This window comes from Humulus lupulus, chromosome 8 (genome assembly GCF_963169125.1).
Source record: "Humulus lupulus chromosome 8, drHumLupu1.1, whole genome shotgun sequence".
Taxonomy (NCBI): Eukaryota; Viridiplantae; Streptophyta; class Magnoliopsida; order Rosales; family Cannabaceae; genus Humulus; species Humulus lupulus.
In genome coordinates this window covers 18,058,367-18,202,545 of record NC_084800.1, presented here as the reverse complement: position 1 = coordinate 18,202,545, position 144,179 = coordinate 18,058,367, and the positions used below count along the sequence as shown (strand labels likewise).

At 36.2% G+C, this 144,179-nt stretch overlaps 7 protein-coding genes and 1 pseudogene across 7 annotated transcripts; 4 read left to right on the top strand and 4 right to left on the bottom strand.

Moving 5' to 3' along the window:
• Positions 1 to 49,352: 49,352 nt before the first annotated feature.
• Positions 49,353 to 51,885, top strand: LOC133794892 (peroxisomal membrane protein PMP22-like). The gene is made up of 7 exons (XM_062232332.1): positions 49,353 to 49,716; positions 49,980 to 50,078; positions 50,487 to 50,588; positions 50,939 to 51,014; positions 51,299 to 51,369; positions 51,455 to 51,540; positions 51,637 to 51,885. Exons 1-7 carry the CDS (start codon positions 49,645 to 49,647, stop codon positions 51,689 to 51,691), a joined length of 561 nt encoding a protein of 186 aa, XP_062088316.1. The 5' UTR covers positions 49,353 to 49,644; the 3' UTR covers positions 51,692 to 51,885.
• A 13,266-nt stretch (positions 51,886 to 65,151) lies between these two features.
• Positions 65,152 to 66,788, top strand: LOC133794891 (probable F-box protein At4g22030). Its single transcript, XM_062232331.1, has one exon. The coding sequence runs from the start codon at positions 65,361 to 65,363 to the stop codon at positions 66,657 to 66,659; it is 1,299 nt and encodes a 432-aa protein (XP_062088315.1). The 5' UTR covers positions 65,152 to 65,360; the 3' UTR covers positions 66,660 to 66,788.
• A 3,464-nt stretch (positions 66,789 to 70,252) lies between these two features.
• On the top strand, positions 70,253 to 71,197 carry LOC133793524 (uncharacterized). Its single transcript, XM_062230854.1, has 2 exons — positions 70,253 to 70,493; positions 70,668 to 71,197. Exons 1-2 carry the CDS (start codon positions 70,284 to 70,286, stop codon positions 71,124 to 71,126), a joined length of 669 nt encoding a protein of 222 aa, XP_062086838.1. The 5' UTR covers positions 70,253 to 70,283; the 3' UTR covers positions 71,127 to 71,197.
• Positions 71,198 to 71,556: 359 nt separating this feature from the next.
• Positions 71,557 to 73,963, bottom strand: LOC133794890 (uncharacterized). The gene is made up of 2 exons (XM_062232329.1): positions 72,412 to 73,963; positions 71,557 to 72,307 (listed from the first exon to the last, which is right to left on the bottom strand). Exons 1-2 carry the CDS (start codon positions 72,930 to 72,932, stop codon positions 72,088 to 72,090), a joined length of 741 nt encoding a protein of 246 aa, XP_062088313.1. The 5' UTR covers positions 72,933 to 73,963; the 3' UTR covers positions 71,557 to 72,087.
• A 5,425-nt stretch (positions 73,964 to 79,388) lies between these two features.
• LOC133795099 (ribulose bisphosphate carboxylase large chain-like) lies at positions 79,389 to 79,757 on the bottom strand. Its single transcript, XM_062232549.1, has one exon. The coding sequence runs from the start codon at positions 79,755 to 79,757 to the stop codon at positions 79,389 to 79,391; it is 369 nt and encodes a 122-aa protein (XP_062088533.1).
• Positions 79,758 to 98,396: 18,639 nt separating this feature from the next.
• Positions 98,397 to 100,624, top strand: LOC133794889 (uncharacterized). The gene is made up of 2 exons (XM_062232328.1): positions 98,397 to 98,907; positions 99,874 to 100,624. Exons 1-2 carry the CDS (start codon positions 98,625 to 98,627, stop codon positions 100,254 to 100,256), a joined length of 666 nt encoding a protein of 221 aa, XP_062088312.1. The 5' UTR covers positions 98,397 to 98,624; the 3' UTR covers positions 100,257 to 100,624.
• Positions 100,625 to 101,072: 448 nt separating this feature from the next.
• On the bottom strand, positions 101,073 to 109,692 carry LOC133795098 (S-type anion channel SLAH1-like; annotated as a pseudogene).
• A 6,469-nt stretch (positions 109,693 to 116,161) lies between these two features.
• On the bottom strand, positions 116,162 to 117,694 carry LOC133793523 (S-type anion channel SLAH1-like). Its single transcript, XM_062230853.1, has 2 exons — positions 116,746 to 117,694; positions 116,162 to 116,637 (listed from the first exon to the last, which is right to left on the bottom strand). The coding sequence occupies exons 1-2, from the start codon at positions 117,622 to 117,624 to the stop codon at positions 116,389 to 116,391; spliced, it is 1,128 nt and encodes a 375-aa protein (XP_062086837.1). The 5' UTR covers positions 117,625 to 117,694; the 3' UTR covers positions 116,162 to 116,388.
• Between the last annotated feature and the right edge of the window lie 26,485 nt (positions 117,695 to 144,179).

Below are 144,179 nucleotides of genomic sequence, written 5' to 3'. Positions count from 1 at the left end.
AACATAGCAAAACCAGTAAAACAATGGATAAAACTCACCTCAAACTCGAAACCAAACCCTCTTCAATGGCTGAGCTAGGTCTACAACCTCAACCTCCAAGTTCCCTAGCTTAATTCCACACCTTGAGCTCAAAAACTACAAAGAAGAAACAAGAAAAATGAAGGAAAAAGAAGGTACGGGAAGGAGAAGAAGGGAACTCTGTTTTGGGTTCTATTTCACAGCCATCTATACATCATATATATCCAAAAACACAAATGACCATTATACCCCTAGGTCTTTAAAGGTTTCTAAAGCCAACTCAAGGGTAATTTTGGTATTTTCTACCAATCCCGTTAATCATAATTAACGCTTCCCTTTTCCCGCTAATCTCAATATCCTCAAACACCAATATTTCACCTCCCGTTACCCATTAATGCCCGGTAACACTCCAATCATTAAAACACCCCGAGACTCACCCCGAGCCCCGAGCCCCGAGCTTAAGCCCGTTATGACCAAACCGACATTTAAACATTCCTTGATCGTCTCATGCCAAATAGCTCGAACAAACCCACATCATAATGTGGTCTCAGATTATATCACCAACATGCGAATAAATAATCAATTTACCCTCAACGGGCCAAATTACCATCACACCCCTGTAATAACAAATATGGACTCACATGCATGCGTTTCACATCATATCATAATATAATCAACATATACATGCATTTAATCAATTAATAACATAATTAAGCAAGTACGGCACTCCCGGCCTACTGTTCATGCCGTTAAATACATCGGAGTATTCGGGGCATTACAGCGTCGCGACCCTGTTCTTTGATGCCGCGCCGCAAAGCAACATCAGGCATCAGGAGCTCTTCTGGGCGCCGCGGCCCTCAGTGGGTAGTGCCACGGTGCTAGGCTATTTTTGGGCAGGGGAAATTTTCCATTTTAGGGCTTTTGCCCAGGGGGCTCAGGGGATATTTCCACTACTTTGTTTTGGGAAATTGGAGGTCCCAAGAGTACGGGATTGGTCCTGGGAAATGGTTTTGGATTGGTTAGTATTAAAGAATGTTTTAAATGTGTTGTGACTAGGTTTTCGGAGAGGCTCGGGTTAGAGGACCGTGCTCGTGACTTTGGCGCGTAAGAAGCTCAGGACACAGGTAAGAAAACTATTGTTTTTCGTAGAGCATGAGTTGTTGGGCTCGGCCCTGTATGACTGTGTTGTGGGGTCTGACCCTTTGATTGAGTTTATGTATGCTTAGCTTGTTGATTAGCTTTATCATATATGTATGTGTTGATTGTACGACATGAGCCGTGCACGGTGAAGACCGATAACGGCGAAGGCCGAGAACGGCAATGGGCTGGGAATGGTGATAGGCACGTGGAGTGCAAAGCCGAGTGCGGCAAGGGTCCAGGGCCGGAAGCAGCGTTTAGCACGCGGAGTGCGAGTTGCTAGGTTGAATCCTAAAGGATACCTGGGATATCCTCACGGTATGGACCGTGAATCTAGGGCATGGTAAAGCGCCTGGGACGGCAAGGCCGTATGTGTTTAGCCTGTAGATGGTCTGTTTAATTGATAAGTGTTGATATGCATATGTTATCTGTTTGTGAGTTTTCTTGCTGGGCTTCGGCTCACGGGTGCTCTGTGGTGCAGGTAAGGGAAAGGAGAAAGTCAACCAATCATGAGTATGGGGAGCGTGAAGTGGCGTGTACATGTTTGGTCAGCCTGACTGCCACGGTCAGGGGCATTTTTGGGAGATGAATGTATAAAATTGGATTTGTCGTTTAGTCGACTGTGATTGTATTTTGAGTTGTAAATATTTCTAAATTGTATTTTGGGATCCCAAATGTTAAACTTTTATAATTTTCAATGAAATGAGGTTATTTTCAAAGATTATGACTTTGAGTGTAGCTTAGTCACACTTTTGTTCTAAGAATCTCGTTTAGCGAGTTAATTGCACGATTTAAACTCACTTAGTAACGGCTCTAAGGTAGTAGGGCGTTACAATAGGGATACCTTTGATTGCTTTATAACCAAACTATATCTTGAAACCGAAATACACTATAAATCTTACTTCCCAAGTGTTTGATATGCTTATAATGATAAAGCTTATAACCCCAACCCAAGTGTTTAACACTCTAAAGTAACCTAGCAGCTTGTAGGCTCTGAACTCAGCTTGATGAATGAAGAAATGGCTGGGTACTAGGTCCTATTTATAGAGTTCAAGAATGAAAAGATCTTCATTTAGCTTGAATAAAATAATAGCTTTTTAATTGAAAAACATTTGAATAATCGTTCAGCAGAGGCTGAAGACTCGGTCAAAAAGATTCTAGACTTATCAAGAGGTTAAGGATTAAAATGAGCTCGGTTTCAAAATTGTTCAAAAATCATGCACCATAGCCGATTTATCGCCCATGCTAGGCGATATATTGCCGGGGCTGATATACCCGAGGCTCGTCGAAGTTGTCGTGCGAAGTTACGTGCTTCCCGTATCCCCGTATGGCGATATATCGCCCCCTAGAGCTGCGATATATCGGCATACGCTGAAATATTATACATGTAATTACACTTTTTCAGCCTAATTTGAATTGAGTAAATAGTCTTAACTAAGCCTTTTAAAGATTTCAAAGCTGCTGGCAGACCCTAGGATCTTCAAATATTACTCTTAATAAACTATTCCTCAAAAATACTTAATTTCTCTTAAACCTACATATGACAAGTGTTAATATCTTATTGGGTCTATCTAAACCTTATAGTATAATAAATATCATCTTCATAATTAGTCATATTAATCAAACCTTACGTTATAATTAATATTCTTAAACTATAGGTTAAACTTATAAAATCTACAAGTGTTGCTACGAGTATCCAACTAAGTCCCAGCTTGAACCAAAATCCACAGTCAAAAGCATACTATAACTACTACTAGCTCTTACTATTACTATTACTACTACTACTACTACTACTATCTAACTAGCTAAGTAAAGTTCTTGGACTCTACAGAGAAGGAGGTGGTGTTACATTTGTTGAAGGTCCATCTGCCAGAGGGTCCGCAGTACGGGTTTTCTTGGCCGGAGGCGCTTTGCTGCTTTCCCCGTGATGCCACCTGCTCACCTTCTTCTTGCTCGCAGGAGCTTCAGGGGCTTCGGGTGCACTGTACATATCGAACATATCTTCAGATGCCATATCTGCAAGAAAGCAAGTGCACAAACAGTGAGATAGTACAAATAACTGAGTGTGCTATGTCAGAAAAAGAAAAAAAGAAAATTGCAAGTGAAATACCCGAGCTATCATTACTGGTCGCTACATTATATACTCTACTAGTGTTACACTCACTCTCTGGCATGAAGAAGTCTGAATCTAAATTGGGAGTGTACTTACAGTTGCCGTCCCCGTCAAATAAGTGACAGGGAATTGGCAAACTATCTAAGAGTGAGAGATCAATACCGTTCTCATCCAAAAACTCGTCGATAGGCTCGAGGGATTCAGAGACTTTCTTTTTTCCTTTTCCCGAAGGGCCAGGGGGCGCAGCCGCTCGCGGGGTGCTAGAGGGCTCCCTAATTGTCACGCCAGTTGTTCTCCTCCTTTGAGGTTGCGACACATTTGGGTGCTGCTCGGGAATCTCTTCGCCAGTGGCACTCCCTACCGTGGACTCCCTCACATCCTGGTGAGGTGCCAAAAGCCTGACCAGTCTTAAGTTTGCCTCGGTGACCAAATGTTTGACGCTTTTCTCTACGTCGGACATGCTGGCCAGTAGGGCTACTCGAAGCTCTATTTCTGGAGTAGGGGCTGGTCGTAGCCATGGACATGAAGAGAACTAATTTTCTAAGGAAAGTGAAGATACAATACAAGGGAAATAAACGTTCAGAAAAGCAAAGAAGTTACCCCCTTAGGTGAAGGCTAGGTTGTTGGCAACCAGGTCGGTGGTTAAAAAGTATTTTTGGTGGTACTTTCCTACATTAGACTTGTAGGTAGTCTCACTCAGGAAGGTGCGGCTCGATTCCTGGTGGCAAAAATGAAAGAATCCCGTACTGTCCTGGTTGGGGTTAGATTTGAGATCGAACAGGTAGTTGATCTCATGAGGTGAAGGGACAGGCCATTTTTTATGGCTGTAAAGAATATAGAGTGCAGAAAGTATTTTGTACCCGTTCGGGGTTATTTGGAAAGGAGCGACCCCAAAGTAATTGGCCACTCCCTAGAAGTAAGGATGAAGAGGCAGGAGCGGGATTGCTCCTTCCTCAATATAGAACCTCGACCAGGCGCTGAAGGCGCCACCAGGTAGGTTTGCCCGTTGGTCTCTAGTGGGAAGGAATAAAGCAACCCCAGAAAGTCCATACTTTATGAGGAAATTATTTATCATCCTAGCACTGATCATGCTAGGAGGAGCAAGGTACCATTCAATGTCTGGTTGAATGGTATTACGAAGACGGGCCTGTGTTTGGATTTTGAGGATCAGTGGCTTCGGCTTTACCACTAGTCGAAGGAATTTAAGCCCGAGGAGCAGGCTGATTTGAAGGAGGATTGTATGGTTTCTTTTTATGGGCTTTGGACTTTACTCGACCCATGTTTTGAGGAGGGGTCGATGGATTGTTTGGGAAGACACGAGAAAGAGGGATTTCTGGGATCAGCAGTGACGGTTGCTCCTCATCCTCAAGCAGTTGGGCCAGCAGATCGTCGTCGATAGGCCTCTCACCTCCCCATGGATCTTGCATGAAAATCTGCAAACAGAGAAGGGGAGATAAGAATCTACGGCCTAAAAACTTATGTTTAAAAGTTGGAATAACGCTGCTCGTATATAAAAGGTAAGCTTTTATACGACCAGCAGCATTCTAGCAAAAATATTAAGTTTTATGCGAACAGTTTGGAAAACAGATTAAAAAGTAGAAGTGAAAAGTTTTTTATGGAAAACTTTTTGACTCTGAAAGGGCGGGAAAAACTCAGTTTTTCAACTAGCTTAAAAATCAAATTTTTACTTTGATTTTACGCCCTAAATCTATAATCTCAACTACCAAAACGATTTTCAACCTCTGTACAGCATTATTTCACTACCTTCTCAAACACAGATCAGTATAATTGTCTACCCCGAAGAAATTATTTTTTAAGAACAGTCGGGAATGCTCAAAACTCATAATACAAAACGAAGATGAAACAGGTGTTGTATGGCATCTTAAATGAATAAAGAGGTTGATAAACTTACTTAAGTAAAGGATGAAGCGAGTCTCTGAAACAATAAGTCGAGTGGTTGGGCAGAAACTTCGTGAGACGCTAAAACCGTTTGGGTTCTGCGAACCCAGATTTCCTCCATTTTTCACCAGCCAAATCCAACCAAAACTATCCCAATTTCACCCTAAAACAATAATTCAATCCATATAACAGTTTTAATATCTTCCAAACAACAAAACCCAACTAAAACCTAGATGCAAAACTCATCAAAACATCCAATTCAACACTTGAGCTACAAGGCTCAAGAACACATCAAGAACAACCAACTAAACAGAAAAATTAATGGAAATCAAGGTCCAAAGCTTACCTCAACTGTGATTTAAGTCTCCCTAGCTGTAACTAATCCAATCCTAAGCTTAAGCCTCCAATCTCTCAAGCTTCACCCAACAATTTCCCCTTAATTCTCAAAGAATTCCCTTAGAAGAGTTAAGAGAAAATCAGAGAGGGAGAGAGAGGGAAAGTCAGTTGGTGAGCTGCTAGAAGTGTGTTTTTTGTGTTTCTTTAAGGCTTAAGTTTACTTAAGCTAATCTCGATGCTCGGGGTACCAAAAACGTCCCCCAGGGCAAAATGGTCAAATTCTCCAGTATTCCCTCCTAATCTCGCTAACTCCAAATATATCCTTAATTATTCATTCCCATTACCCGATAACCTGATTTAATGCCAAATACCTAAAATACCCCTTGACTCACTCCGAGTCGGGTATTAAGTCCCGTTGTGACTTTCCCGCTAACTTGCTCCCTAGGATCGTCTCGTGCCGAGTAACCCAAATAAACCCACATAATAATGTGGTCTCTCACATATATCACATATATGATCATATATACAATTATGCCCATAACGGGCCAAATTACAAAAGTTGTCCTTCTAATAAGAAAAAGGGCCCACCTGCATACTTAATATCCTTAAACATGCATAACTAGTTATATTATCATTTAACTCACTTAATCACAATCAAATATATCAAATAAACATATAATTCCATGTATTGCCATCCTGGCCCCCTAATCAAGGCCCTAAGTCTTATTAGGTAATTTTGGAACGTTACAGCTACAGCCTCAGCCAGCAACTCAAGCACCCCAACCAGAGCAGAACGAAGGTATCCAAATGGTGGCTATTCGAATGGAGGATATCCGTACGTGGGATGGCCGATGGAAATTTTTGCACCCTATCCAGCTAAGTACATGGAACAAGTCTACGAGCATTTTTGGAAGCGACACACTCATATGTCTCGTTAGGAATGATAGAGAAATTAGACAAACCTTGTGAAAGATTTAGAAATAGGTTTATTACAGAACTGCCTTCGGGCGAAATCGTTCTATCATCATGAATAGTACGAGGAATACCGATCAAAGTCGAGGGCACAGAGCTAGAAGGAGACCTAATAGAGCTAAAGATCGAGGACTTCGACATAATATTGAGCATGGACTGGCTAGCAAGACATGGCGCAACCATCGACTGTCAACGCAAGCAAGTGATGTTCGAAACCCCTAAGGGTCAAAAACTATGTTTTATGGGAAAGGTTTCAGGACTACAGACACTGCTTATCTCATCTCTCAAAGCTCAGAGTATGATAGAGAAATGATGTCATGCATTCTTAGCAAGATTCATGGATGTGGCACAAGAAATGCAATTAAAGGTTGGAGACGTCCGCATTATAAAGGAATTTCTAGATATATTTCCTGATGACTTACTAGGATTACCCCGTACTCGAGAAATTGACTTCACAATCGAACTAGTACCGGGAACCGAGCCCATCTCAAAGGCACCATATCGGATGGCACCTACCAAATTCAAGGAGTTAAAAACGCAGTTACAAGAGCTCTTAGACTTGGGATTCATCAAACCGAGCCATTCGCCATGGGGGGCACCGATTCTATTTGTGAAGAAGAAGAAGGATGGAATCATGCGGATGTGTATCGATTATCGCAAGCTGAACAAGGTAACAATTAAGAACAAGTACCCACTACCCCGGATCAACGATTTATTTGATCAACTTGAAGAGCAACTGTGTAGAGTCCAAGAACTTTACTTAGCTAAGATAGATAGTAGTATGATAGTATTTATAGCATTATCTTTGTTACTTTGGATTTTTGGTTCAGACCGGGAGTTATTTGGACACTCATAGTAGTACTTATAGATTTTCTAAGTTTAGCCTATAGTTTAAGAATATTGAGTATAACCTAAGGTTTGATTAATGTGACTGATATTAAGGATTATATTATTATATTATAAGGTTTAGACATCAACCAATAGGATTTTAAGCACATGTTTTGAATGGTAATTAAGGATTAAGATTTTTGAGGATTAAATATAATAAGGAGTAAAGTTTGAATGTTATAGGGTCAGTCAGCAGCTTTGAGTACGTTGAGGGCTTAGTCAAGGCTGTTTACTCCATTCAAACTTAGCTAAAAATGTGTAATTTCGTGTTTAAATATTCAGCGTGTGCCGATATATCGCAGCTATAGGGGGCGATATGTCGCAGCACGTAGATACGGAAAACACGAAACGATGCACGGTCGCCTCGGGCATACTGGCCCAGGCGATATATCGCCTACAGGGGGCGATATATCGCCTCCTTCAGCATGGATTCAAACTCTTTTGAATTCATTTCCTTTCAGCCATTCAAACTCCTTCAACAGTCCAGCATCTTGTGAACGAGTCTTCAGCCTCTGCTGAACGATTATTCAAATGATTTTCACCTAAAAAGCCATTATTTTTATTCAAGTAAAATCAAGATATTTTCATTCCCAAACTCTATAAATAGGACCTAGTACCCAGCCATTATTCACCATTTGCTCTAAGTTCAGAAGCTGCTAGTGTTAAGTGAGTGTGAGAGTGTAAACACTTGGTTTGGGGAAAAACTATAAGCTTAAACATCATAAGCTTATCAAACACTTTGGGAAGTGAGTTCTATAGTATTTCGGTGAAGGTTAGATTGATCTTGCAATCTTTGAGGTAAACCCAAAACTCTAGTTCCTTTCTGTATTTTATGTTATTTCCTTTCTCAAAACCTTCTACTCAGTCCCCTAACCTTATTCTTATTTTGGTTAGGGAATCCAAGCTCTTAAGCATATAAGTTGGTAAGTATGTTTTTATGGTTTAGTCTTTCCATCTCTTTCATTTCATCTCCTTTCTTTAGACTCACTCTTTCTTATGGTTTTAGGAGTGTTCCAAAAGTCCCAACTCAGTCCATAATCCCGGTAACTTTGGTAAGGAAATAGGCTAGAATCAACATGTTATGTGATTATGTTATCTATATGTTTTATGTTATTAAAAGTGTTATGATATATGTGTATGTTTGTAGGCTTGGGCATATGACCCATATGACTAACAAGACCCCAAATGGGTTATGGGCATATGACCTACTTAGCTAGTAGGACCCCACTAATCCCATGGGCATATGCTTGTTTAGTCTATGGGACCCCAAGTAATAATGGCCATTATAATAAGTGAATTATGTGTTATGATATGTCTTTACGTTATTATGAAATTATGTTTATGTTTATGACTATGTGTTAGATTTTCCTTGCTGGGCATTAGGCTCATTCCTTTCTGTTTATGTGCAGGAAATAAGCCTTAGAGGTGGAAAGATTCGTGACGCTTAGAGGATGTGTATCGATGGTGAATGGAGTCAAGGGGCCGAGCGTTATTCGATTCGAGGATGTAGTCTTGTTTATGCTTTTATGGTTTCAAATGTATTTTCCGCATTTTCTATGTAACTCTTTTTAGTTTTTAAGTTATTTTTGTTTTAAAGACAATGGGTACCCATATCCTACTTATTTTATGAAAGTAACCTTTGTTTCCACAATTTTCAATAAAATTATGGTATTTCCGCAAAAATGTAAGTTTTATGTATAGATTCGTTAATGGTCCAAATAGTCTAGATTAGTGGGTCATTACAAACTGTATTTTCAAAGATTGATCTACGGTCCGGTTATCACCAGCTCAAGGTAAAGGAAGAAGATATACCAAAGACAAATTTTAGGACTCGATACGGACATTATGAGTTCCTAGTTATGTATTTTGGTCTTACCAACGCTTTAGCCACATTTATGGACTTAATGAACCGGGTCTTCAAGGATTACTTAGACAAATTCGTCGTGGTAATCATTGACGATATATTGGTGTACTCCAAGAACGAAGTCGAGCACGAGGAACACTTAACACTGACCATGCTACAACTAAAGGAGCACCAACTTTATGTCAGGTTCAAGAAATAAGAATTTTGGCTATCACAAGTAGCATTCCTCGAGCACATAGAAGGATGGAGTCGCAGCAGACCCAACTAAAGTAGAGGCTGTGAAGGATTGGCCAAGACCTAAGAATGCGTCAGAGGTTAGAAGTTTTCTCAGGTTAGCAAATTATTACTGCAAATTTTAGAAGGCTTTTCTAAGATAGCCACTGTAGCGCCCTACTACCTTAGAGTCGTTACTATGTGAGTTATAAATGTGTCATTAGCTCGCTAATCGAGATTTTAGGTTAAAAGTGTGACTAAAGTGAAATAAAACTCGTTTAATGACGCAAATTATAAAGATTTGGACATTTATTGAAATCATAAAAAGTTATACAGTTGAGATCCCAAAATACTGTTTAGAAATTATAATACAAATAAAAAATATAAATACAGTCGACCTAGGCAACAAAGCAGTTTGTTACAGTACATCTCCCAAAATAACTCTGACCATGGCAACCAAGTAGGCCGAACATGTACCCGTCGCTCCTCGCTCTCCGTACTCATGGTTAGTCAGCTTTCCCTTTGCCTTAACCTGCACCATAGAGCACTCATGAGCCAAAACCCAACAAGAATACTCAATGCATAATAAACTACACATATCAATCCACAATATGCAACAAAATAGTCAACAGACTGTTAGGAAAAATAGTTTTGCCAGAATGGAAATAGGTAAGAATATTACAACTCTAGGCAATATATTACAAACAAATATAGATTGATTAAATAAGGTTACAACTCTATAACTGAAAGTACAAATAAACAGAAGAAGAAGAAGAAGAGAAGAAGAAGAATAGAATAGTGAAAATTACAACTCTAAGCAAGAGATTACAAGTAAAGTAAAAGTGTTTGAAACAAAAGAAAAGAAGATTACAACTCTAAACAAAATTACAAGTAAATAGAACAAGAGGAATAAGAAGAAAAGCAATAGAAGAAAAGTACGAACAAAAACAAAGAAAACTCTCACTTACACAACCTAAGTGAAGAGTGTTGGGGATCACCAACTTGAACAAGGTTTAAAACCTTTGTCCAAAAGCTTATTTCCCCCTAACTCAAGCACTAAGGGATCTCTCTTAGATTAAAGGAAATGATTTATGGAATTATCAAGCCTCAAGGTGTTTCTAGCCAAGTGCTCTAATGGATAGAAATGTTGTGTCTTTCAAGTGAGGTATAAGCTCCTATTTATAGAGTTTAGAGACACCCTTTGAATTTCAAATTCCACCCACCCCCATGGTTGTTACCAATGTTTAATTGGATTAATATGGAGTTAAGAATGAGATTTTGGAGTTATTTGGGTTTTTTGAGCCGTTCAACAAAGATTGAAAAAACTGAAAAAATGTTCAGTTTTGGCCTGTGGCCGCGGCCAGAGACATTAGTGACCACGGCCACTACTCTCTGTCCCACAAGCCGCGACCACCAACATTCAGTGGCCGCGGCCACTAACCATTTTCAGCACAAAATTTTGTGCTGTTTTTCCAAACGGTTCCAAACCCTCCCAAATGATTTTGTAACCCCCAAAACATATTATTGGGGTTAAAATCATATCCCTAACAGCCATTTCTGAAATGGCTTTATGAAATTCATCTCAATATTGTGTAACACCAAATTTACACAATAAAGGGTAATATTTGGAAGTTAAAAATTTGTAACACCAAATATGTTACATTATTTGGATATATCTCATATATCTAAATATTGTAACTCTCTATTATATGTTACAATATGTGACACTCTTTGTCAGATTTATTTAATCTAAAACATTATATTATAATATAATATAATATTACATTATATTATAAAAAAATATAACACAGACTAAACACACAGCGACCTACGCTGACCCAGGTGCTTTTCCAAGCCTTGGGTTCGCGGTCTTCACCGAGCGGGTGGATACAACACCCTAGGAGGGTCTTACCCTAGCGGCCTACACTCAGCGTGCTCAACGCCGATCCTGGCCCCTTGCTGTACTCGGCTTTCGTCATTCCCGGCCTTCTCTGTTCACTCATAAACATACATAACACAACATAATAATCACAGATATTCACATAGATATCAAACATAAACAATAGGGTCGTGCCCTACTCTACAAGTACACCAGTTTTCTTACCTGTGTCCTGAGTTGTCTGAGTGTCACGATCCCGAGCACAGTCCTCTAACTCGAGCCTCGTTGAAAACCTAGTCACAACGCATTCATAATAACCATACATCAAGCCTAAAACCAATTAATAACTTCAGAATATTAATCTAGCCTCAGGGACCTTGGATTATAATAAATAGGGTAGTAGAATCCTTCTCGAGCCTTAACATTTGAGTTCCCGAGCTTAAAACCACCATTTCCCCTTTCTTTCCATTTTGGGCTGCGACCTGCTACAAGTCAGAGAGCAAAGCCCTCTCTGCTGAAGGACATGGGTCGCGGCGCGCTAAGCCCTGCGCCGCGGCGCTTGGGCAATCTCAGGCCTCCCTAGGCCCTTTCGCACACACGGGTCGCAGTGCCTGTAGAATAGGGCCGCGATGCGAGTCCCAGAAACCCAGAAACCAATAATTTTTCTCACGTTTTCCCCGAGTCTAAATCAACAATTCACACCCAAAACATCATTTAAACCCAAAATTGAGTCTATATTTCCTATCCATATAGCCTAGACATCCTAACAATCCTATAAATAACTTCATACACTCATCAAACACCCAAAACCAAACTTAGAATCCATTTTCATGCAAGCTTAAAGTTTTAACAGAATTCAACAGAATTAAGCAGAAACAATGGCTGAAATTCCTTACCTTTGTGATATCTTCACCCTGTTAGGGACGAGTTTTCTAATACGCAACGGAATGGTGGTGGGGTTGGCCCAGTGTACAACAAAAATTTTGTAACATATTTAAACTACCTTTAAATATGCGGATCCATTAATTTACATACATTAATCATAAGCAAGATAAGAATAGAAATCATACCTCTTGATGCCTATCAAGTGTCATTGCAATCTTTTCGTAATTAGAACGAACTTCCTATCCAAGCTGCTCCCAGGTACTCACACCAAGATCTTCCACAACGTTCTCTACTCCTCAAGAAGTGTGTGGGCACTTAGAGAATAAATGATGGTTAATTTCTGATTCTACTTGATGTACTCAACACATGAGATCAAGATAATAGACCTGAGATTGATTCTTTATCTTTTTCAGGGAGAGATAGAAAAGCAACGTTCTTTTCTTTTAGAGCGAATGATAGATTTTCTTTTCCCTTCTATTTTCTGATAAGTCTAACTTAAATAGAAAATATTTAAATTTAAAAAATAAATCTGTAGCCAATTTACAATTTATCTTTTAATTAATTAAATATCTCAATAATGAAAATATCCAAAAACTAACTTTTGAATTTTCCATTAATTAATTAATTAAATAAATAAAATTGAAAAATCTATCCCTAAAAATTATGCAATACACGCCATACACAGTCCATGGACTATGTGTGGTCGTGTACCACCCTATATTTTAGGGATATTTGATTTTTCATAATTATTTAATTATTTATTCAAACTACCTTGTTAGATAAAATCTAACAACCTGATAACTAATTCAAATTTAAATTAAATATATTTTTAACTAATTATCAAATATAATTAATTATTTGAATACATATCAATCTTTTAAATTCAAATCCAATTTGAACTTATCATATTATTATCTCCCACTCAAATAAAGATATTTAATTATTTCTACCAATTAATTTAAACCAATAATTTCGAAATTAAATATTTAATTAATTATAATTTCGAAAATTATAATTAATTAATTAATTTAATTATTTAACATAATTTTGAAAATTACATAATAATTAAATATTAATTAATTTTGTTAATTACAACTAATTTGTAATTAATTAATTAATCACTATTATCACATAATTGCATATTTGGCCCGAAGAACAAATTTCTTCTTAAATATATCTTTCAACTATTTTTCATTTATATCAACTCTTGCCTTGAATAGTGTTGATAGAGCCGTTGTTGGGACCTATGGATCTATAATTCCAAGGTCCAATAAATTTGAGATTATTAATTAAACTATTTAATTAAATAATCTTAATTTATTAATCTCATGATTATTCTACTATAAATATGAGACTCCACTCTTGTAATTATAGACATTTCATTTACTGAGTACTTTGTAACAATAAAGCGTCCATTGATATAATCATTACATACAAATTAACCCTATAATAATGGTTCATAATTAATCGGGAATAAAATTACAGTTTTACCCTTTTAATTATCTCTTGTTTCCTTAAGTACCATTGACTTTACTAGTGAAGGTTAATTCATAACTAAATTATGAATTTGAGCTCAATAACCTTTCAGACCCAAAAGTTAACCCTTAAGAAAACCATTATTCAATCTCTTATAAGAAGGTATAGATTTCATATCTGTATACTATGTCCCCAGCCATTTACATTAATGAGTTCCCAAAACAAAAGTTTCTAACCTGATAATTCTAACAGACCCTAACGAGTGAATCAAAGAACTCATATAACATAAATAGGAGTTCATAGTAACTTCAGGATTAAGATCTATTTGTATATGATTATCAGTTGATATATTTAATTAATACTTTGAAATAGTGTTTAACTAAGTATTAATAAACATATATGGTCTAGTTCTGTATATTCTCTAATATATAAAGTACCTACATTAAAGTGTCCTACTACACTAGTGATCCGGATCTAGATCACATGTATTCATAATACTAGTGGACCGTAATTCCAGTAATTAATCTAAAGATTCCATAACTTTATTTACTGCGAACCATACAAGTTCATTTATCTCAATCACAATCCTCCCGTACCAATACGTGGTTGAGATCACATATATGAACTTAGAAATTTTTATGATATTTACTTAATATTATCGCAGAATAATATAGTCCATAAAAATATATGCATAACAAATTCAATTTATTTATTTATTTCTCAAAACAATGTCTACTACATATGCTTTCAGGGCACAATTCCCAACACACCCTTGAGCTAATCCTAACCACAACAAGCTTTCAATTCTTCAAAGATCTTAGTCTAAAATCCTCAAAGGTGATCGAAACCTCCAAGCACCAAGAGAGGGAGAGAGAACCGTGAGATAGAGAGACTTCTGTTTTTGTTTTTACTTAATTCTAGTGTTTTCTCAAAGCTACTCAGCTGCCTAATGACAAAAATGCCCCTATGTCTATCCTAAATCCTTTAATGCCACCAAGGGCATTCCCGTCAATTGCCAAAACCCGCTAAATCCTCGAGTGTTCCTATAAATTCCCATTTAATCCTGACATACTTAATCAGTCACTAAATCACTACCTGTTATCTAGTGAATCCCGAACACCAATTGTGTTCACAAAATACCCCTAGGCTTCTCCCGAGCCGGGTATTCGACCCCGTTGTGACTATTTAGCTAATCTGGTCCTTAGGACCGTCTCGGATCGCACATCACAAACATATCACCACACCATCGTGGTACCAATCACAATGCATACATATATCACAATTATGCCCTCAACGGGCTAAAATTGCAAATATGCCCCTAATAACCAAATTGGGCCCACATGCATATTTAATTCACCTAAACATGCATTTCTAATCATATAATCATTTAATTCACATATTAACATAATTAAATTAATTATTGCCCTCCAAACACGCTAATCAAGGCCCTAAGCCTTATTAGCAAATTTGGGACGCTAAGCCTTATATGTACAAATACTTGTCGGAAATACTTATTGTAGGATCTTTATTTATTTTCATGAAATTTACATATTATCAAACATACATGCAAATTCCTAGAACATGCTCCTAGGAAATTGATACAAATACAGAATAAAGTAAAAACTTACATTATGCAGCGGAACTGGAACAACTCCATCATTCAATCTCTCTAACCCTTGATTCCTTTCTGTAGCAGAGCATTATCAAGAGATTGAACAAGATCAACAACACAGTCTTCCTCACCAAGCCTTTGATCAACCTAGAACTAGTGTGGGCTTGTTCTCAACACATGAGATAAAGATCTTGAAGAGAAGAAGACGAAAGAGTGGCCAAAAAAGGTTAGACTGTCTAGGTTTTCACTTACCAATCAACTGAAACTCACTTCCTTATGAAAACCCTAGATATCATATTCCTTTTATAGGCAACTTAATTGGCTTTATTTAATTTTAAATTTAAATTAATTAAAAATAATAAACAAAAATAAAAGTCTTGGGCAGCCATAAATGGACTTGGGCCCAATCTTTTTGTTTTGAATTTAAATCCCAATTGGGCCTAAATTCAAAACCTTTTATTTATTTATTTTAATTAATTAATTAAATCCTTATTCAAATTAACTAATTATAATTTGAAACTTGATTTAATATTATTTATTTATATTGACACAAATTTATCAATATTAATAATTTACCCAAAGATTCTCATTTATTGTGTAAATCTCATATCTCTGTAAATTTTCCAAAATTGACCTAGTCAACTTTAAAAATCCTAATTGATAATTAAATCAATTAATTGAGACATTCTAGATGATTTACTCAATGGTGATGCGGGGACCATGGGTCCATGAAATCAAGCTCCAACAAGTTACCATGAATTTATTTACGAATAATTTCACTACCTTATTAATTCCTCGTGACTCCACTATAGACTTGGAATTGAACTCTTGAATTCATAGAACATATTTTCAAAACCATAAATACGTTATCCATTGTTATAACCATTACAATCAGTCAATCATTTATCGATGATTTACTAACGAGCTGGGTGCAAATTACCGTTTTACCCCTCATCAGTATTTTAACTCTCACTAAGTTCATTATAAATGATATTTTCGTGAACTTAATCACAGAAATGAGATCTCAATCATTTAACCTTTCGAACAAAGCAATTAAGGAAATCATCTTTTCACTTCTCATACAGAAGTTATAGATTTCATATCTATGAATAATACTCCCACTCAATTACACTACTAAATCTCCAAGATGTAAGTATGAGCTAGACCGTAGGGTAAGCTGGTAACGAACAAGTCAAAAGATTTAAATAATATAATTAGCAGAATATTATCACTCAGAATTAAGATCGACTTAACCTATGGTCAACATTGTGACATTGATTAGATTTGATAACAATGATACTTATTTATCAATCAAAAATCAATATCGGTTCTAGTCCGATGTAACTAAATACATCCGATCTTATCTACTTGGTTGATGCCTTGGACAAGACATCATACCCCGAATGTGTAAGTAGAACATATCGTAGATTGCCTAATCAGTGAAAATCCAATGCACTGATCTAATCTTAGGACTCGTTCTTTTGAACATATAATTACAACTACAATCCACTGTGACCTAGTCACTATAATTGTAACTATCCATATGTAACGCCCTGGTTACTCCAAGACCGTTACTGTGAGCTTTGAACCGTGCTTAACTCGCTAATCAAGTTCTTTGGTTATAAACGTGCATCTAGTTGTTATTATTAGGCTAAGGTGAAAAATCTCGATCAAAAGGAAATGATATATTTTATTTAAAACATAAAACTATACTTGGGCCCATAAAAACATTTACAGAGTTATTTACAGTCCCAAATGGTCATTACATTGTAAAAGTTACAACCCGCCGACCTAAGCGGCAAAAATAGGGTTAACCCCTAGTTCCCCTGAGAAACACCTTGGTCGTGGTGGTCAAGCGGCCGCATATGTACACATCACCACCTAAGCTCTCCACTCAAGGCTGGGTGAGCTTTTCTTTCCCTTTACCTGCACCACATAGCACCCGTGAGCCAAAGCTCAGCAAGAAAACTCATTACTGCATATAAATAATATCAAATGATGATCATGATAATCATACAGAGCTTATAGCCCTAAACATATTAGTGAATATCACTTTGAGGTTCTGTTAACCATAATGAGGCTTATAGCCTTAATCAGATGAGTGACTGAGGAATAAGTCACTAATATGGGTTCCGCACCCTCAGATGAGTGACTGATGAACAAGTCACTAAGTTAAATCAGATGAGTGACTGATGAGTAAGTCACTAGCTTAAATAGATGAGTGACTGATGAGTAAGTCACTAACTTGGACTCTGCACCCTAGCCATGTGACGATGAGGTCACCTGGGCCTTCTGACCCTAGCTCTAGTTAACTAGTCTTTAGACTAGACAATTGCTTTTAGTTTTCATCGAACTTAAGGTCGGTCCGGCATTATTGCTCATGACGAGTCATTCAATGCTAATGTTGATTAGATCTAATCTTTTTGGCTTGTGTTAAACACATCAATGTCGTTCTTGGCTCTTAAGCCAATACCATACGACCCATGCCGATTTTTGACTCATAAGTCAGTGCCACACACAGATGAGCAAGTATGATAAGCATTTAATATGCAATCAATGTCCACATTTAAACATTCAACATGCTTCATTTATAACCATGCATGTTACATATGGGGTGCAATTTTCTTACCTCTGGTTCGAGCGAGAAATAGTAAAAGAACGACCCTTGAGACGATCGACCTTTGATTCCTTAGCGGTTACCTAGTCATAACCAATTATAACCTTCATTAATGAAAATCAACAATGAAATGGTCTTGACCTAAACCTCACTCCCGGGACCCCAAACCTTAAGGATTGAAACCCCGAGCCAAAAACCCTTAAAAATTCCCAAAATACAAATCTGAAAGAGAAGGCTAGCGCTGTAGCGCTACCCCCCTAGCACCCCAGCGCTATGGTCAGATTGAAACCCTCCTGGGTAGCGCTGTAGCGCCCACTTGTGGCCGCTGTAGCGCTACACTCAGCCAAAATTGCCCTGGAACTTTCCCCCTTCGACTCCACCATTTCCAACCTGAACCAAAAGCTTCCAAACCTCATTTTAAGTCCTAAATGAACCCAAAAAACCATCTACACATATCCTAGGCATCACAACCCAAGTAACCCTAGCCAAAAACTCCCATCAATTTCCTTTAACCAATATAGAAAACCAAGCTGAAAACCAAACTAAAAACAGAGCAAAGCTAGAGTTTTAATGGCTAGAACCTTACCTCAAGCTCATATTAGGATCCTCTTCAATGGTGGAACACAATCCTAAGCCCTCAAGATCCACTTCCCTAGCTTGAATCCTCGAGAAAAGCTCTAAAAATCCAAAGGAAAAAAGAAGAAAAATGATGCACGGGAGAGGAAGAACTTGCTCTCTTTTCCTTAAACTTCTACAGCCTTCAATGGCTTAAATATAACATATGGTGAAAAGGCCTTTTTGCCCCTAGGTCATTGAAGGTTTTATAAAGGCTCCCAAAGGTAGAATCGTCATTTTCCACCTATTTCGTTAATCATAATTAACACCCTCCAATTCCCGTTATTTTCGATATTCTCAAATACCACTAATTCATATCCCATTATCCTTTAATTCCTGGCAACGCTCTAATCCCCAAAATACCCCGAGACTCACCCTGAGCCCCGAACTTAATCTCGTTATAACCAAACCGCTAACCTGCACTCAAAGATCGTCTCATGCCGAATGGCTCGAACAAATCCACATTATAATGTGGCCTTAACAATAGTTTATCAACATGCATGAAAATTAGGGGTGTTCATAAAACCACCCACACCGCACAAACCTCTTACACCACACCACATCGCACCGCAATTTGCAGTTTAGAACCCTTTGCGGTACGATTCCGGTTTGTATTTTTTCCAAATCGCGCGGTGTGGTGCGGTTTGTAGTTTTAAATTTTATAAATGTGGTTCAAACCACACCGCACCACATCATTATATATATTAACTTTTTTATATTATTTTTTTCAATTTTACTACATTTAAAGTTAATGCATAAATATTTATTTAGTATAATATAATATAGACAATATCTAGAAAAAATATATAATGTTTCATAGGATGCTAACACATATTCTACTTCAATATAAAGATATTCCTCCTTAATTAAAATAATATTTACTTCTATATTGCATTTTTTCTTTGTTATTAGTTTGTTATATTTTTATTGTTTTGCTTAAAGTTTATTAGCTTGTTGTACATTTAATTATTTTGTTAAACACTCTATGGTTATGAGATTTATTATGAATCTTTCTTAATTATAATATTTAATTGTTAAATTATTTGGCGATAGGTATAAGCCGCCCACACCGCACCGCACCACACTGCATTTTTGCGGTGCGGTTTATGCGGTTTGAGGTCTATGCGGTGCGGGTTACGGTTTAGAAAATTGTTCAAACTGAATATGCGGTGCGGTCCAAAAAATTAGAGAAAAACCGCACCACGAACACCCCTAATGAAAATACACAATTACGCCTTCAACGGGCCAAATTACCAAAATTCCCCTATGATGAAATATGGACCCACATGCATACTTTTAACATCATATTATAATATAATTCACATAAACATGCATATAATCATTTAATGACATAATAAATCAATTATGGCCCTCCCGGCCTACTAATCCAACCATTAAACTTCATTAGGGATTTTGGGCAATACACCATATGTTCGAGATTTTATAAATGTTTGTATTATTTCAATAATCATGTAATAAAATAAGCAAGCAACACATTTGTCAAACTAAATGATTTCTTCTACTTTTATTGATAATATGAAATCGTGCTACATGTCCGACATGGTTTTATAAGGGCATAAAACCCAACATGTCTCACATGAAGTATTGACATAGGTATTACTGGTTATCTAAGGTAAAATCTTACTCAATTTTTTAATGCCATTTGATGCTCATTCCATCATAAAATTACAAGATACTTCAAATAATACTCAAAGTGAGAAGAAATAGTGTAATATCAAAGTCGCTAGTAACACCCTTGTTGGGAAATTTCACATTTTATACATACTAATAGGGACAATTACATAACAATTCTAGTACTAATTAAAATTTCAAATTGATGCTAAACATTCTCTATTTCCCAAAATAGCCCTCTCATTTTTCCACACCCAAAAAACTCAATATCTCACTTCTCTCTCGGTTTCTCTCTCTCTCTCCCTCACTCTCACAAAATGTAGAGTCCAAGAACTTTACTTAGCTAAGTTAGATAGTAGTATAATGGTAATAGTAGTATTATCTTTATAACTGTGGATTTTTGGTTCAGACCGGGATTTATTTGGACACTCGTAGTAGTACTTGTAGATTTTCTAAGTTTAACCGATAGTTTAAGAATATTAATTTTAACCTAAGGTTTGATTAATATGACTGATATTGAGGGTAATATTTATTATACTATAAGGTTTAGATAAGAACCAATTAGATAATAGCACATGTTATGTATGGGTTATTAATGATTAAGTATTTTGAGGATTAAATTTATTAAGGTTAAAATTTGAACACCCTAAGGTCAGTCAGCAGCTTTGAAAACGTTAGGGGGCTTAGTCAAGGCTGTTTACTCAATTTAAATTAAGCTAAAAATGTGTAATTTCGTGTTTAAATAATCAGTGTATGCCGATATATCGCAGCTATAGGGGGCGATATATCGCAGCACGAAGATACGAAAAACCCGAAACGATGCACGATTACCTCGGGCATACTGGCCCAGGCGATATATCGCCTACAGGGGGCGATATATTGACCCTCTCAGCACATTTTGAAAGTTTTCAAAATCGTTTCCCATTCAAACCTTCAACCTCTTGATAAGTCCAGCACCTTTCTGAACGAGTCTTCAGCCTCTGCTAAACGATAATTCAAATTATTTTCACTTAAAAAGCCATTATTTTTATTCAAGTTAAATGAGATCTTTTCATTCCTAAACTCTATAAATAGGACCTAGTACCCAGCCATTATTCATCTATTACTCTAAGTTCAGATGCTGCAAGTTGCTAGGTGAGTGTGAGAGTGTAAACACTTGGGTTGGGAATCATAAACTTGATCATCATAAGCTTATCAAACACTTGGGAAGTAAGGTTTTATAGCATTTCGGTTCAAGGTTTAGATTAGTCTTACAAGTCTTCAAGGTATTTCCACACTCTAGTTCATTGGTATTATTTTATTTAAGTTCTCATAGTCTTCTACTCAACCTTCTAACCTTATTCTTTATTTTGGTTAGGAAATCGAAGAACTTGCACATAAGTTTTGGTAAGTATATTCTCAATGGTTTAGTCCTTCCATTCTTTTCATCCCTTTTCTTCAATTTACTCACCTTGTTATAAATGGTTTTTAGGAGTGTTCCAAAGTCCCAGCTCTGTCCTCATATCCTGGTATTTTGGTAAGGAAAATAGGATAGAATTTATATGTTATATGTTTTATATGTTATCTTATGATTTTTATGTTATGAAATATGTTATGTTAAGTATGTTTGTAGGTTTGGGCATATGACCTATATGACTAACAAGCCCCAAATAGATTATGGGCATATGACTTGCTTAGCTAGCAGGACCCCACTAATCTAATGGGCATATGACTTGTTTAGTCTATGGGAACCCAAGTAATAATGGCCATTATAGTATGTATGTGACATAAGTGTTATGGTATGTTTTTATGTTGCATTATGAATTTTTATGTATATGGCTATATGTTAGATTTTCCTTGCTGGGCATTAGGCTCATTCCTTTTTGTTTATATGTGCAGGAAAATAGTTCTAGTGGTTGGAAAGGTTCTTGGAAGCTTGGGGCATGTGTATTGAGGCGGAATGGATTCAAAGAACCGAGAGTTTCGATTCGAGGATGTAGTTTGTTTCTTATGGTTTTTACATGTATTTTTTTTGCATTTTATTATGTAAATCTCTTTTTAATTATGTCATGTTTTGATTTTAAAACAATGGGATCCCATATCCTACTTGATATATTATGTAAGTTTAACTTTTATTTTTACAAGTTTCTTAATAAAGTTATGGTCTTTTCACTTGTAAAGATTTATTAAGGATTAGTGTTTATGTATAGTTTTCGTTAATGGTCCAAAAGTCTAGAGTAGTTGGGTCATTACACAAAATACCCCGAGACCACCTCCGTCGAGCCCCCACGTCTCCCATTTCCCATCTCTTCGTCGAAACTGAGACCCACGACGATTACGAGACCCACGTCGACCCATTTCCTCTAAAGTTTGACAATCAAATGTAAAATCTCGAACCCATTTCAATTTTTGATACTGCATAGTGTTGAATCGATAGAAATCTCGAAATTCATAGGTATCTGTGGATTGTGTTCATCGTTTTTTGGGGATTTTTTTTCTGGGTTTTCACCATAAGCTCGATAGGTTCGATAATGGCTCGAGTGATCTTTGGTAATAGATAAAACAAGCTCGATAGGCTCGATTATGGTTCAATAGGAGCTCGATAGTGTAGGTTGAATGGTTCGATACTTGCTCGATAGAGTAAGTTGAATGGTTCGATACTTGCTCGATATGTTGATTGGATAGTTTGAATGGTTGCATGGTTTGATAGTAGGCTTGATATAGTTAGGCTCGATGGAAGCTCGACATTAGCTCGATATAAGATCGATGGTATACTAAAAGATTAGGTTTAATAGTGGCTCGATGGCAGCTCGATAGAGGCTCGATGAATAGATCGATTAAGCTCGATAGGGATCGATAAGGCTCGATATAAGCTCGATGGCAGTGTTTATTTCGATTTTTGATGATTTTTTTTTCCAGATTCTGTTTGACAATTTGTTTTCTTACAAATTTTTTTTTCATGTCTTGTTGCAGATGCCTAAGTTGCTTGTTTCGTTTAATGATAAATTTCCTGGTCGAGTCACATATCGGGGTAGTAACACTTTAAATCACATTACGACTAAGTTTGTGGACCTTGGGCTACTTGAAAGGGCTAAGGAATCCTCTTTCAAGCAGTTCTTTTTGGCTTCGGAGTTTATTTTCTCCGGAGTCTTGGTGCATCAACTGTTGTTGAGGAAAATCGCCAGCAACAACGAAGATGGGGAAAATTGCACATATGGCGAGATATTATGAAGATGGTTGAGGACGTAGACTAGTTCTTCAGCTATCCATGGCGAAAGTACTCTTATAGGAGGCTATTGCAGTTGTTGACCGTGTTTTTAGCCAACGACGTGAGAACGTCAATAACGACAAGCATTCAAGAGAATGTAAACGACAACAAACAGTTTTTTCAATAAAAGTAAATAACACGAGATTTTATAGTGGTTCAGCCCCGATAGTTGGTAATAGCCTAATCCACTTAGAGATTTTATTACTGTATTCACACTCAAGATCAGATGAACCAGTGTCGACTGAGTTTCTTAGTGTAAATATTCCAGAATACAAAAAAGGGGTTCTCTCAAGAAAAACACACTTTCTCTCTCTATAGCACAGATTAACTCTCAATTTACCAAAAATCCTTTTACGATCCCACCAACCCTCTATTTATAGGCCTGGGATCCTTAACTGATATCCCCTTTAGATAGGGATATTTTATTATTCATATTATATTTAAATTACAAGAAATACTTGAAATACAACAGATTCCTCAATTTGAGTGAGGAATGAGAGATTCCCGGGTGCCCAGACCGATTCTTGCTAAAGTCGTTCCGGGGATTTTGACGTAGTCTCACATGCATGTTGATTACTCCTTCAAGCTTTCCTTGGCTCAAGGTGATGCAAGCTTGGCTCTCCTCAGACCAAGGTGGTCTGAGCCAACTCCCTTGGCCTCTCTCCTCGGGTAGGTCCGAGCCTAACTCCTCCAATCAAGGTCCGATCGGACCTTGTGGCCTTCTCCTCGGACTTAGGTGGTCCGAGCCACCCTCCTTGGCATCTCACCTCGGACAAGTCCGAGGCATCTCCCTTTGGCATCTCCAACCATGTCCGATCGGACATTGTGTAGCCTTCCCTTGGCCAAAATCTAAGTCTCAATTCTTGGCTTGCATGGGACTTCTTTTCCTTAGCTTCTTACCTTGGATGGATCCGAGCCAACCACCTAGGAAACTCACCTCGGACACGTCCGAGCCACACACTTAGAAAACCTTGGGAGGCTTACCTCGGACACACCCGAGCCAAATACTTAGAAAACCTTGGGAGGCTTACCTCGGACACACCCGAGCCAAATACTTAGAAAACCTTGGGAGGCTTACCTCGGACACACCCGAGCCAAATACTTGAGAGGCTCCTCAAGCTAAGGTCCGATCGGACCTGCTGCTTTTGTCCCTTGAGCCAAAGTCCAAACCCCTCTTTTATGCTCCTTGGACTTGGGTTTGAAACAAACACTTGGGCTCTTCGAACTGGGGTCTGAGCCAAGCACACCTTAGCCCAAATATTCTCCTCGGGTGTATTTGACTTGACCATGGAATCTCTCAAGCAGTCCAAATTCTTAACTGATGCATTGGGCTATTGCTAAGCCAGATCACCCAACTAATTCATGCCACGTGTCAATTTTATGGCCACATCATCCTTTTCAAATTTTTGGGATAACATTTGCCCCCCAAGTTTATTATATGATACATTCACATAATAAACTTTTTCTCCAGCTGACGTCATTATAAAAAATAATAACTGTTCATCTCCATGCAGCAGACCCATGATCACTGCAAAAAACTACCCATGATCGTGGAGAGAAAAAACAGTCCCAGAATGCCAAAGGTCCAAAAATAAACAATAAACCAACTTTTTTCCCTTTAAATAACTCAACTTTACACACTTTTCTTCACACAAGCAAAAATCACATTTTTCAAAAACCTCTCATCTTCTTCCTTCTCTTTTGGCCGAAACTCCCAAGGCTTCTTCTTCTTGCCGAATCTCCAAGATCTTCAAGGGAAGCTCTCCTTCTTCAAGCTATTTTCAAGCAAGCCAAAGGCTCTCCAACCTTGAGTAAGTCTTCTTTTCCATGTCTTTTCATTGTTGTAATTTTTCAAAAAATTTCTAGGAATACCCATGCCATGGCCGAAACTTGAGTTTGTTCTTGAAGTTCTTATGAATGCTTGTACAATGTGTTAGCTTGTTATTTTGATGATGTTTGTGGTATGGGTAACCCGAAATTACCTTTAATTTCATAGGAATTTCAAGACAAATGGGCTAATTTGACATGAATATGAGTATGGGTTTTGGGGTTTTTGATAGTATAATGGGTTTTCAAGAACATAAGAAAAACTTTTCATTTTCATGCTTTGATAGTATAATGGGATCCCATGTCCGATCGGACATGGTGGGTTGCTGCTAGCTAGGACCCTTGGAGGCGTAAGATGCGCTAAGCCTTCGGACACCACTCGTTCGGACCTCGAGGTGCACATCTCCTTGGACAAGCCAAGCAAGTATATCCGATCGGGCCATTGAGAAATCTGGGCAAGTTACCACACTTACCATTCTTTGATTGCCCATGTCCGATCGGACACGTTGGGCTCGGACGCTCGAACGCCACCGCGCGACACGCCTCTCCTCGGGTGTGCTACGTCCGATCGGGTCTCTTGGGGGGACTTCACGCTGGGCTCGCACGGAGGCAGCTTCCTTGGTTTCCCACGGCTGCTGAATGCCTCTTTGGTCATGCGTATTTGGCGTGTCTAGGCATCCGATCGGATGCACTAGGCAAGGCCACTTCCTAGAGTCAATAACGTGGTCCGATCGGACCACACCCAATCTCCTAGGCTTCGGCCTTCTTTCCTTTCTTTCAAATGCATACCCAACCCTTTGGCATGCACACTCACACGCATAGGGAATTTAGCCTCATAGGAAGACCCCAAAAATTTCCATTTATATAAACTTTAATAACTTTCAACACCTCAAGTACTTTTTAGGCACTCTTGGGCATTAAGATTATTTTTCCTTATGTGCTATATTTTTATAACTTAGATAAATTTTTCTAAGTATAAAAATAAATTTTATTCTTGTTGAATTTTCTCTGTATGGTTACTCACCTCCCCATGTTTTATTCATTTTTGTAGATGAATCGCTCTGACTATAGGGGAGGCGACAACCATACGGACTCCGATACATCCATCCCGCAATCAATCGAGACTCCTCTAAATAGCGATTCCTCACCAAACTCGTCCACCGGTTGCACTCCAGAGGACCGCCTCCGCCGCTTCAAGCAGATTCTCCCTCGCTCAGCTTTGTATCTCCTTCACGAGGAACAGTTCCTTCAACAAGTTTCTCAGTCGACGATGAGGGTGAAGCAATCCAACAGACTTCCTCAGGAACATGATCCACAGGTTGCCCGCAGGGCGGTGCAGAAGGTGGTAAAGCGCAGTCACGCTCGCACTGCCACAACTTCAGAAAAACCTTCTCAGAAATTTGCTACCGCGATCCAGGACTTGGCTGTTCAGAAACCACGCAAGGAGGGAGAAGAAGAACCTTCCTGGTTCATTGCCGAATCTTGAAAGCATAATCCCGCGTTGTTCCAAAAACACATTGAAGCTTTAGGCTTGAGCGAGGCAAACGTGATATGTCTGAGCTCTCATCAAAGAGCCAATAGGCCTGGTGGAACATACTGCGCCTGGTCCAGGCACCATGTGCACGCCGGAGCGACACTTTCGCTACACCCATATTTCCGGTCTGTAGCGGATTACTTCAATATTTCCCCATTCCAGATCGCACCGAATGGGATCCAGGCACTCTCTGTGTTGTACATCCTCTACTTCCTGCATGGTTGGGACGAGCCCACCCCTCATGAGGTGAACTACTTGTTTGACCTTAGGACCAATCCTTCCCACAACAAAACGGGCTTCTTCCACTTCTACCATAGGCATAGGGGGATTACATATCTCAATGGTATCTCCCACAAATCGAACCCTGGGAAGTATCACAAAGAATACTTCCTTACATCGGACATTGAGGCCAACAACTTGGCCTTTACACGTGCGGGTCCATTCGAGCGACCATTACCTACCAAGGGGATGTTTGAGCGGGCCGAGAAGTTGGCTAGCATGAGTCTTAGGGAGAAGGATGTGAAAAAATTAGTCACTTTGGACCTCCTTCAGATGGTGGGCCTGGTGCCGTGTGATCAAGATATGGCGGTGGAAAGTACCACCGGGGAGAACAACACGACTGATCAGTCCAACGTGGGCACGGAGCTAGTGACTGATCAGCTCTCTCCTGGACCTTCTCCGCTCTCTCGTAGACCTGGTGACCTGGTCATTAGGGAGCCTGAACCTCAGCGCAGATCTGCCATTCCCGCTCAGCCCGGGAAAGGAAAGACTATTCAGGTTGAGGAGGAACTCAGCTCATTCTCGGAAGACGAGGATGAGTTCCTCGATTAGATCCTCAACGCAGGTAACATATATCTAGTGAATATAGGAATATTTTTGATAATTTGGTGATTCGAGAGTAACAAAATTGTAGTATATACTTATGCATATTCTATTATGTTTACATCTCTAACAACTTTGTGTTTTCCTCTTTTGCAGATCCAGACATGTTTAGACAGTGCGTTGCTTCTGCGCCAAAGAGGAAAGTTGGCGATGGAAGTGGCTCCATGCCACCGAGGAAGATTCAGAAGGTAGTACCGCCCAGTCAAGGGAGACAACCTGAGGGACCGACTACACTCCCGCCACTGACTCCCTCTTCGCTTCCTTCCTCTGCGAGCTTAACTCCCACCCGCCTGGGTAGCTCGAGTGAGGTCCTTCGCGCTGCCAGTGACTTAGGAAAAGGGCTGCTTGAGGAGATCGACCATGACGCTTCAATGCTCCAAAGCTTCGAATCCTACCCTCGGCTTAGTGTTGAAGTCGTCCTAAGAAGAGGGCTTGCTCAACTGATGAAGGTAGGTATTTTGTCCTAAGACAATTTGTTATTAATATTTTTGCTTGTGATAACCTTTTGTCTCTCATGTAGTCACTTGTCACCATCAGTCACGCTCAGCTCCGAGTGGTAGATTACAAGGAGTTGATCAAGGTGCTAAACGATCAACTGGTGGAGGCTCGGGCTACGGTAGAGACTTTAACAGCTTCAGAAAAAGACTCCAAATCTAAGTTGGAGCAGGCGGAGAAAACCGTAGCCGAACGGGATGAGTCTCTCATGAAACTTTCTGATGAGAATCAGCAGCAGGTTCAAAACAACAATTCCTTGACAGCCCAACTGGAGAAGTTGTCCCTCGAGAACAAGGAGTTAGCTCGGGATAATGAGAGACTGATCAGCGAAAATGAAGAGTTGAAACAAGAAAATGAGCTTGATTTAATTCGCTTTGAGGAGGCCAGCTTCGATTGCTTTTATCAGGTCTGGAAGTTGAACAAACCTCTCAATCTCGACTTTTTCACCAAGGAGGTTCAGGCAGAAGAGCTTGCCAGATGCGAAGCACGGGTTGCTGAAGAAGCTGCCAATCCTCCTGCACCTGCTCCTGCCTCCTCTGCCTTATCATTCCGAGCAAGAGGAGCAGCTGAAGCCGAGGAAGGGGTTGATCAACCCACAAGAGAAGCACGCCAGTGACTCCTTAGCATAGTTTATCATAGTTTGCTTTACTTTGTATATTGTTGCTCGGATCAGTGAGCTATTTTGACACTTAGCACTTTACTTTTTTATTTTTTTTGACTAACTCTAAACTTTTAAGTCTTTATTGTGAATAGTAAAGTTTCTAGATGCCTTGAATTTCACATGAGTATTTAGTTTTCTAACTTAGAAATTCTAACCATTCCATAAGTCCCTACTAAATATGCTTCCTCATGCTCTTATTGCTCTAACCTCTTATGAGCATAAATTTTGTCATTACACGAATATCTGTTTCTAAATTAAAATTTTAAAAATTCTAAGTTACTCAAGCTTTGTTAAACAAGTTAGCTTAATGGCCTTTTTAGACTTCCAATCTTACAAGTCAGCCCAAAAACAGATATACTTGCTTGTGCTCTAATTGCCTGTGTTGAAGTAAACCCAATATACCCTATGTGCCCCCCAAGTAATTGAGGGTTGATAAATCCTTGATCACTTGCTACTTGATCGAATTTGTCCAAGTAGTTACTACTCGTGAAACACATAAAATATACGAAGATATTTCAGTAGTTGACCACTACAAAAACATTATTTAAACGTTGGTCCTTCATATCATGATACCGACCAGTTGAACACTGTCCGATATATATTTACACTTAGTTTTTAGAAGACCTATTTTGTTTAAATCATTATGACAGTTGAACACTGCCAAGCAAGAATAATCAACACATATGCAAAATTTGTAGCAAGATTCGACCATGCTACACGTGGTCTCTTTTATTACTCGTAATAATAAGTGACAAAACGTGTCTAACAACGAGTTCTAAACAAAATAACATTGTTCAAAATAATGTGACTGGGTAGCAAATAACCAGTTCACAAACAAAAAACTTAAATAACAAGTTAAGCACTTGATACAAAGCTACTACTCTGCAAGCAGTATTTATTGACAATATTTTCTCAAGTGCTCGCCATTCCAGTAGTTCCTGATCAGCTCTCCATTCAACCGAGCAAGCTTGTAGGTGCCGGGCGGCAAGACTTGCTCAATTTGATACGGCCCTTCCCAGTTTGGTCCTAGCACACCAGCTGCTGGGTCTCTTACAAACACCTTTCTAAGGACCAAATCTCCGACCTGGAACTTTCGATCTCGCACTCTGGAATTGAAGTAGAGTGCCACTTTTTGCTGATGAGCAGCAACTCTTAGGCTTGCCTCCTCTCTTCTCTCTTCGAGGAAGTCCAATGATTCTGCTAACAACTGATGGTTCTCCTCTTGGTTGTACATGGTCCTTCTATGAGATGGTGGATCTATCTCCACAGGTAGCATGGCCTCATACCCATATGCCAAAGAGAATGGGGTATGACCAGTTGTCGTCCGAGCAGTAGTCCTATATGACCAAAGGACCTCTGGTAACTCTTCTGCCCAAGCACCCTTAGCTTGCTCCAGGCGCTTTTTTAGAGTGTCCTTCAATGTTTTGTTTACCGCTTCAACCTGCCCATTGGCTTGAGGATGGGCTACCGAGGAGAAACTTTTGGTGATGCCATGCCGAGTGCAAAAATAGGTAAATATGTCGCTGTCAAATTGGGTGCCATTGTCAGACACTATCTTCTTAGGCAGACCATAGCGACATATTATGTTCTTAACCACAAAGTCCAATACTTTCTTCGATGTGATTGTGGCCAATGGCTCGGCTTCAGTCCACTTAGTAAAATAATCTACCGCGACCACTGCAAACTGCACTCCTCCTTTTCCTTTGGGCAACTTCCCGATTAGATCAATACCCCACACTGCAAAAGGCCACGGACTTTGCATTTGCTTCAAGACATTTGGGGGCGCTCTGGGTACTTTATAAAATCTTTGGCATTTGTCACACCTCCTCACGTATTCCATAGAGTCCTCGTTCATGGTAGGCCAGAAAAATCCTTGCCTCAAGATCTTTTTAGATAGACTCTGCCCCCCAGCATGATCTCCACAAAACCCCTCATGCACCTCAGCTAGTATGATCTTTGACTGGTCGGGTGTTATGCACCTGAGTAGAGGTAGGGAATACCCTCTCCTATACAACACTCCATCTACCATGGTGTATCTATCAACTTGCCTCATAACCTTCCTTGCTTCATTACGACCGTCTGGGAGGGTCCCTTGCTCAAGGTAAGCAATGATGGGAGTCATCCAGGTATCGGCTATCATGATCGGCATGGCTTCTTGTTTATCAATGCTCGGCTTCGCCAAGTATTCTACCGGTACTATATTCAGAGTTTCGGCGTCTTTTGCACTAGCAAGCTTTGCTAGAGCATCGACATTGGAATTCTGCTCTCGTGGTACTAGCTTGATGGTATACTCCTCAAACTGGGCTAACAAATCTTTCGTTTTGTTTAAGTATGCCACCATGCGTAGGCCCCTTGCCTGGTATTCCCCCAATACTCGATAGACCACCAATTGGGAATCACTGTTTATTTCCACCGATCGGGCACGTACATCTTTAGCCAGTCGCAAGCCTGCTAAAAGGGCTTCATACTCCGCCTCATTGTTAGAAGCATTAAATCCGAATCTTAGTGCACAATGAATTTGGTGCTTCTCTGGTGTGACTAATATTATCCCAGCTCCTGAATGGTGCTCATTTGACGACCCATCAACAAAAAGTTGCCAAGTAGGAATTTCTTCTTTCTGCCTAGTAACACCTTCTTGCTCGTCGGAGACCTCAGCGATTCTAGTACATTCAGCGATGAAATCTGCTAAAGCTTGACCTTTAATAGCAGTCCTTGGTTGGTACTTGATTTCAAATTGGCCTAGCTCAACCGCCCATTTGAGTAGCCAACCAGACGACTCCGGCTTCTGTAAAACTTGGCGAAGAGGCTGGTCAGTAAGGACCTTGATGGGGTGTGCCTAGAAGTATGGCCGCAACTTTCGTGACGCAAGTACCAAGCAGTAAGCCAACTTCTCGATCATGGGGTACTGGGATTCCACTCCTATCAATCGCTTGCTAACATAATATACTGGGTGCTGCACCTTATCCTCCTCACATACTAAGGCAGCACTAACAGCGTGCTCCGTGACTGCTAGATACATAAATAGGTCTTCTCCATCAACTGGCTTGGAAAGAACAGGAGGTTGGGCCAAATGCTCCTTTATCGCCTGGAAAGCTTGTTCACACTCTGCGGTCCACTCAAACTTTTTTCCTCCTTTAAGCAGGTTAAAAAACGGAATGCACTTGTCTGTTGATTTCCAAACGAACCTGCTTAGAGCTGCAATCCGCCCAGTCAAGCTTTGCACATCCTTTATTCTTGTTGGAGACTTCATCTCTATGAGAGCCTTGATCTTCTCTGGGTTTGCCTCTATTCCTCGGGAGTTAACAATAAACCCAAGGAATTTTCCAGAGCCCACTCCAAATGAACACTTGAGGGGGTTTAACCTCATGTTATACTTCCTCAATATTGCAAAGCACTCCTCTAAGTCTCCCACGTGCCCCTCAACTTCCTTTGACTTCACCAGCATATCGTCTACGTATACCTCCATACTCTTGCCGATTAAGTCACGAAACATACCATTCACCAAGCGCTGGTAGGTAGCTCCTGCATTCTTTAATCTGAAGGGCATGACCTTATAGCAGTATAGCCCTATATCTGTTCGGAAGCTGGTATGCTCTTCATCAGGAGGATGCATGCTGATTTGGTTGTACCCCGAATACGCATCCATGAAGGACAAGGTCTCATGACCAGAGGTTGCATCTACTAACTGGTCTATTCTCGGTAAAGGAAAGCAATCCTTTGGGCATGCTTTATTCATATCAGTAAAATCTACACAGGTCCTCCACTTTCCATTGGGTTTGGGCACCAACACTGGGTTTGAAACCCAAGCTGGGTAGTATGCCTCTCTGATAAACCCATTTTCCTTCAATCGCTCTACCTCTTCTTTAAGAGCTTTTGCTCGATCCTTGTCTAGCAATCTCCTCTTCTGCTGTACTGCTGGATATCTTTCATCCACGTTGAGCACATGGCTGATCACAGTTGGTGAGATACCCACCATATCCTTGTGAGACCAGGCGAAGACATCTTGATTCCTTCGCAAGAATTCTATCAGCTGTACTCTCACTTCAGCTTTCAACTTCTTCCCAATCTTGACCCCTCTTGTCGGGTTATTCTCATCTATAGGGACCTCCTCCAACTCTTCGGACGGTCCCACATCACTTTCATAATCCCCAAAGCGAGGATCAAAATCTCTTCCCTCGCTTTGGGCAACGCCCTATTTGGTGACTTCATCACCGGATGGGGTCTTCTGCTCTTTTAAACTAGGAGTGCTCTTCTTGCTACACTTCTCTAACATCTCTTCATCATTCACTACTACAAGACTCTGGTCCACATCCATCTCATTCACCTCCTCTTTCTCAACACACACAATCATGTTGTTCTCCTTGGCACCTTTCTTCGCCTTAGCTATCGAGGCATTATAGCACTCTCTAGCTTCCCTTTGGTCTCCTTGGACACAGCCTACGCCAGCGCTGGTCGGGAACTTCATAGATAGGTGCCAAATTGAAACTACCGCATGCAAGTTGGTGAGTAGTGGTCGACCAATAACCACATTGTAGGCGGACGGGCAGTCAACAATCAAAAACTCAGTCATCACAGTTTCATGCTTGGGGGCTTCCCCCGTTGTGACTGGTAACTTGATTGTCCCAGCTGGTGACAGTCCTTCTCCAGTAAACCCATAAATGACGTGAGAGCAAGGCTTCAAGTCATTGATGGATAACTTCATCTTTTCAAAAGAGGACTTATAAATAATGTTTACGGAGCTTCCCGTATCAACCAGACATCTTTTCACCTTCATATTAGCTATTTGGACTGTCACAACAAGAGGGTCATTGTGAGGATACCTCACGTGTTTAGCATTTTCTTCAGTGAAAGTGAGGGACTCACTTTCATACCTTGGGTTCTTGGATGGTCGCTCCTCCACCGTCATAACCTCGGAGGTGGATGCCGCACCAACTCAGGACGAAGCGTGCGAGCATACCTCTCTCTGGCCTTGTTGCTATCCCCAGCAAGATGTGGTCCTCCACATATAGTATCTAATGTGAAGTCCACAGGTTCAGGTTGCAAAGGTGGGGACCGTTGCCGCTTGAAACCAGGATTATTGTTGCTCCCCTCTCCCTGGGTCTTCTCTACTTTGTACTTTTTTAATTTCCCCGACCGGAGGAGAAACTCTATCTCATCCTTAAGGTGATTACACTCATTCGTGTCGTGACCATAGTCTCCATGGAAATGACAGAACTTGTTCTTATCCCTCTTACTCATCTCCTTCTTGATTGGTGGGGGTCTCCGGTAAGGGACCTCCTGATGACTGGCTAGATAGATCTCCGCTCGGGTCGCCGAAAGAGTGGTGTAGTTGGTGAATCGAGGTTCATACTTCGTTGGCTTGTCATTTGATCCCGACTTAGCCTTTTTCTCATTGTGGCGGTCAGACCCGTTATTCCCACGTTTCTTACTACCGCCTTGATCATTTCCGCTATCCTTCCGAGTATCATCTGATCCACTTGGATTGTTCAACCCATTTTCTCCTTTCTCAATAGCATCATCCAACTTCATGTACTTATCTGCCCGGTCCAAAAACTGCTGTAAAGTTGAAATTGGATGGCGGTGGATGCTGTCCCATAAAGGACTTCGATAAATAATACCGGAGGAGATTGCCACCATTTTCCCTTCATCTCCAACCGCGGTAGCTCGATTGGATTCTCTCATAAACCTTTGAATGTAGTTCTTGAGAGACTCATCTTTACCCTGCCTAATATCCACCAAGTGGTTGGCATAAACAGGAGGGGTTTGGGCAGTACTGAACTGCCTGCAGAACTCCTTCCTAAAGCTCTCCCAAGAGGTGATGGAGTCTGGTTTGAACTTCCAGTACCACTCCTGGGTTGTGTCTGACAATGTGGTGGGGAAGACTCTGCAGTGGTAGTCATCACTCACCCCAAGTAGCTCCATCTGATCTTCGAATTTTCCAACGTGTCTTACCGGGTCTGCCTTTTCTGTATAAACTGGCAATACCGGTGCTTTGTATTTCCTTGGTGGTTGGGCTGCTCTTATTCTAGCGCAGAAAGGGTTACCACTCCTGTGGTCTACCGGATAAATAACTGTTTGTTTTGACAAACTTTGAACTGCCGCCGTCAAAGCATCAAGCTGGGCTTGGATGCCCAGGGCCACTGCTGGGGACGCACTCTCGGGACCGCCTGGTCGGGCACTCCTATCCGACACACCATCATCGAGTATTTCTACTCGACTGGTAGGACGGATTGGCTCCTGCCCTTCGACCGGGACGGTCCTCCTTCTATCATCAATGACATCCCTCAGGTCCTTCTGAGTAGTGTTATTTCCCAACCGGTCGAACACCGTACTCCGAGTCTTCTCGGAAGGTCTGCTAGGTGGAGCGTGCTCCTTGTCATTATGCTGGTTGGGATGCCGTGGTGGCTTTCCTGTTTGAGCTGGTTGACCTTCTCCTCCTCGTCGGTTATTATTCTTCTCCTTTGACTGGTTGGTGTGGTGGCTGTCACCTTCATCACGCCCATGTCCATCTTTGAATTGAGAAGTCTCTTTGCCACGAGGAGCTTTATTGTGCTCTTGCTCAGAAGGTGTTTTCTTGCTGCCTGACCTATGACTCCCTGACCTGGAAGTCTCTGATCTGTGGCTCCTTGAGGGGGTCTTAGAGTTTCCCCTCTGGGTTGAGGCAGTGCGCGATCGAACTCCCTCCTCCTCATGACCAGGTGGGTTATCACCATCCCTACCTGGCCTATCAGTTTTCTTACGACCAGCTTCCGTGGTCCTTGCCTCTGGGGTGGGTGTCACCCCAGGTGCAACTTGAGCATTGACTCTAGTCAGTTGCGTAGCTGCCTCCAGAGCAAGTGCAGCTTCGCGATGTCGCCTGTCGGCCTCCTCCTGCTGTCGACGGATCTCCTCGCTCCTAGCGTCCATCTCCCGTCTCTGCTTGGCCATTTCCTCCGCAAAGGCCTCCTGCCTAGCATTGAACTGAGCTAGATCCTCCTGGAATGCGCTCATGGTCTCCTGGAGCTCTTCAACTTCTGGAGCTACATCCTCGAGCACGACCCTAGGCTCATTCTCACGATCTTGAACGCTGGGACCCTCTGATCTAGCATGCTCCTTAGAGGTGCTTGCCCTCTTGGAGGCCGCGGTGGTGTTCTTAGGCGCCATATTACTTTAGGGACTGTCTGTCTTTCTCTTCAGGCTCTCAATGAAAGCACCAAAATGTTGACTGTGTTTTTAGCCAACGACGTGAGAACGTCAATAACGACAAGCCTTCAAGAGAATGTAAACGACAACAGACAGTTTTTTCAATAAAAATAAATAACACGAGATTTTATAGTGGTTCAACCCCGATAGTCGGTAATAGCCTAATCCACTTAGAGATTTTATTACTGTATTCACACTCAAGATCAGATGAACTAGTGTCGACTGAGTTTCTTAGTGTAAATATTCTAGAATACAAAAAAGGGGTTCTCTCAAGAAAAACACACTTTCTCTCTCTAGAGCACAGATTAACTCTTAATTTGCCAAAAATCCTTTTACGATCCCACCAACCCTCTATTTATAGGCCTGGGATCCTCAACTGATATCCCCTTTAGATAGGGATATTTTATTATTCATATTATATTTAAATTACAAGAAATACTTGAAATACAACAGATTCCTCAATTTGAGTGAGGAATGAGAGATTCCCGAGTGCCTAGACCGATTCTTGCTAAAGTCATTCCGGGGATTTTGACGTAGTCTCACATGCATGTTGATTACTCCTTCAAGCTTTCCTTGGCTCAAGGTGATGCAAGCTTGGCTCTCCTCGGACCAAGGCGGTCCGAGCCAACTCCCTTGGCCTCTCTCCTCGGGTAAGTCCGAGCCTACCTCCTCCAATCAAGGTCCGATCGGACCTTGTGGCCTTCTCCTCGGACTTAGGTGGTCCGAGCCACCCTCCTTGGCATCTCACCTCGGACAAGTCTGAGGCATCTCCCTTTGGCATCTCCAACCATGCCCGATCGGACATTGTGTAGACTTCCCTTGGCCAAAATCTAAGTCTCAATTCTTGGCTTGCATGGGACTTCTTTTCCTTAGCTTCTTACCTCGGATGGATCCGAGCCAACCACCTAGGAAACTCACCTCGGACACGTCCGATCCACACACTTAGAAAACCTTGGGAGGCTTACCTCGGACACACCCGAGCCAAATACTTAGAAAACCTTGGGAGGCTTACCTCGGACACACCCGAGCCAAATACTTGAGAGGCTTCTCAAGCTAAGGTCTGATCGGACCTGCTGCTTTTGTCCCTCGAGCCAAAGTCCAAACCCCTCTTTTATGCTCCTTGGACTTGGGTTTGAAACAAACACTTGGGCTCTTCGAACTGGGGTCTGAGCCAAGCACACCTTAGCCCAAATATTCTCCTCGGGTGTATTTGACTTGACCATGGCATCTCTCAAGCAGTCCAAATTCTTAACTGATGCATTGGGCTATTGCTAAGCCAGATCACCCAACTAATTCATGCCACGAGTCAATTTTATTGCCACATCATCCTTTTCAAATTTTTGGGATAACAGCAGTCTTGTAAGAAGGACATGGTGAAGCAAAAGACCAACTATGACAACAAGAAGGATGCCAAGGTGCAGCAAGAGTCCAAGTACAATATGTATGGTTATGCCCCGACCTTACAGTACTGGGCATATGAGGTTATCTGACAGCTTGCGACGAAGTTTGTTGTGAGCTCGGGAAACATGGTCCCAAGGATGCTTAGTTGGTCGCATTGGAGGAATAAGGATTTCACCAAGTCTGTCATCTCACCGATGTTATCGAAGAAGAATGTAAGTTATATTTGATTGGCATTAAACAATTATTTTTATTTATATGCTTATGTTTTATGATTATTTGAGTTAACCAAAAGTTTCATGTTGTTTGCAATTGATTGTACTTCCGATGTTGAAGCCTCCACCAGCAGAAAAAGACTATTATTTGTCGTAGACAGAGGGAGATCTTCCCTTTTATCTCGGGCTTGGCCAGGATCCCTTGGAGGATGATGAGGAAGAGGATACGATTTTTGAGAAAGTCGCACAGATAGTTTCTTAGGCAGCCAAGGCAGCCAAGATATTTGATGATGCTGCCCCGGAGGAGGAGGAGTGTAACGCCCCAACCCCTGGGACTGTTACGGTGTGCCTTGTAAACAGTGCTAAACTCGCTAATCGAGTCATTTGGCCAAAAACGTGTAACTAAGTATGATTAGCGGTTTAGGGATTAAAAACTCTGGTTAGGATGTAACGTTTCACTAGAACGTTTAATATATACATTGGGATCCCGAAAATATAATTTCAGAGTCTATTATAGAAAATATTTACAACAAACCGTTCTAAGCGGCAAAACAGGGTTCGACCCTAGTTCCACTTTAAACCTCGGCCGTGGCGGACGAGCAGCTGCATATGTACACGTCATCACCTAAGCTCTCCAACTCAAGGATGGTCCAGCTTCCTCTTGCCTTTACCTGCACCACGTAGCACCCGTGAGCCGAAGCCCAGCAAGAAAACACAATAAAGCATGATATACTATCAACAACGATCATAATAACCATTCAGGACTATCAGTCCAAGCAAATAGGTGACAATAGCCAAAAGTCACAATAATGAGCATCGCTCCCTCTAGCCATGTGACGATAGGGTCACCAGGGCTTAACTGATAAGTGATTCTTTCACAAGTTTAATCAGGACAGGTGCATGGTGAATGGTCACTAACATAACCTTCCTCCCGACTCTAAAGTCGTGCTATATGGACAGCATCCCCTAGCCATGTGACAAACAGTCACCGGGGTCATATACCTTGGCTATAAACATCTGGTCATAGACCAAGCAAGCGCTTATAAGTTCTTCGACCTTAGGGTCGGTCCCGCATTAATGCCATGGAGCTATTCAATGCGTGATCATCGACCTTAGGGTCGGTCTAGCATTAGTGCCATAAAGCCACTCAATGCGTGATTCTCGACCTTAGAGTCGGTCCAGCATTAATGCCATGGAGCCATTCAATGCATGATTCATCAACCTTAGGGTCGGTCTAACATTAATGCCATAGAGCCATTCAATGCATGATTCTCGACTTTAGAGTCGGTCCCTGACTAGTCAGTGTCATACACAAGTAAGTCATGCCACCAATCATATACCACATGTTCCATATCCATAAACAAGGTATTCTGCATGCTTACTAAACAGGTATTAGTACAATTAGGACCATGCATAAACACAGAGGCTCAAGCTCTGAACGATATCATACTCAGTATACAAGCATGTCCTAATCACATGTTTCTCATGCATCATATGCAATATGTCCAGCAATTCCAACATGCACCAATAACAGCCATGCATGTCACGCTTAATAATCAACCAACATGCATCAAGAATAGCCATGCATGTCATACTCAATAATCAACCAGCATGCATCATAATAGCCATGCATGTCATACTCAATAATCAACCAACATGCATCAATGATAGCCATGCATGTCACATATACACAGGGTGCAGTTTTCTTACCTCAAAGTCGAGCTAGAACGATTAAAAGAACGACCCCTTGAGAACGATCAACTTTTAGTCCTTTAGCGGTCACCTAGTCATAACCAAATATAAGGTATCATCAATAAAAATGATCAATATAAGTTCCCAAATCAATATCTAGCCTCCGGAACATCAATCCCCACTTAACTGGGTACTAGGTTCAACCCCGAGGCTTATGGCTTGAATCCCCAAGCTAAAAACATGTTTTTGGGACAAAATGGCCTTAAGGGCCGCGACCCTCCCCTGCTGCGCCGCGGCGCGCCTCCCAAACAGAGACCACCCTCCCTGCCAGACGCCTTGAGCCACGGCGCACCATAGCCATGCCGTGGCTCAATACCCAATTTTGCCCAGAAAACTCAGCACGCACACCAGACTTTCCCCTGCGTTTTCCCTTGAAACCAGCCCTTCAAACTTGTCCCAAACCTCAACCTAACACCCAATTCAACATCCAAACATCCTCTACAACTCACCCTCATAAAAAACCAAAGTAAACATCACCCAAACTTCCATTAATTCAAACTTTCTACAAGAGATTCACAAGTTAAAAACTAAAACTCAAAACAGAGTATGAATCAGAAAATTATGGCTGAACTCACCTTAAAAACGATTTTGAATCCCCTTAAATGTCTGAATCAAGTTCCCTAGCTCCCACCTTTGATCTCCTAGCTCAACTCCTCAATTTGGGCTCTCAAAATTCAAAGAAAAGTGAAGGGAGAAGCTTGTACGGGAAGAAAGGGAGAGATGAGGATGGGGCTCTCTGTTTTAGTTATGTGTTTCTACAACCTTCATGTCATATATATCCTTAGGGTTAAAAGACCATAATGCCCTTAAGCCAAATAAATCCCTCTAAAAGCTTCCGAGGGTAAAACCGTCCTTTCCCGCCTATCTCGTTAATTATAATTAATGCTCTCCAATTCCCGCTATTCTCAATATTCCCAAATACCAATAAATCATATCCCATTACCCTTTAATTCTCGGTAATGCTCTAATCATTAAATTCACCCCGAGCCCCGAACTTAAACCCGTTATGACTAGACCGAACACTTACATCTCATGATCGTCTCATATCAAATAGCTCGAACCAATCCACCTTATAGTGTGGCTATATTAATTAATCACAGTCATGCACCCAAAATACACAATTACGCCCACAGTGGCCAAATTACCAAATTACCCTCATAATTAACATATGAGCCCATATGCATGCATTCACCATCATATAATAATATAATTCACGTAAACATGCATATAATCATTAAATACTATAATAAATCAATTATGGCCCTCCCGGTCTCCTAATCAAGGTCCTAAACCTTATTAGGAAATTTGGGGCATTACAAGGAGGAGGTTGCAGGTCCTACCCCTCCTGTTGCCCCAGCTATAGCCCCGGCCTCAGCCTCAGCCCCAACACCAGCCCCAGCCCCAGCCTTAGCCCCTAAGCTCTCCGACTTGATTGAGCGGTTGAACAGAGTCGATGGTCAACATGAGACCCTCCTAAAGAACCAGTCAGTGATCCTGAACGCAATTAGTCAGATCTTGACATTTATTAAGGAGAAACTGAGGCGCTCTGTTAGGGTCATTTTAGGTTTTTTTTAGAGATCGTTTTAGGTTGTGTTTTTAGTTATTTAGGATTGTTTAGTGCAAATTTACGCTTATTTTCTTCTTGTTTTAGGTTTTAATGGTCAAGTACATAATATGGAGTGAAATGATAAGAAACATGTTAAATATGATGAATAAGATGGATTTAGTGTTGATTGTGGAGTTTCAAGATATTATGTGTGGAAGATACTACATTAAAGAGGCTCAACACTCGTCGTTTATGCTTTATAACGCAAGTATGAGACTTTAAGCCACATTTTGACCAGGATTTATTCACTTTCTGGAAACACTTCTAGAAATAGAAGTTGTAGATATTTCTCTTATCTTTCCATAGCTTTTTGAATAATTCAATTCGGAGTTATATTGAAGAAGTTATGATCAATTACAATGAGCTGACGCTGCAGGCTATTCTAAACGAGTTCAGTTTTATTTTGTGCAAAGTAGCGCCCCAGGGCTACAAACCAGCGCCCCAGCGCTATCAATTTTCCAGAGACGTGTTTTGAGACTTATTTCAGCGCCTCAGCGCTATCCTGTGGCGCCCCAACGCTAGGGTCTGTACGGAAACACAATCTAGGGGAATTTTCAGGGGTAATCTTGTCTTTTCATGCAAAAATGAATTAGGGTCTATAAAAGGACGTTTTTAGGAGGTGGAGATCAGATTAAGCAAGGAGGCTAGAGAAGAAACAAAAACCTAGAGTTCTTTTTCTTTATCTTTTGATTCTATGTTTATGTTTGATTTAGTCATGTTTATGAACTAAATTTCTGTTTAGGTTTTCTAATTGACTCTCTTGAAACTCTATTATGAATTAATGCATTTATCTATTTCTTCTTCATCTGAAATCTATTCAATTTGTGTTTATTGTGTATGTAATTGACTGCGCACCTTTTGCATATGATTTATGAATTTGAATCAAAATCTGAAAAGTGAGATTTGAATATGCTAAAATTGAATAGACATAGATTTCAATTTAGAACGAGAGTATCAAATTGGTTTATGTGATTTAGGGCTGTATTCATTGCTTCCTATTGTTTGAATTGACCATAGAAATATAGGGAATTCACACTAGGTCGAGTTTTCTATTTCTTAACTCGAATAGTTAACACTTTTGCATGCCTATCATTTCAGTGAGAAGAGTTTCAGTGGTAATTGCATTAAAGATTAATAGAGTGGATAGTAGAGAAGATTAGGATTCCTAATTGTTTTACAGTGAATTTAATCCTTGTGTTCTTGTTATTATTTGATATATGCAATTTTCATTTATTTCTGTTTTCTTGTTTTCAAAATTCACAAATCCAGTTTTCATTAGTCAAATAGAAACTAAAAATTAATTATTTGGTAATTGATAAATCAGTCTCCGTGGGAACGATATCGGTCTTACCGAAATAAACTACAAAAGCGATTACGTATACTTGCGTAGCTTTAAAATTCGCAACAGGCTCCAAGGAAGATTCAGACTCAGAGTCACTGGATATTCCTCTGGACTATGTTGATGATCCAACCACACCTCCTCCCATCATTTATGTAACGCCTTGGTTACTCCATGACCGTTACTGTGAACTTTAAATAGTGCTTAACTCGCTAAGCGAGTCATTAGGTTATAAACGTACATCTAGGTGTTATTAATAGGCTAAGGTGAAAAACTTCGATAAAAATGAATGGATATATTTTATTTAAAACATAAAACTGTACATGGGCCCATAAAAACGTTTACAAGTTATTTACAATCCAAAATGGTCATTACAGTGTAAAAGTTACAACCCGCCGACCTAAGTGGCAAAAATAGGGTTAACCCATAGTTCCTCTGAGAAACACCTTGGCCGTGGTGATCAAGTGACCGCATATGTACACATCGCCACCTAAGCTCTCCACTCAAGGTTGGGTGAGCTTTTCTCTCCCTTTACCTTCACCACATAGGATACGTGAGCCAAGGCTCAGCAAGAAAACTCATTACTGCATGTATACAATACCAATTGATGATTATGATAATCATACTGGGCTTGTAGCTCTAAACAGATAATATCGAGATTCTAATAACCATGATGGGGCTTGTAGCCCCAATCACATGAGTAACTGATGAGTAAGTCACGAACTTAAACCAAATAAGTGACTATGGAGTCACAACTTAAACCAGATAAGTGACTATGGAGTCACAAACTTGAGTCAGATAAGTGACTAATGAGAGAGTCACGAACTTGGGCTCCTCACCCTTAGCCATGTGACGATGCAGTCACCTAGGCATTTTGGCCCTGGCTCTAAGTAACTAGCCTTTAGACTAGATAAGCGCTTTTAGTTTTCATCGAACTTAAGGTCGGTCAAGCATTTCATGCTTATGTTGATAATGCTTATGTCAATTAGATCTAATCTTTTCGGCTTGCGTTAAACACGCTAATACCGTTCTTGACTCATAAGCCAATACCATACGACCAATGCTTAGTACTACTGTCGAACTTGACTAATGAGTCCCAGCTTCACAGTCAATACTGACACCATTGCCGATTCTAACTAATAAGTCAGTGCCATTCACAAGTAAGCAAGATTTTCTAAGCATTTGATATGCAATCCATGTCCACATATAGAGCACTCAACATGCCTCAATAATAACCATGCATGTCACATACTGGGTGCAGTTTTCTTACCCCTGATTAGAGCGAGAAACAAGTTAAAAATGACCCTTGAGAATGATCGATCTTTCGATCCCTTAGCGGTCACCTAGTAATAACCAAGTATGGAATCCTATCAATAAAATCAACAATGAAAGGTTCATGACCTAAACCTTACTCCCGGGACCTCGAATCCTACTAACACGGTTAATAGATTTGATCCCGAGCCTTAAGGATCGAAACCTTGAGCCAAAAACCTTCAAAAATGCCCAAAATAGGAACCTGGAAAAAAAAGGTAGTGCTACAGTGCTGCCCCCCTGGCGCCTAGGCGCTATAAGTAGGGCTGACTTGCCCTGGACATCGCTGTAGTGCCCTCCCTTGGGCACTGTCGCGCTGGAACCAGGCTGATTCAGCCCTGGTTTTTCCCCTTCGATTTCTCCACTTTCCAACCTTCATGAACTGATTCCAAACTTCGTCCAAACTCCCAAATAAACCCAAAAACCATACATACAAGTCCTAAGCATCAAAACCCAACCAAACTTTTCCAAAAACCTCAATGAATTCTCAACTATCCAATCAAAGAATTCTAACTGAAAATTAGTGAAAAACAGAGTATAAACTAGAGTTTCTATGGATAGAATCTTACCTTAAGCTCAGAATTAACCTCTTCAATGGTAGAACACAATCCCAAACCCTCGAGGCTTGATTCTCTAGCTTGAATCCTCAAATAGAACTTCAAAATTTCAAAGGAAAAGGAGAAGAAAAAGTGATCGGGAGGAAGGAAAGAAACGTACTCTGTTTTTGGTTCTAAGGCTTCTACAGCCTACTTGATTCATATATATCCTTTGCCAAATGACCATATTGCCCCTAGGTTAAATAAAATCCTTTAAAGTCTAGCAAGGGCAAAATCGTCATTTCCCATCTATCTCGTTAATTATAATTAACGTCCTCCCATTCCCGTTACTCCCAATATTCTCAAATGCTAATAAATTATATCCCATCACCCTTTAATTCCCGGTAATGTACTAATCCTCAAATTACTCCCGAGACTCACCCCGAGTCCCGAAATTAACCCCGTTATGACCAAACTGCTAATTTGCATTTAATGATCGTCTCATGCCGAATAGCTCGAACGTATCCACATAATAATGTGACCTCATCAATAAATCACCAACATGCATGAAAATATACAGATATGCTCTCAACGGGCCAAATTACAAAAATTCCCTTATAACGAAAAATGGATCCCCATGCATGCATTCATCATCATATTATAAAATAATTCACATAATCATGCACATAATTATTTAATGGCATAATAAATCAATTATGGCCTCCCGCCCTTCTAATCCATCCATTAAACCTCATTAGGGATTTTGGGCATCACAATTTATTTCTCACAAGTGATATCTACCCGGTATGATCAGTACAAGAAAATTGCCAAAAAAACAAAGTACATGTAGGATTCTGACGTTATGTCCATGTTGACCGGCATCGAGCAGCAGTTTCTGACATCTTGGGGAGGAGTTGAGGATGAATATTGGTGCTAGAACTATGAACAACAACAATGGTTTGCCATTGAGGCTTCTATTTCTAGTTAGACTCTCACTGTTTATGATTCAGACAACTCGGTGATTAGTGACACAAAGCTGGAGGAATTTATGAATCCATGGTGCTTTTTGCTTCCTTCTCTGTTGATGCAGAGTAAACTGTTCACTGTTCACTGTTCTCTGTTGAAGATTCCTGCAGCAAGAAAGAGGTTGCATCATTCACACGGCGTCGCAAACAGAAACACGAGCTCACTCAGTCAAAGAGAAGGCAACAAACATCATCTTCATACTATATTTGTTTCTAACTAAAATTATAGTATTGTACACTTAATGTTTACATTTTTTTTTTCAGTGGGGATTGTGGTGTGTGTGCTGTCAAGCATATTGAGCATCTCATGGCTGGCCTTCCATTGGAAACCATCTGCGATGAAAATATAGAGGTGTTTAGGAACAAGTGGACCACAGACTTATGGTATCAAAATTTGTTACCTTGATGATTGTATATATACAGGGTTTTTACATGTATAGTTTTTTGTTCACATTTTTTGTAACTTTCATATGGCTGTTACCGAGCTATATCGAACATTATCGAACTAATATCAAGCTATATCAAACTGTTGTCGAACTAATATCGAGCTTCAATCAAGCAATTTCATTTTCATAACCATTATATAGCTGTTATTGAACTAATATCGAGCCATATCGAACCATTATCGAACTACTATCGAGTTATATCGAACCATTATCGAACTATTATCGAGCTACGATTTGAAGTCAATTTAGAAGCTACCATACATATTATCGAGTTCATATCAAGCTACTATCGAGTTCATGTCAAGCTACAATCGAGCTCATCGAGTTTACATCGAGCTTAACATAACTTTTAAGAAAAATCAAAGAAAAAAGAAGGGAAAACAAGCTAGGTTATTAATACAACATGTAGCCCTGTTGTGGCCAAGACCACCACACATACTACACTTGCGCTCTTTGCGAATGATTTCGCCATTCGATGGAGTGCGGTTTGTCTTCCTTCTTCCCACATTTTTCTTCTTCGATCGACCAACTGGTTGTTTTTCAACGGGAACCCCAACTTGCATTTTCACTATGTTCTCGGGAACTTCCCAATCATCCTCGTTTCCAGTTTGGTAAATTGTTTCTTTGTAAGACTCCCTCCACATCTCAGTAGTGTAATATGGGGAACACAGTGATTAAATGTTGACATTCCGCAGGATGGCCGCAGCCACACCATGAACACAAGGGTAACCCATTATTTGAAACATGCCACATGAGCATGATTTGGTCATCAAATTCACCTCACCATCACCTTCTAGGTCTACCACATGAAATTCGAACTGTCCAGGAGGATGGACTTTCAAGTACCTTGCATCATCCGCAATGCCTGAGACATCTTTCTCATATATTGTTGCTAATTTGGATGTGCACTTCTCTACCTCCTCACAACGCGCAGCAAACCATGACTGAATTGTGAAACGAATGAATTCCACAAAAGTAGTGACTGGGAAGGTTCTTGCGTCTCTGGTTTTGTTGTTGAAACTTTCAGCGTAGTTGCTTGTCATTACATTGTATCGATTCCCAAGAAAGTAAGCACGAGTCCACTTATCGAAGCCAATACCCTCGAGATATTAAGCTATGGTAGGATCCATTTTCTTTATATTGTTGAAGAACTTGTGAAATTTTGACTTCCAAAATGCATATGTCGCATTCCACATCTCCTTGTTACAATGATCAGTCTTGAACTTAGCGATTACATTAATACTTATGTGATGGTAGCATGCACTGTGGTAGACATTAGGGAAGACCAACTCAAGAGCATGAATAATGTTAGAATGCCTGTCTGATACAAAAGCCATATTATCAATAACGGTAATGGCTTCCTTCAATTTCATCATGAAATACTTCCAAGAAGCATGATTCTCACTGTCAATAATTGCGAACGCTATTGGATAAATGTGGTTATTCGCATCCAATGCGATAGCACACAACATGTTCAGTAGCATATTTGTTCTTGATAAGGTGCCCAATGACCCAAGGTGTTGCTTGACGGTGGTATTTCTGTCGCAATTCTAGTGAGCAAGTATGTACATTATTATAAACAGTGGTCTCAAACATCTCCGATCGCGCTACTTTTTTCCCTCTTATTCTCCAACCATAATCAGGATCCTTGCAGGTGATATACAACACATCAGTATCTGACTTCTTAACCATAAACTCAAAATTATTCTTCATTGCGAAGAGAGCCGCTTTGGTTTTCAATTCCATCTTGTTCTCAAAAGTCTTCCCAAGGTGTAGTTCTCCCAACGGTACACCTAAGGGTGTTTCAGATCGACTAGAAGCCATGATATCTTCTTTTGTAAACATGGGAGCACTCCATTTTCTGTGATCTTTTGTTGAACATATTGGAACGTTCCCTGTATTGTTATATTATGTTCCACCAGGACGACTAGAGCTGGTTCCAGGTGTTCGACATCCTTGACTTGGTGGGTTCGCCCGTGCAATAGGATGTATTGGTTGTTCTTGTGCTTGTTCGACTTGCAAATCATCAGACATGTCAATTGGCACTTCTGCACTATAATATGCCTCTGAATTGTATCACGAGTCCTCATTATGTTCAGCTATTAGATCGTCATTCACATAGGAGTTGTACTTATACTGGTTGTCCCTCAGATCACCAATAGGACATCCTAAAGTATTGGCTGCTTCCTCAGGTCCGGGAGTGGAATATGGATCTGCAATAACAATCTTTTTAACAAGAGTGACACACAAGGCTAACCTTTCTTTAGATGTTACTCCTAAGAATGCACGGACACCAAGATCACTTTCAACATGAACGGGAGTAAACGGTTGGTCGACGTGTGTGCAAGGAACCTCCAATTTCAACCCATACATTTGTTTATCAACTTTAAGTTCCTTGTGCAATATGTCAAGAAGTTGCAATTATGTTACAGTATCCTCCATCGGTGTCACCATGCATTGAGGGTCCTTGAAAATCCACTTATTCCCTTGTAATTCCCAAACACCATTGTAGGATACAAAAGCATAGACAATGGAACCATTGAAATTGTAAAAAAAAAAACTATCAATTCTTCAGAAATTCATGAAAAAGGAACATTATCGAGCTTCTATCGAGTTACCATCGAGCCCATCGTCGAGCTCTTATCGAGCTAACATTTCTTAAACTGAGCATAAAACCTAACCAAAACCCTCATTGAACCCTATCGAGCACATATCGAGAAAACAACTACACCAACTATTCTAGGGTCCAATCGAACTCTTATCAAGTTACCATCGAGCACAATCGAGCAACAAAGCCTAAAACTATCGAGCTATATCGAGCAGCATCGAGCTCATAAAAGAACCTTCTTCTACATACCATCGAGCCCCTATCGAACCGGTATCGAGCTCCTATTGAGCAAAAAAGTTGTAGAAAATCCAGAAAAACACAGATTGCGGAATCTCTCTAAAAAACAAAAAAAAAAACACATCAGTATATGCTCAGATCTGTTCAAAATAACCAAAAAATTGTAAACAAATAATACCCAACACATGAAATGAACAATTTTATTACCTATGGTTTTTCCCCTCAAAAAACCCTCAAAATAGATGTTGCATTTGATATTGGTGACTTCACAAAGACAATGGAGATGACTAACAATGATTTCGACAAGAAAATTATACAAATCTGTTGGTTTTAGGGAGAATTTCATGAGAATGAAAGAGAGAGGGGAATAGAGGAAAAAGAAAGGAATAGAAAGTTTTAGGATTCTTGATATAATGAGAGATGTATTTTAGATATGAGATGAATGTTTAGCATCAAATTGAGAATATTATTTTAGGTATGAGATGAATGTTTAGCATCAAATTGAGAATATTAATAGTGCTATGAATTTTTTGGTAATATTAGATATTATTAAGAATGAATATCGAAACTTCGCAACTCAAAGTGAGAAGTAATAGTGTAATATCAAAGTCGCTATAACAACTTGTTGACTATTAGTCACTCCTTGATCGCTGGGTGAATTCATTTGTAGGATGTAGCTTGACATTGGTTGGTTTTGAAAGTCCTCCTAGGATAAAGACACCTCCAAATTTATATAATATATTCGATGTAATATAATCCTAAAGTAACATGTACAAACAAACTAACCAAATAAAAAAAAAATCAAAACCAGCCCTACTACCCTAAAAATAAGGGGAAAATAAAAAATAAAATGGCTCAGCTGGTCAGATCCCAAAGTTGACTCATTGCCAAAGGGATGGAGATGGAACGAGAAAGAAAGAGAAGAGAATATAAAACGAGATGCTTGTTGGAGTAGTTCTATTCTAATTATTGGGCAATCCGTCCCAATAGAGGGCCACCCACACGTTGGGTCTCAAGAAAGAACACACGCACCCATAACATAAATATACACATATATATATGCTGCTTCGTGCGTGAGAAATTTTTGGTCATACGCACCTTACGCCCGGTGCTGGCTGATCTAGTAGCCACTGTACAAATCCATCCCTAAAGTCTTCAACTTTGAAACCAAATTAGGGAAATCAGACATGGGGTCGATTGCCAAGAAAGGGTTACAGCAATACTTGATGCAACTTCAGCAACATCCTCTCAGAACTAAGGTCCCAATTCATGTTTTTCTTCTTGTCTTTTTCGTGGCTTTCCTTTGCTCTTTCTTTTGAGTTTTGGGTTTGTGGACAGAGGAGAAATTTAGATGAAAGTTGTGTTCGTTTTGCTCCTTTTCTTATCTGGGTTTTTAAAAGCTGATTTTATATATATATTTTTTTAAATAACTTGAGTTCTCGTACCGAGATTGAGTTTGAAATTTTTTCTTCTCCCTCTTTTATGGGTATGTTCTTCTGACTAATTTTTATTATTAGAGCAGGCAATTACAGCAGGGACGTTAGCAGGGCTTAGCGATATAGTTTCTCAAAAACTCACTGGTATACAGAAACTTCAATTGAAACGGCTTCTTCTCAAAGTGGTAAGCTCACTTTAATAGTGGTATTACCATGTAGTTAGGATCCCATTGATCGTTTTATTGTTTTGGAACGAAATGGGCAGTTATCACTATGATATGAGTGAAAGACAACACTATTTTTAATGATGTTGTATTGAAATTTGCTTAATTGCAATATAATGTCCGATAGATTACCATAGCTAGATTATACCATGAATGTATGATTGTGTAATATTTTTATTCAGACAATGATTTTGACTTTGTTCGGTGTATTTGTACCACAAATGTAACATGTTTTTTAGCCTTGAAGTTGTTAATGTGCTGGATTGAAAGTTTACATCTTTTGTAACTTTCAAGTGATTATGTGCTTATTTTCATTATTGTATCTATTGTGCGCCATCTCAATCATGTTTGTGATTTATTTGAATGCAGCTTTTTGGAGTTGCTTATCTTGGTCCATTTGGACATTACCTGCACATAGTTCTAGACAAAATATTCAAGGGGAAAAGGGATACAAAAACAGTAGCCAAGAAGGTACGCCATTCTGCTCAGTCTTGAGCCTTACTTTGTTCCCTGAAACCTTGATGTAGTCTGAAATATTGAAAGAATGTAACTCAAGTTGGTATAAGAATGATGAAATTCCATCTCTCTTGTCAAGTTGTAAAGGAAATCTTCAGTTTTCCGGTGTTTTGGCCTGTACTATTTTCCTTTTTGGCTGTATGTACTTGACTGAAGAAAGAGCTTAATAACATCAATAAGGGGTTTCTAAAATGACATTCCCGAAATAATATAACTTGTCAATTGACTGTTTGATTCACTCAAGTGAAAAAGAAAAGAAAATAATTATTAGAAGTCAATCTAAAAATAGCTTATCAAATTGTCAGGTACTGCTGGAGCAGGTTACTTCTTCTCCTTGGAACAACTTGTTTTTCATGATTTACTATGGGTTGGTTGTGGAGGGTAAGTTGTGAGGAAACATGTTAGTTCCACTATTTTTTCCTCCATTATGTGCAACAGATATAGGTGAATCAAAATGACTAATTATATAATTGAGTTGACCCCTGTATTACCAGCACAACTTTATACTGGTTTGGGTTTCACATTATAAATGTGGATATAAAACAAAACAACTCCATTACTTAAATCAAGCCTAAAAAAGTAAGGCAAATTAGCAGACTAGGTATGGACATTTCAAATAGCAATAATATGTACTGTTGATTATTTTATACAAATGTGAAACGCAGAAAGACCTTGGGTTCACGTGAAAGCTAAAATAAAGAAGGACTATCCAACAGTACAATATACTTCATGGACGGTATTACTCTATGCTCAATGAAACTGTATACAATGAAACTGACTTAATGATATCATAAACTGACTTAATGGAGAAAAAAATGCAGTTCTGGCCTGTTGTTGGTTGGATCAATCACCGCTATGTGCCCCTGCAATTCCGGGTCATTCTTCAGAGCTTAGTTGCATTTTGCTGGTATTCTATACTTTACATGTACCTTTTATTCTTCTTTTTATAATTAAAATTTGGGCTTCTTTTAGCTTTTCCACCCTTACATTTTCTTTCTTTCAGGGGAATATTTCTAAATCTTCGAGCACGATCCATGGTCTTACCAAAGCCCAAATGAAGAAACTCAGTGTGCTTGAATAAGTTAAAGCTCCTAGTTCCGAGCTATTCTTAGTCTGCTAGTAGATGCTCTCTCTATTTTGATCAATCATGAACTCAGAAGATTATTCCTCTAGATCTTGAAGTTTGTTTATTATATATACTGGATCTTATGTTCAAATGATTCCCATCTTAAGCCAGTTTGATTGTTCATCATGACCTGGTTATTATCTTATCATTAAGCAATCAAAATCTTATTTATATTCTGATAACAGAAATGTTAATAGCCATGCTTGCTGCCAAGTGTATTCCCTGTTGCAATACAAAAATGTGGTGTTGCTATGTTCCCACTTCAAGTTGTACTCTGCAACCATGGTTAGTAATTGAGACCATGTGAGAGGGAGAACTCAGAGCAGAGCAGAGTAGGTAACATGCTAATATAACCAAAGGTTTTCTTACCTTGAGTTTTGACATAGTTTATGTATTATCTCACTTACGAATGTGGTTGGCACCTGCGGCCACACGAATGGGGACATAGTTGAGCCTTAGAGTCCAGCTTTTGTTGAAAAAAAGGCTAGGTGTGAACTTTGTTGCTCATTATTTATTATTTATGCTAATGTGAAACGTTCAGGAAGACCCTTCCTGGTTTTATGTGAAAACTAAAGGAAATGACAATCCATGAGTTTTTTTTTTTTTTTTTAATATCATTAATGGACGGTGTTGTTGTATGCTCATTCTATGCGTTGCTTATGTTATAACATGTGAATCATTCATAGTCTGACAACTTAATAATTGAACATATATATATAAATATATATATATAAATATATATATATATATATATAATTTTCATAAGCGTGCGCAGTACTGGCCTTATGTGCCAAAAGCAGTGCCTGGTCATCCTCCAGAGTTTAGTTGCAACTTTTTTTGGGTGTGAAAATAGGCGATTTTGCTCTACTCTTTACCAGCCACAGTGTTAATTGTCTTTCAATTTTCAATATAAAATAACTTGTTTCATGTTAAAAACTATGGTTTATATAAATTTAGTATTTCTTTTTAAATCATAAAACTAAAATGGCATAAATATCAATATGTCAATACATAATATCAGATCGTAAACATGTTACGTAAACATGTTGCTAAAAGTGGTTCAATATAAAATCCTAAATCATATTTCTATATAGATCATTTGCTAAATCAAAGAAGAAGATGCACATGAGAGCGGAAACACTAGCCTGATGTTATTATTGGAGATTACATAAAAAATTTAGATCTTCCTATATAATATGTATCTCTATGAGAGAAAATTTCACTTTTCTTCTTTGTTAATAGAATGATACATATATATATATAGGGGACCATAACCCTAATTTATAATGAGTGATTTCCAATTTTGCCCATTATAAAATTAAAAATTCACTTTCCTGTTTCTACGCATTAAATCCATGACACTTTAATACCTTATGATATTTATAACATAATTGGTCACTTAATTTTGTATCACACTTTATAATAGCATTATACATTATAGATATGTGCCCATAAAATAAGATTTTAATCCAATAATCTCTCATTTGGGCAACATATGTTTCCTTATAAATGTACATCCTTATGAGCTCAAAATTTGCTATCATATAAAGGTATTCTTTAACAATCTAGTCAATCAACCATATCTGTAATGCCCTGGATTCCCTATTATGGTTAATGGCTGGATTAGTAGGCCGGGAGGGCCATAACTGTTTAATTATGCCATTAAATGTGTTTATGCATGTTTATGAGAATTATATTATAATATGATGCTAAATGCATGCGTGTGAGTCCACATTTTTTTACAGGGGTGTTTTGGTAATTTGGCCTGTTGAGGGTATAATTGAATATTTGTTTGCGTGTTAATGATATATTGTGAGACCACATTATAATGTGGATTAGTTCGAGTATTTCGACATGAGACGATCTTTAAACATGATTTAACGGTTTGGTTATAACAGGTTTGAGCTCGGGGCTCGGGGTGAGTCTCGGGGTGATATTAATGGTTATAGCGTTACCGGGGATTTTAGGGTAACGGGATATGAATTATTGGTGTTTGAGGATATTGAGATTAGCGGGAATTGGGAAGCGTTAATTATGATTAGCGGGATAAGTGGAATGTGCCAAAATTACCCTTGAAGTGGCTTTAGAAGTTTTAAAAGACCTAGGGGTATTTTAGTCTTTTGGCTTGGATATATGTTAAGCTTGGAAGGCTGTAGATTAAACAGAGTAAAAACAGAAGCAATTCTCTTCTTCTTCCCGTACCTTCTCTCTCCCTTATCTTCCTTGTGAGATTTTGTGAACTTGTTGAGGATTTGAGTTTGGGAGCTAAGCCTTGATACTTTGGGAGAGTGTTCCACTGTTGAAGAGCACCATAACCTGAACTTAAGGTAAGCTTTTAGCCACTGGTTTTTATATATGCTCTGTTTTGGTTGCTAGTTTCAGCCTTAGAATTTTGATGTGGAAAGTGTGAATCAAAGGGAGTTCTAGTGTTGGTTTGATTGGGATTTGATGAGGGTGAGCTAAGGGTGTTATTTGGGGGTTTAATTGTATGTTAGGAAGGGGTTTTATGAAGGTTTGAAGGATTGGTTTGAGAGGAAATCGCACAGGGGAAAAACTGGTTCGTTAAGGGCGTTCTTGCTGGTCTGGGCTGGGCGTCGTGGCGCAGCAGGGGTGCGCCGCGGCCCTTGGCGTTTGGCAGACAGGGAGCCCTCTCTGTTTGAGGGCGCGCCGCGGCGCAGTAGGGGAGGGCCGCGGCCCTTAAGGCCAATTTTGTTAAAATGTGGTTTTTAGCTTGGGGATTCAAACCATAGGCCTCGGGGTTGGACCTAGTACCCGGTTGGGTAGTATTTGATGTCTCGGGGGCTGGGATTTGGTTTGGGAACCCTCAGTTATCACTTTTATTGATAAATTCTATAATTTGGTTATGACCAGGTGACCGCCAAGGAATTTAAAGGTTGATCGTTCTCAGGGGTCGTTCATATAATAATTCTCACTCGAACCAGAGGTAAGAAAACGGTGTATGAATACAGTTGCACCCTGTATAAGTATATGACATGCATGGTTTGATATTGGAGCATGTTGGTTGATATATGTGGACATGGATTGCATATTAAATGCTGATGTACGCTGATTACCTGTTCAAGACACTGACTAGTCAGGGACCGACTCTAAAGTCGAGAATCACACATTGAATGGCTCTATGGCATTAATGCTAGACCGACCCTAGGGTCGAAGAACTTATAAGCGCTTGCCTGGTCTACGACCAGATGTCTATAGCCAAGGTATATGACCCCAGTGACCGTTTGTCACATGGCTAAGGGACGTTGTCCATAGCTTCGACTCTAGAGTCGTGAGGAAGGTTATGTTGGTGACTAATCACCATACACCTGTCCTGACCAAGCTTATGAAAGAATTACTTATCAGTTAAGCCCTGGTGACCCTATCGTCACATGGCTAGAGGGAGCGATGCTCATTATTGTGACCTTTGGCTATTGTCACCTATTTGTTGGACTGTTAGTCCTGTATGGTTATTATGATCGTTGTTGATATTATATCATGCTTTATGGTGTTTTCTTGCTGGGCCTTGGCTCATGGGTGCTATGTGGTGCAGGTAAAGGGAAGGAAAAAGCTTAACCAACCCTGAGTGGAGAGCTTGGGCGATGTGATGTACATACAGGGCCGCTTGACTGCCACGGTCAATGAGTTCTCAGAGGGACTAGGGGTTTACCTTATTTTTGCCGCTTAGGCCGGCGGGGATTGCAAATTTGCAACTGTAGCGACTCTTTTGTATCATGAACATCTTGTAAACATTCTGAAAGGCTCATGAGCAGTTTATTTACTTAATGAAATGTACCCTTTCCTTTTAACTGGTTTTCACCTTAACCTGATAATAACACCTAGATCACGTTTTTAACCAAAGGACTCGGGTAGCGGGTCAAATTTCCGGTTCACTGTTCACCGTAACTGTTCTGGGGTAACCTGGGCGTTACAATATCCGTATAGGATCAAAGCGATCTTTGTCATATTAATCATGACTAACCCATCAATGGTCACATATACAAATACAGTCAAATAACATAGATCAATCATGGATGCGTAGCATGGAAATTACATGCAATGTGAACCAAACATGTCTATTTCCAAATGATCCTCCTTAAACTTTAGTGAGGTCAGAATAACAACAAAAAAAAACAGAGTAAATGAACTGTAAAACTTCATTTATGATCAGAAAATAACCAAATACATAAATGTTTGAAATAAACATAAAGCAAATAAAATACAAACTCTCACTAAATCATGATATCCTCAAACAAAACAACACTCATATGAGCAATGTGCTCATAAAAGACCTTGGGTGGTAATCTCTTTGTGAGCGGATCTGCTATCATGGAGTGTGTCCCAATGTGTTCTATGGATATTTGTCCACTCTGCACTCTTTCTTTCACAACTTGGAACTTTATGTTGATATGCTTTGATTTGGATGAGCTCCTGTTGTTGTTGGAATACAAAACTACTGAATTATTGTCACAAAATAACTTGAGTGGTCTTTCTACATTCTCCAAAATGCGCAGCCCAGCGACAAAGTTTCACAACCATATTCCATGATTCGATGCCTCATAGCATGCTATAAATTCTGCTGTCATAGTGGAAGAAGCTACAAGTGTCTGTTTGCCACTTTTCCAAGAAATAGCTCCTCCAGCTAACATGTAAATATAGCCTGATGTAGACTTTCTACTATCTTGGCACTCAGCAAAATCAAAATCAGAATACCGTACGACCTCCAAACGATCTAATTTATTATATTTGAGCATGTAACCTTTTGTTCTCTGAAGATACCTCATAACCATCTTGGCTACTATCCAATGGTCCATACCAGGATTGCTTAAATATTTGTCTAACATTCCAACAATGTACGCAATATCCGGACAAGTACAAACTTGAGCATACATCAGACCCCCAACAGCTGATGCATAGGGAATCTTTTGCATTTCTTGAATTTCAAGGTTACTTTTAGGGCACTGACTAAGACTAAATTTGTCTCCTTTAGCAACAGGGGTATCACCGGTCTACAATCTTGCATGCAAAATCTTTTGAGTACTTTATCGATATAGCTCTGTTGTGATAATCCAAGAATACCTTGAGAACGATTTCGATCTATCTGAATTCCTAATACAAAAGAGGCGTCCCCAAGATCTTTCATCTCAAAATGCTTAGATGGAAATCTCTTGGTTTAGTGCAATAAGTCTATATCATTAGTGGCAAGCAATATGTCAATCTTTGTGCTAACATATTGCTCACACAAAATATCTTATAATTGTCACATACATATCACTACAAGTGTGTATGAAATTTAACGAAATATTTACTTACCTTTAAGTCAGTTAATATATGCATAAATTACAAACACACAAGCATCTTATATATATATATATGTAGATACTGGTACATGAGTTTCGTTATAAAATCAATAAACAATGATTTTATAACGAAACTCATGTACCAGTATCTACATATATCATATATGATGGAATTGATGCATTAGTGTGCCTTTAAAAGAAAGAAAATTGGGCTGGGCTTGATTTCTTCAGGAATCAAGAAACAAATACCCTTGCTTTTATTACAATAGTCAATTCGCCAAACATCAAACATAGAACTTTGACATCCCGATTATAAATCTTGAATGCATATATTATCAACAAAAGCTAAAAATATATATATATATATATATATGAAGAAAGATCAAAATCCTAAATTTTTTTGAATAAAATCATCAAATTTTCAATAAATTCAGCAAATGTGACTCTGGTACCACTTGTAAGGATTATTAATCACTCAAGCAACATGCATAAATATCAATATTTCAATACATAATCTCAGATCCTAAACATGTTACTAAAAGTGATACAATATAAAATCGTAAATCATATTTCTATAGATCATTTGCTAAATCAATGAAGAAGATGAACATGAGAGCGGAAGCACTAACTTGAGACCATTGTTGGAGATTTCACAGACAGTTTAGATTTTCCTATACAATATGTATATCTATGAGAGAAATGTTGGGTTTTATGCCCTTATAAAACCATGTCGGACATGTAGTACGATTTCATATTATTAATAAAAGTAGTAGAAATCATTTAGTTTGACAACCGTGTTGCTTGCTTGTTTTATTACATGATTATTGAAATAATACAATCATTTATAAAATCCCGAACATATGGATAGTTACAATTATAGTGACTAGGTCATAGTGGATTATAGTTGTAATTATATGTTCAAAAGAACGAGTCCTAAGATTAAATCAGTGCATTGGATTTTCACTGATTAGGCAATCTACGATATGATCTACTTACACATTTAGGGTGTGATGTCTTGTCCAAGGCTTCGACCAAGTAGATAAGATCGGATGTATTAAGTTACATCGGACTAGGACCGATATTGATTATTGATTGATAAATAAGTATCGTTGTTATCAAATCTAATCAATGTCACAACGTTGACCATATGTTAAGTCGATCTTAATTCTGAGTGATAATATTCTGCTAATTATATTATTTAAATCTTTTGACTTGTTCGTGACCAACTTACCCTACGGTCTAGCCCATACTTACATCTTGGAGATTTATTAGTGTAATTGAGTGGGAGTATTATTCATAGATACGAAATCTATAACTTCTGTATGAGAAGTGAAAATATGATTTCCTTAATTGCTTTGTTCAAAAGGTTAAATGATTGAGATCTCATTTCTGTGATTAAGTTCACGGAAATATCATTTATAAGGAACTTAGTGGGAGTTAAGGATAAAATACTGATGAGGGGTAAAACGGTAATTTGCACCCAGCTCGTTAGTAAGTCATCGATAGAGGATTGACTGATTGTAATGGTTATAACAATGGATAATGTATTTATGGTTTTGAAAATACGTTCTATGAATTCAAGAGATCAATTCCGAGTCTATAGTGGAGTCACGATGAATTAATAAGGTAGTGAAATTATTCGTAAATAAATTCACGGTAACTTGTTGGAGCTTGATTTTATGGATCCATGGTCCCCGCATCACCTTTGAGTAAATCATCTAGAATGTCTCAATTAATTGATTTAATTATCAATTATGATTTTTAAAGTTGACTAGGTCAATTTTGGAAATTTTACATAGATATGAGATTTAGAGAATAAAAGAAAATCTTTGGCTAAATTTATTAATATTAATAAATTGGTATCAATATAAATAAATAATATTAAATCAAGTTTCAAATTATAATTAGTTAATTTGAATAAGGATTTAATTAATTAATTAAAAATAAATAAATAAAAAGTTTTGAATTTAGGCCCAGTTGGGATTTAAATTCAAAACAAAGAGATTGGGCCCAAGTCCATTTATGGCAGCCCAAGACTTTTATTTTTGTTTATTATTTTTAATTAATTTAAATTTAAATAAATCCCATTAAGTTGCCTATATAAGGAATATGATATCTAGAGTTTTCATAAGCAAGTGAGTTTCAGTTGATTGGTAAGTGAAAACCTAGACAGTCTAACATTTCTTGGCCAATCTCTCTTCTTCTTCTCTTCAAGATCTCTATCTCATGTGTTGAGAATCAGCCCACACTAGTTCTAGGTTGATCAAAGGCTTGGTGAGGAAGACTGTGTTGCTGATTTTGTTCAATCTCTTGATAATACTCTGCTACAGAAATGAATCAAGGGTTAGAGAGATTGAAGGATGGAGTTGTTCCAGTTCCGCTGCGTAATGTAAGTTTTTACTTTACTCTGTATTTGTATCAATTTCATAGGAGCATGTTCTAGGAATTTGCATGTTTGTTTGATAATATGTAAATTGCATGAAAATAAATAAAGATTCTGCAATGAGTTTTTCTAACAAGAAAGTCTCTCTTTGCTTCTCTGTTAATGGGATGACAGACAGAATAGAATAATACATATATAGGGGACCGCAACCCTAATTTATAATTCGAGATTTTCAATTTTGCCCATTATAAAATAAAAAATTTACTTTCCTGTTTCTACACATTAAATTCATGACACTTTAATACCCTATTGTTATCACTGTTTTGCCCCGGAACACATGGCACCACATAATGAGTCTATGGGCTCTTTCGTAGAGATAAAATGCACCACATAATGGGTCTATGGGCTCTTTTGTAAAGATCAAAGGCCCAGCCTAAGCCTAATGGACAGGGAGGACGAGAGGCCTAATGGCCCAATTGTTAGTGAGCCCAACACTGTCCAATGGACGCCACCATAATGAGGGAATCAGGACCAAGGTTTCGGCCCAACTCATCTTCCCAATCCAATTTAATGGCATCATCTGGGATACGAATAAGGGTGAAACTCAATCCTCTGAATGGACTGAAAAAGCAGTAAATAAACCCAAGATTTGAAAAAACGAACCGGGGTCCTAGTAAATGAACAGGGACATTAGTAAATGAACCCGGACCTGGCATCCTGGTTGGCAGGATTGAACTTCCCTGACACTGACACATTTCCGAGAAACACGAAGTTTGGTCTCTCCAACTAACCTCCAGAAGAGGTTACAAACGGAATGTACGCTGATACTGGGGAACCGTACTGCCACTACTCTGACGGATCCTGTCCCCAGGATCTCCTTAGAAGCCCGCGCGGACCAGTCTGAAGCTACATACTGTTGTCAGTTGTAAAGCGTGGTTATGCCCAAGCCGACCTAATAGGGCCTGATTAGTGTGTATTATTTAATAAAGTTCTTTGTATTAAGCCTCTATTAGCGGATGAACCATGATTATATCATTATTAGGCCTGGGTTAACCAACTACCTATAAATAGGACTAGTTGTGCACTGCAGAAGAGATCCCATAATTTTCTCTTGTAAGCAATTACTCTGCTCGAATTCGCAGAAAACTCCATTGCTAAAGCTCTCCATGCTCTAATACAATAGACTCGTGGACTTTAACGCCCCAATCACGTAAAAACCCTTGTGTGATTATCTTTAAATCATTTTTTTTGGTTTTCTTATCTTTCGTAATTTTAGTTTTTGAAAAATTTGGTAAACACTTATGATATTTATAATATAATTGGTCACTTAATTTTGTATCACACTTTATAATATCATTATACATTATACATATATGCTCATAAAATAAGATTTTAACCCAATACGAAAATCTAAACAATTATTAATTTATTGGTTACAAAATTTGAATTGCTGTATAATTTTCTACAAATTTATCGAACATAAAATTTTGTTTATGATTGTTAAAAATGGAGGGTGCAAAATAGTATTAAAATAAGAGTAATAATATATGCACTGAAACTTTATATTTAAACATTAGGCACAATCACGTGGGAATTTTTTTTTTAAACATTGAATCTAGTTTAGATAAATGTAATTGTTTTAAAAGAAATGTTACGTCATTGTCTTAAGCTGAATTATGTTTGCTTTTGTATTTGTTGGTTTGCTATAATAAGAGTCACCACTTAGTTGTGTATCATGGTCATGCTAGTTTTTGTGGCTAGCTATGCTCCCACTCCAAGCTGTACATTGCTATGCACCCATGCCTGTGAAGGGCAGGTAAAAAGCAGGGTAAGGACATGTTTGAATAATAAATAAAAGAAATCAATTAATTGCCCCTTTTGGTAGCTCGGCCAATAACAAACAGTATAATATATAGATATATATTAAAAAAGGGGGTTGAATCTCATCTTGAATTTTGATTTTTTTTATTATTATTATTGTTCTAACATGGGAATACGGTTGAATCCCGCCTTGGATTACATGTTGATCGTTACGAAGTTATAGCCATTATACTTTGACCAAATAATCTTTAATTACCAGACCCTTTCTACCCTGTTGACCAGGGGAGGGGCTAATTAACTTGTACAAATTTGTTGGAGTGTGGACTGATCATGTGATAAATTTTGGAAATATTTAAATGAATAGTTCAACTTTTTAAAAGCTAAAATAATATATGATCAGGATCGTCAAACTAGCTAAAATAATAAGTTTATAGATAACGGAATATATTTAAGGATAATTTGTTAACACTCAAACTTAAATAAAATAAAATAAATAATTAAAAAAAATTAAAATATAATATTTTTGAGATATTTTATAATAATAATTACTTAAAAACAATAAATAATTAAACAACTTAAAATATAATATTTTTGAGATATTTTACCATGATAATTATTTTAAAATAATAAAATTGTTTTATAACTTAAATTCACTTATTAGAATAATATCATGTTAAACATATAATATAATTTATTATCAATTAGCAACAAATTGTTTTTTTTAAATACTAGCAAAAAACTTAAATTTAAAATCCATGTATAATATTTAATATTACATTAAACATATAATATATAATCTTTTGTTGTCACTCTCAAATTCAAAAACTAGAACAAATATAAATTTTTAAAAAATGAATAAATTATTTAATTAAAATATGATATTTACTTAAAATTTATATGACATTAATATAAATTTAATAAAAATAATTAATAAATTTTATAAATAAAACTAAGCAAGCATGCATATTGCACTGCACGTAACTTGTATCTAGTATATATATATATATATATATATATCTCTTCTATATAATAAGTGTGTAGATAACAGAAATTATTGGTTTTAACAGTTTTTATTTTTTTAATGTTAACTTTAACGAAATATTCTTATATTTAACGGTAGTTTGTAAACACTCAAAATTAAATAAAATAAAACAAATAATTAAAAATTGAAATATGATATTTTTGAGATATATTACAATGATAATTATTTAAAATAATAAATAATTAAACAAATTAAAATATGATATTTTTCATATATTTTACAATGATAATTATTCAAAAATAATAAATAATTAAACAAATTAAAATATAATATTTTTGAGATATTTTAGAATGATAATTATTTAAAAATAATAAAATCATACGTTTTATAACTTAAATAAAATTTAATTAAACTTAAACTCACTTAAATTTAAAATCTACGTATAATATTTAATATTATATTAAATATATAATATATAATCTCTTCACTCCCAAATTAAAAAAACTAGAACAAACATAAACTTAAACAAAAATAAATAAATTATTTAATTAAAATAAGATATTTATTTCAAAATTTATATGACATTAATATAAATTTAATAAAAATAATTAATAAATTCTATAAATAAAACCAAACAAACGTGCATTGCACATTACTTGTACCGAGTATTTATATATATACTAGGTAAAGCAACGTGCAATGCACATTTACTTAGTTTTAAAGTTGTAAACATTGTATATAATTTTAATAAAAACGAGTTCACTATCTTTTTAAAAATATATATATTTTTATAATCGAATGAATTATAGTTCTATATTATATATAAATATTTATATTAATAATCTTTACATATATGACATCTAAACATAACGTTGACATAGATATATATTTACATGATTACATGACATATATATAAAATAGAATAATATTTAAAAAGAAATTGATAATAGAAATAAAATAAGAATATAAAAAATCATAGTGTAGACAGTAGTATATATGCATCAACTATTTTTACATTCTAATATATCTCGTAATATCCTTTGGTGAATTTGATGAAGAAAAAAAGCTCCAATCACTTGATAAAAACAAACTATCACACAAATTTATAAGATAAAAAAATAATATGCATGTCTTTATTATTTTTAAATAAATATAATTTATTTATTTAAATTATCATAAAATATATTAAAAATATCTTATTTTAATTAATTAATTAATTTATATTTATTTAAGTTTATGTTTGTTCTAGTTTTTGAATTTGGCAGTGACAACAAATGATTATATATTATATGTTTAATATAATATTAAGTTTGATTAAATTTTATTTAAGTTATAAAATATATGGTTTTAAATAAATATGATTTAATTATTTAAATTATCATAAAATATCTTAAAAATATCTTATTTTAATTAATTTTTGTTTAAGTTTATGTTTGTTCTAGTTTTTGAATTTGACAGTGACAACAAATTATTATATATTATATGTTTAATATAATATTAAGTTTGATTAAATTTTATTTAAGTTATAAATATATGGTTTTATTATTTTTAAATAATTATCATTGTAAAATATCTCAAAAATATCTTATTTTAATTTGTTTAATTAATTATTTATTTAAGTTTAAGTCATGTTTACAATCTATTGTTAAATATAAGAATATTCTGTTAAATACAAGAATATTCCGTTAAAGTTAAGTGGAAAAAATTTAAAAACCGTTTAAACCAAGAATTACAATTATCTACACATTTTTTTTATATAGAATAGATATTTTGCTCCTAGTATATATATATATATATATATGACAATTCTTCTATAGGGGCTTCACTTTAAGCCCTACCGGTAGGGTTCTCAGTGTTTCTCGACCCGTGAACAGTTTTCGGCGCGACTTTTTTTTATGACCGTGTATATTGTAGCTATTTAGACATCTTGCAAAATTTCAAAAAATTTCGAATAGTTTACAGTACCGAAAGCTAGGTTCAAACATGTTGTTTTTCACGTACATAAAAAAAATTAGTCACGCGTGCAACAACATGTTTGAACCTAGATTTTGGTACTGTAAACTATTCGGAATTTTCTGAAAATTTGCAGATGCTCTAAATAGCTACAATATACACGGTCATAAAAAAAAATCGCCCTGAAAACTGTTCACGGGTTGTAAACACTGAGAGCCCTACCGGTAGGGCTTAAAGTAAAGCCCCTATAGGACAATTCTCCTATATATTATGCACGTGGAAAATAACATGAACCTAGTTTTCGGTACTATAAACTATTCGAAATTTTCTAGAAATTTGTAGGATACTCTAAATAGTTATAATATACACGGTCATAAAAAAAAAAATCGCGCCGAAAACTGTTCACGGGTCGAGAAACACTGAGAGCCCTGCCAGTAAAAGAATTGTTATATATATATATATATATATATGATATAGCTTTACAACATCGTAAGTTAAATTGTAGTTGTCCAAGAACAAAATCTGAACACCGGAAAAAACAAACAAATATGAGATTTGTTGTATCTCAATGATATATTCATATTCATATATTTACATGCGTTAACAATATCGTAAGATAGCATATAAAAATATAATAATATTATCAGCCAATTATATTATGGTTCAAATTTATTCATATATAATCGTAGCAAAAAACTGGATTAAACTAATTACAGAACATGCTAGAGAATAATAACTATAAGCCGTCTTTTTTTTTTGTCCCGATGAGGCCAGTATTTGTCTCCTTTGGAGTTTCACTCGTTATGGCTGTTGAAAGTCGATGAATAAAATTTTGGGTCCCTAAGCAGCCAAATTGAGGGTTTAGATAATAGACTTGGTATAGCGGAAAGAGAGAGAGAGACACCAGAACGAGAAACAGTCTAAGTCGAAGGGTAGATTATGCCTATTCAACCTTTCAACCTTGACATTTTTATTTGACTTTTTTTGCTTATTATATTAAACTCTTCCACTATAAATACCAACTACCAACGATAGGTATTCTCCATTCATATCCTTCAAAGCCATTTTCGACAACACCCCTTTCTTCTTTCTATCACTCTCAATCACGGATTCTATAGTTTGAGGTTCAGATATAGATAGCTAAATCAGTACAGAGAGGTAAAAAATGGTAACCCTTCAAGCTTCAAGCGTGGTTTATATGAAGGTCAGTAGCACTGGCTCATCCCAAACACGACGCCGTTTGGGAGAATCCCTTGCTCCAAGAGCCATTCTTCACCTACCAAAAGTCCAGAACTCGGCCGCGAGTACTACAACTAGTCCCACTAATCCATTACTTTCTCTTCCAAAGCTTCCATACTCTTTGGGTTTTCCTGATCATCGTCATCAGGACATGGATATGAAGAGATCCAATCTTAATTCGTCGGCCGTACAAATAGAGAAGATGTATGCGATCTTGGAGGCTGTTTCAGACAGAGTGGAAATGCACAAGAACATCGGAGCTCAGCGTGACAACTGGAACAATCTCCTTCTGTCATCGGTTAATTCGATCACTCTCGCAGCTGCAACCATGGCGGGAGTCTCAGTACTATCACCCTCCATAGCCCTGAAGCTCTCTTCCACGATTCTCTATTTGGCAGCCACTGGAATATTGGTGATCATGAACAAGATCCAACCGTCACAACTCGCTGAAGAACAAAGAAACGCCACTAGATTATTCAAGCAACTACAAACTGAGATCCAGACCAAACTCTCCATCGGAAACCCTACAGCTTTGGACGTAAACGAAGCCATGGAGAAAGTTTTGGCGTTAGATAAAGCATACCAACTTCCGCTTTTGGGCGCCATGATTGAGAAATTCCCCGAGACTGTAGAGTCTGCTGTTTGGTGGCCGAGAAAAGTAGGACAGCAAAAGCAAACATCACAAGTTGGATACAATAATAATGGTTGGAGTAAAAAGTTGGAAGAGGAAATGAGAGAGGTTTCTAAGGTTATAGAAAGAAAAGACGTGGCTGAATACTTGAGGCTTAGTGAAAAGGCCTTGAAACTCAATAAAATCCTTGCGATTTCTGGACCGGTGTTGACTGGTTTAGCAGCTGCAGCGACTGCTGTTTCCGGTGGTATTGGCAATACTCATGGGGTAGGAGCGGCGGCCACGGTGGTTGGAGTGGTGGCGGGAGCTTTGGCGAGCGTTGTGAACACATTGGAACACGGTGGTCAGGTAGGGATGGTGTTTGAAATGTATAGGAGTAATGCGGGTTTCTTCAGGCTCATGGAGGAGACAATTGAATCTAACTTGAGAGAAGCAGATGTGGATAGAAGAGAGAACGGTGAAGTGTTTCAAACCAAGGTGGCTTTGCAGCTTGGTCGGAGCTTGTCTGAGCTCAAAAATCTTTCTTCTTCTACTTCCAGATATGTTAATCATAATGGCTCAGATTCTGAAGAGTTTGCAAGCAAGCTTTTCTGATCATATACATATATACATACCTACATAAAGTCTAGTCATGTAATTATAATTATTCTTTGATTTGTATCAACTTGTACAAATATATATACAACACAAATATTTGTTAATGGAATTGTGATTATTTAGTATCATCCTTCATCTTCTTTAAATTATTTTTTTTGTCGGGGATAATTTAACCACATTGAATGAAATCGCATTCAAAATGAAATAGAATTAAGAAGTTAATATTTAATTTGGTTGAAATTTTAGATTTTTCTTTAGAGATAAATTTTAGATTAATTATAAAGTAGAATGGTTTTATTTATACTTCTAATTAACTTTGGAATGAATAATGATATGTGCATCCAAAATATGCACTCAAATATTATACATAGTGATGTGTCACTGCTTTTTATTAAAACAGTGGGTCTCTTTTTTAATAAAGGGAAATTTTCATAAATATGGCTTTTTAGCCATAATTGTGCAAAAATATGGGAATAAATCTTTTTATAATATGTATGGAAGATTTTATACAAGGAAAACTTAGAATATGGGAAAAATAAGTATATGCCATAATTGAAATTTAAACAACAACACATCAGCACAAATCAGGGGTACACATGTAATTACCCTGCTCATTTTTATTCAATCCTCCTCTCCTCTGCTCATTTGCTCATGCGTGAAACATGATCAAAAAAACACGTTACTATTTCTTCCATCTCCGGCAAGCAATTCTCCGGTGATAGCTTCCTTCTCCGGCAACGAGTAGTATCTCCGGCGATCACCGGCGATCACCACACCAATCGACCAACTCTAGCAAAGGTTTGACCCCATCTTCTGACAAAAAAATGCAAGAAAAATCCGATCACTAAACAAATGGTCCCTTTCTGCAGAAATCAAAAAAATTCCAACATTCTTCCAATCAAACCAGCTGCAATCTTTGAAGATTCCGGTGTCCTGCATATCCACTACACGATCAAGAAAACAAGGTTAGCAAGAAACCATTTCCTCTGTCAACTCTGTTCTGTTGTCATTTTTTTTTTTTTTTTTTTTTGCAAATTATGTTCAATCTACTATATTATTTGCAACTATTATCTTGATTATAATAAAAATGATCATGATCAAATGTGCTTGCTGGAAACAAAAACAATTTATAAACTAAAAAATAAAAAAAAAATATCGAAGACTGGTTTGTATACATTGATTAACCAGAAAAAAAACAAGAAACATTCAGAAACATTACGACAACCAGTTACTTGGAATAACATGCAATAAATTCAACTCAAATGTTTCAGTACGGTATGCAATTACAGATTAAGGGAACCAGTTACCTTCCCACTGGTTTTTCTACATTCATTAACCAAAAAAAAAATAGGCAAGAAACAAGAACTCTGAAAAATTATTTGATGTATCTGGGAAGATTTACTACAAAAACAATCAGTAACAATAGGGTAACCAGTTACCCTGAAAAACAGAAAATAAATAAAACTAAGAGGAAATTACAACTATATAAAACTAAGGGTAAAAATAAGCAATATATGATTCATTATTAAGGTAACCAGTTACCCTGCAAAAAAAAAAAAACAAACAATGTGTAAAACTAAGTGTAACAAGTTACCCTGCAAACAACAATCAATATATATAACTAATTTGAAAAACATAAAATATATAAAACTAAGTGTGACCAGTTACCCTACAAAAGCTAAATGCTTCAGGATAATATGTGATTAAATATTAAGTTAACCAGTTACCTAGCCCATTTAGAACCAACTAACTGCTTAAAAAATTGCCAAATTTTACAGATATGGACAATATTACTTCTTTGGTTCAATATGGAGGCAATTGGAATGAAAACAACAAGTACCAAGGATACACAATGTCTGGGATATTAATACCACCAAATTGTTCTCTTGACAACTTGGTGAATCTGATAAAAAAGGAGATAAAGGAAAAAACAGCAACTATTGAAGTTTCTTATCAAGTAGAAAAAGGAACACCACCAATGAAGGTTGTAACAGACAATTCAGTGTTGTTCTTCCTGGAAATAAAGAAAAAAGTTGCTACTAAAATAACAGACTTACCATTGTGTGTCACTATAATTCAAGAATCAAACAATGAAAATGACCTTCTTCTACTAGCAAATCAGAAAGCTACAGCAGAAGAAATGGAGGTGGGGACATTATTAATGCAAGCAAATCAAGCTTCCATCAATGAACAAATGTTACTTGAAGAAGGAATGTCAAGCACAACAAATGAGGGCATAAATGTGTCATACATACCCCATTTTGCTGAAGAAGTAGCTGATTTCATAATTGAGGACAATACAAAAAGAAAAAAGAAGTTGGATGAAATCCACCTAGTAATATCTGATTACAGAGTGAACACAATAGAGCAAGGACAAATTTACAAGGATAAGAACACAGTCAAATCAGCCCTTAGCTACTATGCAATGCTGCATAACTTCCAGTTCAAAACAAAAAGATCAGAACCTAGAGAGTACCTAGTTACTTGCGCAGATGAAAAATGCAACTGGTTGGTGAGAGCATCTAAGTACAGAAATCAACATTTATTCAAGGTACGGAAATGCAATCCAAATCACACTTGCTCTGTTGAAATTGTTTTGGAAGACCATAGGCAAGCAAAAAGCATCGTAGTTGGGGAATTAATAAAGAATAAGTACAAGTCAATCAAAAGAAATTACACTCCAAATGACATCATGAATGATATGAATGATGACTTTGGAGTAACTATGGGATACACAAAAGCATGGAGATCAAGAGAGAAAGCTTTGCGTCTAGTAAGAGGGAACCCCGATGATTCATATCAGAAGTTGCCAATATATCTTTACATGTTGAAAAAAGCAAATCCAGGAACAATAACACACCTACTCACAGACAAGGAAGATAGATTCAAATACCTATACATAGCTTTCTCTAACTCAATCAAGGGTTGGAGATACTTGAGGCCTATAATTGTTGTTGATGGAACTTTTTTGAAAAATGCACATGGTGGTACCCTGTTTTCAGCATCAACGTTAGATTCAAACAACAACATTTTCGTGTTGGCTTTTGGAATAGCAGACTCCGAAAATGATAACTCATGGCTATGGTTCTTCTCCAAACTGCGAGAAACCTATGGAGAACCCGAAGGTATGATAGCTTCAACGATATATTCTTGTTTACAAACAAACAGGAACATTTTACCAAAACAAAATACACAAATACATGCTATTTCTTTTAGAATATGACCAAAGTAACTGGTTACCTTCACTAAAAAAAAAAAAAAAAAAAAAATTGAAAAATACTTGGTTTTTGTTTTTTTATATTAAAATATGTGTACTACACAGGATTGGCTATAGTTTCTGACAGACATAAGAGCATAGACAATGCAGTACATATGGTGTACCCAAATGCTTTCCATGGAGCTTGCATGTTTCACTTACTCAATAATTTGAAAGGCAAGTATGGGAGCCATGGAGAAGAACTACAAATGAAATTCATTGCAGCAGCAAAAGCATACACACAGACAGAATGTGAAAACTACATGAAAGGCCTTGATAGAATTGATAGATGCATTAGGCCCTATTTAGAAAAAGCCAAGTATGAAACTTGGGCAAGATCATACTCGCCAACAAAAAGATACACCATGATGACATCCAACATCGCAGAATCACTCAACGCTGCACTAAAAGCTGCAAGAAATCTCCCCATTGATATATTGGTTGAATGCCTTAGAAGTTTGGTTCAAAAGTGGGTTTGGAACAACTCAAATAATGCAAATGGAACATTCACAAAAGTCTCTACAGCAACAGAAAATGAATTGAGACATGACATTGTTTCAAAAATGAAGTATGAGGTATGCAACTAAACATATTCTTACAAATCCTTATACTGTCAATTGATGGTAACCAGTTACCTTCCATAAGAACATGAAATTTTTTTTACACAGAAGCATAACTAGTTACTTTAAATCTTAAGTCTACTTAAAATGTTTATTATCTGATTCTAATTCATGACAAACTATTTTTAGGTCTTGCCTTTCAACACAATAGAATACCAAGTTCGTGATCAAAAGGGGATAAATTTCACAGTAAATATACATAATAGAACATGCACTTGCAATAGGTTCCAAGAAGATGAAATACCTTGTGGCCATGCAGTAGCTGTCATTGCAAAAAGAAACTTGAGTGTCTATGATTATTGTGCAAAATTCTACAGAACAGAAACGTTGAAAGCATTGTATCAAGAAAATGTTCATCCTTTGCCCCATAAAGATGAATGGAATCTCCCACAACACTTGGACATACTAGTGCTGCCTCCAAATTCAACAATCCCTGCAGGAAGACCAAGAAAGAAACGAATAAGATCAAGAGGGGAAAATAACGTAATAATCACCTGTGGGAAATGTGCACAACCAGGACATAACAGGAAGACTTGCAGGAATCCTCCATTTCAGAAGCCAAATAAACAGAAAAAGCCAAAGACATAGATTCACATTCTACAGAAAAACAAACCTTTCATAGCTTTCCTCATTGAAAGAGATACTTTCATATTCATCAAGTATCATTCAGAATTTTAATAAGATTGTTTCAAAATAAAACACATTGATTGGTTATGCAAACTTATAAAATCCTTTCAAAATAATTTCTTGGATTTGTTTGCTATCATTTTTCAATGCTACAATCACTAACAACAAAAACAACGATATAGGTAACTGGTTACCCTGAAGTTTCAATACAAGGTAAATTACCCCACTATAACAATCTCAAAGCCAAAAAAAAAAGAAAAAAAGAATTAAACCCTTTACTTTCTTCTATCACAAACTCGTCTATATATAATATTAAAGTTACTTTAATATTAATATAATAAACTGGTTGCATAACTATTAAAAAAAGACAAGCTTAGGGGGAAAAAAAAAAAACACTTAAGTAACCAGTTACCCTCGGTATATTATGAAACAAACAGCCTGAGTACCTAGTTACCCTCCAATATCACCATTAAAATTAGTTAAACAAACCAACTAGGAATTAGTTTCCCTCAAATTATTCCATAAAACAGTGGAAAAAAATACAAAAACAAACAGAAAACTAGCTACCTGATTTAAAGGGTTATCTAAAATATATATTAATAAATGTAATTAACAAACAACAAACCAATGGGGAAAAAATTAAAAAGAAAACAATTAAGTAACCAGTTACCCTTGGTATGTTAGAAAATAAACAACCTGGGTACCTGGTTACCCTCTAAATTATTCTTCCAAAAAGCTAACAGCAAAAGAATTAACAAAACGATATACTAATATGTATATATAAAATGACCTTAAGAATCCCAATGTTTTACATAAGAAGAAAATTAAAAAAGCTAACTGTTAAACTAGAAATTGATTCACCATTTAATTACAGTTGTAGAAAAGATTAAAAAACCAAAAGAAATATAATATCACTAAAAGCCTATGCAGCAATTTTCATTCTTTTCTGTCTCCTCTCCAGAAGCTTCTCAGTGAACTCATCGCTAGTTAAGTATCCCTCAAGTTCTTTGTTCTTTCCATGATAGTACAAGCTGACAGCAATGTCTTTACGAAGGAGGCGAACATCAATATTTTTAGGCATCTCATTCTCCTTCCCAAGAATTATTTGCTCAGCAAAATAAGTACAGAACACACCACAATCACTGCATAATAGAAAAAAGAAAAAGAAAAAAAAAACAACTAAGAACATATAAACAAAACAGAACACAAAAGAAAAAAAAAACTAAAATCAAATAAACAAACTAACCAATCAGTCTGTTGAGGAATGCCTTTAGCAATGCTCAACTTCAAAGCCTCATTCTCTACCACATCATACGGGCTAACATCAAGATGAATATCTTTACGAACATAGAAATCAATCATCTCCAGAAGAAGAGGAATCAAAACAGCAAATGCCTCAACGACAGGTAAAGTCTGATTTTCATGCTTTGCACCAGACATTGAATCATACACCGTAAGAGATCTCTGCTGTACATTAAAGTGCAACAAAATCCAATGCATAAGACCATTCACATTAACAGGCATGACAACATCATCAAGCAAATTCCAATGAGTTGCACAAAACATGGATTCCCCCTTCATTATCTTCAAAGCAACGCATCTCTCATCTATTTTAAATGCGCCACTACCTTTTTTCTTAAAATCTTCATACATAAACACTATGTTTTGCCCAAAACAAGTGTCAGTCGTAGATACTCTTCTCTTCAAATCTGTAGACAATTTAACCTTTCTCCTCAAGTAATACATCATCACATCAATATGCTGCATAATAAATAAAATACATGATTATAAAATGATATGGGTAGAAACAAATCTACTATGATTTGGGTAACCAGTTACCCAATGAACTACAACAAAGCAAACAGTAAGGTAACTGGGTACCCAATAACATCATAATATATAACATAAAATAGATCACCAGACTTATTACCTTGTAAAAAAAAAAAGAGAAAAAAAAAAGAACTCCAACATGAAAAACCAGATAAATTAAAAAAGCGAGAATCTCACCGATGAGTCAACGAATTGCCCAGAGAAATAAAGGCTATGAAACCAAGCCTTCTCAGAAATATGAACAAAAGTGAAATTAATTGGTGGCTCCACAGAATTATCATCATATTTTTTAAACCTGAAAAATACATTAAAAAACAAAATAAAAAGCTTAACAAATTAATCATACATATTACACATATAACAAACTTTAAAACAAATAATGGTTATACATACTTGTTCCTTTTCTTCAAACCATGATTAATCCAGGAATCAAACTCAGACAGTTGTTCTTTAGTGTGATTATCACCAAGGTCATTGGAAAAGGGACAAATATTATCCAATATCGTCCTCTTTCTTTTTTGTTTCACTCCAACTTCAGAAGATCCAAATTTTGTTAAGAAAGGAGATTTTACAACAGCGCTTGGCTTCGCTTGCCTTTTCCTTCCCAAAATCAGTCCAGTATCAACTGCTTGTGCATCATCATACTTCACAATTGACCACTTACTTTTATCCTCCAAAGAACTACTCTCTTTAAGTGGCCTCTCAACTGAATCATTAATAACTCTCCATATTGCATTAGACACATGAAATGTGGGAGTTTGAGGACTTGAGCATACACTTGAGTCAACCTTAATTGGCTCCTGAAAAAAGAAATAAAAATATACAACCAATACTACATTACAAACAAGAAAACACAGAGGAAAAAAACCAATTGCTTAAACAAAAAAAACGAAAATAAGATCTTACTTTAACAGTAGAAAAAAATTGTGAAGCAATCTGAACGGAATGCTCCAAATCAGCCCCCAACTTCTCACCAATATCAACATTTTGGTAACCCCCGGAGGAATGACCATAAAAAAAATCCTAAAAAATACAAAAACCAGCAATTTTTAAACAAAATAGAACCAAAATAGACATCATAAAAGGGAAACACACACCACAACAGAAACCAGTTACCTCCGAAGAAGCCTCAGCATGCATAGGATCTTCAAACTCTCCACCAACATTATGATTACCAGCTGCCATAGATGCCTTAATACCATCCAACAAAGATATAACAGAAGCAAAATCAGATGCAAAGGCTGCCTTCAATTCAGAAATTGCAATCAATATAGACTTCTGCGAATCTTGCACTTCAACCAATTTTGATTGAATGGCAATAAGATCCTGATGCATATCTGAGGAACTAGTAGCATCGTCATCGGGTGGATCTGTCGGCGAAAACTTGCTTTCAAAAGACAACCCTCTCAGAATAGGCAGTCTCAATTCTTCAGTAGTAGGCATTATGACATTAACATCATACTGCAAGAATCAATTTTTTTTTAAAAAAAACAGGCAACACAAAAATAAATGAGACAAAGTAACTAGTTACCCAACTATAAAACAAACATAATAAAAAATATAAAGAAAACGACAAAAAGAAAAGAAACATTGAAAAAATAAAACAATATCAATACCTCTTCCTCCAACAGAACGTTATCAACCAAATACTGATATGACACACTTCCCCTGCTTGTCCAATTCAGAATCCTTGGAAACAAACAATTAACCCGTCTACACAAAGCTTGAGAACAAGAGGGAATTGTCTCATATATCCATATAAGGAAAGCAATAGGGAAACCATAGCACTTATAACTATAGTTATCCAGTGATCCATCAGCTTTCCTAGGAACACAATCATACATGGCATTCCTATCTTTCAAAACTGCCCGCATCACACATCTAGTTCTTTGCCACAACACTTTCCCAAAAGCAAACTTCTTCATCTCAGCAAAATTGGAATCAACCATGGCAAAGAATGAGTTGTCAACGCGAGTCTCAGTTTGTGTCCCGAACAAAAAATTGGCTAACAAATGAACAATAGCCAACTTAACGACAACCTCGTCACCTTTCTTCTTCAAGTTTTTATCATTGAATGCACATGCAACCTCCTCTTTCCTAAGCTTTTCTTCCTTCCTGGGTTTACCTTCGTACAACGGAAAAAGAGATTTCCTAAGCCCTAAATCAGCCTCTTTGAACATCCCAAAGTCAACACTGCCCACACATTTCAAACCAGTAATCAGGGCAAACTCACTGATTGAGAACCTAACTAATGTGCCACCCAAGTTAAACCAAAACTCGGATTCTTCATTTTTTTGATAAACCTCCCGAAGCAAAACACTATGAAATAACTGTGCCTGAAATGTAATATCAGGCATATCCAAAAAGTGACCAAAAGGAGTTCTTCGAAACATTGCTTTTTGTTTCGAACTTAAAACTGCCTTAATCTCACTAATAACAGACGGCTTATTCCACTGTTGGACTTTACTTCCAAAACGCCTGTCAGGTTTAATTCTGAAATGCGCATCCTAAAAACAAACATGAGAATCAATTACACACTGATAACATAACAGTAAACAGAATAAAGAAACTATGAATAATATGAAGGGGGGAAAACAAACAAGGTAACTAGGTACCTATTATAAAATAACAGTAAACAGAATAAAGAAACTATGAATAATATGAAGGGGGGAAAACAAACAAGGTAACTAGGTACCTATTATAAAATAACAGTAAACATAATAAAGAAACTATGAATAATATGAAGGGGGGAAAACAAACAAGGTAACTAGGTACCTATTATAAAACAATAAATGTAAACAACTAACTCGGTACCTAAAAATCCAACAAAAAAATATAAAAAATAAAATAAAAAGAAAAGTAGAAAACATACAGAAAAATGAAAAGCTAACATTAAACTAAACAAAAATTATACAATAAAATCAACACAAAAGAAACTAGGGACCACATGATAACACATTACAAGACACTAAAACTTAAGAAACATAATAATACGATTAAACCATAAAAAGTAAACAGGAACCACAGAAAGAAAAGCAAGGCCAAACACATATAAACTATTAACTTTAAAAAAAAAAAACACTAAACATCAACAACTAACAAGGAACCTAAAAAAGCCAAAAAAAAATAATAAAAAAAGAAACAGTAAGGGCATAACATAGATAACAGGGAAACTTAAAAACATTAAAATAACAACAAATGATAAAAGTAAATCAATTGAAAAAAACTAGGGACCACATGAGAACACATGACAAAAAAAACTAAACATAATCATACACTTAAACCATATCAAAGAAACAAAGCACCACAAACAGAAAACAATACCTCTAGAATGCACTTTGAACTTTGTTTTATATGTATGTTTTTCTAGTTACCTAGTTACTTTGAACTTTGTTAAATGTCGAACTGGACATGAATGAAATCAGTAGTATACGACAAGGAGTATGAGGAAGTTTTATCATTATTTAATTGACAAAACCACACACAAACACACATTAAGATATTTATATATATATATAAAAACATGCTCTAAACTTGAAGTTACAGCAAGTCAGAGCCAGTTTCATCATAATCTAATATAAAGATGAAGGCATATGATATTAATCATATATGTGGGAATTACAAATATCATATAAGATTTCCCTCAAGGGAAACATGCAGCAAAAAGGAAAAACATACAAATACACATAGGAAAAAACAAATCAAGGTAACTAGGTACCTTTACTCTACTCTGACGATCTTTCTTTGTCCCAGCAGCAGTTCTCTTGATCCTTGAAGAACCCTTAACTTGAGGGGAAGAACGCAAACCGCCATCAACACTTGTTGATGAAGAACCAACATTACCTCCCTTAAAAAACATAAACATAAATTCAAAAATTGAAAAAATAAACAATGAAAACAACATACAAATAATATTCGATTCCAACTCAAAAAAACAAAAATCAAACTAACAACCAAACCAAAACACTGAAAGAAACACGATACCTTAACGTTAGCTCCTGCATTGTCGGCAGGAACCGTCGGAGTTCGAGGAGATCGGCGCATTCCGACAACAATCAAGACAGTTCACCAAAATTTCTGAAAAATCCAGACGACCAAACTCCTAAACAACAACTACGATGACCGAAAACGACTCCAATCACACCAAAATACTCATCAACAAACCCCGAACACCAAAAACTCAAACCGCATGCAACCAACTGAAAAAAAAAAAAGAAATAACGCTCGGGAAACAAAGGGGAAACAACTGATCGGAAAAGGTAAAGTAAAAAAACTACCTATGTAAAATTTTAAAAAATTACATAAAATAAAATTACCTAACTACCCCTGGAATTAAAAAATTATCATTAGAAACAACATATGGCATAATAAAGACATCTTAACAAAAATATGGGAAAAAAAACCACAAAAGTGATAAAAAAGTATAAAAAGCCATACAAAAGTTAAGATGAAAAAAAAGCCATATTTTTTAAAATATCAATTAAAAGTCCATATAAAATGTAATTTCCACTTTAATAAATGTGGTGCACATATCATTACTCCTTTCGAATTAATATAATTTAAAATATATATAAATATATAAAATATACTTATAGTTAAGAAAGGTAGAGGAGATATATATATATCTCTTCTATATAATAAGTGTGTAGATAACGGAAATTCTTGGTTTTAACGGTTTTTTATTTTTTTTAATATTAACTTTAACGGAATATTCTTATATTTAACATAATATTTTTATATTTAACGGTAGTTTGTAAACACTTAAACTTAAATTAAATACAAAAAATAATTAAAAAATTAAAATATGATATTTTTGAGATATTTTACAATGATAATTATTTAAAAATAATAAATAATTAAACAAATTAAAATAAGATATTTTACTATGATAATTATTTTAAAATAATAAATAGTTAAACAAATTAAAATATGATATTTTTGAGATATTTTACAATGATAATTATTTAAAAATAATAAAATCATATGTTTTATAATTTAAATAAAATTTAATTGATTTAAACTTACTTATTAGAATAATATGGTATTAAACATATAATATAATCTATTGTGAATTAGCAACAATTTTTTATTTAAAAAACTAGCAAGAAACTTAAATTTAAAATACACATAATATTTAATATTACATTAAATATATAATATATAATTTTTTGTTGTTACTCCCAAATTCAAAAACTAGAACAAGCATAAACTTAAATAAAAATAATTAATTATTTAATTAAAATAAGATATTTATTTCAAAATTTATATGACATTAATATAAATTTAATAAATTCTATAAATAAAACTAAGCAAACGTGTATATTATACGTTATTTTGTATCTAGTATATATATATAGGTATAGCTAAATGAGTAGTTTTAGACTAATTTTGTTTGGGTCTATAGACAACTTGAAAAAAAAAATATTATAACCATATAATGAAATGGCCTTCCATCCATCTTTATTGTGTTGTATCTACTATCTAGGTATAATAAACAATTGTTTCCCTAGATTTATATATATACATATATATTTCAATGATATATAAATGGTAAATTGGTATTATGTGTAGCTATAATTATTCCTTTAAAATTAGAGGAGTTCTAGCAACACTCTAATTTATAATTGAGTTATTTATTTTTGCATTTTCATGTGTTAATATTAATTAATATTTCCATGCAGATTTAATATGCCAATATTTGCATTTACATTATCCAAAGTTGAAAATACAGATTCAGATAAAATCAAGAGATTGGGATAACGGAGATTGTTTATGGAATGAAACAATGTTAGGAATGAAAGGTTGAAATAATTATCTGGGAAATAGAATGGCGTTTCCGCAAAATTGGCCCCCGGGCCAGCTTGTAGTATTGGGCCATGGGCCGAATTGTAGCATTGGGCCTAGGCGATGTTGACGAGATCCCGTTTTATTGACTTTGTCAAACTTGAGTTGCAGGGAATGTGTGACCAGTTAATTTTTTTTTCTTTCTAATAATAATTGTAAAAACAATCTGTAAATGCTCAAAACAATACCACAATTGTTTGTACATCAATTAATAATTTGTCAAGTATACTCCGTAAAAATGTATAACTAACCTTGTGAAAAATGATAATAAGGATTGGGTTTTAGAAATAATTGTAAATTATATTTTATAGCATTTGTACATTAGTTTGTCTTATTTTGGTAATTTTTGTTCTATTTTAATTAATAATTTGGCATTGAATGTACCCAGTTTGGCATCAAATAGATGAAGTCTGGCATTGAATAGACCAAGTTTGGTATTGTACTATACCCCATTCTGGCATCGAACTAATCTAGCTTGACATCGAACTACAAGTCACGTGTCGAATGGACTCAATCTAGCAACGAATGGACCCTGGTATAGAACCAGACCTAGTCTAGCATAAAAAGGTCTAAGGGATAAGCTACATAAGCAATATATTGATTTTCTTCTCCAGTAACGAGCTCGATGTGGTAGCATCGACCTTTGTAGCGATCAAGGCTGGTAAGCCCGTCAGTCCATATAGTTGTCCATGTACCAGTAGAAGATTCAGCAGCTACCGCAACCCCAGCTTCTTCAGGGGGAACTCCAGGTTGAGGAGTTACTCGAAATGCTGCCAAGATATCAGTATCTTTGGTTTCATAGTCCGGAGTGTAATAAGTCAATTTATAATCTTTAACACCTGCTTTGAATCCAACACTTGCTTTAGTCTCTGTTTGTGGTGACATAAGTCCTAGTATCGAATGAACCCAGTCTGGCATTGAACTAGATCCAGTCCGACAATTACTAATAATTAATATTTATTTCTATTTGGCTTATAATAATTAATTGAAAGAATAATAAAACTAAGAAAACTGAAATTAACACTAATAAACTCAAGAAACAATTTTTAAAAGATAATTCAATAGAATTAAAACTAAGGCATTTAACTTCATCTTCTAATGTAACGCCCTGGTTATCCCAGGACAATTACGGTGAACGAAGAATTTAACTCGTTACTCGAGTCATTTGGTTAAAAACGTGCTTCTAGGTTTTATTAACAGGGTAAGGTGGAAAACCAATCAAAAAGAAATGATATATTTATTTAAAACATAAAACTGTTCATGGGCCCATAAAAACGTTTACACGTTATTTACAACTCAAAATGGTCATTACAGTTTAAATATACAACCCGCCGACCTAAGCGGCAAAAATAGGGTAAACCCCCTAGTTCCTCTGAGAACTCCTTGGCCGTGGTGGTCAAGCGGCCGCATATGTACACAACACCACCTAAGCTGTCCACTCAAGACTGGGTGAACTTTTCTTTCCTTTTACCTGCACCACATAACACCCATGAGCCAAAGCCCAGCAAGAAAACATAATATAGCATGAATATAATATCAACAATGACCATAATAATCATTCAGGACTTTCAGTCCAAAACAGATGAGTGACAGTTGAAAAGTCACTAAGGTGGGTTCCGTTCCCTTTAGCCATGTGACGATAGGGTCACCTGGGCTTTACAAATAAGTGGTCCTTTCACTAGCTTATCAAGATAAGTGCTCGATGAACTAGTCACCAATATAACCAACCACATGACCATAGAGTCACAACCATGGGATTCCGCTACCTAGCCATGTGACAAGCAGTCACCTAGGCCTTAGGCCCTGGCTCTGAGTAATTAGTCCTAGACTAGTTAAGCGCTTATAAGTTTCATCGACCTTAGGGTCGGTCCAGCATTAATGCTCCTAGAGTCATTCAATGCTAATATCAATTAGATCTAATCTTTTATCGGCCCTGCGTTCAGGACGCTTATGCCGTTTTTGACTCTCAGGTCAGTAATACGCGGCCAATGTCGTCCTTGACTAATCAGTGCCATACACAAGTAAGTAAGATCTGCTAAGCATTTAATATGCAATCAATGTCTACATTTAACAACCAACATGCCTCAACAACAATCATGCATGTCATATACACAGGGTGCAGTTTTCTTACCTCTGATTCAAGCGAGAATGAATAAAAGAACGACCCTTGAGAACGATCAACCCTTAAGTTCCTTAGCGGTCACCTAGTCATAACCAAATATGTGACACCATCAATAAAATGAATAACAAAGGTTCCCGAACCAAGATCTAGCCTTCGGGACATCAAATCCCACTAATCCGGTAGTAGGAACGATCCCGATGCCTAAAACTAAGCTCCTAAGATCAAAACACCCAATTGGCCTCAAAACCCTTCCTGAGCCGCGGCCCCCAGCCACACCAAGAGCAAGGGCCGCAGTGCCCACTCTCAGTGCCGCGGCGCCCAACACAGGCAAAATTCCTCCTCCTGCTTCTTCGAGATTGGGCCGCGACCCCCACCCGAGAACCTGCCATAACTCTGGTTTTCTTCATTTAAAACCTTCCAAAAACATACCTAAACACTTCCAAATCCAAAAATCAAAGTTCCCAAACATCCTAATGATCCAAAATCACCAAATCCCTAGGCTCAAACGAATCAATAACTCATCGATTCACAAAATCCAATTCAGAGCTTAGAAACTCTAAAAACTCAAAACTTAAAGCTTAGATTACCTTTGATTGGGTTGTTTTCCATTAAATCTTTCGGTCAAGAAGCTTCTAATCTTTCCTAGGATCACTATGCCTCGATCCTCGCTTGATTCCGACTCCTAGAACTCAAGATTTCTTCGAAATTGCCTCAAACGGTAAAATGAACTAACGGGAAGAGAGAAAGTGTTTTAAACGTACGGTTCTATCTGACGAACTACTTCAGGCTTAAGTAACCTCAAATAAAACCTAATGCTCGTGGTCCCAAAAACACCCCCGAGGACATAATAGTCAAAACTTCCAGAATTTCCTCCTGATCTCAATAACTCCCAATTTATCATCAAATAAACATTCTCATTACTCAATATCCCAATAAATGACCCCGTTATGACAAAACCGCTAATTTGTAAAATAAGACCCTCTCATGCCGAATAGCTCGAATATATCCCCGTAATAATGGGATCTCATCCATAAATCTCATTATGCACCAAAATACACAAATATGCCATCAACGGGCCAAATTACCAAAACACCCTAATAATCAAATGTGGACCCACATGCATGCATTTAACATCATATTATAATATAATTCACATAAACATGCATATAATCATTTAATGGCGTAATTAAACAATTATGGACCTCCCGGCCTACTAATCCAACCTTTAAACCGCATTAGGGATTTCGGGGCATTACATCTATCCACTCAAACATTTCATCAATATGATTTCCACTAATCTTCTCCCTAGTCCTTATTGTGACAGCGTACCAACAAAAGCAATTTATATTCATACTAGGATATATAGATCTCAACATATATGCGGACTTTCTATATCTCTGTGATAAATTCAAACACACATCAGCCATTAAGAATGGAAATTCTAAAAGCTGCACAAACCATACAAGTATTCTCGTACAATATCAAAATTTGTGTTTATTCAATTACAACACAATTAATTCTCACTTCTCAGATTTCAAATTAAAATCATATAGACATGTAATAGATGGTCAGTGAATCACAAACATTAACCATACATTTGAATAAATCACAATATAGAAGAAAAATCATAGAAATTATATTAAATCAATAAAGAGTTTCAAGAGACTCCATTAAAGGCCTAGAAAATAAAATTAGTGTATATCCAGATCCATAGCATCCATCGAATCATAAAATAATATCGAAAGAATAAATTAAATAAGAAATGAAGAAAAACTCTTAAAAAAGTTTCCAATCTTGATCTTCAAGTGCTTAAATATGTTTATCTTGTTTTCCGACCGCCAAAAGTACTTATAATTTCTCATAATTATGTATTTATAGTAACCCTACCGATTATATGTGAAAATGCCATTTTGCCCTTTATAAAATTAGATTTCTTGGGTTGTACGGACCATGGGCGCTGCAGTGCTCCCTATATAGCGCTGGGGAGCTATTTCGAATCCCCTGGAAGCTTACTCTCTGACTTCACCTGCACTGTGCGTGCTAGTATTGAGCGCTGGGGCGCTAATTTCTCAATTCCCCCTCTGTTTGCATTAGCACTGCAACTCTACTAATTAGCGTTGGGGCGCTATTTCTAGTTTTGTAACAACTTCCATTCGTCTCCAAAATCGCTCCAATATTTCCACAACACTCATAAACTCTCCCATGAATGTGATCACTTCAAAATTGTCCATTTTTATCCTTTTTCGAGCCTATATTTTATCATTTCTCTCCAACTCACCTTCTCTACCATTTATTCTTGAAACATGATTCAAACAAGCGTAAAAATGCACAAAACAATCCTAAATAACTAAAACATAACCTAAAACAATCTCTAAATTGAACCTAAATTGACCTTAACATGGCTTCAAATGGATACAGTCTGGCATCGAACTAGAACAAGTCAGGTATCAAATGGACCCATCTGGCATCGAATATAACCATTTAGACCTAGTCTGACATCGAATTGACTCAATCTGACATCGAATTAGAATAAGCCAGGATTATAATGGACCCAGTCTGGCATCAAAAAGACCCAGTCTAGCATCACATTGACGTAGTTTGGCATCGAACTAGACCCAATCTAGAACAAGTAAGGTATCAAATGGACCCACTCCGACATCGAATAGACTCATTCTTGCATCAAACTAGACCCATTCTGGCATTGAATTAGAACAAGTCAGGTTTATAATGGACCTAATCTAGCATCGAATAGACCTAATTTGGTATCAAATCGACCTAGTCTGGCCTCAAACTAGACCCAGCCTGACATCGCATTGAACCAGCCTAACATCGAATTGCACCCAGTTTGGCATCAAATGGTCCCAGTCTATCATCAACGTAGACCCAATCTAGCATCGAATGGACTTAATCTTGCATGGAATTAGAATAAGTCAAGAATCGAATGGATCCAGTTTTACATCAAACTAGAACAAGTCAGGTATCGAATGGACCTAGTCTGACATCGGACTAGAAGAAGTTTGATATGGAATGGACCCAATCTAGCATCGAAGTAGACCCAATCTGACATCGAATGGACATAGTTTGGCATCGAATTACAAAAGTTAGGAATTTAATGGACCCACTCTGCTATCGAACTAGAATAATTTAGGCATCGAATGGAGCCAATCTGGCATTGAACTAGATTAAGTCAAGAATCGAATGGACCAAATCTAACGTATTATTAGGCCCCATCTAACATCGAATAGAACCTGTCTGGAATCGAACTAGAACAAATCTGTAACGCCCTAAACTCCAGGGACCGTTACGGTGTGCCTTGTAAACAGTGCTAAACTCGCTAATCGAGTCATTTGGCCAAAATCGTGTAACTAAGTATGATTAGCGGTTTAGGGATTAAAAATTTTGGTTAAGATATAACGTTTCATTAGAACGTTTATTATATACATTGGGATCCCAAAAATATAATTTTAAAGGTCTATTACAAGAAAATATTTACAACCAGCCGATCTATGCTGCAAAACAGGGTTAAACTCTAGCTCCTCTCCTTCAAACCTCGGCCGTGGCGGTCGAGCAGCTGCATATGTACACATCGTCACCTAAGCTCTTCAGCTCAAGGATGGTCCAGCTTTCTTTTTCCTTTACCTGCACCACATAGCACCCGTGAGTCGAAGCCCAGCAAGAAAACTCAATATGCTCATGAACAGTAATAACATGCCATCAAATTATAAGGCACACGCCTAGCAGATATAACCCTATTCAAGCAGGCAAACAGATTCACGTAACGATGGGTATCCAGGATAAAGAATCCTGCCCTCCTGAGTGGACGACTATCAAGTCAATCTCAATCAGATAAGTGATTTATCACTGGTGGTTCTGGTAACCATACCGGGCTGTTAGCCCTGAATAAAAGAGTGACAGTGGTACAAGTCACTAAGGTGGGTTATGTTCCCAATATAAATAAGTGATCATTTCACTAGCTTAAATAGGATAGGTGCATGATGATTAGTCACCAACATAACCTTCCTCATGACCCTAGAGTCATAACTATGGAACTCTGTTCCCTAGCCATGTGACAAGCAGTCACCTAGGCCTTAGGCCCTGGCTCTGAGTAACTAATCCTAGACTAGCCAAGCGCTTATAATTTTCATCGACCTTCAGGTCAGTCCAGCATTAATACCCCATATGAGTCATTCAACGCTGATATAGATTAGATCTAATCTTCATTCGGCCCTGCGTCCTCGACGCTTATGTCGTTTCTGACTCTTAGGTCAGTAATACGCGACCAATGCCGATCCTGAACAGTTGGTGCCACACACACAAGCAAGCAATGCTACCAAACATATATCATATGTCAAATATTTGAATATAGGGCATTCAGCATGCTTACTTAACAACCGCTAGCATTATTAGGACCATGCATAAACACAGAGGCTCAAGCTTTGAACAATCTCATATTCAACAATCATAGCATGCCCTAATCACATATTTCTTGTGCATTACATGCATCATATTTAACCACTTGTCATGCCTCAACAATAATCATGCATGTCACATTTAATCATCCAACATGCATCAAGAATAACCATGCATGTCATATATACACAGGGTGCAGTTTTCTTACCTTTGGTCCAAGCACAGGTTACCAATAAATGAGCCACAAGCACGATCCTGATTCCAAGCCCCTAGTGATAACCTAGTCACAACCATAATATAAAACCTCATCAAAATGACTAAATAAATACTTCCAAACCCAACCCAAGCCTCCGGGACAACAAATCCCACTCAACTAGGTAGTAGGATCGATCCCAGGCCCTTAGAGTTAAGTTCCCATGCTCAAAACATAAATTTGGCCAAAAATGGCACCAAGCGCCGCGACCCTTAGGCAAAACAGAACCTCCACCTGCTTCTTCAAGCCTGGGCCGCGGCCCTACCTCGAACCAGCCATTTTTCCCCGTTTTCAACCTTTTAAAACCTCCCAAAAACATATCCAAACATCTCCAAACTCAAAAATCAAAGTTCCCAAACATCCCCATCATCCAAAACCAACAAAACCCAAGTCTCAAATCACCCAAAAACTCATCAGAACACAAAGTCCAATTCAAGCTTAAAAACTTTAAAAAATTAGAACTTAAAACTTGAATTACCTCCGATTGAGTTGTTTTCAACTAAATCCTCTGGCTAATAAGCTTCTAATCTTTCCTAGGATCGCTATGCCTCGATCCTCGCCTGATTCTGAGTCCTAGAACCCAAGTTATCTTTGAAAGTACGACCGGGAGACAAAAAGGGAACTTAGAGGGAGAGAGAACGTACATAACGTTCTTTTATTCTTTTAAAAGGTTACTTCAAGCTTAAGTAGCCTCAACCAAATCCTAACGCTCAAGGTCCCGAAAACACTCCCGGGGGAAAAATATTCAAAACCTCCAGAATTTCCCCCTGATCTTACTAACTCTCAATTTATCACAAAATATTAATTCTCATTACCCAATAACCCGGTAATGCTCTAAATACCCCTTGACTCACTCCGAGTCAAGAATAAATCCCGTTGTGACTTTCCCACTAGCTTACCTCCTAGGATCGTCTTGTGCTGAGTAACCCTGGCATAACCAAATAATAATATAACACCACACACATATCACATATATGCCAAATATGCCCGAAATGGCCAAAATATGAAAATCACCCAATTACTCAAAAATGAGTTCACATGTATATTTAATACACCTAAACATGCATATTATCATTTAATAGCACAATAAATCAATTATGGCCTTCACGGCCTCCTAATCAAGGTCATAAACCTTATTAGGAAATTTGGGGCATTACAACTATCCCCTCCTTACAGCAATTTCGTCCTCGAAATTTATCTGAATTGCCGGAATATCAATTCCGCACAATTGATCCCAGTTTTCCCAGGTCACTCCCTCGACCTCACTGTTTCTGTAACATTACCTTAACTCAGGGTACACTTTGTTCCTCAAAATCTTATTCTTTCTGTTCCATATCTGGACTGGCTATTCTTCACAGGATAACTTAGCCTCAATTCCCCGATTCTCATAACTCAACTCATGAGTTTCTTCAACCCATGTCCTCAGCATGGAAATACATAATACACTATATACAACTAACAGTGCCAACGATAAGGTCGAACCAAAATCAACCCAACCAATCCTATCTAGGACTTAAACTGTTCTGCTACTCTAGAGCTCGACTTGCTCTTAACTCGTCACCCCATGATGATAATTTTTAAGGAAGATATAATCTTCTGCCTGGAGCTCTATGTTCCTACTTTCCAATTCAGTAAAACTTTTCCATTTACTCTGAGAAGTGAGCATCCAAGCTTCACCCTCTAATAATCTCAATAGTCCCCTGAACCACCTCATGATCCATATATATATTAACTCATTCATCTTATAAGATGTTATTCCAATAATAATTGGATAACCCTTTCTCTCTGATTTACCATCAGTCTGAGAGTAATAAACTGCATTGAATCCCATCTATATACTCGTCACCTTCCTTAACCTTTCCAAAACCTGGAAGTTGCAATAGAGTCTTCATCTGATAAGATAGACCTTGAGTTTCATGAAGGCGCACTATTCCTTTCTCACATAGGGATCTGAATACTGAGCTGGGTATGGCCCATGGTTTGCCATTGGCCATCCCCCATAAGGACCTACTTGATGGGCTACTTGAGCCATTTGCTGAGGCTGTGGTTGTGGCGGAGGCGGAGGTTGAGTCTGTTGTCACTGTTGCTGTAGTAATTCCTCCACTTGTTGTCGTAGTCTTGCAATTTCTGCGGTGTTGTCAACCGGCGGCGGCTGTGGTGCGCTTCGGTTAGCAGCAGTAGTGGTTGCACGCCTTCCCCTTCTTCGAACTGGAAGGGCTTCATTAGTCTCAGGAGCGACGTTGGAGGCATTGGCATTCATGCATGCAGACCTTCTGAACGACATCTTCAGCAAAAGTTCTAACAGTTGAGAACATGTTAGAACTTACCCTAATAGTGTAACATCCCCAATTTGCTAATAAGGTTTAGGACCTTGATTAGCATGCCTGGAGGGCAATAAATGAATTAACATGTTAATATATGAGTTTAAATGAATATGTGATTAGAATGCATGTTTAGGTGGAATAAATATGCATGTGGTCCCCGTTTGTTTGCTAGGGGTAAATTGGTAATTTTAGCCCATTGAGGGCATATATGTAATAATTGTGTAATATGATTAATACCACGTGTGAGTAGTGAAATTATTGTGATGCACGTGCCGAGACGGTCCTAGGGAGCTAATTAGTTTAAAAGTCACAACATGATTAAATACCCGGCTCGGGAGGAGCCTAGGGGTATTTTGGGAATTTTATAATTTGAGTTTGTGAGTTAATGGTTAATGGTAATTGAGTAACTTGAGTGACCATTGGTAATTATTGGGAGTAACAATTTTAGATGAGAAAATGGTAGATTTGTAAGAAAGGTGAAATGTCAAAAATGCCCTTGAGGTTTAGTTAGGAAATGAATTACATGGAGGGGTAAAATGGTCTTTTGGCAGGATATAGAAACCTTCAGCTGAGGGAAATGAACATTCACGATACTTTATGCTAAGTGTGACTGAAGTTAAGCTTTGGATGGCTAGAGGAACTAAGAAGGAAAAAGAAACCTAAGAACCTAGAAGGCAAAGTGGAAGAGGAAGTGAGCTGAGTTCTTTGAGGCTAGTGAAGAGCTTAAGGGTGTAAAATCAAACTCAGGCCAAGGGTTATTCAGAGGTAAGAATTTATCCCCTGTTTTGTTTAAATTTTAAGCTTGATTTTTAGAAAGTGAGTATGAAAATTGAAAGAGAGTTGTGGCTGGTTTGCATGGGAATTCAGCTTGGTAATCAAGAGGGATTGACTTGAAGCTGGAATTGGAGAGAGTTCAAAGCTGAATTATTGATTGAGGTAAGATTTCTAAGCATCTTTGAATTTTCGTTTCTGATGTGGTTTAAGAATATTGAGGCATGGTTTTCATTTTTCAAGCCTTGGCTTAAGTTTTAAAAGCTATGGTTTAAGTTTCTGAAATTTGAAACCAAAGTGTGGATTTTGGGTGTGATTGTGTGGTTGAGCTTGTTGTTGGTGTTTATAGGTTGTTAGATGGTTCATTTGTGGTCTTAAATTGGTTTTGGGGTTTGGGTATGTGTTTGGGTTGAATTGGAAGTGTTTTGGCTCGGGGAAAACGCAGGGGAAAACCCCACGGCCCTCAAAGGGTAGTGCCGCGGCGCTAGGCTATTTTCAGGACAGGGAAATTTTGCATTTTTGGGCATTTTTCCCGGGGGCTCAGGGGATGTTTCCGTTGTGTTGTTTTGGGAAATTGGAGGTCCCGAGAGTATGGGATTGGTCCCGGGAAGTGGTTTTGGATTGGTTAGTATTAAAGAGTGTTTTAAATGTGTTGTGACTAGGTTTTCGGAGAGGCTCGGGATAGAGGACCGTGCTCGTGACTTTGGTGCATTGAGAAGCTCGGGATACAGGTAAGAAAACTATAGTACCCGTAGAGCAGGGCATGGGCCCATAGTGTTGTTGCAGGGCATGATCCTAGATTTTATTACATGTTAGGGCGTAGCCTTGATTGAATTATTATATGCTTGAAGGTTGTTTGAGTTATGCTATATGTGATTATAGTAGAATGAATGACAAAGGAGCTGGGAACGGCAAGGAGTCGAGAACGGCAAAGGGCCGAGAACGGCAGTGGGGCCGGGAATAACACTTAACACATGGAGTGCTTATTGTTAGGGTGAGACCCCAATGGATACATGGGATATCCTTACGGTGAGAACCGAGACCCCAGGTTTTGGTAACGCTTCTGGGACGGCATGGCCGTTTTTGTTTAGTCTGATGGATTATCTGTTTATCTGTGGGTTATCTGATATATTGATTATTTAATATGCATATGTTATGTGCTGTATAAGTTTTCTTGCTGGGCTTCGGCTCACAGGTGCTCTGTGTTGCAGGTAAGAGGAAAGAAAAAGTCAACCAGCCATGAGTACGGAGAGCGTGAAGCGACACGTACATGTTTGGCTTGCCCGACTACTTTGGTTGGGGGCATTTTGAGAAATGGCTGTATTAAACTGTGGTTTTGATGGTTAATTATCTATAAATCTATTTTGAGTTGTAAATATTTTATAAACCATATTTTGGGATCCCAAATGTAAGACACTTGAAATTTTCAATGAAATAGAGTATTTTCAAAGATTACAACCTTGACTTTCGTTTAAGCACACTTTGGTTCTAAAAACCTCGTTTAACGAGTTAATTGCACATTTTAAACTCACTTAGTAACGGCTCTAAGGTAGTAGGGAGTTGCAAATAGGCTCTAAGGCAAAACTTAATCTAAGCAAACATAACTCGGACCTATTAATTATGACTTCTTATGAAAAATTTTATAAGCCTTCTTTTAATTAGGGTGTGTTTCTATACTTAGAAAAAAAAAAGCCATCTTTATTATTTTCTAAGTCTGTTTTTAATCATCCTATATGACTTAATTCTCAGGCTCGAAACTCATCGTTGTTCCAAAGTTAACCATATTGAGGGAGGGCTGGGGTCAGTACAATCGTTCCCACTACTATGGCCCCTATCTCTCAATATAGAACCCGATCCATTGATTTGTATCCACCCTCACTGAACTTGGTAATTATTTATTAAATTTATTAATAATTATGATTGTAAAAGAAAATCAAACTCATACATGCCATTCAAAATAACAATGATATTTATTTGGAAAAATGTTTTCAATATATACAATTATAAATGCAAAGATAATAAATAAAATAAATAACGAAAAAAATAAACTAATTTATAAATATTCTTAATTGAAAACATAAGGGCTAATACACATAATCATAACAACTACAACATAAACACTTACATTGGCAGTTAGATTTGGAGCTTGAGCGTGTGTATCAAGGAGAATTTCATGTAAATGGACCGTTACTCTGATACCAACTGTAATGACCCAACTATTTCTAAGACTTTGGACCATTAAAACTACTAGACATAGCTACTATTTCGATACAAACATAAGAAATAACATGCCTTTATTGAAAACCCAAAATATAAGAAATAACATGTCTTTATTAAAAATGTAAAATAAAATGTGATATAGTATGGGATCCCATTGTTTACAAAACATAAAACATAGCTTTAAAAACAAGTTCAAAAAAATTGAATGCAGAATTACAAAAGAGACATATTTCAAAAGACTAAAATAAACGCCATCCTCGATCGACATGCAGCCCATCCATTCCATTCATCCTCAACACACATGCCATGCTACCAAGAATCCTTCCGCCTCCATAATCATTTCCTACATCACACTAAAATAAAGGAACGAGCCTAATGCCCAACAAGGAAAATCTACTAAAAACAAAACATACATCGTAAACATAGGCATAAAACTACATCAAATACTATAAAAGAACATAAGACTATCTAAAACATATATCATATATCATAAGCATACACTATAAAATATATGGCTACAAAAAAATCTATTACAATTGCCATCATACATCTTGGGGCTTGCTAGCTAGGCAATCATATGCCCATAATTCTATAGGGCTAGTTATCTAAACAAGTCATATAAATTTATGGGGCTTGTTATCTAAACAAATCATATGCCCAAGGAATATACTATTGGGACTTATTATCTAAACAAGTTATTTGTTATCTAAACAAATTATATGCTTGTTATCTAAACAAAACATATACCCAAGAACTAAAACATATCATAACATAAACATATATCATAGCATATCATATCATAACATAACATAACATATAAGCACATAAAATCTACCCTATTTTCCTTACCCACATCGGGATATGAGAACAAGGACGGGATTTGGAACACTCCTAAAACCAACAATACAAATGGTGAATATTTCTAAAGAATAAAGAATGAATGTGGAAACTAAACCATCAAGAAGAAACTTACCAAGAAAGAACTTAAGTTTCAAGAACCTAATCAAGAACCAATAACGAAAGTTAGGATCTGAATAAAAGGAACTAAAGAAAACGAAAGAGTTTTAAAGAATTAGACTTAAAGAATAGTAGTACCTTAGTCGACCTTATGAATTGGTCTAACTCCAATACCGAAATACACTAAACCTCACTTCCCAAATATTTTATAAAGCTTAAGAATGATAAAGCTTTTTCCCAACCCAAGTGTTTATCACTCTATGGTAGTACTAGCACCTTGGACTCTGATCACAGCTGAAGAGTGAGGAGAATGGCTGGGTTCTAAGTCCTATTTATAGAGTTCTAGGAGTAAAAATCTTCTTTTTGGCTTTGAATAAAAATAATGAATTTAATTGAAAATATTTGAATATTCGTCAGTCAAAGGCTTAGGACTCGGTCAAATCATTCAGAGGTAGGTGTAAGGAGTCAAAGCTTGTTTTAAAAAATAAAAAAAATAAAAAAATAGAATCATAACTTCTAACTTCCTAAATCTCGTAACTCTAAACTCACCTGTAGTAAAATCAACATAAATAGAGCTGTAGGACTCTGATTTAGACCATTTTTATACCGTTAGAAAGATAATTAAATTATCTACAACTTTCTAGAAATACTATTTTTCAAAATTCATAATATAACTGGGTAAAAAATAGGTCTGAAGTTTCAATACCTTAAAGTTAAGGGAAAATCTATTTAATTATCTAAATAACAACCTAATCCACAAATTTCTTAACTAACCATAAAATAACAAACTCTAATTCCCTAATAATCATGCTTATCACAAGTGTCATATTCTTATTGACTCTATCTAAACCGTGAGCCAAGACTCAACAAGAAAACTCATTACTGCTACTACTACTACTACCACCCGTGAGCCAAGGCTCAACAAGAAAACTTATTACTGCTACTGCTACTACTACTACTACTACTACTACTACTACTGCTGCTGCTACTAAACCTTAGGTTATACTACTACTGCTACTGCTACTGCTACCGCTACTGCTAGTGCTACTGCTACCGCTACTGCTACTGCTACTGCTACTGCTACTGCTACTACTGTGACAGTCATAATCCCGTGATCCGTAAGGGGAAAGACCGGGTAAGCTGTGCAATCCCATACCGCTTGGGGAAGTCCAAGTGTGATGATTCTAAGACTGTGTAGGTATGGGACTACACAGTTGAAGAGGGCTTAAATGGATTGATGGGTACTACCTATATCAACAAGATGCATCTTCTTTTCGGTAGCCCATCACTTGAGAACTCCAAAGTTAAGCGTGCTTGACCTAGGGTAATCTAGGGATGGGTGACCTCCTGGGAAGTTTTCCTAGGAAGCATGTGAGTGAGGACAAAGCACGCTGAAAAGACTCGTGTTGGTTTGTAGGGCCAGTCGTCATTCCAGAAAGCAGCCATAGTGACGTGGGGCGTCACAACTACTACTGCTACTACTACTACTACTACCACCCGTGAGCCAAGGCTCAACAAGAAAACTCATTACTGCTACTACTGCTGCTGCTACTACTACTACTACTACTACCCGTGAGCCAAGGCTCAACAAGAAAACTCATTACTGTATGTATATAATATCAATGGATGATTCTGATAATCATACTGGGGCTTGTAGCCATAAACAAATAAGTGATATCAAGATTCTAGTAATCATGCTGGGGCGTGTAACTCTAATAAGACAATATCAAGATTCTAGTAATCAGCTGGGGCGTGTAGCCCTAATAAGATAATATCAAGATTCTAGTAATCATGTTGGGGCGTGTAGACCTAATCAGATAAGTGACTGATGGGTGAGTCACGAACTTGGGCTCCACACCCTTAGCCATGTGACGATGCAGTCACGTGAGCCTTTTTGGTCCTGGCTGTAAGTAACTAGCCTTTAGACTAGACAAGCGCTTTTGTTTTCATCGAACTTAAGGTCGGTCAAGCATTTCATGCTTATGCTGATAATGCTTATATGTCGATTAGATCTAATCTTTTCAGCTTGTGTTAAACACGCTAATACCGTTCTTGACTCATAAGCCAATACCATACGACCAGTGCTCAGTACTACCGCCGAACTTGACTAATGAGTCACAACTTCACAATCAATACTGACACCATTATTGTTTCTGACTAATAAGTCAGTGCCATTCACAGATAAGCAAGATTGCTAAGCATTTACAATGCAATCAATGTCCACATATGGAGCACTCAACATGCCTCATCAATAATTATGCATATCACATACTGGGTGCAGTTTTCTTATCCCTGGTTTGAGCGAGAAATGAGTTAAAAACGACTCTTGAGAACAATCAATCATTTGATCCTTTAGCGGTCACCTAATCATAACCAAATATGGAATTCCATCAATAAAATCAATAATAAAAAGTTTATGATCTAAACCTAAATTCGATCCGGAACCTTAAGAATTGAAACCCCGAACATATGCACCTAAAATATGTACCAAAACATTACATTTAGTAATGTATAGTAATGTAGTACTATTTTGAAAGATTGAATCATTAAATAAATATGATTGAATAGATTAAAATGTCACGCCTCTCTTTTGTAATGTTATACCTATCAAAACTCTTTCTAAAATGATATGACAATTAATTAATAGTCATATTTGGATATCAATACTCAATAAAGTAGTGGCCTAGTGGGATGAAATTTACATGTTTTCTATAACGAGCTATATTATTAGGGGCATGGTGCAAAATGACCCTTAATGTTGTGTGAAAGTAAGTAAATGTCCATGTTTTTAATTTTGTAGTAAAATAGCCTAATCATCTATTTAATATCACATATTACCAAATACACCCTTTAACCAATTACTATTTTATTCTAAATATTTTAATATTATGGTATATGTATATTAGTTTTGTTTAATTAGTTTTTATTTTAAAGTTATTTTGATTTTTTTTTCGTTTTTTATGGGTTGTTGAATGATATACCATATCACAAAATATATATACTGAGTTGAAAAATAATATACCATCAAAACTTACAAAATTATAACTAAAAAATGTATCTACTATGCTAACAAAGTTATATACTACCATTAAAATGCATATACCATGATACAAAATTATATATTACCACTATGTATAATAAAATAGAAATTAAATATCACAAAAAAAAAAAATTATATACCATACCACAAAAAACATATACACTAATTGGAAAATAATATACCAACAACCTATAAAAAACTTAAAAAATCAATATAACTTTAAAATAAAAACTAATTAAACAAAACTAATATACATATACCACTATATTAAAGTCATACAGTCCTAAATAAATAAATAAATTATAAAAAAGAGCAATTTAGGTAATCAATAATGTAAAATGGTCATTTATCTACAATTTTAAAAATGAGGACATTAGCTTCTTGATGGCTTTATTTTGGGTCATTTCCTATAATTTCTCATATTTATTCATAGCTACAGTTATATGCGCATCTAAATATTTATCATAATATAATAATATCTAAAAACAATTGCTAGTTATTAATTGTAACATTCATTACCATTCAAGATTAATTTTAATCTTCCCATTCATACTGGTGATGATGGATTTGGTTAACCACTAACTAATTTAATAAATCAATATGCTCCTGTACAGTTTCAGTCGCACAAACAAAAGGAAAAATGTACTGCTATATTAAATTTGACCGAACAAAATTAATTAATTAAATGAAGATGAGTATGATAATATGATTATTGAAGTTACTTGATGGTTAACCTACCTTATCAGCTGGGATGGTATACACCAAATCTCAGAAAACAATGCTGATGTAATGATTTTGGATAATTGTTGAGAAAATTTAACCCCGTTGTTGTTATTTTTCAGTTGTCCAGATAGCTTATTTGTGATAAAATATTACTATGACCCTTTCTAATTAAGATGACTTTGAATTGCGTATGTATAAACTAGAAGAGTATTTAAAATATATATATATATATTTATATGCATATCATTTGATAGACCATATAGCTAATTTAATTCCCTAAAAGAAACATTTTTTTAATAATAGATTAGTCGGTATTCATTAATTGTTATTGGTGGGTGGGAGTGGGGTTAGTTAATTTGAAGGATTTTGTTGAAATATAACATTGATATAAAAACTCAAATTTACATGGTTATATGCTTCCCACATTATTGTGTTGTTATGCGAGGCTTGTTCCGTCACTTTCATGGACTAAAGGATATTAATTGCGCTACAAAATATGATAAGAAAGAAGGGATAAAACGGGTTTTATAAGAAGAAAAAAAAAAGAAAGAAGGAAAGGGCACCCATAAATAAAGTGCAATAACATCTAATAATAAATAAAATCATTATAAGACCTTTTCTTTTTGACAAAAAAAAAATTATTATAAGACTTAACCCTTACAACACAGCATCACCTCTGAAATCATTTCGCCATGACAGCCTCTCAACCCCAAGTAGACGTGATGGCCAGTTTATATATACCAGACCAGAGCTCAAAAGTGTAACTTTCCCAATTGTTTATCCTTTTCTTTCTTTTTCCAAAATTAAAATTCGAACATTGTTTACTTTAAAGTACTACTTTTTTTTCTCACTTTTTTCTTTTACGAATAAATTATTGTTAATGTTTTTGGTTACTGAAATGGGGTTAAAGAAAAACGAAATCCGACAAATTTAAATATAAAGAAAAAGTTTGTGAGGAGGAATACATAATATGATATAAAAATATAGTGGTGGTGGTGCAATGATTTTGGTAGGTTCTAGCTGCAAGCGCAAGGGGTTGAGTCTAATCTACTTAACGAACATCATAGCAAAAGGTAACTTTTTATTATTTATTATTATGATATAAATTATAGATCTGGATTTGCATTTACACCCTTCTCGTTTCTATATGTCAAAACATACAACGTCGTTTTAGTTGTACTAAATCATAATAATGGTATTTAGTTGCTACCATTTACGTTAGGCCTTCACTTTAAGAAATTGAAAGTCCTTTTTTTTTATGAAAAAAAAGTTGAAAGTTCAGCTTGGTATATGTTAGTAATTATGAATGTGTTACCTTTTGTATACTATTATCATAAGTTTGGCTTTAATTTTTTGTTTAAAGAATTAAACCACGTTAAAAACCGAAATTATTGAAGTGATAAATACATTTATATAAGCTAGCTATCATGGAAGTTTCTTTATTAAGGAAAATAATTGTATTGTGAAGAGTTCAGAAGAAGAAAAAATGCTAAAAGATTTCTTTTATACTTTCTTGGCATACTTTCGTTAAGTTATTTCACGTAAATTTAATAATATTTATGAAATATTTAAATAAAGACTATTTGTTACGTATTTAGATTAGAGAATATAAAATTCTTCAGTACGCTTTTTGAAAAGAAAAAAATGTTTAAGATAATTAGTAATTACCTTCTTTGATGTTTAAGGTGGATCCCCACCTCGTTGAAAAAAAATGGTTTAATTATTAAGAGAAAGTGATTGTTATTTACAAAAGTTAATCTATATATATATATAAGAGTTTTTAGGAAATTATGTCACTATTTTTATTTTCTTATTTAATCTAACTTTTTATTTATTTTCTATTTTCTAAATATCTAAATATTTAAAAATATCAATATATAAAATTAAAACTTTTCACACTTTTTTTACAAAAAATTAATTTAATTGCACATTAGTTTAAATTTAATTATACATTAGTATAAATTGTGTATGTATACAAGAGTTTTAAATATAATTAAGTATGATAGTCTTATTTCTAAAAAAATATTTATTATTTCTAAAAGAATGATTCAAACAGTTAATCAGCTAAAATAAAATGTTTAAAATGATGTGAATCCTTACAGAAAAATATAAATTATATAAATTTATATAATTTGATTTTTATAAATTTTTTTTAACTTTTTGAATAAATACATGGTCTAAAGGTAATTTTTAAAAATAAAGTGTCAAAATGAGTAATCATATTTCTATTCTTATTTTTAAAATTTTGACAAAATACTAGGTCTAAAGTAAATTTTTAGAAATAAATTATCCAGATGGGTAATTACTCAAAAAATATTTTATTATTCACAATTTTTCGAAAATCTAGTAAAAACTTGCTATTCAATGAATATGATCATTAAAAAAAACTATGGTTAAGATATTCTCACATTTTTATGTACGAAACATATTGTCCTAGTAGGATAAAAATAAATCTCAACTACACAATCTCAGAGAAAATATATATATATTACAAAAGACTTTGGCGCAGTTATGTGTTTTTAGTTAAGATATAAAGCAGTTTTAAATTTGAGAAGAATAATAAAAAAATTATTTTCTTAATTTTAGTAATCGTGGGGTTGGATTAGCTCAACTCAAAATCTCTCCTTTTTATTTATTTATTAAATTTTAAATATTTGTAAACAAACATGCCTCTGCCTCTGTTTCAAATTACGATGTTACCCCTGATTATAAAAAAATTTGACAAAGCCAAAAGTCACTCGTCAATAACTCATGTTTCCTTTTTTTTGAGCTCTGAGACTGCCTCTGATCCTTCTTCGGTTCTCTACGGACCATCCTATGATAACCACCGACGCAATCCTATAGAGCCCACGGTAGCTCCTTCAATCAGCATTGGGGGAAGCCTCAAAACTCCATTGGAGCTCTCTGGGAAACCTTTGGAATTTGAGTTTAGTTCATTTTTGAAACTCTTCGTCTGAAAAAAAAAATGATTCAGCTACTATTCACGGTGGTGTTGTCGGAGATGGCGATGATAATTTTGATGTCGTTCAAAACCCCTTTGCGGAAGCTTGTAATCATGGGCTTAGATCGGGTGAAGCGTGGCCGTGGGCCTATAATGGTGAAGACCGTTGCGGCGACGGTCTTTGTTTTGGTCGCTTCGAGCGTCTACAGCATGATTAAGATCCAGAAGCGTTGGATCGACGAAGGTGCCTCTAATCCCACCGATCAGGTCCTCATGTCTAAATACCTTCTTGAAGCCACTCTCATGGGTATATTTCAATTTCACCATCTATATTAATCTAATTATTAATTTTTTGTTCTGGGTATTCATCGTCCTTGAAATTGAACATAATTAGTAAATTGACTTCTAGAATTTAAATTTGTTGGTTTTTAGTGAATGGCCTTAATTTATGTGTTTGATATTTTGGTGATTTAGATCGAAATGTGTTTGATTTGATGAATATTGTTTTGTGTTTTTTTTTCGTCAAGAACAATGTTTTGCTGATCTTGCTAAATAATAGAGATGATATTTTTTTTTGCTAAGATCACTGTTTCATTCTATCTGACTTGCAAAACAAGTTATCTGTAATTTTCTTGATCTAGTTGATTTGTTTCTGGAATTTTATTTCTTATGTGTTGAGCATTATAATTAGGGATCTAATTGTGATTACGGTGAGTGATATGAATTCATTGTTTGCACTTTTATGCATATTGAAGAGTTATAATTAAGTTCTTTGTTATCCAACATGGAACTTGATTCACTCTGTTACTGGCTGTAAAACAGAACCTGTCTTATCTCCCTTTAATACCCTTTCTTACCATATCTTTCATTTGATGAAGAAATTTAAGTAGTAGTTTGTAAAATTGCTGTGTTGTGTTATGTGGCCTGTTGAATTGAGTTTGTTTGTTTGTTTTTGTTTTTGTTTTGTTTTTTTAAACCACAACGCTGGATTAAAATCAACACTGTTTTCATATTACATTGTAGGAGTAAGTCATATTTCTACATAATAAAAATACAAGGATTCAGAAGTTACATATGATTCATTATCTCCAGGACATCGTTGTAACTTGAATGCCTTATCATTATTATACTTTTACTAATTTTGACCATAGATCCATTAGTTTAGTTCTTTTGGGTACTGAGCCTTGAGAAGTGTTATTATTTGCTCTTAGACTGTTTCATTTCTGTTGCTTGAAATTTGAATTTGTTCTAAATTCTGTGCAACTACTTGCAGTGTCCGCACTCTTCCTTGTTCTCATGATAGATAGAGTACACCACTACATTAGAGAACTTCGCATACGAAGAAAGACTATGGAGGCTGTTAAGAAACAGAACCAAGGATTTGAGGATGCCAAAGCTAGTGGTTTTGACGAGATCAAAGCCAAGGAGGAAGAGATGGTGACCCTGCGGGAAAAGCTCAAGGAGCTAGAATCTGATATTGAGACGAAGAAAAAGGATGTACATGCTGCAGAAGCTAATGCAGTTGCTTTAAGGAAACAATCAGAAGGGTTCCTTCTCGAGTATGATCGTTTACTGGAAGAAAACCAAAATTTACGCAACCGTTTACGAGCTTTGGATCAAAGCTTGTCACGTTCGGGTAGCAAGAAAAATACTTGAGAAAAAAAGGAAATACTGACTTCTTGAAAATTATCTTTCTTTTCGAACCCTCCCTCCCCCTCTGAAATTGTTACGTTTTATAGTATTGGTTGTGCGTTCAATGATGGATTGATTGATTAGATTTCAGTTTTCATCTATGCGTCATTGTAAGTGTGGAGAAATTAAAGGAACACAGAGAAAATAGGGCTTTTACTTTTTTGTGTTCAATTTAACCTGAGTTGGAAATGAAGTAGAATATTGGATCAATTGTAGAATATAGAAAGGTTCTACTGCTTATATTGGTATGTTTGTGGACACACTGTTATTTCATGTAAAGTCAGACTAAATACCGAATGATTATTCTTAATACCAACTAATATTTCATGACCTGTTTGCTATTACAAACCTGTTTTCCCCTTTCCCGCTTTCTAACATCTATATGTAATTTTAAAGTATTGCCACACCCTAGCATGAATGTGATCTTTAACAGAAAAGGGAGTTAAAAAGAAAGTTCTTTGTAAGCGTTACTTCCCATCATCACCAGCCAATGATGAACTAGACGAACTCACTCTACGGTCGTTTAACCCAAGTTCTTACTAATTTTTTCTTCATTAAGTTATTAGTAAAACTCAGAAGTGGAATGCCTTCAGCACAAAAGACTCTTGCTGTTAATCGCTGTGAGCATCATCAGCCCAAGAAAGACGAACATTGAAAGCATTGACAACGCAAGCATTAACAGAGAAGCCATGTGACCTTTCTCTGTCTGTGCGTAGTCTGAAGAAGCAAGAGCATCGAAGGTTAGCGGGAACGAGTAAAGCCCACCAAACGACATTGAACCTCCTCATTGATTTCTTGAACATGGGTGGTCTACAAGCCTGTTCCAAAGCAGAGTAAAAACACTTCGCAAAACAGATTGTTTAAAAAAAAAAAAAAAAAGATTTTCAATGTATTAGAGATTACCACTTACCAGAGACATGAAAAGAAACAGAGAAAGAAGAGCATCTTGGAAAGAGTATTAGAAGCTCCCCTGATAGGAGGTCCAAGTGAAGCTGGCCAAGCTCGTTGCAGCTGAGAACAAGAAAAATGAAGGGCGCATTATAGGAGGAAACCTACTCCTCCCGGCTAACCCTGATAAAGAGTTACAAAGAGCACAAAATAATGTGCCATGCCAAGCGAGAACATGAAAAGCGCACTCTCCTTCCACCCCATCTGGGCTGCAGCGCTGGTTGGGTTCGCCACCACAGAAATCTGGCTGGTTGGGTTCGCCACCATCGATAGGAACCGTTTCTCGATGGTGAATCACTGTCCATAGATTTTGAGGTCGAGAACCATTATAGGGATCGTGAATAGCCACCAGAAGACTTGTTAGAAAAAGGGCTTTAGGAACGATGACAGGCGCAGATTGGAGCAGAAGAAGCCATGAAATCCATGGAGCGTACAAGTAGTTGACTCCTATGTGGTGCAAGAATTCTTCCTTCACTACCATGTTGAAATGGAGGAAGCATCTTATTAGGACTAGTTTTATATTTTGTTCTGTATTTTAGGTTCCTTTGTTTTAGTTGTATTCGTTTTCTATAGAAGGCTCTGTTTGTTAGTTACTTTAGATATTATTCCTTTCCTGATATTATTGTCTTCAGCCTTGGTCTATATAAACCAGGTCTGCTCATTGTTATCATCAAGTTCATTTTTAATAAAGCAAAGTCACTTTATTCATTACTTGATTCTCTTTGTAACACATCTAAGAACGTAGAGAAAAGAAAGAAAAACTAATGTGAAAAGGGAGTGTCCAAGGCAAGAGAAAGGCAAAAGATGTAAACTTTCGAAATAGGTGATGGATAGCTTTATTAGAGTCCTCTGTGGTGAATCTTCCATAACAGAGCGTGGGCACCAGAGAAAGGGTTATCCTGAAATAGCCTGCATGGATGATAGTTAAGATGGATGAATATTGTTGTACAGTACTGCTATCTTTGCTCTCATCTTTTTGAGAGAGTAGGCAGTTTTGTACTAGTTGGCTCGATGTGATGGTGTCGATGATTACCTCATGTTTTTGAGCTTTGTTTTCTGTGCTGTCTCCCATACTTATCATTTCTAAAATTTGACAAAGATTTTTTCTTTCGATTGATTATAGCTTATTCGTGAAAGATGATCTGTGTTTCAGCTGATTGCATTCTTTGTGTGGTTTATCTACCGAAAAAAGTATACAGTAAATATTTTTATGTATATTATTTAATCTGAGTCGGTATAAAACGTCTACAATATTATAGACAGGAGATTATCAACTATTGATAAAAAAAAAAAAATTATATTATCACTTACTATCACATAATAGAGTAAATGCCAGAGTTTGATTTTCTTCCATCATCTAATTTCTTTCGTTAGAGCTGATTGGGTTAGAAACACTTTAAATAGTTAAATAACACCTACTTTTTATCCAATAATACTGTTTGTCGATCCAGTTATTTAACATGTTCGTGCCTAACTATTTAAAAGTTATACGGTTTGCTGCTCAATCAGTATCCAATTGAGGATTAAACACATCAATTTTTTCTTTTTCTTTTTTCAGATTCCGCTAGAAATAACCAATCTTTGCTTCACAACTGTATTAGGAAAAAAATAATGTACCATGTGTTTCTTCTATTATATATACAGATTTTAGATTGACGTGATCAAATGCAATATTTGAGTACGGAACTTTCTAACGAAGGAAGTTTTTGAGAGTATATAATTCAAAACAAACCCATCACCAAAGTGAAGCTAGCTAGGACTTGTAATTATTTAGTAATATTTAAGCAACTTAAATAATAAAAAAGCATGAAAGGATAATGCCATAAGTTGATATATATATATATATATATAAAATAATACCATGATCATCACTTAATAAGTGAAAGCTAATGGAGTGACAAGGAAAAAAGTAGTCAAACTTTATGCTTTTCCTAATTCTGAGATGTTGTAGTATAATTATTCATTTGTGGAGTCCACTCTATGGAAATACACACCATTACACCCTTTGGTCTGGGAATATAGATTTTAATGGCCACACTAGTTGTTGAGGGACCCACTCAAGGTTCTATTGTCCTCTACCTTCTGATTCATAAACGATCTTTCCGGCTGTGAGAGGCCGCTCCTCTCAAGAGCAATAAAAAATCCATGTATATAATGCCCATGTATTCCATCAATCTTGCTAAAGGGTACTAATGATTCTTAATACAATTTGATGTGGTACATGTTATTTAATATTAAGTCATATATTATAGTTTAAAATAAAATAATTGGCATCCGAAATTAAAGTGCACAAAACACATCAAAATGGTATTAAGCACCATGATCTCCCATAACAATACTCATTCCATCTGCATTGTATAGAAGCTGAATGAATATGGCGCTAGTTATTCATCTAATAATGCAATACATTTTCTTACTTTAAAAACATATTCTTCTAATTTATTAATATTATTTATGTATTATCACATCAATGTATCATATATTGTTAGATAATTTATAACAAGCTCCACTGCCAACCACGCTACCAGTGCTACTTCACCAGTCACCTTCAACTCCTTCATCATTATTAGTGTGCATGGATCTCATCATATGACATTTCAGATCAAAGTGGTACGAATTTTTTCTTTTTTATTTTCATTTTAAAATTTATTAATTAAAGAAAAAGGGAAAATTGATAGTGTTACCTTTGATTATTGAGTATATTTTTGTTTTTAGAGATTCTTTTTAAATGGTTTTCTGTTTTTTTTTTTAATTTGTTGTAAGATTTAATATGGGGATTTGATATAACTTGTTTAAGCCAGTAGGCACATGGAGGGCTTTGTTGTGATTTTTATTTTGTTTTCATTATTGATTTATTTTGTGATTTTGAGTTGAAGTGGTAATCCTTGGTTGTTAAAATGGTGTACAAAACTGTAATTGGTTTAGATAGTTTTGTTTTAGCTTATGAAAAAGGCTCTAACGCTTCTCTTTGAAAACAGCTCGCAGCCTTTCATCTACTTTGTATACCTTATAAACATAAAACCATATGTGCAATTCTATTTTTTAAGATTATCAACTGAATTTAATTAATATGGAATAGTTAAACAATTATTTGATCAGATAGATATTCTGATGAATCAAGACAGATTGCTGATGAATAAGAATATATGAACAGAAAGTAAATAAACTAAAAGTAACGTGACATAAATTTTTACGTGGTTCGGAAATTCTAGTCTACGGGGCCACACCCAAAGATAAAATCAATTAGTAAAGTTTCAAGAATATAATAAGCAATTGACTTATATAAGTTTAGACTCCCTCTAAATCATTGTCGCAACCTTGAAGTACCCACTTTAATAATCTGATTTTGATAAACACCAAGAACACGAAATCCCTTTTGAACTTGATGAGTGCTTACTTCCTCTCGAAGTAAGTCTTGTGAAGATCTTCTCCCGAAGACTTGTATGTCACGTTCACAAGCTTCTTTACAAATAACTCTTCAAAAACATAAAACATTAGAATGGTGAAGATGTGAGAATATATGGCTGCTGCTTAGGTCTAGTATTTATAAAGTTTAGAAACCTCTAAGTCATCCAATCTCATTAATGGCCCAAATCATACCAAATCGGGAAGTTACTCAAAATAACTTCTTATTTCATTTAGTGCAGTAATTTCCAGATGTGAGACAACAATTATGTAACATCAGGAAATTGACAAATCTGGTCCTAAAACCCAACCGGGTTCATTTTGAAATTTCCTTCCTTTGGGTACAAGCATCATTCAATTTCCTTTAGACAAATAAAATCAAAGAAAAATATACAGAGAATAATTCTTTAATACACATACTACAAAATTGTCATTAATAATTAAGGAAACTTGACTATATATAAAATGCACTTAATAAAGAATTGATTCTTACCAAAATAAGACACAATCATACTTAATTACTAAATATACAATTTTGAAAAATACTCATTAAATAATAAAATATATTTATTAAAAAGATTAGCCCAAATATGATTTTACAATATATTTCCACTAAAGCAATATAATTATGCGAGTTTGTTGGTATTTCTTCATGGATATGTCATGTTGTGTACTGTTTCTTTTTGAAATATCTCATCGTATATATAAGTTTCAATTACTTATGTGTGTGTATATTTGTTTTGTGCCATTTTCTGGCCTGTCATATAAATTGTGGAGGGTTGGTATAATTTGTGTACATATAAAGTGTTTGATTTAATTCCTCAATGATTTGTCTTAGTTGTGTATTTAAAAGTGTTTGAGTTTGTATATAGAGAGTGGTGTTAGCTTAGAGAATCTAGAAAAAGGAAGGGAGAGTACTTTTATTACTTGATCATTCTTTCATGTTATCTGTTTTTGGTTAGATTGCTCTTACATTGGTGTAGGAAGAAGTTGGTGTTGGTGTTGATATAAGTTGATAAGGAGGAGTTGACACAACCCAATATAGAGATTAGTTCCTGTACTTTCCACCAAGAACACCATTGCTATGCGTTCAACTATTCAAAATGATTGTGAAAAAAATTATCAACTTAACTAGTTATATATTTTTTGGTCTTGAATAATGAGAATATATATTGTACATCAGTCTCTGTCCCAGTAAAAGAAGTGGAGCCATTTTTTTTTTATAGCGTTTGAAAATCGTTTGATTGGTGTTGAGAATTCTATCATAAATTTAGCCATATATTTAATAATGAATTATAATGTACAAATGTTCAAGAACAAAGCATCATTATAAAACAAACCTCTAATTTAATTAGAATAAATGTAACTTTAACTAAAAAATAATAATAATAATAATTTATCTTTATGAACTATTATTATGAAATTTTAATGTATTAATTTTAAATTTTATTCAACTAAATTTGTTGGTAAATTTAAATTTGATATCATATATCATTTACTAAAGAAAATATTACATTAAAATATATAGTTTTCAAATTTTGTTTCATAAATCATGTATTCTCTTTTTATTATTTTATGTCAATAACTGAAAGCAATAATCAGGTTTTAAGAAACATATTATCTGACATCAAATCTAGGTTTTTATCTCATATAAGAACATTTTTTTTATATAGTTTTCTAATTGTAAACCAGTAGAAGTGAAATAACTTTAATTTCTCACCCATTATTTATGCAAATATGTATTCAAACAAAATTTTGATTTAAAATTTATATAGCCCTAAATTACTTATGGCCAATACCAGTTAGTGATTTCAAATCTAAATGTTAAGCGTATTTTGGCAACTTTACGTAAGACAGGTTTTGATTTTTTGGAATGATAGTGGAAAAGATAATCCAGTCATTCCAATATTAAAGAGATAAAATAAATTTCAAACTTTTTTTAAGGCAATTTATTTCTTGTACACAAAACAATAAAAAAATAGTTAAGTTTTTGTTACATTCAACTCTAACAATGTTACTCAACAATTCATTAACAATTATTTAGCAACAACCAAAATGTTACATAGTCACTATCCTAAATAAGTCTCAACTTCATACGAATTTTACAATAATGTTCTCAACTGCACATTTGTTTTACATTAAATTACATTAATATCCTTACCTTTCACAACCACATTAGTTCTAGTTTTCCATTAGATTGAGATAACTAGTTGTATCAAGTCAAAAACTAAAAAAAATAAAAAATACCAAAAATGTTGATATATAATTTGACACTTGGCAAAATGAATGAGACCCCGCAGATGGAATAAGTCATGTGAAAGACTTAAGAATTTCGCCTTAAATATTAATGTAAATAAATAAATAATAAAAGGTGCAAAACGAACCGTTTTTATAAAAATATATATATATATATATAGAAGATAGCAGAAACAGGAGAAGGATTCTATGCTTCCATGCACAAAAGAGCTTTGATGTGGAACAATTAGAATAATTTTCTCTCTTCTTAACTCATTAGATTTTGCCTATAAATATTCCCTAATAATCTGTAAAAATGACTTCTAATTCATTTTTAGCTTACTGTACTATTATATTGTATTATAAAAGAGAATTTATCCGCATTAGAGACAGAAAACTATACATATGCTAGAATATATAGTCTGAAACAACATATTTTACTAAAGCGACCTATATAGCTATATATAGCTCGGTAGTGCTACTGTTATTTATAGGAATAAGATCAATAATGGGTAATTATTTGCAAGGTTAGGAAGTCCGGATAAATACGAACTGCATATGAAGCTTAATTAGTATTACTTGTGTAAATGTGAATAATATTATTCTCCCAGCTGGGGGCTCTCTTTCTTCGATGATAATATAATCAATCGTTTGGCAGGGGTCTAGATTAAAATGAGAAAATAAACACATATATTCTTGCCGTGGCTACGTACGGGAAGAAAAAAATTATGCCTGTGTTTCGAAACACTGTAATTACTAGGAGAGTTATTACATATCTGAGTAATATTGTATCATATTTTAAAATATAAAGTGTATAATAAATAGTAATTCCACCTATTGTTATGTTTGATAAAATAGTTAGTAATTACACAAAAAAATAATATTACGTAATAAATATTATTTAAAATTGATAATAATTAATAATTACATAGTATAATTACATTCAATTTTTATGAGACTATAATAATTAAATAGTATAATTGGCACTCCTTAATTACCTCTAATTACATAACTACTATATAATTGCATGGTCAGACAAATACGTTAAATTGAATAATTACTCTGAATTAGATTACAATTAAAAATTAACTTTCCAGATGCACCTTAAACTTTTTCACATGTTGTCTTATTTTCGATGAACCATAAATTTTTCTTTTCCAGAACAAGCTGAATTTATTGGAATTCTTCATATGCTTGTAGTACAATGCATGTCAACTCTGCGAATATATAATTCTTTTGGTACTATTTGTCGTAAGTAATATAATCTTTAAAAAGTCTGTGGTAGGTCAACTCGAGTCAATTTTTTGTTTTTGGTATATGGATATATTAGGTTGTATAAAATAGATATTAGTGTAATAAGTAAATTATTTAAAATTACTTAAAAATTCATAAAAAAATCTCATATAACTATAATATATATTATCATATAAAAAAATTATAAAAAAAAAACCACAATAAACCCTTCTTTGGTAGGTTCTTGATTGGGAGAGGAACTGTCACCTCAGCAACATGATCATCGAACGCATGCAAAAAGACCAGTACCATATGTCCATATCACCTAATTATCCACAGTAAATAATATGTAAAATAGAAGAGTTGAGAATTAATTAGATTTTGTGTCTTGATTTGATTTGGTGAGCAATGATGTAATTCAGTACTAGTTATGGATTATAACAAGTTGTGCTACTAAAATGAGAAAGGAGAGCAAAAGTCACTACCATTAGTACTAGGAAGGATAAGATTAATAATGATATTTTTAATTATTTTTAGGTACTGGGAAGCATCGGATTACAGTATTTTCCACTTAAATCAACAAATTTTGTCTTCATGCACTGATCATATATGTTATCCACGTGTGTATATGTTAGGTCGTATGAGGTCAGCACCCAAAGTAAAAACATTACTGTTGATCCGGTTGAGTGCCCATCCAAAATAATAAAATAAACCATTAAAGAAATGAGGACAAATGCTTTCGGCATGTCTCATATTTATTTGGGTCAACTGTTTTTTTTTTAAAAAAATATATAAAACCTTCTTCCTCAAACCTTTTTTAGTCCACTTTCAAATTTAAAGTGCATAAAATACTTATCCAATTCTATTTATTAAGTTATAATATAAATAACCTACTTTTTGTTCTTTGATCTTTTTTTAGGTAATGTTCTATGAATTCATATAAATCTATTTTAAACTACTTGCAACAAGCTAAATTGCGAATTATCAAATGATACCACTGATGTCCAAAACCCAACTTTGGGTATGATGATATACTATATTATTAGTATAATTTAATATATTTTGATTAAATAAATAATATAGAAAATAGCAATGGTACCTAATAGGAATGCTTTGCTAAATTTGAATTATGCACTTCAAGATGAAAAAAAGTGGGCAATTCTTAAAAAAAAATCTAGCTTCATCTCACAATGCATTAATCAAACAAATAAACATTGGTAGCACTATTTTTCAAGCATCTCGGACTATCCAAACCAAAACAATCAAATTCCTTCATAACACATTCGGGTTCCCCTTTGTGGTAACATTTTTTTAGTTTTATGCAATTGTTTTTCCAGGCAAAAAAAAAAGCATTCAGATTTGTATTCAAACACTTCCCTGAAAAATCCTTTGCTTTCATTGACACGAAACTCGATATCTCAGGTACATCATCCGTAAACCCAACCCGGTAAAACGCCGAAGTTGGGTCGAGCACATCTTCACACAGGGCTCGACCCGTAGCCATCTCGTTTGCATTACCATTCACCCAAACATCGAAGGCAAGGCCTTGTTGTTCTCCTCGCGCCACCTCCGGTGCCATGTAAGTAGGGGATAGTTTTGGTTTTTGGGCCCAAAAATGCCCAACCTTATATATACATGCTACTACCATGGATTTGATAGCCTCAGGTGGTATCTCGTTTGGAGGGCCGACTGTGGTGGACGGAAATTGTGATACCTCTGATTATGAAGAAGATCTGGTGGCGCCTGAGGGAAAGGTACTAGTGCCCTTCAACTTGCGTCTAATCCTCGATTGTGGCCACAACATTGACCAAGTATCTTTGAGATGACTTGTGTCTCATTGAAAATGACATGTCCTGCTGAAGATTCAGATTCAGATTGGGATTGAGATTGAGATTATTTTATAATGATTATTTTAATTTTAACTTAATCTTAAGAATAAAGTTAACTTAATTACATATTTTATCTATATATATTATCAAATTTTATGAATATATTATAAATTAATTAAATAAACAAATATTTAATTATAAATTTATTGAATTGCCATTAAAGATTATTATTTTAATTTCTACTTATTTTTATAAAAAATATTAATAAAGTTTTATAATTTTGAAATTAATATTTTAATTTATACTTTATAATTTTTTTTAATTAATTTTTATTAATTTCTTTAAAATTTATTAATTAAAAATTTTAATCACACTAACTTTAAAACTATTTTGTAATGTTTAGTTTTTCTAAATCTACAAAAATTTCGGCAGCATAACAGCTATAATCTAGCCTATCCCAAAATTTAAAATATGTATAAAAACATATAAACCAGTCCTAGAACATACATAAAATTTAATACAATCATTTGAATTCACAAATAAACAACAAATATATATTATAAACATATTCCTGAATCAACATATTATTTATCTAACCTAACATGTATAATTCAAAACACAAATTTTATTTAACCTAACATATATACAATTGAAAACAAAAAATTAATCTAACATAACAATTTTTCATAACTTAATATCAAATTAACTATAAAATTAACAAGCATAAAAATTTAATTTAAAAACTATTTATGTATACAAATTAACTATCATTATTTACCAATACACTAATAATCATAAAACAAAACAAAAAAATATTAAAAATTGGAAACAATACCCAAAAGCTAGCGATTGTATCCAAAAACTCCAATGCAATGTGAAAAAACAAAAAAAACAACAAAAAAATTTAACAAACATTTATCAATTAATATACTAATCAATTACAAAACAAAATAAAAATAAAAATTACAAATAATACCCAAAGGCTCGGGATGCTATCAATGAATTGGGCAAAGACTCGAGATGCTCCAATGCAATCTGAAAACAAAAAATAAATCAATAAAAAGTTTAACAAACCCATTACAATAACATACAAAATACACACAAATAATCATTAAAAAACTAAATTTAAAAGAAATAACCACATTATTGGGTATAAAGGAACTAACCTTAACAATGGAGGGCCAAAAATAGTGTCGGAACTCCTTGGGCGGCGCTGGGCAGATGAGAAAATGGAGAGAATTCTCTCTGACTTTGAAGAAAATTGAGCAGAAATGAGGAAGAAAGGCTCTTCCTGGGGGGTTATATCATTGTGACCTATAGCGACGACATATCGTCGCTATAAGTAATAAACAGTCGTCGCTGATATCAAACGCACCGTTTCACTCAAATAGTGAGACTCTACAGTTACAACATGTCGTCGCTATAAGCAGAGAAATTTGACTGGAATTTTTTGGCGGTCCATTTTCCCACCTTTTTTTTACCCTATAGCGATGACATGTTTTCGCCATAGACTAAAAAGTAAGTGACCCGTGGATTAAATTAGACTCTATAGTGACGATATGTCGTCGCGATAAGGAGTGAAAATAGACAACCAACTCTTGGCAGTTAAGTTCCCTCCCTATCCTACAGCGACGACATGTCGTCACTCTAGACAAACATATTTCCGTCCTTTTTTCTACGAGGACTCTACGGCGACGACATGTCGTCGCTATAGGGAGTGAAAATAGGCAACCAACTCTTGGCGATTAAGTTCCCTCCCTATCCTATAGCGACGACATGATGACGTTGTAGGGTACTCTTGGTAATCCTATATACAAACATATTTCCCTATTTTTTTCAACAAGTACCCTACAGCGACGACATGATGTCGTTATACGGTACCAAGAATTTGGAGGGCCTGTTTGTATGCTGTTGACGACCCTACAGCGACGACAAGTCGTCTCTGTAGCTTATTTAATTCAATAAATTGAAAAGAAAAAAAAAGAATTTTTCGTTGATATCGTTGTTGTAGAGTCTTTTTCTTGTAGTGTATGCCATTGCTGAGATTGAAGCTCTTTTGATGGCTCAAGAGGCGAGGCTTGAAAAATTTGCAAAAGAATTGGACATTACTACGCCTGAAGCTAATTTTGCTGGTTCGAGCTACACTTTTGGCAATCCACATGGTGGTTTCCCCAATTTCAGAGGCGGATACAATCACTCCAATTCTCCCAACTATATTGGCGATTCTACAACTCTTGAACTTGACAATCAGAGTGGTTTTTGAAGCCCTAATCCTTTAAGCAGAGCCCTCTCAGGCGTGGATGATGTACTGCTCCAAATTGGCAATCTCGGCCCATGTGTCAACTATGCCAAAAGTCTGGTCACACCATCATGCAGTGCTTCTATTGATTTGCTGAATCCTTCTATGGACCACCACCACCAGCTCAGATGCAAGCCAATATTTCCACTCCTGACTTGGTTGCTGATCCAAATTGGTATCCCAATGCCAGTGCAACCAACCATCTCACCCCCTGACCAGCAAAATCTCATTAGTAACTCAGAATTTGTTGGTTCAAACCAAATTGTGGTTGGTGATGGATCAGGTTTGAATATTAAGCATATTGGTCATTCGTTTTTTCATTTTCCTTTTGCCAATAAACCTTTTGCTCTTGATAATCTTTTACATGTGTCTTCCATTACCAAAAATCTTTTGCGTGTTTCTCAATTTGCTCGTGATAATAATGTTCTTCTTGAATTCACTGCTGATGACTGTTTTGTGAAGAATCGGGAAACCAAGAAGATTTTTCTCATTGGAAAATTTAAATAGGGCCTGTATGTTTTTTACTCCAATCAGCTTGGTCTTTTTCGCTCCTCACAATCTACTATCCAAGTTTCCACCTCAACAACATCACCTCAATCCCCAGCTGTCTCATCTACTTCAGAGCCTTCTTTTCCTTCAGCTTTTATTACCACTACTACTGTACCTTCTTTGTTTCAAAAATGGCATAGCAGATTAGGCCACCCATCTGCCCAAATTGTAAAAGCCTTCATGAATTCTTGTACTAAAGTTTCACATAATAAAACTTCATTTGATTTCTGTTCTGTTTGTTGTTTAGGTAAAGCTCACAAATTCCTTTCCCCGCCTCCAAGGCCATATATAATAAACCATTGGAATTTGTGTATGCAGATTTATGGGGCCCTGTTCCTCAAACTTCTTCCTGTGGCTATACATACTATATTAACTTTGTGGATGCTTATAGCCGATACTCTTGGCTTTATCTTTTGCGCACCAAGTCTAATGTCATTCCCACTTTCAAAATCTTCAAAACTCAAGTTGAACTTCAATTTGGTTTACCCATACAAGTTTTCTAATATGATGGAGGTGGTGAATTTAAGGTGTTCAACCAATTTCTTCAACAAATTGTTATCTTTCATCAGTTTTCATGTCCTTATACTCATGAGCAAGCAGCATTGTTGAAAGAAAACATCGCCATATTGTGGAGACTGACCTTACTCTCTTAGCCGCTGCCTCTATGCCAATAAAATACTAGGGTGAGGTCTTTCGTACAACAACCTACCTCATTAACAAAATGACAACACCCAAGCTTAACTATATCTTACCCTTTTAAGTGTTGTTTTCTAAAGTTCCAGATTATTCCTCTTTCAAAATTTTCGGATGTGCCTGCTATCCCAATCTTCGCCCTTATAATTTCCACAAACTTGAGTTTTGATCCACAAAGTGTACATTTCTAGGCTATAGTCTTATTCATAAAGGCTACAAGTGCCTAAGTCCAGAGGGTAAAATTTATCTCTCTAGAGATGTAGTGTTTAATGAACACTCTTTCCCTTTTATGGTTGCAACACATTCACCCTCATCTACATCAAATAATACATGTTTTTTTCCAAGTGCTTCCTTTTCTATTCATGTCCCTCGGTCATCTCCTCCCCCAACCTTTCTTGCTCAGTCACCTTCCTCTTCTTCGTCACATACGTCACCTCTTTCTCGTTTTGCCTCTTTTCCATCTCCTACTCATTCTCTTTCACGCCCTTCTTCTTCATCATATGCACCTCATTCTGACCAATCTGCTTCTATATTCACTTCGGCTCCTTGGTCATCCATTATTGCATTTAAGCAGAATTTTTTTGAGGCTATTGTGGTTTCTGTAGGTATAGGTACCAATATTGGAGCTCAAAATGTTGCTCAACCTTCTTCTGTGGTTGTTTCTTCGACTCCACCATATGCCCATCCAATGCAAACTCGCTCTAAAAGTGGTATCCACAAGCCCAAAGTTTATAAGGAAGCTTAGTTCCTTCCACAGCCGCTGAAGCTCTCAAGCTAGATCATTGGACAATAACAATGCATGATGAACTTACATCACTGTCTTTACCTGAAGGACGCTCTCTTATGGTTGCAAATGGGTGTTCAAGATCAAAGAAAACCCGGATGGAACGATTCAGAGATATAAGGCGCGTTTAGTGTTAACAACGCCTTTCTTAATAGAGACTTATGAGAAGAGGTTTACATGGTGTAACCTCATGGTTTTGTTGACCAAACTCAACCTAATCATGTGTGTCTCCTTCACATAGCTTTGTATGGCCTAAAGCAGGCTCCTCAGGCCTGGTTTGACAAACTTGTAGCAGCCCTTTTGTCTCTTGGATTCTCTTCTTCAAGGGCATATCAATCTCTCTTTTGTCGTGTACATGGTGGCCACACTATAATGGTGTTAATCTACGTTGATGATATCTTGATTACTGACAGCTCTACCACTCAAATTTCGACCTTAATTGTCAAGCTCAATCAATTATTTTCCTTGAAGGATCTTGGAGCCTTAAGCTACTTCCTTGGCATTGAAGTGAAGCAAACATCTAGGTATTCTCCTTTCTCAAACAATGTACCTTATTGATCTTCTTACTCATGCAAAGATGCAGTTTGCCAAGCCTAACTTGACACCATTGACTGAAGGTCTTTGCCTTTCTGCTTATGGCAGCGACCCCGTTGAAGATCCCCAATTTTATAGGTTAATTGTGGGCAGTTTGTAGTACCTAACCATAACTCGCCCTGACATTTCGTTTAGTGTTAACAAGGTCTGCCAATTCATGCATGCTCCTTTTCAATTACATTGGTGTGCTGTCAAATGCATCCTTCGTTACTTGTCAGGCTCTATTGACTATGGTCTTCATCTTCGGCGGTCCTCTTCTCTTGATCTTGTAGCATTCTGCGACACTGATTGGGCTGCTAATCTTGATGATCGTGTTCTACAAGTGGGTTCTGTATATTTTTTGGTCCGAACCTAGTTGCTTGGCAAGCTAAGAAGCAACAGATTGTTTATAGGTCCTCCACTAAAGCTGAGTACTGAAGCTTAGCAACTGTCACTGTTGAACTTACTTGGCTCACATCTCTCCATGCTAAACTTCATCACACTCCTTCCTCTGTTCCAGTTGTTTGGTGTGGCAATCTCAGCACTGTGATGTTATTTGCCAATCTTGTTCTTCATGCTCGTACGAAGCACATTAAACTTGATCTGTATTTTGTTCGAGAAAAGGTCCAAAATCGTACCATCAAAGTTCAACATGTTCCTGCCTATGACCAGTTGGTCGACTGTTTCACCAAGGTTATATCAAACTCAAGATTTCCTCAGCTGAGACACAACCACAGAGTTGAGAGCCTCTTTCCACTCTGAGTTTCGGGGGCTGTTAAGGTATTTAGTGTAACCATTCCACTTTAGCTGTCATATTTAGTTAGCTTAACTTCTCTAGAATTTGTTACAAGTTGTTAGACAGTTTGTTATGTTAGTTTTGTGTTCTTCTTCTTCAGCTATATATAGCTGGTCTGTACAGTTTTCTTATTTATCTATTGAGAGAATTCTTCAGTTTATTTTTTCTTAGAAATTAGTTACCTTTCTTTCAGAATCGCCCCTTTTGAAATTGTTACATTTTAAAGTATTGGTTTTGAGTTCAATGAGGGATTGATTGATTAGAATTCAGTTTTCATCTATGCGCCATTGTAAGTGTGGAGAAATTAAAGGAACACAGAGAAAATAGGGCTTTTACTTTTTTTGTGTTTAATTTGACATAAGTTAGAACTGTAGTAGAATAATATTGGATCCATTGTAGAATAGAGAAAGCTTCCACTGTTATATTGGTATGTTTGTGGTTGTGGACACACTGTTTTTTCATGTGACGTCAGACTAAATACAAAATGATCATTCCTGCTACTACCAATACCAAGCAATATTTCAATTTCACGACTGGTTTGCTATTACAACCTTTTTTTCCCCTTTCCCGCTTTCTAACATCTATATGAAGTTTGAAATTATTGCCATACCCTAGTCGTCTACAATAATGTTCTACACGGCAAGCATTATTCCCCAATCACATCACATCATCACCCGATGATGATCTAGACGAACTCACTCTACGGTCTCTTATTAACCCAAGTTCTTACTAATATTTTCTTCTTTAAATCATTAGTAAAACTCAGCAGTGCCTCTGCACAAAAGACTGTGGGTTCTCATCGCTGTGAGCATCATCAGCCCAAGAAAGACGAACATTGAAAGCATTGACAACGCAAGCATTAGCGCAGAAGCTATGTGACCTTTCTCTGTCTCTGCGTACTCTGAAGAGGCAAGAGCAATGAAGGTTAGCGGGAACGAGTAAGCCCACCAAACGACATTGAACCTCCTCATTGATTTCTTGAACATGGCTGGTCTACAAGCCTGTTCCAAAGCAGAGTAAAAACACTTTGCAAAACAGATATAAATCATATACATAACTCGTTTTAAAAATAAATCAAATGAACGTGATTTTAAGTGTGGAGAGATTACCAGAGACGTGAAGAGAAATAATGAGAGAAAGAAGAGCATCTTGGAAAGAGTATCAAAAGCTCCACTGATAGAGGACCAAGCCAAGCTGGCCAAGCTTGGTGCAGCTGAGAACAAGAAAAATGAAGGGTGCATCATAGCAGGAAACCTACTCCTCCCGGCTAACCTCTGATAAAGAGTTACAAAAAGCACAAAATAATGTACCATTCCGAGCGAAAACATGAAAAGCGCACTCTCCTTCCACCCCATCTGGGCTGCAGCCAAGGCTCCAGCCAAGTTCGCCATCACAGAAATCTGGCTGGTTGGGTTCGCCACCATCGACAGGAACCGTTTCTCGGCAGTGAACCACTGTCCATAGATTTTAAGGTCGAGAACCAATATAGGGATCGTGAATAGCCACCAGAGGACTTGGTAGAAAAGGGTTGTAGGAACGAGGACAGGCGCGGATTGAAGCAGAAGAAGCCATGAAATCCATGGAGCGTACAAGTAGTTGACTCCTATGTGGTGCGAGAACTCTGCCTTCACCGTGTTGAAATGGAAGAAGCATCTAAGAACGTAGAGAAAAGAGAGTGAAACTAATGTGAAAACAGAGAGTGCCCAAAGCAAGAGAAAGGCAAAAGATGGAAACATTCGAAATAAGTGATGGATAGCTTGGTTAGAGTCCTCTGTGGTGAGTCTAAGAATCTTCCATAACAGAGTTTGGGCCCCCAGAGAAAGGGTTATCCTGAAATAGCCTGCATGGATGGTAGTTAAGATGGATGAATTTTGTTGTACACTACTATCGTTGCTCTCATCTACTTGAGAGAGTTGACAGCTTTTGTGTTTAACGATGTCCATGGTTACTTCAAGTTTTTGAGCTTTGTTTTCTGTGCTGTCTCCCATACTTGAGATCACTTCTAATATTTAACAATGATGCTTTCTTTCGACGATTGATTCTAACTCGTCCGTGAAATATATATATATATGGATATATATATATATATATCTGTGTATCAGTACATTGCATGCTTGATGTGGTTTATATATAAAACATGTGTACACAAAGGAAACTTTGGTTTTAACTTTCTTAACTTTAACCGAATATATTTTAACAAATATAATAAAATATCATTATTATAAAATCAAATTCAAATATTATAAAATATTATTATAATAATATTTAATAAAAAATTAGATATTTAATAATTATATTAATTTAAATTTAAATATTATAAAATATTATTATAAAAATAATATATAATTCATAATCTTCAGTTTTATATATTAAAAAATTTATGGTTTCATTTAATATGTTTACATTATTTTTTATATATAATACTATTTATTTATTTAAAATTTATATGTTAATAATAAAAATTTAATAAATAGTATCTAAAAATAAAACTAAGTAAAGGTGTATTTGTATTACTATATATATATAGTATTTGATAATTATACGATTTAATCTGATTCGGTATAATAAACAGGAGATTATCCACTAAATTGATAATCAATGTAAATTATTACTTACTATCACATAACTGAATAAGTGTGCCAGGTATGATCTTCCATTTTTCTGATACATGTAATTCGTTAGAGAGCTTGGGCTAAAGGATTAATCACATCAGTTTATATAATATATTTTTGTAATATTCAGATTCCACCTCGAAATAACCAATCGTTACTTTATAACTATTTAAAAATAATTAAATGTACCATATATGTGTTTCTTGTATGCATGCAGGTATTAACATTGACATGATCAAATGCAATATTTAAGTACGGATTTTTCTAACAAAGTAAATCATTGGAAATAATTCAAAACAAAACCATAACCAAAAGTGAAGCTAGGACTAGTCATTATTTAGTAATAATTATGAAAAAAGCATGAAAGGATAATGCAATATAAATTAATATATATATAAGCATATAATCACTTAATTAATATGAAAGCTAATGAAGTGACATGCAATGAAAAAAGTAGTCAAACTTTCTGCTTTTCCTACTTCTGAGATGTTGTAGAATACTTATTCATTTGTGGAGTCCATTCCATGCTCATATACACCCTTTAGTCTTGAGAAAGATTTTAATATGGACATACACTAGTTGATGTGGGCTCACTTAAAGTTCTATTGTCCTATATATACCACTTTCCGATTCACATAAACGATCTTTCTGGCTGTAGTAGTGAGGGAGCCGCTGAAGAGCAATTATAAATGTGTATACAACTTAATTACATATAATTTATATAGAAATATGTGTATATATTACACATAAATTACTTTATTATATATTTGATTTCATTTATATATTATCTAGATGATAAGATCAAAAGCCTAACATAGTGTATGTGAACAGATAGTGTATGGCATATTCTCATTAATATTATATGGTATATGTATATATGGTGCATGTGTAAAGGAAGTAGGGTGCTCCTCATATATCTTCTTTCACAATCAATGGCGCTTAGCATGTCAGACAGAATAAGAAGTAAATACTATACACACTACAAATTTAGGGGTGATGCGGCCCTAATAATACCCAAAATCAACACGGATAGTCAGTTTGGGCGACATGTCGCTGCTAATATTAATTATTATCGGCGACAAAAAAGTCGTCCCTAATAATAAATATTAGCGACGAAAATTTTGCCCCTAATAAATGAAACTCTGCCCCTAATAATTGTGATTCTCGGATCAAATTTTGCCCTTGCTAATAATAAAAAGTTGCTCCTAATAATATAATATTAGCAGCGAACTTTGATAGTATTAGCGGCGATAAATGTCACCCCTAATATTTTTTATATAATTAAAAAAATAAAAATAATTATTAATATCAAAATTAAATATGCATAAAATTAAGGGTTTATACTTTTTTGGACTCTGTGTTTTTTCCCATTACCTGTTTGGACCCTGTGTTTTGACAAATTACTTTTTGGACCCTATGTTTTGTAAAATGATTAAAATGGAACCCTAAACTCAATTTTGATGAAGAAAAAATTGAATATAACAACACATTTTTTAAGTAGAATGATTTTATTTTTGTTCTGAATTGTTAGTTTGGTAAATTATTTGTGATTTTAGTTGAGAAAACATTGACCAAAATCGGGTTTAGGGTTCTATTTTAACTATTTTACAAAACATAGGGTCCAAAAAGTAATTTGCAAAACACAGGGTCCAAACATATAATAGAAAAAAAACACAAGGTCCAAAAATATATAAACCCTAAAATTAATAATTTATTCAAATTACACAACTAATACAATATTATCCAAATTAAATATGCATACAATAATATATTAATTAAAAATTATTGTTTAATACAATAATATATAAAACATCTCAACCATCAGCGTCCTTTGTTTCATCCCCTTCTTCTGGTGCATGTGGCACTACTAAAAAAACATGCTTTTAGGATACTTTTTTAGGACACTCACCTAGATGCAAGCCATAAAAACAACTCCTCGCAAGCCCTAAAAAGTATATATGTCCTAAAAGTTTGAAATTTTTTTTAACAAACACCTCTCGGAATTTTTAGGACACTCATTGCGAGTCCATTAAGAATTTTTTTAGGACATGCAGTGCAAGTCCTAAAAACTTATTTGTGTCCTAAAAGTTTGAATTTTAAAAAATCTTAAATTCCCTCCAATCCCTCAAATCACTCAATAATATAAAAAACACAAAAATCACTCAAATCACTATCTCTCTCTCCCAAAGCTCCCTTTCTCTCTCTAGCTCGTCTCTGCCAAGGCCAAATGGACGCCTTTCCGTCATCGCCCAACACCATGCGCCGGCCCCCGAATCCCCCAACCCCCTAAGCTCAGCCCCCCCACGCATAGCTTAAGGCCCTCAAATGGCTTGTCGAAGATTTAGCGATTTTGGGTTTTCCCAAACTTTCTGACCAATTTTCGGCCACCTCGAGCCACCACGAGATGAACCACCACCACCACCATATTCCTTGCTTCTTGGGCTTCAAAACCCACTAAAGAATCAGACCCAACGACCACCGTGGAGTGGTGGCACCGCCACTTACTCCCCCTATTCTTTTATGGCTCACATCAATTCTTATTGCGAGTCCAAAAATATCTCAGTTTTGAAGGCTCTCAAATAGCCTTTTAGGGCTCACTGGCCTTTTTTGTAGTATTGGGTGGTTGCGGTGCATGTGGTGTGTACAGAGGTATCGACCATGGATACTGTGGAGGTAACGATGGTCCTCCAGGTCCATACATGTATGGATAATGATAAGGAGGAGGTTGAGACAACGGTCCAATCATATGAGGACGTGGGGGTTGGGACGAAGGTCCACTCATATGAGGATGATAAGTCTGAGGGTACGGAGGAATCGACCATTGATACATATATGGCTGTGCCGAAGGTTGAGTTGACAACGTTGGTGCAGGCCTGTCGAGACGGCTTGGTGAAGGCTGAGAAGCGAAAGCTTGAGACTTGTGATGTGTCTGAGGTTCAGAAGACGAACTTACATACTTCTCGAAAAACCATTGACATGTATTCTACATCTCCACGTTTGTTTCCGGACGTTTTTCAGGTGGAAGCTGCTGATACACGTACTGAAGCTGTTCATTCATGGTCTTCACAATATCAACCAATTCACGTATATCCTCAGTTGATTGGTGAGGTGGTGCCTGAGACCGAGTGTTTTGAGAGGGACAGGTTAATGATAGTGAAAATATAATGCGCAAGTATACGCAATCAATTCAAGTAATATAGATAATAAATAAGAATCGTTCCCACAGAGGCTATCAATCAAGTACCAATAACCAATTGTAAATTTCTATTTAGCTGTCAAAATAAAGTGATTGTTAACCTAAAACTGAAAATTGAATAAACTATGCAATTATAAAAATTGATTCAATAATTAAAAAACCTAGGGTATTAACTTTATCAACTTTTCAATTTATCTAATAGCGGGTTAACTAAAACAATCCTAATTCTTTTTCAAGATAAAAAGATCTCAACATATATGCAAACTTTCTACATATTTGTGATAACTTTTAACATATAGCAGACATGAAGCATAGAAACCATAAACACTACACAAACCCTATAGGTATTATTGTCCTATATGCAATTTGTGTCTATATGATTATAGAATATTCAAATCTCCCATCTCGGATATCAAATCAAAATCATGTAAATTGTGATCAATTATCCACACGCATTAAGCATAAATCATATAGATAAAGGATAGAAAAAGAAGAAATTATATAAACTTCATAGAAAATTAACAAATATCCAACTGATTACAATAAACCCCAGAACAAATGTTTAGTTCATATCAGACATGACTAAAATCATAAAATAATTGTTCAGAAACATAAAATTAAACTACTAAAAACTAAGAGAAAAGTGAAGAAAAATAGATCAATAATGCTAAACAACTGACCTAAAAATCGTACTTAAATGCATTTTTTCAAATTTTAGTGAGGTGGGTCGTGATTTGCCTATTCTTAAGTTGTGGCCTGCCTCTTTTTCTGCCAATTCCTTCCTCCTCTAGAAACTCAGGTGTCGTGATGTAGTAATCAATGTTACCTTTATCTTAGAGTTCTTTATTTATGTGACTATATATTGTCTTAATTTTATAGAATAGATTTAACTTAAGTTGTGCTGACAAAATAATATTTAATTTTTGAAATATTTAGTGGTTATGATTATAGTATTTAGTGGTTATGATTAGTATTTGACCCTTAGGCTCACCCCGAGCCGGGTATTTGACCCCGTTATGACTAAATCGCTAACTTGTTATCTAAGATCGTCTCATGCCGAATAACTCAAATATATCCACATAATAATATGGTCTCAAACCATAAACACATAAATATACAAATATGCCCTCAATAGACCAAAGATACTAAAATTCTCTTCTAATAAGAAACAGGCCCACATGCATGCACATACAGTCATATAATAATATAACTCACATAATCATGCATATTTACACATAATAATACAATAACCCAGTTATTGCCCTCCTGCCCCCCTAATCAAGACACTAATTCATATTAGGGAATTTGGGACGTTAAAATATACATATATAAATATTAAATCACATACAAAATAGATTAGAGATTACCTCTTGTAGCCTATTAAGTGTCCTTGAATCTTTTTGTATAAAATCAACAATCTTCCTATCCAATAATCTGAAAGCTCACACCTTGATCTTCTAGACCAATCCTCAAACACACAAGGACGTGTGTGGGCACGTAGTATTCAAAAAGTTGATTTATGTGACTCTCTAAATATACATAACACATGAGATCTAGAGATGTTTGATTGAGAGAAGATGTTTAGAATAGTTTTCAGGTTTAGAGAAAACTATTAATTGCTTTTGAGAGAGAGATAGTCTATATTTTTAATTTCATAAAAATAATGAGAAGCTCCTTCTGAAAGTCACCTACTATCAGACTTATATAAAAATATTTAATCTAATTAAATAATCTTTATTTTATTAAAAATAAAATTCAAATTAAAACTGATTTGATATTTATATTTAATTATTTATTTAAATCATATTTAAAAAGAATAATTAAATAATTTATTAAATAAACTTATTTGAAATTCAAAATTCAAATTCCAGAGATAAAATCCCTCAGTTAGGCACCACACACTGTGTTGTACAGTGTGTGTCTCCCAACCCTATTATGGTTTACCTAATTTTCTCATTTGTTTGTTTAATTAACTTTTAAGACAATATATTTATCCCAACATAAATATCAGTTAATTCAAAATTAACTTTATCTTAAAATATTAATTTAAAAATAAATAAATAAATAAATATCATATATTCTAAATAAGATATTTAATATTATCTCTCTATATATTAATCCAAACAAGATTAATATTAATTTTAACCTATAGTTTTTCAAAATAAAAACTATATAGTTAAATAATTAATTAATTACCCATAATTATCACATAATTATTTTCTTGCCCTGGAAAATTAATTATTTTGCAATTTAGTCATTCTCTCTACAAATCTTTCTTTAGACATCCTTACCATTGACAGTGTAGGATAGATGTGATCTGAGGACCATGAACCTATAATACAAAGCTCCAATAAACCAAATATTGATCAATCTCTTTAATCTAATAATCTTATTTATTAATTACATAATTACTCCATTATAAATATGGAATTATAATCTAAGTATTTATAGAATTATATTTACATAGTTTTCTCTTGTAGTCTATTGACATAATCAATATATGTAGTTATGTCCTCCATTATTGGTTCGTTAATTAGAGCTGGTCAAAATTACCATTTTACTCTTCTAATTACCTCTTGATCCTTAAGTATCATTACTTCACAAGCGAATAATTAATCTATAATCAAATTATAGATTTGAGCTCAATAACTATTCAGTTTCAGAATTGACCCTCAAGGGAACAAATATTTGATCCGTTAGGAAAGTATGGATTCCATTATTGCAATTCATGTTCCCAGACATCCATGATATTGAATCCCCAAAACAAAAGTCGTTAGCCTCATTATACTGAGAGACCTTAACGAATGAATCAAAATATTCATTAAACACAAACAAGAGTTCATGAATACTCATGATTTAGACTGATCTACAAATGATCATCTATTATGATAAGAATTAAATCTTTACGTCAAATGAAAAATTAATAAAGATAATTAATTATTTTCGGTCTTGTCATATATAATCTCTATTATATACAACACATTTACTAAGATGTCTATCACATCAGTAATCTGAAATTAGATTACTCGCATATCGTATGCTTAACAAATCATACTAGTAACTATTCATTAAAGATTTCATACTTTAATATGTTACTGACTATTTTATTTATTATATATGATCTTAATTCTCTCGTACTAATACAAGATCATATTCTCATGAATGAATAGGGAATTTTCTTGATACTATTATATAATTAATTCAAACAATAATTATAACATTCAAATATAATAAAATTGTACTTTTATTTAAAACTAATAAAATGTCTTTACATGCTTTTAGGGCATTAATCCTAACACTGTCATCTAAATTTTTCCCAGCAGCAGGCCCACGACCTTTTCTCTTTGGTGGAGCTACTGTATTATTTTAAATAAGTGCATCATATAATTTAGTATGTTGTATAATAAGGTCTAATAATTCAACCAACACAATAAGTTTCTTTCTTATATATCCACAGCACACAAAAATTTCACAGAACCTACAAGTTCATAACCTTCTAATATCACCGCATCACACAATATGTATCTCAGATCCTACTTCACCATGGATGAATATTTAGGATATTCAAACTCCTCTAACAATAGTAAACAACAACAACAACAACAATAATAATAATAATAATAATAAAACAATAATTAAGAGACACATAACAATTAATAAAAGGATCCACGAGAAAACGTTCCAAACGAAAAGGCTCCAAAATTTACTCTTATTTATTTTCTCCAAAAAAGAAAACAAAGTTAGTAAAACAAAAAAAAATTATAACACATATAACATATCCATATATACATATATACAACTCACACACATATACATATACACCACACACATGTATATATTTATATACTTATACATATTTGCACACGCATATATATTTATATACTTATATACACATACACATATATATACACACATACACACAAATATATAAACATAAATAAATATATATATATATATAAACATACTGTTTACCGAGATTTTCGGCAACTATCTTAACGAAGGGTATTTACTGATAATAATAATGAAAATGGAAGATCGACGCAAGGGTTTTACGTGGTTGGGGCGTTAACTAGCCTTAGTCCACGAGTCCATGTATAAATCTGTATTAGAGCTAGGATAAGCTTTTACAATGGAGTTTTCTAATTATATTTGAACAGGGGTTCTGCCTTCTCTCTCCCTTTTCTACGTTGTATTACAACTTGTATTTATAGGACGAGGGGGACATCAGGTTTGGGCCGGATCCGACCCGGACCCATCCGAGGACTGTGCACAAGGGACCTCCCTAGTGGAGGCCTCAGCTAAAAAGATATACAGCACACCAAATCCAAACCAGCTCAGGCCCAATTAGTTGCCCTGAGACGCAAGCATTCCCCCGACAAAACGGCGCTTTGGCTCTGACCACTTCGAGTCACGAGGCCGATTTGGGAGACAAGACCGGTCAGAGTACTTGGCTACGCAGTCCTGACACGCCAGCAGATAATCCCAAGATGACCCTTTCTGCAGGTGAAAAGTGGGGGGACAAGGCTCACGCGAAATGAGGCGGTTTCAGTGTCCTGGACGCCTGGGGGAAGAAGCGGTCCAGGTTCATTTACTCCTGGCCCGCTACGTTTACTCCGAGCCCGGACCATTCCAGGGCCGGGACGGGGATGCGATGGCCGCGACAGTCCGGGCACTCCGGACATTGCCGAGGGACCGTTCAAGCTAGAGACGAACCCGGAGGAACGTCTCGGACCCATATATGCAGGCCCAGTCCGGAGTCCTCGGGCAAGGCCCAAATACCGAGTTGGTCCCCTGACCGTGGGCCAGGGCGAAGGCCCAAAACCCTGACAGGAAATGGGGATAACACATACTATAACATATAAATATATATATATACATAAATATTTATATATAAACATCCGACCACACACATATATATATTTATAAAAACATATAAATATATATATACACACACGTATATATACACACATATACACGACAATATTAAGATATAAATACAAAAATAAAATAAATAAAAACATATATATAAAATAAAAACAGAGACATATATAAATTGAAAATATATATAATTTAAAAAAACATATATATTTATATATACCGCCAATGAGGTGTGGTGGTGACCGGGTAGCTTCGAGGTGGCGCGGTGAAGGGGTGGCTCCAGGGTGGTGCAGCGACGAGGTAGGCAGCCTCGGGGAGAGAGAGAGACCACAGGAGAGAGGGAGAAGGGGGGGGGGGGGGGAGGCGGCTACGAGGTGGTGCGACGACGGGGTAGGCAGGGCGAGAGAGTGACTGCGAGAGAGAGGGAGGGGGCGGGGTGGGGCGACTCGGGGGAGGTGGATGGCGCGGCGACAAGGTCTGATGGGTGGGTGGCTGGTGGGTGGGTGGCTAGGGAGGAGGCACCTGAGAAAGGGTGAGATTTTGAAAAATGAAGAAGAAAGGTCGGCTAAGAAAGGGTTATGGTGGAGACTATTAGCTGCAATACGTTTCGCCGCTAATAGTCGCCACTTGTTTTTTAAGAAACACATCAACAACGACTATTATCACCGCTAATAATCCATTGAAAAAATTTGGTGGGGAAATTCCCACATTTTTTTCTGTGTATTTTTTTTAATTAGGGGCGATACAATTGGCCCTAATATAAAAAATGTCGTTGTTAATAATATTGTAAAATTAAAAAAAATACCTAATGTGATATCAGTGGCGAACATGCTTTGTCACCGCTGATATTGTCATTATTAAAATGCATTTTTGTTGTAGTTACATACACTGGAGGAATATATTGCCTGAAACATATATATATGAATCAACTAGGGAAATTTGACTTTTAATGCATTAAGTCACACTGTATTTAAAAAATACCCTATCACTATATGACTCTCATTTTTCTCCTACTAACTACCCAAAATCCCCTTGGCATTTTTTCCCACGGACTCTCCGTATTCTCTCGGTCTCTCCCAAAATACCTTAGTCCCGAAGGAAAAAAATACTCAAACCCAATTGAATCCGTCAGAACCCAAGCATTGTCTTCCACGACCACGAACAAGGGCTCAGATATTTTCAAAGTGTTTGATTGGAGAAGGCGAAGGAGAAAACGTCGAGCAAATAGACCAAACTTTGAGGAAACAACCCCAAAGAAAGCGAAGGTGAGGGATTTCGTTTTTAATCTGCAATATGTGTATGTGTCTGGCTTTTTTGTTGATTTTTGTTCATAGGATAAATCAGGACTGGGGAATGAAGAAATCTGGGTTTTTTTCGAGATTTTTTATGCACCTCGATAGAAATCGATAGAACTCGATAGTGTATGTTAGGGTCTGGATTTGACTGTGCCTCAATAGGCCTCAATGGGACTCGATAGGACTCGAAGATATTTTAGGCATATAGAAAATTTTAGCATATACCTCGATAGGACTCGATGTTATTGGCCAAATGGCTGATTTAGTCTTTGCCTCGATAGGAATCGATAGGACTCGATGTTATTGGCCATATGGCTGATTTAGTCTTTGCCTCGATAGGAATCGATAGGCCTCGATAGGACTCGATGATATAGGTACATGGCTGATTGGAGCACCTGCCTCAATAGGACTCGATGTTATTGGCCATATGGCTTATGTAGCCTTTGCCTCGATAGGACTCGATAGTAACCAGATGATATCATGATTTGGGATTGTTTAGCACCTACCTCGATAGGCCTCGATGGGACTCGATAGACCTCGATAGTAACTGCCTCGATGGGACTCGATAGTTACCAGATTGTGTTACATTTTTAACTTTTTTTTTTTGTTTTTTTTTCTTCAGATGTTTGACCTTATTGTGCCGTTGGAGAAGCACTTTCCTGGCCGTGTCACTTATAGGGGTAGTGCCTACTTGGATACCCTTATAGAGCAGTTTCAGAGGCATGGTCTTATTGAAAGGGCACAGGCATGCCCGTTGGGACAGTTCTTTAAGGCGAAGCCGTTTAGTTTTTCTGGGGTTCTACTGCATCAGCTAATGTTGCGTAAGGTAGAAAGCAAGAAGCCTGGAGAGGGTTAGTTCTACATGGGCAACACTCTGTGTAAATTTGGTATTGCAGAGTTTGCCCTAGTTACCTGGCTAAATTTTGGGAAATCACCGTCCCCGGATGAGTTGAAAGAGCATCTTTCAAGTGATCGGATCATTCAGGAATATTTTAATGGTGATTCGAAGGTTAGTTTTGGTCAGTTGGAAGATGCTTTGAAGGCCTCGACAAACCTAGAAGATGCATTTAAGCTGTGTTTGTGCTATTTGATAGAGGTGGTACTGAATGCCCCAGAGAAGACAACGACGATATGGGGTGATTCCCTGAGGATGGTTGAGGATCATGATTACTTTTTCAAGTATCCGTGTGGGAAGTTTTCAGTTAAGAAGGTTAGCAAAGGAGTTCAGAAGGACATGAAGAAGCAATTGAAACACTACGAGGAGAAGAAGAAAGATGGGTCAAGCAAAAACCAGAAGGAGGCGAAGTATAGTTTCTATGGCTATGCACCTGTGCTTCTTTACTGGGATTTTGAGGCCATGCCATCTCTCGGGAGTAAGTTTGGTGAGAATAGTGGGAACCAGATATCGAGGATGCTTAGCTGGGCTACGAAGACTGATATCACTATGTCGACAGCTCAGTTGGTTCTTATATTCGCTAACCGTCGAGTAAGTTCTATTTTATCTTGTTAAATATCACAAATTAATTGATTAACGATTTATTTTATTAAAGTTTTCCTAACACATGTTATTCAACCATGCAGTTAGTGGTATTTTCCATGCTGAAGCCACGCCCCGGTGAGGTAGTTTACTACAATAGCCTCCCAGAAGTTGATTCTAGGTTATTCCCTGAGTTGGAATCAACTGCTGGGGAGGCTGGGACTACAGCGGAGGAAGTAGTAGTACCTGAGAATGAGGCAGAGAAGCTGGCAAAAGTTGCAAAGGAAGCCTCTATTTTTTATGAGGATGTCCCGAGGGTTGAGGAGGGCACTTCACAGGCTTGTGCAGTTTCCTCTAGTCAAGTTGCCCAATCTGATTATGAGAAATTGATGCAGAGGTTCAAGAGGGTTGAGGAGGGCCAGGCAACCTTACTTTAGAATCAGACTATGATCATGACTTAGTTGGCACAGCTGCTTTCAGTGGTCTCAGGTCGATCCACCGACGTAAAATCAGATATAGAGTCTGATATCTTGCCTGAAAACTACGAGCCCGGTGATCAACCCTCCACTCCACAGGCCCAGACATCTGTAGTTGCCAGTGATGCTGGCAGTCCTAGTGTACTAGTACTACAGCTTGAGGAGGCAGATGGCCTTGAAATTGTCAGGAAGAAACGCAGGCCCAAGCGTTTTGATGACTTCACCAACCCAACGAAGAGGATGAGACAAGATAAATTGGGGCTAGTTGCAGAATCTTTGAGGAAGTGCGACCCGCAGCAGGAGAAGAGCTTCCATAAGTGGATCATCGGGAAGATTGACAATAAGAGAGATCAGAACGTCCATATTGGGACGCACATTGTGGCATGGTTCTTGCAGTTGCATAGAGTCCAGACTTGGCTTTGGGATTTGGTATGCTAATTACATTTGTGTTTTCAATTCAATCTTAAAATATATTGATGGTACTAACGAATTTTCATGTTTTTTCAGCATATTGATGCCGCTTTGTACATGCTACGTCGCCGACGCCACTTTTATCATGCTGCATTTCGGCAGGATGCTGCGATCATGGGCACCACATTTCCCCAAGTGTGCCTAGGTCGTTGGAATCATTTCAGAGAGACTGGCACTAAGTATACATGGGACGATGATGTGCTGAAAATGTTGAAGGGCGATGATAATCAATTCCTCGTATCATGGAAAAATATGAATGAAGTATATTTTGCCTTGCACGTCGAGAAAGCCGCACATTGGATTGCCATTGAAGTCTCCATTCCAACGTGGTGCACCAACATTTATGATTCCAACCATAGCGTGCTTAGTCTGACTATGTTGGAGGAAGTGATCAAGCCTTAGTGCTTATTGTTGCCTTCGTTGTTATGGTGTTCTGGCATGTTTGACGACCATGAGGACCTCCAGGTATCTCCTAAGCAGAACGCAAAGCCTTTTTCATATTATCGTATTCCTCTGGAGGAGTGTCCTTAGACTAAGACAAGGTATTCCCCTATTTAATTAGTGTATTTTGAAAACCGAATATCAAAGTTATTTGTATCTTGTATTGACAGAAATTCGATTATATGCAATGGGGATTGTGGTATGTTTGCCATCAAACATATCGAGCATTTGGTTTCCAGGCTACCACTCGATGAGAACATCCAGCATTTCAGGACCAAGTGGTGTGTGGACCTATTCTATCAGAATTTGTCCCCATGATGCTCCTTACATTTTCTTTATACACGTCTTGTATAATATAGCATATAGTTAGTTTTGTATATTATTTTTTATGAAACAATATTTTTTGAAAAAGTTATTAAATAAAAAACTACTAAATTCACATAATGTGTGTGCCTCGACAAAACGCAATGGGTCAAACCAAATCTACCTTGATAGCTAAATAATAATAAATTCATATTGTGCCCACAACCACCACATCTGCTACACTTACGTGGCTTGACAATCTTTTCCTCGCGTGAAGCATAGTGGTTTCTCTTTCGCCTACCCACTTTCTGCTTCCTGGGCCTTCCTACAGGGGTTTTCTCAACGGGGACGCCGACAACTGTATCTCTGATGTGATCAGGGATTACCCATTCATCCTCGTTCCCAACAGGATAAATAATATCTTTATAAGTGTCCCTCAATGTCTCGATTCTATAGTAAGGGGAACACAATGAGTAAATGTTTATGCTTCTTTTTCTGGCTACAGCAAAAGCATGTACACAGGGTATCCCAATGGTTTGGAACAAGCCACAAGGGGATGATTTTGTGGCAAAGTTCACCTCACCATCACCATTACCATCAACCACAAGAAATTCGTGATGACCAAGGACTTGGACATCCAGAAAAATTGCTTTTTCACCTATTTGCTTCAAATCCTTTTCCATCTCAAGTGATAACACAGTTGTTGCTTTTGCAGCTCTTTCACGTCTATCTGCAAACCAAGACTGAAGAGAAGTGGCGACTGGAAAGCTCCTTGCATCCTTAGGTTTATTATTAAAGCTTTCTGCGTAGTTACTCGTCATGATATTGTATCGGTTACCAGGAAAATAAGCGTTATTCCACCTTTCAAAGCCAAGTCCTTCTAAATATTGAGCAATGGGCGGATCAATTACCTTAATCTTGTCAAAGAACTTGTGAAATTCCGTTCTTCGAAATGCGTACGCTGCACCCCCATGTTGTCTTGCACATGGTCAATTTTGAATTTTGCCACCATATTCATACAGATGTGATGGTAACATGCACCGTGATAGGCATCCGGGAACACAAGCTCCAAAGCATGATTAATGCTTTTATGCTTGTCTGATACAAAAGCAAGGTTCTCAACGTCCCCTATGGCTTCCTTCAATTTTCTCATGAAATAAGTCCAAGAGTTATGGTTCTCACTGTCCACCAATGCAAACGCGATTGGAAACAACTGGTTGTTTGCATCTAACGCAACAGCACAGAGCATGTGGCACCATACTTATTCTTCAAGAATGTGCCATCCATACAAATTACAGGATGACAGTACTGGAAACCACGCCTAGAAACATCGAGGGAAAAGAAGCAATACAAGAAACGACCATCTTCTGCTACAAAATCAATAATTGTACATGGATTCTTATGCTCCAACTGACACAGGTATCCAAGTAACTTAAAGTATGATGTTAGGAAAATATGTATTGCCTCAATGCAAATGGGTAAGAATATTACAACTCCATGCAATAATATTACAAATAAATATTGATTGATTAAATAAGGTTATAACTCTATTGACACCGTTTTTCGTCAACAGTGAATAAAGAGCACGAAAACAATAAATGGTTATGGCCAGAAAAATACAATGAGACAAACAAGATTTTTTACGTGGTTCAGCAGTTAACTCTGCCTAGTCCATGAGTCTTTGTTATTAGAACTTAAGATGATTTCTGGAAATTCTTCAAGAATGAATTCTCCAGAGTTTCTCTCAAGATCACCCAATTTCGGTCCTTTACAATGGTGCATGACTTCTCTATTTATAGAGGAGATTTCATAATACTATCCCACACATTTCAGGAAGTTATTCTGTATATGTAAATAAATTTAATGGCATTAAAAGCCTGTAACTCCTATATACAAGGAAACGTCCCCTGAAGATCAGGGGGCGTATAACTGAATAATAAATACCCCTTTATTGTAGGGGATTTACAACAATGAATGTAGATCGCGTCTCTCCAAATGACTCACTAGGATATTCAAAGTTATCAATCCACATCGTCAGTGTCGTGCCCACCTAGGTATCTTAATGACTTTCGAGCTGTAGCATTTTCCCCGAGATCATGTGGCTTTGAGCTCATACTTATGTCAGGCTCGGAGCCCCTGATCCGAGGTCATCCAAGAACAGATATACTTCGATGTCTGCCTTTCGAGCTTGTGAGGATTTCGAGGCTACCATCTTCGAGGTTGCCCCTGCTTTGTAGGTTTAGTGCCTAGGTGGCGGACACGTGTTCCAGATATTACAAACCCATTCCTGACGAATCCAGCTTTCGAGATCACAATTCTTAAGGCTCGAAATCTGGGTGTAACAAACTCTATAACTGAAAATTACAAATAAACAAAGAAAAGAAAGAAGATGATGAAGAAGAAGAGAATAGTGAGAATACAACTCTAAGAAAAAGATTACAAGTAAAATAAAGTGTTTGGACCAAAAGAAAAGATTACAACTCTTAAACAAAATATACAAGTAAATAGAACAAGAGAATAAGGAGGAAAACAATAGAATAAAATGAAAAACAAAGGAAATGAAGAAGATGATGAAGAAGAAGAGAATAGTAAAATACAACTCTAAGTAAAAGGTTACAAATAAAGTAAAGTGTTTGAAACAAAAGAAAAGAAAAGATTACAACTCTTGAACAAGAAATACAAGTAAAAAGAACAAGAGAATAAGAAGAAAACAATACCATAGAAAGGAGAACTGAAATACAAGAAACTCTCACATACACAACCTAAGTGAAGAGGGTTGGGGATCACCAACTTGAACAAGGTTTAAAACCTTTGTCCAAAAGTTTATTTCCCCCTAACTCAAGCACTAAGGGATCTCTCTCAGATATTGGAAATGCTTTATGGAATTATCAAGCCTCAAGGTGTTTCTAGCCAAGTGCTCTAATGGATAGAATTGTTGTGTCTTTCAAGTGAGCTATAGGCTCCTATTTATAGAGTTTAGAGACACCATTTGAATTTCAAATTCCACCAACCCCCATGGTTGTTACCAATGTTTAATTGGATTAATATGGAATTAAAAATGAGATTTGAGAGTTATTTGGGTTTTTGGAACCGTTTAACACATTTGGAAAAAACTGAAAAAATAGCCTAAAATGCACCTATGGCCACGACCACTGCTCTCTGTCCCCCAGGCCACGACCACCATCATTCAGTGGCTGCAGCCACAGCCTAGTTTTAGCACTTAAAACTGTGCTACTTTTCGAAACGGTTCCAAACCCTCCCAAATGATTTTATAACTCCCAAAACACATTATTGGGGTTAAAATCATATCTCTAACAGCCATTTCACATATGGCTTTATGAAATTCATCTCAATATTGTGTAACACCAAATTTACACAGTAAAGGGTAATATTTGGAAGTTACAAATTTGTAACACCAAATATGTTACATTATTTGGATATATCTCATATATCTAAATATTGTAACTCTCTATTATATGTTACAATATGTGACACTCTTTGTCACATTTATTTAATCTAAAACATTATATTATAATATAATATAATATTACATTATATTATAAAATAATATAACATTCCCCCACTAGATTAAATAGTTGTCTATTGTAACACTTATTTAATCAATCATTATATTTTAAAATATAACATATCCCCCACTTGATTAAATAATAACTCTCTCTTATAGGAGTCATTGCATTAGTGCATAAAGCAAAGTATTTTTCAACTTGAACTTTGCTATAGTGTAATTATCACAAAATTTGTCAAAAATTTGGTTGCACCAGGCATTGAACCATCTTTTCATGATAACAAATCATTGATAACACACACACATTTGCGATGTTCACTTGAGACCTCTATGTCTCGCTTTGCACCGTTAATGGCCATGTGCACTTTCCATTCATGGACGTTCTTGAGAATACTCCCAATTCTCATGAGAGGCGGCACCGTCTCTCTTTGCACCGTTAATGCCCATGTGCACTTTCCATTCATGGACGTTCTTGAGAATACTCCCAATTCTCATGAGAGGCGGCACCACCCATAGGTCCATATAGGTAGAATTCTTACAGTATTTTGTTACCAAAAATACTTGTCTTCACAAGACTGAATTCTATTAAAAAACCTTTCGGTTTTAACCCTCAACTTGGTAACACACAAGTACTCAATATCTCAGATGGGACATGTTTTGAGTACAACTAATATTCACTTGATTGACTTGTTGTTACCTATTGAACCTAACACTAGTTGAATAACTATTGTTAAGATAGGTTACCATCAATCGTGAATCTCTTTTGGGAGTTTAAGTCCCATCCCTCGAGATAATGCAACCACTAAATCCCTCGTTAGTTGCTTAGTGAAAGGATCCGCCAGATTTTCACTTGTTCTCACATAGGATATTGAGATGACTGCTCTTTGAATCAATTCTCTTACATATCTATGTCTTAGACTAATGTGTCTAGACTTCCCATTATACACTCCGATGTATGCTCTAGCCAATGTCGCTTGGCTATCACAATGTATCGATATAGTAGATACATTATCTTTGATTAGGGGAATCTCTATCAACAGATCCCTTAACCATTTGGCCTCTTTACCGGTAGCAGCTAGAGCTATAAACTCTGCTTCCATAGTGGAATGAGATATACAGGTTTGTTTCTTGGAACCCCAAGAAATTTCACATCTACCAAGTGTAAATACCCAACCAGTTGTGGACAAGTTCCCCAAGATTGGATATCCAACTTGCATCTGTATATCCTTCTAAAATTGAAGTAAATTTGGAGTAGTGAAGGCTTAGTCCTTTGGTTTTCTTGAGATAACCTAGGACTCTTCCAATTGCCTTCCAGTGATCCACACTTGGATTACTTGTAAACCTACTAAGTTTACTTACCGCAAATGCTATATCAGGTCTAGTACATTGGGCAGCGTACATTAGACTCCCTATAGCACTAGCGTACTCCAATTGAGCCACCGCTCTTCCTTCATTCTTCTCTAGTTTTACACTATGATCGAATGGAGTATTGGCATCTTTAACCTTGAGATGGTTAAATTTGTTCAATACTTTCTAAACATAGTGGGCTTGCCCTAACGCAAAACCCCGCACTATGTTTCTTTACTTTGACACCGAGTATGATATCAACTTCTCCAATAACTTTCATCTTGAAGGTTGATGATAGAAACCTCTTCGTTTCTTCTATCCCTTTCATATTATTACTTAGAATAAGCATGTCATTCACATATAAGCAAACAATGATCACATATCCCTTACAAGTTTTGGAATACAAACACTTGTCTCCATTGTTATGTCTAAACCCATTAGACATGATGGCTTGATCAAATTTCTCATGCCATTGCTTAGGAGCTTGTTTCAATCCATATAAGGATTTTACAAGTCTACAAACTTTATGTTTATATTTTGGTAGGAAAAACCCTTCGGGTTGTTCCATATAGACCTCCACATTGAGGTCACCATTAAGGAATGTCGTTTTGACATCCATTTGATGGACATACAAGTTGTGTATAGAAGCTAAAGTGAACAAAATTATTATAGAAGTTGTTCTTGCAACAGGCGCATAGGTATCGAAATAATCGATACCCTCTTTTTGCCTAAACCCTTTAGCTACTAATCTAGCTTTAAAGGTTTGGATAGTGCCGTCGGTGTGGTATTTTCTCCTAAATACCCACCTACACCCAATTGGCTTAGACCTCGGTGGGAGGTCTACCAATTCCCAAGTGTTATTGGAAAGAATGGAATTCAACTTCTAATTTATACAATTTAAAAGCATCAAAAGTTTCATCTTTATGCTTTAAAAGAAACACATAAGTATATCTACTAAAATCATCTATAAAAGTAAGAAAATACATTTTACCACCTCTAGTTAAAACACCATTTAATTCACAAAGATCACTACGGATTAAATCTAGTAAATTAGATGATCTTTCTACACTAGGAAATGGTTTCTTAATCATTTTTGCCTTAACACATGTTTCACATTTACCATAGTTTTTAATATTGCATGCAATCATACCACATTTTACTACTCTTTTCATGGTTGAAAAACCTATATGCGATAGTCTAAGATGCCACAAAAATAAAGAATCATACTCAACAATATAGGCGGAATTAGCATTTTTATTGATAACATTGAAAGTTACATCATTGGTGCACAATTTAACCATACCCTCACAATAGTACCCCTTTCCAAAAAATAAATTTGATTTGGTAAGTGTAAGTTTACCAGACTCAAAAACGACTTTAATGCCAGGCTTGCCAAGCAAATCACCACTTACCAAGTTTCTAATCATTTCGGGAACATAAAGTACATTCACTAATGTAACTTTCTTGCCGGAGGTGAAAAAGACTTCAATGGTACCTTTGCCAAGTACATTGGATTTGCCCTCATTGCCCATTTGAATCTCATGGTTGCCCTTTGACTCTTCAAAGGTCTTGAACAATGATTTGTCATAGGTGACATGAACGGTGGCACATGTATCATACCACCACCATTTCACCTTGCCTTGGACTGCATTCACCTCACTAAGGGTAGCAACTATGTTTTCCTCTTGAGTTGCGTTCACCTTAGGTCCTTGTTGGTTTTTTCTATGCCTACACTCTCTAGCATAGTGACCCTTTTTCCCACACACAAAGCAAGGACCTTTCTCGCCCTTAAACTTGTTTGGGTTGGTTTTTGGACCCAAAGGTTTCTCATTACCCTCTTTCCCTTTGTTTTTGGGATGTTTTGGTTGTGACACCGCATTTGCTTTGGAAGTCTCTCCATTAGACCCCTCCACAAGTTTATCTCTACATATCGATTCCCCTTCGATTTGAATATGCTTTTGGATTCCTCCAAAGAATAATCCTCATTTTTATGAAGGATTCTTTTCCTATAGCTCTTCCAAGTTGGTGGTAATTTAGCCACTATAGCACCAACTTGAAAGGCCTTGGGAAGCTCAATCTTTAAAACTTTCAATTTGTTAACAATTATTTGCAATTCATGAATTTGAGGAAGAATAGGTTTATCATCAAAAAATTTGAAATCGAAGTATTGAGATATCAAAAACTTTTTAGTACCTTCCTCTTCCGCCTTGAACTTTTTCTCAAGTGCATCCCATATCTCCTTGGCCGATTTGGTCTCGGTGTAGAGGTCATAGAGCCTATCGGATAGGGCATTGAGGATATGACCCCTACAAAGGAGATTGTCCTCCTCCCTCTTCCTTCTTTCCTCCACCTCCTCGGGAGTGTCCTTGTTGGAAGGTGTTGGGAGAAGTTCTAGAGTGGATTCTAGAATGTAGGCAATTTTGAGAGTGGTCAAAAGGAATCTCACCTTGTCTTGCCACCTAGTGAAATTGGACCCATCAAACCTATCCAACCTCACTAGGTATTGATTCATGATTTTGATGGTCTCACCTTCCATTGAAATAAACAAAGGGATAAGCTTTTGAATGTTAGGAAAATATGTATTGCCTGAATGGAAATGGGTAAGAATATTACAACTCTATGCAATAATATTACAAATAACTATAGATTGCTTAAATAAGGTTACAACTCTATAACTGAAAATTATAAATAAACAAAGAAAAGAAAGAAGATGATGAAGAAGAAGACACTACAAGAAATTCGGCCTTTACCTACCAATATTATTTGTGGGTAAAAATGTTGCATTGGTAGGTAAATGTCTTTATCTACATATTTTGACCAATAACCTATTGGTAGGTAATAGTTAGTCGAGAAAGGAATTATTACCTACGATTAGTATATTGGTAGATAAAAATCACGTGGGCCCCACAAAAATGAGTCAGCTGCCATGAGATAGTGTTTGACGTGGAATCATATGTGGCAAGTGATGTGGCACCTAACGTGGCACCTGACGCAACAATTATGTGTCAGATAAAGGATGACGTGTCATCCAACGTGGCACGTGACATGGCTTAGTGATCATTTTCTTACATATGGCAGTAACCTATTGGGCCACATGGCGTGCTCTCAAAGGGTCATGTGACGTGATCATTAGGCCACATGGCATATTCTCATTGGTCTACATGATTTTTTTATGGATTAAATACATGAATTGTTCTAGTTAGGTTGAATAAATTTTTTATTAATGTTTAAGTAAATAGCAACTTTTTATTTTTTTTACAATATTAATAATTTTAAAATTTTCATAAAAGCTAACAATAAAAATAAATATACATAATGTACATTACATTAATTTGAAATTTCATAAAAATGAAGTTTAAAAACAAATACAAAATTACAATAATATAAATTCTCAAATTAAAAATGAATAGTATAATAAATCTTTGTAAATACAAAGAATCTCCCTAATTCTCAACTTTAAATCAAAAGTCTCTCTTTCTTTTCCTTTGCCAATGTAACCAGTTTTTGTTTTATTTCTTCATGTTCTTAGTCTTTTGAACTATAACTTCCTCACCTTTTCTCCAACTGCACAAACTAAAAACCAAGTCCCAATTAGAGAAATATCATCATATGCAAAAGGAAATCAAATAACTTGTCAATAAGAAAGGATCTTCCCACTCTCCATCATGATAAGCAACATATTGAATACCTTTGAATGTTTAGTGGTCTCGAATCAGAGTAAAGAGTTAGATTGGATGCTTGTTGCAGAGATAGAGAGTTTAATTTCAACACAATAAATATCCCCAATTTAATCATCATAAGGATTTCAGAAAATATGTGACTTATTAATATGGGCGTTTATTACACTTGACACACCAGCATATATTAAAAACAAATATATGAGCACATCAAATCTCATAATCACCAACATAAAATAAGTACACTTATTCTTGAACATCATAGGCAAAATAAATTCAAAGTAACAATGGCATAAATCCACAAACTAACAAACAAACTAAAAATCATATTATAGACACAAAACCAGACCCTACAGCCAAAGAGCAACACTAAATCTTAATACAAATATCATAAACAAATTACCAAACAAAATATACTAAAACATATCCTAGCTCAAAAGAGATCCCTTCATATATAGATATTAAAATAGATTCATTCCTCAAAACAGAACCAGAACCTACAAGCAAAGAGAAAAAAAATGTAGCTGGTGAAAGGTGTTAATAGAACCAGACCCTAAACTAACTAACAAACTAAAAATCAGATTATAGACACAAAAAATGACAGATTAAGATTAACTAACAAACAAACCAGAATCTGAATCCAGATTCACTCAAACTAAATGAATAAGGTATTTTTTAGATTAATGCAAAACTTTTGAAATGGGACAAGAATAAATAAATAGACTCAGTGAACAAAAAAACAAGAAAACTACTCAATTCTTGAACATCATAGTAGAACAGAAATTCCCCAAAGCATTCAACAATAATTACAAGCTTTAACAAATCACATATTCTTCACAAAGACATCTCAGAACCATCTCAAAAAATTAGAAAAAAAAAAAAAAAAAGCCTCGGGAAAAATTTTCATCATAAATCCTTCAGACATGTGGAGATTAAATCAATAATAATCATACAAATATATCTCAAAACTTAAGGCAGATTGACTCAATAAATGGAGAGAGATGGAGAGAGCTAGAGGCCAAGGGTGCTACACAAAACAAATAATAAAATATCCCCAAATTTAATCATCATAATGATTTCAGAAAAAAGAAACTAATATGACTTTTTATGGGCATTTACAACACTTGGTTAGCAACATATATTAAAAACATATGAGCACATCAAGTCTCATAATCACCAACATAAACTGATCATACTTTATTATTCAAATATCATTGGCAAAATAACTAAAATACACATTAATCTTCAAAATAGATCATAAACCATTTTCCAAAGCAAACAAAAACAAGCCAACAAGGACTAGACAAAACAAAAACAGAGAGGCATTAAGGCACAAATAAAACAAAACAAACATTACAAAATGAAGGTCTAGTCCCTAATAACAATTCTTAGTTTGTTTGCATAAACTTTAAGCTTCTATTTCAGTGTAACTAACTTACAACTTAGAAAAACTGCTAATAGTTATACAAGTTAGAAAGAATCAAAGAAACCAGAGCATACAAGTTACAAGTTACTGATTTAGAAAGGACATAGAACCCACAATATTTTTAAAATCAAATCAAAGAAAGAAAAACATTGATTAGAAACTATAGAAAAATAAAATAAAATTATGAATGGTTTCTAGTTTCTAGAATTGAAACAATTTATTTATATATCAACCAATTAGACATGTAAACCAAAGGCACACATTTAGATTAGATTCAAACACAACAATCCAGAGCAACAAAGAAGGATCGATGCTTTATCTCTATATTTTCAAGAATATACTTTCTCTAAGGAAATAACTTGCAAAACTCCCATGTACAAGAAATTCTTTTGGTCTTTTAGTATGAACATGGAAATATACAAAACAAAGCAGTATAACACACTGCAAAATAAACATAGAAAAACACAAAACAGATTAGAAACACAAAAATAAACTAAATCTAAAACTAATATGGTATTTTAGGCATAATCAAGCTGTAATCCAGATTATAGTCACAAAAAGTAACAGATTAAGATTACATAACAATAAGCAACATTATTATATATAATCAAACCAAGCTTGTAATCTAGAATATCCAAAGCCAAAATGAAATACTGATGAACATAATTTAAACCAGAAAGTCGATCATGGTAAAAACAAAAATCAAATTATAAACAAATCATGTCACTAATTTTAAAGTTAATATAGAATCTCCAACATAATAATAATCAGATTATAAACACATAATGACCCAAATCAGAAAATATATATATATATATAAGAAAAAACCACAACTCTAATAATAGCCAAAATCAGACCTAATATATAAGAACGCCTTAAAAAATATAACAAAATGCCTCAGAACAATGATTCATCATCAATCTTTCAGATTGTTGGGTATTTAATCAATAAAAATCATACACATTTACCTCCAAGCCACCAGTTCAAAAACTTAAAGCAACCAAGCCTAATCCAAAAATCGAAGGCCCACCAAGCTTAATCTGAAAACTCAAAGCCACCAGCACCAACCAAAAACTCTTAAAGCAAATGAAACCGACCTGAAATCACAAGTCCTCTAAACAAATCAAAACCTAATGAATCAATACACCTAAAATACTAACAGTAATCAAAGCAAAGCCAACATAATCTTCATGAAATCACAAAGCTAATAGAAACAATTTTAATCAAATAAAAAAAATTAGAGAGGCTAAGAAAGGTTTATGGTTTACCAACGAAGGCTGAGAGAGGCATAAAACAATGGCGATGGCTCAGATCATCGAAGGATTCGATCAAGCTCACAAGATTCATGGAATGATGGTGGTGGCTCATATTGTTCTCGAAAGAGGCAGTCACTCACTAATTTCTGGAATGAGGCAGTAGCTCCAAGCTTTGTTGAAGTGAGGCAACATAGATGAAGACGAAGACCAGTAGGCAACGGCTCAATGATTCAGAGGATAATGGTGGGGGCTCATAAATTTGAAGAAAAATGGCAGCGGCTCAGGGATTCAGAGGACGATGGTGGCGGCTCAGAGATTCGAAGAAAAATTGCAGCGCCTCAGAGATTGAAGCAAGCGTACACGTGTATGAGAGGGAGCCCGAAAAGAGAGCTATCTTGGGAGAGGGGATCTGAAATGGGAGGGATCTGTTGAGAGGGAATCATAAATCGGGAAGAGAGGCAGTCAGAGAAGGGGAAGACGAGGGCACATATGGGTGGCGACAGAGAGTAGATATAAGAGTTAGTGTTAGGTTAGGGTTATAATAGAATTAGGTTTATATAAAAAAAAAAGATATATTAATTTAAAATTAATTTTAATTTATATAATTTTTTTAAAATATAATGTTCGTGTCATGTGTCACTTAGTAATACATCCACGTGTATTACTCACTTGACATGTCATGTAACGCCCTGGATAGCCAAAACCGCTACACTGTGTACTTATAAAGGTGAGACTTGCTAATCAAGTCATTATTTTAAAAACGTGTCATTAAACTGTTCTCAAAAGACTCATTTTATATAACTAAACTGTCACATACACGGGATCCCAAAAGAAACAAAGTTAAAAGTTAATTTACAGACTCCCAAAAACACAAAAACAAAGGTTAGCCATACTAAGGCAAAATAGACAATATCTGGGTCTCACGTCCCTGTTTAAACCTCAACCGTGGTGGCTGAGCAACTGGCTATGTACATTCCACTCGCTGAGCTCACCAATCAGGGCTGATCCAACTTGCCCTTGCCTTTACCTGCAACACGTAGCACCCGTGAGCCAAGGCCCAACAAGAAAACATCATATACAACACAATCATTGATATTAGACAGTTTAATCAACAAGCATGATCTTTCATCAAATAATTCACAATAGACATTCAGCACATAAGCTTAGATTCTAGATGCAATCAATCAATTATATCATTCACATCACATAATATTCAGGGCCGATGACTTAGGTCGCACCCTCTGTTTATCCCACTGACTCCAGCCCACTTAAACTGAGCTTAGTGCATAATGAGTTGTCCTCGGCTACCAGTGGCCGAGCCGCGCCCTGTGCGCTAGTGAAACCCCTTGGCACCCTTAGGCCGCTGGTTCACTAAATGGCTTGCATGGCATAAGACCATCTTTTCAAGCATTTACAATAGGGAACCCTTAGTCCCGTCACACATATTCAACCAGGTGCAGTTTTCTTACCTTTAATCTTCACGGTTTTGGATTACAAGCAACACCCCTCAATCACGATCCGTTCCTGAGCCTAAGCCTTTATCACCTAGTCACAACCAAAGTATAAGGTCTCATTAAAACTCAAGTTAGGGTTTCCAGTCACAAAAATAACTTCCGGGAAAACAAATCCCACCAAGCACGGTGATGGAATGGTTCCCAAGCTTCCTAGGCTTGGTCAAAGTCCTTAAGAACCCTAAAAGATCAAGTGGGCAACCAAGGGATGCAGCCCTTGAAGCTTAACTGCGGCCCTAGCCTCAAAACAGGACCAAGGGTCACCCTGGCAAAAACACGCGCCGCGGCCCTAGCAATGGGCGCCGTGGTGCTCACCCTTCCTTTCGAACAGAGCCTCAACCCTTCCTTTCGAACAGAGCCTCAACCCTTCCTCCTAGGGTCACAATGCTCTAGAACAGAGCCTCAACCCTTCCTTTCGAACCCAGAAAATGCACCATTTTAAAGCTCAAAACCACCCCTAAGCTCCCTACTTTAACACCCAACATTTCCACAATTTATGCTACACAATTCGACAAAAATTTAGCTCAATAACCCATAGAAAACTCACTTTCAACCCTTGAACCTCTAAGAGCTTAAACACCCAATTTAATCAATCAAAACTCAAACTCAAATCACCAATTCATGAAACAAAGCTTACCTTCTTGATTGAAC

Bases quoted from the DNA above. Each gene is read 5' to 3' on its own strand.
- LOC133794889 (XM_062232328.1), top strand. From the start codon at position 98,625: ATGATTCAGCTACTATTCACGGTGGTGTTGTCGGAGATGGCGATGATA. The intron at 98,908-99,873 runs GTATATTTCAAT...AACTACTTGCAG, and splicing joins TCTTGAAGCCACTCTCATGG to TGTCCGCACTCTTCCTTGTT.
- LOC133793523 (XM_062230853.1), bottom strand. From the start codon at position 117,624: ATGGGAGACAGCACAGAAAACAAAGCTCAAAAACTTGAAGTAACCATG. The intron at 116,638-116,745 runs GTAATCTCTCCA...GCTTTGGAACAG, and splicing joins TATTTCTCTTCACGTCTCTG to GCTTGTAGACCAGCCATGTT.
- LOC133794892 (XM_062232332.1), top strand. From the start codon at position 49,645: ATGGGGTCGATTGCCAAGAAAGGGTTACAGCAATACTTGATGCAACTT. The intron at 49,717-49,979 runs GTCCCAATTCAT...TTATTAGAGCAG, and splicing joins AACATCCTCTCAGAACTAAG to GCAATTACAGCAGGGACGTT. The intron at 50,589-50,938 runs GTACGCCATTCT...TCAAATTGTCAG, and splicing joins CAAAAACAGTAGCCAAGAAG to GTACTGCTGGAGCAGGTTAC.
- LOC133795099 (XM_062232549.1), bottom strand. From the start codon at position 79,757: ATGCCAGACTGGGTTCATTCGATACTAGGACTTATGTCACCACAAACA.
- LOC133794891 (XM_062232331.1), top strand. From the start codon at position 65,361: ATGGTAACCCTTCAAGCTTCAAGCGTGGTTTATATGAAGGTCAGTAGC.
- LOC133793524 (XM_062230854.1), top strand. From the start codon at position 70,284: ATGATGACATCCAACATCGCAGAATCACTCAACGCTGCACTAAAAGCT. The intron at 70,494-70,667 runs GTATGCAACTAA...AACTATTTTTAG, and splicing joins TTTCAAAAATGAAGTATGAG to GTCTTGCCTTTCAACACAAT.
- LOC133794890 (XM_062232329.1), bottom strand. From the start codon at position 72,932: ATGCAGCATATTGATGTGATGATGTATTACTTGAGGAGAAAGGTTAAA. The intron at 72,308-72,411 runs GTTAGTTTGTTT...TCTATTATGCAG, and splicing joins ATTCCTCAACAGACTGATTG to TGATTGTGGTGTGTTCTGTA.